At 39.8% G+C, this 144,179-nt stretch overlaps 4 protein-coding genes across 4 annotated transcripts; 2 read left to right on the forward strand and 2 right to left on the reverse strand.

The window, feature by feature from the left end:
* Window positions 1-5,300: 5,300 nt before the first annotated feature.
* LOC306773820 (N-chimaerin) lies at window positions 5,301-25,370 on the reverse strand. The gene is made up of 15 exons (XM_079263745.1): window positions 25,332-25,370; window positions 24,922-25,020; window positions 23,014-23,052; window positions 22,771-22,826; window positions 17,604-17,635; window positions 17,370-17,483; window positions 14,230-14,356; window positions 13,979-14,137; window positions 11,144-11,221; window positions 10,381-10,465; window positions 9,834-10,007; window positions 7,562-7,639; window positions 7,320-7,457; window positions 7,116-7,221; window positions 5,301-7,023 (listed from the first exon to the last, which is right to left on the reverse strand). Exons 2-15 carry the CDS (start codon window positions 24,938-24,940, stop codon window positions 6,852-6,854), a joined length of 1,377 nt encoding a protein of 458 aa, XP_079119871.1. The 5' UTR covers window positions 24,941-25,020; window positions 25,332-25,370; the 3' UTR covers window positions 5,301-6,851.
* A 3,043-nt stretch (window positions 25,371-28,413) lies between these two features.
* Window positions 28,414-93,187, forward strand: LOC306774220 (FERM, ARHGEF and pleckstrin domain-containing protein 1-like). The gene is made up of 28 exons (XM_079264210.1): window positions 28,414-28,529; window positions 37,219-37,438; window positions 63,508-63,612; window positions 66,157-66,199; window positions 66,346-66,424; window positions 71,048-71,145; window positions 73,429-73,543; window positions 74,737-74,884; window positions 75,890-75,985; window positions 76,070-76,236; window positions 77,450-77,518; window positions 77,675-77,750; window positions 77,990-78,188; window positions 84,826-85,034; window positions 85,203-85,292; window positions 86,821-86,954; window positions 87,846-87,927; window positions 88,026-88,087; window positions 88,178-88,353; window positions 88,433-88,563; window positions 88,666-88,734; window positions 88,821-88,910; window positions 88,992-89,074; window positions 89,410-89,522; window positions 91,211-91,371; window positions 91,852-91,959; window positions 92,046-92,197; window positions 92,490-93,187. Exons 2-28 carry the CDS (start codon window positions 37,265-37,267, stop codon window positions 92,563-92,565), a joined length of 3,105 nt encoding a protein of 1,034 aa, XP_079120336.1. The 5' UTR covers window positions 28,414-28,529; window positions 37,219-37,264; the 3' UTR covers window positions 92,566-93,187.
* Window positions 93,188-94,383: 1,196 nt separating this feature from the next.
* Window positions 94,384-96,842, reverse strand: LOC306773709 (gamma-glutamylaminecyclotransferase B-like). Its single transcript, XM_079263603.1, has 2 exons — window positions 96,770-96,842; window positions 94,384-95,481 (listed from the first exon to the last, which is right to left on the reverse strand). The coding sequence occupies exon 2, from the start codon at window positions 95,464-95,466 to the stop codon at window positions 94,996-94,998; it is 471 nt and encodes a 156-aa protein (XP_079119729.1). The 5' UTR covers window positions 95,467-95,481; window positions 96,770-96,842; the 3' UTR covers window positions 94,384-94,995.
* Window positions 96,843-98,802: 1,960 nt separating this feature from the next.
* Window positions 98,803-108,702, forward strand: arl13b (ADP-ribosylation factor-like 13b). Its single transcript, XM_079263619.1, has 10 exons — window positions 98,803-99,104; window positions 101,960-102,030; window positions 102,246-102,495; window positions 102,799-102,904; window positions 103,104-103,306; window positions 103,430-103,544; window positions 103,658-103,814; window positions 103,949-104,062; window positions 107,454-107,522; window positions 108,154-108,702. The coding sequence occupies exons 1-10, from the start codon at window positions 99,046-99,048 to the stop codon at window positions 108,228-108,230; spliced, it is 1,221 nt and encodes a 406-aa protein (XP_079119745.1). The 5' UTR covers window positions 98,803-99,045; the 3' UTR covers window positions 108,231-108,702.
* Window positions 108,703-144,179: the final 35,477 nt, after the last annotated feature.

A 144,179-nucleotide genomic window follows, 5' to 3' on the forward strand; every position in this document is an offset into this window, starting at 1 on the left:
GAGCCTGCCAGAGGTGCTGGTTTGCAGACAGCCCGTGCTGGCTTGAGAAGTTGCCCAAGCGATTTACCAACATTTTGCCTGCTTTTGTGACCTACAAAAAAGCCATCTGTAGGTCTGTCATGGATGAGCTGCGGCGGACCGGCAAGTCTCCAGCAGACATGGCCAATCAGATAAATGAGCTCATACATCTGAAGTATGAACGAGCTCACCTGGCCTATTTGCACGCCATAGAAAATGTACGAGACGCAGAGGCAGGCAGATATGGGCAGCAGAGGACCATCAGCCACTTCATCAGAAAGGACACCACTCCACGGGACTTTGGGCCTTTTGATGACCCCAATGGCTGGCGTGGCGTTTCTGTGTCCAGCTACTACTTAACAGACTGTCTGCTTGATGAGTTCAAGCGTCAGGAGTCAGCCATCTCAAAGCTCCTCCAGGGCACTTTTGGGCAAGTTTTGAGGTCTGACCACACAAGGAAAGTTGCGCGGAAAGTCACACTGGCTTCTGGGGTCATGTCTATCTATGCCGTCATGAATGAGAACTGGATGATAGTGTCCTGGGTGATGGTCCAGTCCGAGACAGACAAGTCCTTGCAGCCCATGTATCAGGGTTTGGCCAAGAGGTACGCAGATGCTGGCGTGGACAAGGCTGGTCACCAGTGGGTGGACAGGTGAGCGTCTGTAACTTTCTACTGACCGCAGTTAATAAGTGAAATTCTTTAAAAACCAAATGAGTACGTCAATAAAAAGGGTCTTTATCATTAAATGCATCCTGTTCCTCTGAAAGAGGACAAGAGAGAAAAGAAGTGAGGCGCGCTGACACGCGCGTCTGCTGATACTCACTATAAGTAAAGCAGTTATCAGAAAGGACACCACTCCACGGGACTTTGGGCCTTTTGATGACCCCAATGGCTGGCGTGGCGTTTCTGTGTCCAGCTACTACTTAACATTCATTCCACGGATGCGGACAGTTGCCTCCAATTTAAATAGGAGCGCACCTACATGCATTCAGGTCTCAGCTACTCCTGCCATACAGGTGCAGCGGCTTCATTCCACTTTGCCCGCACTGCTCACAATCACCCAGGGCTTGAGAGGAGGCTTGTTCAACCGCTGAGAAGGCAGAACTTGTGAGGACCGATGAACAGAGTTAATGAAAAAAAAATTTAAAAAAATAAAAAATAAAGTCACCAGATTTAGTAAAAAAAAAGTCACCAAGATTTTTCCTGCCAGCCAGCATCTGGTGGTGTCCCAGTTCAAAAAAAAAAAAAAGCTAGATTTCCAGAGGGACGTGCCTGGAAAACCTCACCAGGGAGGCGTCCAGGAGGCATCCTAACCAGATGCCCGAGCCACCTCAACTGGTTCCTCTCAATGCGAAGGAGCAGCGGCTCTACTCTGTGCCCCTCCCGGATGACCGAGCTCCTCACCCTATCTTCTAAGGGAAAGCCCAGCCACCCTGCGGCGGAAACTGATTTCGCCGCCTGTATACGAGATCTCGTTCTTTCGGTCACGACCCACAGCTCATGACCATAGGTCATCAACTAACAAAAGAGTCAAAACTGCTGTTCTTCGATCTTAGCAAGTCATGCTCTTGCTGGAAGTCAAAAGAAGTGCCCCGTGTGAGGCTCGAATTCACGACCTTCAGATTATGAGACTGACGCGCTGCCTTCTGTGTGGACAAAACATCCATATATAAACAGGTTTGGCAAACCGACCAAAACTCATGCCTGTCAGCAATGCTGATGTCAGTGAAATACACTCTTGTACTGCACCTTGTCTCTGCACTGCAGTTTCTCTTTCGTGGTACAGCAAAAAGTGCTCAAAATACAGCAAAAGGGGCTAGAAATGTAGAAACTTGTAATCATTTAGACACTTAGAAGGGGGTACGTACCGTCCACATCACCGCGTTACAATCAAGGGGGCACATAAACATTTTTCATGACCTATGTGCATTTGCATTGACGCCATAACTCCCCAATTATGCGGCATTAACAGGCAGAAAGATTAGAGAACAAAAGAAAAGACAGAATTGCATTGGCCGGGAATCGAACCCGGGCCCCCCGCGTGGCAGGCGAGAATTCTACCACTGAACCACCAATGCTTACATGTATCACGGGCGAGTTATTGCAACATCGATCACCCGTTTACAGTTGGGCGTTCAAATAGGCGTTCTTGTTAATCTGTGCACTAGACATCAGGGACACAATTGTGGTGCAAGATGAATGCATACTGCTACATGTATACACAGGAGTGACCTTTGATTTACTAAAATTTCACACAGCAATTTACCTTACCTTTACTTCTTTGCAGTCTAGTAAAATGCCCACCAGAGGGCAGTGAAGCTTCCTGCTCCCCTCATGAGACACAAATGCATTCCTTATTTCGCCCTCTCCAAAACTACATCATGTTGGTGCATTGCTCACAACCAAATTAATATTTCTGTAGTCATTAGTTCAAACTAATTCAGTCTTTTGATTTTTAAATCATTTTTGACACCATTTTCTATTTTATTTTTCATTATATACTTCGCTTCAGAATAGAATTCCCATAAAACTGACAGGCTTCACTTCATTGCCCTAATCATTACATGCAAAAGAATTTAACTAGTTAAAATCAAATCTCCTTCAGAGATTTGTAACGTAATCGTATCCAACATGATCACCATTCAGGAAGTGATTACTGTAGTTTTAAAATGGCTTTACATTTAGTGTGTAGTGCTGTCTTGAACATCTTCAAGTTGCATCTCCAAGATCTGACTGTTTTGTATTTTTAAAAAAAACACTTACAGATCAGCTGTCACAATGAAAACACACCTAAGCCATTTCAGTACCTTGTTAGTACTCAGTTGTCATGACTTTTAATTTAAACACAGTTTAAAACACAATTTAAAGTTATACAGGTTTGTAGTTTATCCACTATGTTCTTCAGTTTGTAGCTATTATCTAGTGAAAAACACATTAACTGTTGTGCAAATGTTAATTATGTTGTAAGAAATGCACCAAAGTGACTGAGTAAAACTGAAAAAAGTTTGTTTGGGACAAACTCCCCTCCTGGAAAACCAAACAATTATATCCTAAATGATCCCTATATTTTCCCAAAGTGAATGCGAAGTACACGGTGAAAACACCAAACTATGTGAGCACATCAGAAAATGTTTGTCACGTTTTACTTATCAATAATGATAATAATAAAATAAAAGTTCGGCTACTGAAAAAACAAGGAAAAAAAACAAAAATAAACTGGTAAAAGGTAATAAGCATGTAACATATTAGCAAGCTGGAGTTTAGCACGTGGAGCCTTGATTTTAGCATTCATCAGCTAACTCGTCTGTCTGCACATTCCGGACTAAATTCACTCAAACGAAATAGTTCATGAGATAATATGACAGTAACTCACCGAAGACTTGATAATTTGTGGGGTATTTTCCTCCTACCATCAGTACGACAGGCCGTCCGTCATCTGTCCAATCGACGCCAACACCCGGAAAACTTCCATTACGTGTCTCTTCTTCGTGGAAACTTCTTGAAAAACATTTTTCAAGTAAATTCCAAAACATTTATACATCAAAATGCAAAAAACACCAGCTTTCTTTGGCTGCGGCTTCACCAAGTTAAGTCGCCGACTAACGCTCGCTGAGCTCCTCCGAGACACGGAGGCGCCACCAATTACGGCCAATGGCGGACGCGCGAGCTTCGTCACGTGATGTTTTTAAGCGAAAATACAACTACTTTTCATACATGTTAACCAATAATATGCAGTTTAGTTTAGTTTATTTAGGATCCATATTAGCTCTAGCAAGCTACAGCTATTCTTCCGGGTCCGGCACAATTATAACATAAAAAAAACAAAAACTTGTAAAAAGTTACACAACACATTAGCACCTCAGTTCAATCCTGGAATACCAGCTATTTACATATTCAAATCCATCTCTTTACATCCATTTTTACATAGTAAATGCATGCATGTCATGTCCATTCGTGTTACATCGCATCATATAAACTATTCATTCACAAAAATATACTTACTCATAATTGGATATCAACTTATATATTCATTCATTCATTCATTTTCCGAACCGCTTATTCCAATTCAGGGTCGCGGGGAAGCTGGAGCCTATCCCAGCCGGCTTTGGGCGACAGGCAGGGTACACCCTGGACAGCTCGCCAGTCCATCGCAGAACTTATATATTTGATTATCTATAATACAATTTTTTTAGTACACCTATATCCACATTATCAATTTATTTACTCTATTACACATACATTTGTATTCATTATACTTTTATCACCAAACCTTAATAATTATGATTTATATAGATACCTGTACTTTTGAAAAAGTCTTTTAATATTATTTTAAAGTTTTTTTTTAGGTCAGTGGTAATGTTCTTTGGTAGTGAATTCCAATCATTTCATGCCTCTATACACAACAGTTCTTTTTATGGCATCTGATTTTGCTTTAGGCAAGCTAAAACTTCCATCTTTTGCATGTCTTGTGGCATATTTGTGATTTCCAGCACTAAAAGTAAGGTTATTAAATAAAATAACAGGTAGTTTTAATACAGATATATTTCTAATTACAAGTGTCAATTAATATAGGAGTTTGTCTTTGACCAACAGCCAGTTAAGCATTGTGATGATATTTATCCTGAAATCACACTTCAGTATTGTTCGGGCAGCTCCATCTTGTCTATGTTATGGTCTAACACATCCCTTGCGGCATTTGACCAGACAACTGGACAGTAATCTAGTAGAGATAAAATCAGTGATTGAATTATAGTTTAGAAGATGTTTTGCATCATAAAAGTTGCTTGTCTTATAATTGAGATACCCCTATCCATCTTTGCAATCACATTATTTATGTGTTTTATCCATGATAATTTGTTATGAACTGTCACTCCCAGAAGTTTGGTCTCATGCACATTGTTTATGGAAGAATTGTCTATATTAATGTTTAAGACAGGATTACTTCTTAACTTTTGCTTTGACCCCACGATCATGCTGTTTGTTTTTGATATATTTAATACCAGCTTCTTTGCTTTCACCCATTTAACCACTCCTACTTGTTCTTTATTCATAATACTTTGTAGTTCATTATTTGTTCGTGCTGATGTATATATAGTTAAGTCATCTGCATACATATCTTAGCTATTTCGAGTATGTAAGGTAGATCATTTGTAAAAATTAAACAAAAGTTAGACAAAAGCTGTATTTAATAATTTAATTCGACCATGCATAAATCATATAGAAAATACTTTACAGCAATGACAATTAAAAAATGACATTTCAAGATGCTTAAAAAGCAGGAATCACAGATCACTGTTGGCTCACAAGTTATCATCGGGTTAGTCTAATGAGTTAGTACAGTTAAATTTAGGTAAAGAACACAAAAAAAAACTTAGAAGTTTGTAAGAAAAATGCTGATGTTACTATCATGTTACATCCAACACAGTTTGAATGTGCTTTATTTCTACCTTTAGTTCTGCTTCTGCTTCGCAAGTGGGTATTTATCCCCAAGTAGACATCAGGAATTAAAGTTAGTTAGTGACCCCCGACAAAAATGGGGGTAGAAATATGGAACAAGAGATTTTTAGCTGACAAACAGAAGGCATCCATTCCACACATCCTTTTCCGCAAATGGCACTATATCTTTAATTTAAAAAAAAAAAAAACAAAGTGGGAAAAATATGGCAAATACACTCCTTCATATTAATGATTATCAACATCATAATACTGAATCATCACAGCAGTGCGTCATTAAAATGTTACAGCAATAAACAACCATCTCTGTCAGCTGAGCGGCTTTCTAATACATCTAAAAGTTCATGTCAACAAAAGTATAAACTTAAAACTGTCCTTCTTTGCTCACGTTTAATCATAATGTAGTTCCCAGTTTCACAGTTGGATTAAACACAACCAGCTGGCAAAAAACAAAAACCATTTTCTATCATGTTCGCAAAGCTTTCTGCACCTTTGCAAAATAAACAAACAAGTTGTTAGTGTTTCATTTAGCTAAACAATTTCAGCTCCGTGAGCTGTCAAATTCAGTTAGTTCTGACCACGTGATCAACTCGCTAACGCTGCTTAATTACAGTACTGCTTTATACAAAACTCAACCCGAAACAGAAGCAACATACTGCACTGATTCACACGTTTGTGTCCTAAGTCTCATGTGACGCATCCCTCTCTTCATCACCTGGTGTGAATACAAACCCATTTCTGGCTCCATTTTGCTGGGTAAATGTAAGCTGATTAAATTTTAAGTGTCATTTCTGAAATTTTCAAGCGAAGAATAAGCAGGTTGTTAAGAAGTGATGATCCACAGGAATGATTTAGAGACCAAGAGGAAAATACCTATTTTACAGCTGTACTGATTTGTGTAACTACACAGCAACAAAACTCAGAATAAAACTAAATCAAAGCTAAAAGATAAAAAAAAAACAAAAAACAAAAACAAACACACAAACATGATAAAAGGTTTTTAGATTTTTCACTTAAACAACTAAAATTGACGGTCATAGTTGCTGTGCAGTTACAGTTCAGCTGGTGGAGCAGCAGAGGGCATTGTGAAGAAAAAGAAAAACAAGGAATGAAAACAACAGGACTAAAAAAAAAAATCACTTCTCAGGAATGAGGAGCGAGTCACTTCTTTCATTCATTCATCTTGCTGTCTACTGCTATGAAACTGGCGCTGCTTCTTTTCTAAATAAGGGTTAAATATTAAAATCCCCAGCAAGACGTAAAGTCTCTGGTTTCTGGCATGTTTCTCTGTTTTGTTTTTTCCCCACATGAGAACAAAGCATTCACATAACTTCTGAGTCTTTTTTCTCATTGGAAAGACGGTTTCCAGCTGTTCTTCTCAGAACAACACGTCTTCGTTGGTGATGAGCATTTCCACCACTAGTCTCTGGTATCGGATATCGTTGAGCGCCGTCATTGCGTCCAGCCCAGGGGCCCTCATCAGCGTTGGGCCGAAGACGATGCCCAGGTTCTCGCTGGACATGAGGTTTTCTTTCTCGTACTGGGTGACTCTGGATGTGCAGCGTGCAAAGCAGATAGGGTAAAGATCTGTCACATTGTCATGATGAGAGTGAAAAAATTAAACACAAGTTTGTGTTCAGACCTTTTGAGGTGAGCCATGAGGTATCGCAGCGTCTCACAGTGAGCTGGAGGTAGCAGCTTCAATGCCTCATGGAGGGACTCCAGTCGCTTTTCTGGGTCTGTAATTTCTTCAAAACACAAAGAAATATTCTGCTGTGAAGACACAGCCGTAAGTCACAAAACACAATGTTGAACAACGAATCACAAAGTTGGATTTTACACCTACTTGCAGTTTCTATGAAGCGTGGGTAAGCGTCATATGTAATGAGGGGAATCGGCAGCTCTCTGAAGTAAAGCTTGAGGGCTCCAGTGATGATGTTGATGTCCTCATAAGCATTTGAGGAAATGTCTGCTTTTTCTCCATCTGCAAAGAAAATCAGCTCAAATTATTAAAAATAAATAAATAAATAAATAAATAAATGAATGAAATCCTAATTAGGGTTTCTCTAACAACAGAGTGGCACTCACCTCTGTCAAAGGCCAGCTTCACATCCTCTATGAGCTCACTGAAGCCTGATATTCTGTACAACCCCTCCGACTGAAGACCTGGAGAGAGAAGATCCTGCTTTAATAAAACTGTAGCTTTCAGGACTGACTTCCAGAGAACTGACTAAAAATCACCACACAATCCTTCAGTCTTTTATTCCCAATGGTGTAAGGGCGCACTAGTTGGAAATGATCAGTGTTTTCATGGCGCCACCATCGTCATGCCCATAAAGAGCGTTAAGTGCCTATTTGCAGAATTCCTCCGAGATTTGAGTTTGATTAGCATGAAAATGTTCCCACAGGGGGCTGTTGGCCCAACTTGTTAGTGATTATTGTCACTGCTATAAAATACTGACCCTTCAACTAGTTGTTTGCAGCTTTTTCCTGCAGGAAATTAAATAGAAGATTCATCAAATCCTCTTTAAAACCAACCTGATGCCTTGTTCTGAAACACACCGTTCTAACTTTAAAACATTCCCAAGACATCAGATACTTATGTTGAGGTGAAATAATGTTTTCTTTTCCCCGTAAGTGAATCGTGCTGTAGTGGAAATCGTTATAAAAGGCAAAGACAAGATGGGAGGCAGAGCCAGAATGAGGAAGAGATTGATGAGAGAGGACAGAGGAGCGAATGATTCCAGCTGCCTGTCTTTCTCCCGTCAACTTCTATCATGTCAAGGTGGGCATCTAATTGATGTCATGTATTAGTCTTAGAGTTTCATCTTGAAGCAGAATCAATAAAATCCTGTCTGTGGCTACTCAACTGATGCTACTCAGTACCTCTGTGGGAAAAACTGGCGTTGTCACTCAACACACATTCAGATGTAACTTGATAGTGTATAATAAACAGAAGCAGACACAAAGGGTACATTCACATCAGGATAGTCCGCTAGACTCGGTCTGATGAGGGACTCGGCTCAGTTGTAGAGGGGTGTATCCATTCAGACCGAGATCACGTTCACGCTGCACTTTGGTCAAACCAAGCTGCAACCTCCGGCGGTAAAAACTGAAGCCTATGCAGAAGTGCATAAAACTGCAGCCCCCCCCCCTCATCAGCTAGGGGCTGCAAAACAGAACAAATCCCCATAGACTGCCATGTTAAAAAGGCGAACTTCACGGCAGAAATAAACATGTTTACAGCCTGGTTCAAAAATCCATTTTAGGTTCAATAGGTCAGGTTTACCTTCATAACAACTGTGGGGGGAGTGAATTTTTTTTCTAACTCGCCCGTTTTAAAGTAATTTAATCTCAAAGTTCGGCAAATTTAGGGGCGTGTCCTTTTGATTGACAGGTACCAATCTCCGGCTTCAAGTCAGAAAAATGTAGAACAAACGCAGTTTTTAGCCGGTTAACAACGTGACTTAGCTTTAGCCCGCTTACCTCTGTTAGCTGGTTAGCTCCTGTTATCTCCGCTTTGGCTTGGTTAGCTCCAGAAAGCTCGGAGTTCGCTCAATGTCAATCATCCGCCATGACGCTCACGGCTGCCCTCCACCTCTTTGCCCATATTTGTATTTTCCGGGCGAGACGACACGCATGACACTTCAAACATGGTGACGGTAGGAATCGCCCACCGAGCTTCAATTCAGCTCTTCAGAAACCTACGGGTGACGTCACGGAGACTCCGTCCATCTCTTTATATACAGTCTATGGGTCAAACACGCCAATCCTTTACAATTATATATCCCCATTTCCACCAAAGGTGGCGCTGCACTAGCAAAAGAGAGGATAAGACCCCGATGAAGAAGAAAACTTGGAGATGAAACTATCCCTGTTTTGGGTTTTTTATGTTGTCTTAGGAAATACACTGCAACAATGGATGCAGTACGAACAACAGACAAGGCAGAGGACCCTTAACGTCATCGCTATGTAATTACCCACAACGCAATGCTACGACAAATGCAGGACGTGACCTTTGTTTTGTAGTCCGCTTCCTGTATTTGGTCCGCTTGAAACGGGCCGACACCTGTGTTTGTATGCAGACCAAGCCTGCTTCTTTGGTCCAAATTAGAATTCGTTTGGCGCATTCACATTCCCCCAAACGAAGCGGAGTCTCCCAGCAAACGGACTCCATTCGAAACAAAAAGGCTGAAAAAAGAACCAACGATCTGCATACACACATCAGCATTGTGTTGTTTTTTTTTTACCCTTTTTCTCTGCAGCAAACAATACTTAAAAGCTTGTTTTTTTAAAGGAAAAAAATGACATTACATAACCGCTGAGTCATATATGCATGTTCCTGCGTTATTCGTCTCACCTCTAGCCTCGATTTCCTGTATGCACATGTCGACGACCATTGGCCGTTTGGTGTTGTGGGCTTTTACCAGCGTGGTCAGGTCACAGCTGTACACCTTCTTTACATGCCGAAGGTCCGGCTGGCAGTCGTTCGGCACGACTTTGGAGCACTGCTTATGAACGTTCAACCCGCAGTCTGAGAAGAGTAAAACAGATCACTTTACATCAACTTGCAGCCTGACAGTTGCTTGTTTATGTCTCTTCTAGGGAACTTTAAAACAAGCATCTCACTTTTACATCGGTTTTCTGTCGCTGTGCTTAACTTGTAACAACAGTTGGACAGGATTTACACGCGGGTGTTGTCACCCACACAGATACACTGTGTTCTTTGGCACAGACTGACTAACATTTCAGATCTATAAAACCCTTCAGATGAGTCAACAGCAAAGTGACTAACTTTAGTCTGCTGTCCCAGTTTAACAGAGAGACGGAGGTGGAAGACATCATGTAGCCAAAGAGGACGATAAAAGCATTCATAGTTAATCAATTTTGATTATGTGTGTGAATACCTGCGCATTTCACCCCCTGAGCGATGAGACCCCACATGAAGTTGGCACAGTACTCACACCAGTGGGGGCCCCTGAATGTATGAACCTAGTTAGAGGCACACAAACACAGAAGAGGCTATTCCATGTTCAAATAGCTGCATTTACTACAAATATTCAACAAACAAAATAACAAAAGGGAACAAAAATATAATCACTTTGTGTGCCAATGTGCTGTGTTAGAGGAGTTGTAGGCCTGGAAAAGGAAAGAAAATCATTCCCACCATGCAGACTGGGTGGGGAAATACCTGAAGACTAGCAGTAATCGTTAACAAAGAGCCAGACACTGAAAGAATGATGGCGATGACATAAAAGTGCTGAAAAGGTACTTAGAAAAGAAAAACTGCAGGGAGAACAGACTTTAATCAGGTCATTTACTGCACCAATTGGTTCTGTAAAATAAAATGCTAATAACCTCCATCCTTTCACAGGCTTCCTTGTCTGTCTGTGTCTGTGTCTCTGTGTGTGTGTGTGTGTGTATCCAGACTTCTCCAGAGCGTAGGACACTGCGGTGCTGACCTTTACGCTCCTGACTAATGGCTCCTTGTACTGTGGAAATCACTGATGTAAAGCCCTGAACGAAAGCGTGTAGTCCTGATATGTGTGCTTCTGTGTGTGTTTCTTAACACTCAGTGTTTTCTCTGGTGAATCTGAATTAAACCCGGTGAGCTGAATCAGCGGTTCTAGCAGATCACATTTGCAATTAGAGAAGAGCAGAGCCGCTCACCTTGAAGTTGTGGACCTTCTCGTACTTGGGTGCTAAGTCGCTCTCCCTTAGGGTGGCCCGGCGCACCAACGATGTGAGCTGTGAAAGGGCAAAAGATCTGATTGGTTGCCAGAAGGTGGAAGCAGGGGAGGAGGGTTTGGAGGGGGCTGGTGCCATGTTAATACGGACTCCAGAGCTGAGTTGATATGTGCCGGCATCTGAGGCGCTGCTGGAGACTGGTAGGGAGGGAATTGAACCGGTGCTGGCATTTAAAGCGAGAGCAGCAGTGAACAAAGAGCCTTTCTGACTCGTTTCCTTCTTTCCTCGCCTGCGTGGCTGCTTTTTACCTTTTTTAACAACATGTGACTCTTGGCTTGGCATTGTGGGACCTGTGGCGTGGGTTTGTGTCAGAAAAGCCAAGTCAAGCTAGCCACCAAAGAGGAAAAAACAAAAAATTCTCCTGAAAACAATTCCAAGTGTGAGCAACAAGGATTAGATTCCCAAATCTCCATCTGACAAAAACATCCTAAAACAGTCCTCCTGCTTCAGTCCAACAAAGACCAGCCAATCACATCAGAGATGCATAATGATGGGGCTCCAATTCATAACAAAAACAAACCCAAAAGGAAACAAACAAAAAGATGTTAAAAAAAAAACAAACTCATGTAGAGTCAGTTTGCAATCTGTCCCAAGATACAAAACTTCAATGAAAATAGATGATTAGTTTGTTGAAGCTGCCTGGACCGATGCGACAGAGATCCCGTCTGTCCTGGAGGTGAGCGCCTCAGCCCACATGGCTCTGTGTGTTAATCTGCTTTCCCCATCCTCTACACATTCACCAGGCAGAGGCAGCGGAGGAGGGAGAGAGGCGGAGAGAAAAGGAGGAGGGGGGTGGGGGGGTGAGGCTGAGCGACGGTGCGGTAATGGATGAATTTAACAGGTCGCAATGAGAGGCAAATGAGCCAATCAGGAAGCAGCGGCTCTTGTTGTTCGCCACCAGCTCTGCCACCTCGACTGTCCCAAAAGGGATGGAGCAAGCTGAGAAACAAGCCCTTGTTTTGTTCATTCCTTCACATTTTTGTTGTCCTTCATCCCTTTGTTGTTCATCTCCAGCATCAGTTTTTCATCCGAGATCTGTCCACTAAGCACGGGAAGGTTCTCCAGTTTCCTTTTAGTACGTTGCTCTGTTACATAACAACATTTCAAGGCTGGATTTTTCAGGTAAAAAGTGCCTTTAGGAAGAGGCAGGAGAGTTAAGTGCTGCCTCTGGGTGGGGTGAATGCCTGATCTTTGATATTTGTCGTTCTTTTTTAAGCTGCTTTAACAGTCAGCAAACAAGAGGAGCATTAAATCCCATCACTGTGGATCAGATCAACAAGCTTTAGGCTTCGTGTTTAGATTTTTTTTTACATTTGTCACATAAACAATGTTAGACTAATAATGTTTCATGTTTGCTTTTAACTGATTTGACAAATTTCCAACGATCTCATTAAAAGAGGCGACGATATCTTCATTGTGATGAAGACTGTGAATATGGATGATTGATTGTGGATATTTAACGACTGTTTTCATTTTGCCAGACGGGGGGGGAGGTGGAGGGCTGCTTGCAGAAGATTTAAAAGAGAAAAATAAAAAAAATGAGGGAGGACAAACAGCTGGTTGCAGAAGCTCATAAACCAATGTGGATATTATAAGTGCTGCTAAATTTCTTAGTAATTTTATGACATTTTAACCCTTTTAGCCACTCTCGTCCAAACAGCTACCAGTAAACACTCCTATACAGCTTCATATTTCATTTAGAAACAGTCATCACCTGATTCTTGCACGTATGGCCCTCACAGGGGTTTTAAAACTGCATTTGACCCATCATCAAACAGGCCAGGTGCGTGAACATGACGAAATAATGTCTCAATTGGTGTTTCTCTTCTCCGCAGAGAGCTACCTCTGCTCTCAATGTCACAGCCGCACTGCTTTGTCTGCAAATCCCCCCAATTACAAAAGCACACACGTACACAAGACAACCCCCTGCTACACATGTGCACACACACGGACAGTGATGTATGAGGTGCAGCGGAGGTGGTCGTGCACTGCAGGTCATACAAGGCCTTAGGAGCCTCGGCGGTAGAGTAGAAGTCCGACAAACTGACTGAGCCGCGTCTGATTTAGATTTTGGAAAGTGGATTGTGTTGTGTTTCCATTTTCATCCTCGAGTCTGAGGGTCCTGCAGGCCCACCTGCACAAGTATGCAGCTGCTGGTGTTGCATGATACAGAAGTTCACAACAACTTCAGAGTGAAAACAAATGAGGCAACAACAAACTTGAACCATGAATACTTAGTAAATGGCTTTTTGGAGATAACGGCGTTCTGCAGGCAAACTGCTGTTACGTAATTTTACTGCAGAGCCCTTGGCTAGAGGCCATCTCTTCACTGCATCCTCCTCCTCCTCCTCCTCCTCTGCCTTCTTCCACCATGTTCCTCAACTCTGATCCCTCTGTCCTGCTGCTGCATTTATAGCAACCGTCCTTACCCCTCACCATTACATGATTTCTCTGCAGGGGCTCCATATCACAGCACAGTTTATAAAATCTTATTTCGAGACGCTAAGCATTCACAAAGTCTATCATTCACATCTTCCGGAAATACTTTAAAGGTAGTGTTACATAAGGCTCATTTACGCAGGTACAGTCCTGTGACTAAGAAATGGATCGATGTAAGTTATTTACTGCACTGCCTCCGGAAAAAAATCCACACTTAAAATGACTCATTCCTTCTGAGACAAAAAATCCTGCCTCTTATATAAGTCGCTTGTATTTGCATACATTAATACACACTGCAAATGTTTAACCTGTTCTCACCCTCTCTTCTGTATTGCAGTCTTTAATTGGAGCAGGTCCATCGGGGGCCTCTGGGCTGTGTGGCAGGTGCTTCTTCAGAGTGGGCTCCTGGTTGAGTGTGGTGTAGCCCACATGCTCATAAATCGGATTTATGGTCATCTTAGCGATGTACTCCGCCGCCTGATGGAAGAGAGTCACGGTGAGTGTGATGGCAGGCAGAACTTCTAATATTTTGGGATGGATGGACGCTATACACACACACATACACACACCTTAGTCTCAATGTAGAGCGTGATGAGGCCGTCAGTCACCAGGTCATGGATGGACTCAAACCTCTTCTCCCCGACAAAATGTTTCCCATCATGGTAGAGACGGAAGTTTCGGGTCTGGTTCCCAAACCTGGGATGTGATAAAGAGGCAAACAGTGGTAGGGTGCAAACATTTCGTTAGCAACCGTGCAAACGTCCAGCTCAAATCTTGTAAACTGTGCTTAGTAACATCTACTTAGATAGACCACTTCCTTTGTGCGAGACGTCCCTCATTCTCAGTGCCAATTTAAACTCTGTTCATCAAGTTTCACTCGTTTCAAGAGGTTATTTTTTTATATTAAACCTTAAATTAACATTATTCAATATTGTTTAAAAAACAGTATTTTCCTCTCCTTAATTTTTCAACACGCTCCCCTACCTCCCAAACAGAGAAAATGATTCATTCATAGATCTCTAAGCCAACTGTTAAAGTGAAAAACTTCAGAAAATCTTCCAAGTTGTCAACAAATCACAAAACAAAGAACTGAAATACACTTGAAACATATTTACATGACTCGACAGGGTCAGCTTGAGTTTGGCACTGAAATCCGACAGGTGCTTGTGGTTGCTTGGTCACCCAGTGCAGTACAACCTTTTTACAGTCATTATGTGTACAACTCAAAAGGAAAGAAAATACTTCTACATCTGATGCTATGCTGTGCAAAAATACATAAAAATAAAATATTATCACTTGCAAACGTGATGTTGGCAAACCCCCCCGAAGAAGTACCTCTTATCGCACAATGCTGCCCCGAGGCAACGAAAAGAAAAACTGGATTTTTGAACATCCAAAATAAAAGGTACTTCCGAAAGTATTTAAAAGTACACACACAAACATCTTTTTCGCAGTTAATGTAATTTTAAACATGATTAAAATGATATATTCTTACCTTCTTTATCAAATCAAGTCAAATTAAACTTTATTTGTATAGAACTTTTCATACAAAAGCATTTCAAAGTACTTAACATTAAAAAATTAAGAACAGCTTCAGATTTAAACACACACACACACACGTTACCCACGCACACAACCTAACCTTTCCCCTGACCATTAATGCCAAAATAAAAACTAATAACTTCAGGATTCTGTCATCTGTATCTGGCTGGACACTGCTGTGAGGAAACGACATCTGGGGAATCCGTCCATGTCAGGATCTGCCCCAGGAGTGACCAACAGAGACGCAGCCACAGGTAACGCCCAGCCCAGGGCAGGCCGGGGTCCACACCACAGCCGTATGGCTGCAGTGCAGAACCCCTACCAACACCCCCGGTAGGATGACCCCCGCCACAACGGCCAAGTTGGTCAATCAGGTGCAGCCACCGACACAGAGGATCCCCATGAGAAAGAAGAAAACACTGGAGCTAAAAGGTTAAAAACAATGAAATAAAGATGCACAAGATAAAATAATTAAATCAATAATTCTGTAAAACAATAATTAGAACAATAAAATGAAACCTAAGTAATATAAATAATAAAACAATAAAAAGTACATAAAATATGTCATAAAATTAGGTAAGACAATGATTTTTAAAAGAAATAAATAAACAGAGAAATAAATAAGAAAAGAAAAAGGTGGATCCTGAGCCTTTATAGTGAACCCCACATTTCAATTGACTTCAATTTGATCATTTCTGTGATTTGTTGGTATCATTTAATTTCACATATATGTGGCACTGGGACTAAAAAAAACAAAAAACAAACCCTATGTTATGCAAGGGGCAATTCTGTGCTATAGAGCAGGGAATCCCAAATCTGATCCTCAAGGCTTACAGACCTGCAAACTTTTCATGTTTCCCTGCTACAACACACTTGACTCAAACGACTGGATCCATAGCAGACAGGTGCAGAGCTTTTCCGTGATCCATTTATTTGAGTGTTGGAGCAGGGAAACCTCTAATAACTGCTAGGAAGAGGGCTTTGAGAAAATCACCCATATTTAGTTGTTCATTTGCACACCAGTCATGAGGTGAGGCTACATGAAAGGAGAACTGAAATCTATAAATGTGATTTTGCTTCTGCTCATTTTATCTTCTTGCAAAATAAAGTGAAAATAATGTTTAATTTCTAAACTATTTCATTGTACTGTAAGTGTTTAGGCTCTTGCCGTATTTCCAAAGAATGTGAACAAATGATACTCAAAATCAAACATACAACGCATTTAAAAAAAAGCCTTTATAAATAATTATTTATGTTTCATCTGGTTCCCATTTTATATAAAGGCTTTTTAAAAGGCAGGTAAGAAATGGCATTATTTGTGAGACTGAAGTGGGCCAAAACGTCATCCCCAGTGGATCACAGTGAAACTGATGCAAGATAAAACAGCATGTGTAAATCATTAACCCAAAACCCAACCTTTCCTTTTCCACCACCCAGACTGGGACGCTAGTTTATGAAGGGGTATTTATGGAAGGTAATTATAACCATAGGGACAAGAGAAGCAATGAAAGGCGGTGAAAGTTGTGCAGGTGGAAGAATGACATGACTATCAATAGACATACTGACCTGAAACCAAATTAAAATGAAGTCATGTGCCCATTTCAAAGTGTGACACTAAACTCGGAGAAGACAGTGGCTCACACAAGTAAAACCAGTTACTGACATAAATAAAAAAGGGTGTTATAGAGTAACTGAGGACACTGAAGGAAACTAATTCCCCTACAGCGAGTAAGTCAATCATCTCAGCTTCTGAAATGCAACTTTCACAGCTCATGAGGAGAGAAGAGGTGGTGAAGAAACATGGAAGATGAGCTCTTCTGAGCAGCTTAAAGTTGGACTTCACACCTCACAGCAGCTGTGTGAACAGCTAGACATACTTCACACCGCAGCATAAGCTCTCATATCGATGTGTGCCAAGTATAGATAGAGGTGTAAGAAGTCCAGCATCAGACCCCTGGAAGGTTTCAGTGAGGCAACAAGATGTGTAATACAATTACTTTTCAAGTGAGGGCTCCAAATGCTTGTTTGTCAAGAAATGACTCATTGTTTTTGACGTGGGGCTGACTGAGGTTTTAATGGTCACATCAGGTAGCCATCACATTTTGGGGCTGCATGGCTTTTAGCTTTCATCTTTAGACATTAAACACATGCAGAAAGTCTGGAATACCTTAGAGCCAGTGTGTACGTTCCTGGCTGTCTCTGACTCTCTCTGATGAGGTAGCTGCCTTCGGCCTGACTCAGTAACTGGTCAGTATCCTCTCTTGAAATCATCCCATGGTATCTACATGTAAAAGAAATATATCATTTAGCACAAATAAGAAAAATTCAATCAGATACAAGCAGTAATGGCTGAAAATGTTATTGATCATATTAATCTCTAATGTAAGGAAAGGCAACTTACTCTCTCCCATAGTATTTAGGTCGGTTTTCCACCTGAAGGGAAAGAAAATATCTGCATAATCAGACATGCTTAGAACAACAATATCACATTCAAGTACAGATTATAATACGAGAAAATAAAAGCAAAACCATTTTTTAAAGCACCATTTTCTGTGAGTCTTTCAGTAGCCATTTCCCAGACCAGCATGTACACCTTACTTAATGGGCGCATGGACTATTGCATGAGTCAGATGAAAGCTCAAGATTGCGCTGTTCCCTACAAAACTGCTGTCAAGCCAATAAATCAACACAAACCCTACAAACAGCAGTGAATATTAATGTAGTGCAAGAAAGCCACACGCACACACACACACACAAATGTGACATAATGCAAATGATCATTTAGAGGAGGTATGCATCTTCTCATGCATGTGCACCTCTGGACAACGACCAACTGCTCTGAGGCCTGTCTAGCAGCCAGACATGGAGCACACAGACTAAACCAGTTACTAAGGCTCAACAGAAATCCTTGACTGCACTATCCGGAGTGCTAAGCTATAAGGAAACATATTTTCTCTCCCTGCAGCAAGACCAGTGTCTTTCAGGGGAAATGATGAAATAAAGTGAGGAAGAGGGAAACTGGATTTTTTTCCCTCTCTTTCTTTCAAAGATCTGGCAGAGACTGAAATAAAAAAGGTGAATCATTTATTTAAAGAGACTCCTGGTAGTATGCACCAAGCGGCAACCTCCGATGGTTAAAAGTGAAGCCTATGTGGAAGTGCATGAAACTGCAGTTCCCCCTTCATCCACTAGGGGCTCCAAAACAGAGCAAATCCCCATAGACTCCCATGTTAAAAAGACCAACTTTACACCAGAAATAAACATGTTTACAGCTTGGTTCAAAAATCCATTTTTGGTTTAATAGGTCAGGTTTACCTTCATGACAACTGTGGGGGGCGTGATGTTTTTTTCAAACTTGCCCGTTTAAAAGTAACTTTATCTCGAAGTTCAGCACATTTAGGGGCGTGTCCTTTTGATTGACAGGTACCAGACCTCCCACTTCAAGTAAAAAGAACGTAAAAAAAAACGCAGTTTTCAGCCGGTTAACAACGTGACTTGGTTAGCTCCTGTTATCTCCGGGTTAGCGCCGTTAGCTCTTAGCTACAGAAAGCTTGGAGTTCGCTTGATGTCAATCATCCACCATGACGCTCACAGCCCCCCTCTCAGCTCCACCGCTTCGCCCATATTTGTATTTTCCGGGCGAGGTGACACGCGTGACCCTGCCAAGATGGCGACGGTAGGAACCGCCCACCGAGATTCAATTCAACCCTTCAGAAACCTATGGGTGACGTCACAGAGATTCCGTCCATCTTTTTATATACAGTGTATGTTTTGCACTTAAAGATTTTTGAACCTCTAGCCTGAGAAACTTCTGTCAGAGCCAATATTATTTTTGGGAAAGGTAAATATTCACAATGCTTACATGTTAAATGATTTGAGAAGACTATGACCACTTTAACTTAAGCAACACAAAAGGTGAAAAAAAAAACTTTTTGATTTGTTTCCCCACACCTAATGATTACTCTCTCTAATGAAAACAAGGCATCTAACAAAAAAAACCCCAAAACAACTGAGAAACCCATTCGACATGCTGACAAAAAGATGCTTTGTGTGTGTTTGTAGTTATTACAGCTTGGACAGTCATGGGTTTTCCTGAAGATTCAGTCAAAACATTATGAAAAAACATTGTAAATTTCCAGTGATTTTACCAAAAAGCATGAAAAACATTATGCTGAACAATACTCAGCCTGGACTTGTTTCCGCCCTGGGAAGGAGGTCAGGAGGAGCTTTTTCTCCTTATAATGAACCCCGACAACATTTTCAGATCTAACTCTGTCCAACAAGTATAGTATATACCGTGAGAACATTTAATCTTTTCTGTAGTGATTCTCTTAAACCCGCTGTTGTCCTTGTGTGTTTTTAATGTTAAGCTGATTGTTTTACTGTAACAGTGAGAGGATAGTCCACTCTCCTCAATGCCACCCCTGTATGCCTCATATTAAAACGTTCCAGCCGCAGATAAATGCTTATCGGTGCATCATTAAACCCCATATGGCAGAACTCCCGGCAGACAACTTGGAACTGCTGGTTGAAAATGAGGAGGAGGATGAGGGAGCGTGGGCGTTTGTTCTGTCTGCTGCCAGTCTGCTTGCTTTAACTGGGTCAGCATAAACCCCCCCACCAAGGCCGGGCATCAAAGCCAACAGCTGCTCATTTAGCATCTAAGTAAACGCATCCCACCACCACACCGTAAGAGGACTGTCTTTTCACAAAAACACCAGACGTGCAATCCCCACATCTTTAATCCCTCCCCTCTTGGATTCCCCCAAACTGCATTTCCCCCATCACACACACACATCTGGTGGTTGCCTCCCACATGAGCAGATGTGCTGATGTATGGTATTTAGAGGACATCAGCAACAAGCCATACCATCAGAACGCCCTTGGCTTGGACGAAGCATCGACTAACTCGACTTCTTGAATACAGATGTTCAAACAGCTCTTATAAAAATAATAAATCTTGAAAATATTCCATTTTAAATGAACAGGAATCCAATCGAGTAAGAAGATAAGCTAGTAAACAAATGAAAAGGTTTTCTGTGCTGTGATCTTTAGCACAACGTTGTCTCTCATGGTTCCTACACTGTCGGTCATGTTGCTTTGGCTCCTCCATCTTTGAGGAGGTAGAGACACTCTTTCAGTTCACTTCTGCCATGCTTGACTTTCTGCTGGTGGTTACTACTCTCACCTGTTACTGAAACCAGGAGTGTAAACTACATGAGAAGCTGAAGGAGACAAAATGTCAAATTTCAACCTGACGTTCTCTGGATGCTTCAAGTTTAAGTGCATCCATTCGGCGAGTCCAATTACACACTTCACCAATGCTTAAATGCCATTCCATATGTTACCCAAACATAGAAAAAGGGTATGTAGGTTTTAAAAATAAATTTATTTTGTATTTTTTGTTTTATTTCAAAATGTGTGATTTACTTTATTTGAATTTTTCATGCTGTTAATTTAATTACAACGGCGTCATTGTATGCAAATAGTATGACATTTCTGACGTCATCTATTTCAAAGAAAGATACAATGTGATAGGACCTTGTGATTAAACTGTCATTTAAAGGGTTAAAATCCTTGGTATAATTCAGAATTTCATATTTTTGATTACGACGGAAGTTGTAAAAAGATTTAAATGCAAAACGCAGGGAAAACTTTTGAATTTTTTACTATTTTTAAAGCAGCTTTTCAAAGTGGTCACTGTTGTCCATTGTGACTTAAAGAAGCATTAGGTAACTTTCTGACCTTAAAACTCACCGTCCCAGACTTGTCCAATGATACAGTGACATCTATCATGTGCATTCCTAGAACTGCTGCTGCCCAGCAGCATCCCGAGGCAGCAAAAACTTCACTGTAAAACTTTTACATACGGGACGTGATGTGACGTTGCAGCAGAGTTTTGCTTCACAGTATATTTACCAACTGGCTGTTTTAAACACGCAACATTGCTGATTCAGCAAAAAAAAAAAAACAAAAAGAAAAAAACAAGAAGATTAAAAGAGAGAAAGGGACAAAAAAAAAGTGATATGATACATTTTATATCACAAAAACTATTCATGCATAAAGGTAAATATTTTGGGAAAATCTTTGACCTGTCTAAAACAAACTTGTAAAAAAAAAAAATCCCAGTCAACCAAAATTTGTTTTATGAAAATAATTTCATCTATGGAGCAAGAAGGTCGCTGGTTTGATCCTCGGCTGGGGCGAGGCTTGGACAGTGGTCTTTATGTGTGGAATTTGCATGTTCTCCCCATGTATGCGTAGGTTCTCTCCGGGTTCTCCGGCTTCCTTCCATCGTCCAAACACATGCATGTTAGGTTAACTGGTTACTCTAAATCGCCCATAGGAGTGAGTGTGAGTGGTTGTTTTTTCTCTTTGTGGCCCAGCGATGGACAGGCGAGCTGTCCAGGGTGTACCCTGTCTTTCGCCCAACGACTGCTGGGTTAGGCTCCAGCTTCCCAGAGATCCTTTATTGGACTAAGCAGTTAGGCTAATGAATGAATGAATGAATGAATGAATGAATAAATGAATTTAATCTATGTGCTTTTTCTTTTTTCATAAAAACCAGTGACATCAAGTAATCCAGCTGGCATTTAAAGGGTTAAAAGCTCAAAATATTTTTTTAAAAATTACCTAGTTTAAAAGACTAATAAAAAAGAGAAAAAAAAGGAAGAAAATCTAAAGTTTTTGGAATTTTTTTTTTTTTTTACCTTACTGACTCAAGAAGATACTAAATGTAAAATCTGACACTGCAAAACCTAATAATGCATAGAAGTCACTATTTTGACTAATCATTGACCTTTACAAGACAAATAATTAAAAAAAAAAAAATTTGTGTGTGTTTTTGTATTTTTTGCATAAAATACAGCAACATCAAATAATCAATTCGGCATTTAAAGGGTTAAAATTCCCTAACGTTTGGGAGCTTTCAGAAGGGCTGAACTTGTTTTCAGAGAGTTATGCAGAAAAAATATTAATGTGTAATGAACTGACTATCCCTGTTTTTTTCAGCTCTGACTAACACAGAAGGTTCCTGTGGATCCTGTGGACTGCTGCAGGTCATGAAATTCATGTTATATTGACAGGTACAGCTGAAGCACCGCAGAGATGGAGGGAAGCGGCCTAAGTGTTGTTTTCCCTTCAAATTTTAAAGCTAAATCCAAATACTTCTTATGACCAATGCTCTACATCAAAGTAAATCTGTAAATGTAGCCTGTAAATCTGTGTGAGATTAAACACAGATTATCTCTCTTGTAAAATTTAAATGCAGTGAATGTATGTTGTTTTTGTTTTGATTTCTTGATGCAAGATTTAAGGTTTTGTTTGAGAAATCAGATCTTAAAATAAATTGACATCTACACTTCCAAACAAACATTATCAACCTGAACATGCACTGCAATTCATTAAAATCTATGTAATGCTAGATTTTAGTCTTATATGAAATATTTTGTGCGTGGTGAATAATAACTTGGCCCCATGATGCAGTCGATTTGATGATTCAACACAGGATCTCTAAGGAATAACACCAGAAATGAGCAAACTCTGGCTGACAGAAAGTGTGTTCTCACCTCACAGGTGCAGGTGACTCTGCGTGGGTGAGGCGCCTCCTGTTGGAGCTGGTACACTGCCAATGACAACAAACCTCAGATAATTAGGAAATATAATTTAATTAACACATGTATATAATGATATACTGTATGTAGGAGCAGAACTACCAAAACAACAATGTGTGTTTTGTTAGAAAGGGAAAACATTATGAAGTCACCCTTAGTGGAGGGAAATAACATTCATTATGTTGTAATAACACTTACAATAGGACTTCCACACTGGTGGCCGGTATTCATCATGATCTGAGGACAAAAGAAGTACAACGTATTTAACAGCTGCTCAAAGCCATTTCCTTTTGCCACAGTGCCACCTAGCGGACAATATAGGACAGTGAACTTTGTCTGAATTTTATATAATCTATCAACCAGATAAGGCCAAATCAGGACGCACTCCTTTGATTTTCTTTCTGCTGTTCGGCCTAGTTAGCAACAAACCATATCAAACCCAGAGTCAGCCTCATATACATGTCAGCTTAGCAGGTGAGATTTTGGGGACAAGAGGCAGGATTTCAGACAATAAATCACATAACTCTTATGGCTATTTTTACAGTTTTAATAAAGCTTCTGATGCATAAATTCACTACAAATCTTTTTTTTTTCTGTGCAAGCACCTTGGGCTATCAGACTGATGGATGATAAGCTATCACAATGACTAAGTGGCCAAATAAACACATCTAGTCTTTGCTGCATACTATGCTGTAAAAAAAAGCATGCATTCATCATTCATACAGTGGTGAAGAGAGGATATAAATGATCTATGTTTGTTTTTCCTCCATCGGCATCAGGTTTCACGATTGTTTCCTTGGGCTAACATGTCTGAAATTAATTGTATATGAACAAAAACACGACAGCTTATTGTTTGTTCAGATGTTGCAGAGAAAAGATAGTATCAATAATAATAAATGTGATTAAAATGAATGGACTACAGCCTCAGCTCTACCCCCCCATTTGGAGTCTGACTTACTTAAATTCTTTAAGTTTTTCTTTGTATTGTTAAAAATATTTTTTCCAAGTACAATAACTGCAAAAATTGTTTATTCATTATAAATAAAAATGTAAAAAAAAGTCTATCCTCTGTTCAGCGTCTTGCAAACTCTTCCCTACATGTGTGCAAGTAACACCCGCGCTTCCTGCCATGGTGTACCCAGTGTTCGCTCCACAACCCTTATCTATCCAACACTCGTCGTCTCAGTATCCTGTCTTCAAAATAACTCCCAATCCTCCTCGGCAAGTGTCTCACCCTCCCTCTCAAGACAACACAGTTAGAAAAACTAACAAGAGAGCAGACATAACATACGCTCTGCTGAACCTCAATGCATCCAACATCCTATGCTACTACTGTAATGCTGCAAACACTTTAAATGGTTCATTTTCATTAAAATGCATGATGAAGTATATTGAAAAGTAGAAGATGTGGCCTCTTGACAGACATCCAACATAAATAAAAGGAAATAAATAAAGTAAATCAACATAAAACTGAAGAAATAAGCAAAAATATACAATGTGTTTCTCTTCCTCTCCTCCCTCATGACAGTCTCTCAGGGTTGCTTTGCTGACCTTACTTTGGAGGAGGGTCTTGACTTTCAGGTTTGGCATCCCAAGAAAAGTTACATTTAAAGAGAGTATTTAAAATTAGCCTAAGCTTGGATACCTTTCCATATAGATGATCTGAATATGTGTAACATTCCCTACCTCAGTGTATTCACAACAGTTCTGCCTTCTTATAGTTTTATCTAAATACACTAGAGTGAAGTGATCAATGAGATGAATAGAAATTAGTCACATTTTAATTTTCCACTCCAGCCACAAGCTAATAGAAAGCATATTTAAAAAAAAAAAAAAAAAAAAAAAGATTAAAGCAGGTACACGCATATAACCTGTATAATTGTCTTTATGTCTTTATGATTAATTCTGCTTCCGACTCCAATTTTCTTTTCTTTTCTTTTCTTTTATACATGAAATGTACTACAATGGCTGTGTAGTAGTTGTTGTAACTCCGGAGTATATTTTCTGTTATTGTTTTTTGGATTTGCCAATATACTGTGGAAAAGAAAAGAGAATAAAAACTGTTGAAATGAAATAAAATGATATTTTAGGTGAAATGCTGCTTACCAAAGACATTTAAGGCCATGTTGATCCTCAAGATGTGATGCTGAACAATCAACCAGCGGATCCCAATTTCCACCAAAACGCACCCGCTTATCTTAAATCCTGACAGGGAAGAGACACGAAAAAAGCCAGGCGAGCATAAGGAGTCACCATGTTTGGTAGGAAAACCTGATAAATGTTCAAACAGCTCAGTATCGTTGAACAATAAGTGGTCAGACAAGGAGAAAGCTAACATTAGCTGGCTCTCGCAGCGTTACACTTAGTTGGCAGACTGAACCCACGACAAAACGGAACTGAATGTGTCCCATTCTGTAACGAAATAATGTACTTTTAAATAAAGTCGCAGTCCAGCTAAATGAAGTTACAGACCAGTCTGGCAATGTAATGGTAAGCTAATGATACGTAGTACTCACATCCACATCCCATTCAGCATTGTGGCCGCCATCTTGCTGGGTCACATGGACAGTCTCGCCTTCGTTCCAGGGTAACTATAGCAACCGTTCTGACGCTTCTTCTTTCCTCGTGCCCAGCAGTTTATTTAACTCTGTAACGAAAGATGTTGGCACGTGGTGTGGACAACGTTGCAGTTCATGCACCTCATGAATCTTTTAGTAACAGGTCGATATGCTAATCTAATGAATAAAGGAACGTCATTAAGGTATAATAGAGAAAAGAAATATAATCTAAAAGTCATTTCTTCAGTCAGTGGACGACTATTCAGAAGCCTTGTCATGGCCGGTTAGCTCAGTTGGTTAGAGCGTGGTGCTAATAACGCCAAGGTCGCGGGTTCGATCCCCGTACGGGCCAATAAAACTTTTTTTCTTCTCTATGTGTTTAAGGTAAATAATTTATATACATACAAATCAGTAGGTGTCCATAAATCTATTTTTTTTCTTTCATTTTTTCAAACCAAAACAACTTTTTCCACACAGAAAATGTGCTTTAAAATGTGTTTTCTTTGTGCCTGATAGCTCAGGATGTTACTTTTTCAGCTTTGTATACTGTATAATGAAAACTACGGTATATTTGTGAATTTTGAGGTTTTTATTTCATTTTAAACCTCAAAGAGGTGCCAGTGAATAATGCTCGTGCATTTTAAAATAAAAACTACCATGTAAAATTATACTAAAAGAATCAAACAAATTTGTGTGTGCTGTGTACCAATATGTGGGCAGAAAGCAAACTAAACATGGCATGTTTCTGGTTCGAACATATCAAATGTTTGATTATTAGGTTACACTGCAGTTACACTGATGAAACTTACTAATCAGGTTTGAATCATTCAAAACAGTCTTTCTGGAACTGCACTGTATGTCATACAGTGGATGATGTCATCATACACTGGATGATGTCATCATACACTGGATGATGACATCATCCACTGTATGATGAAGACTAAGTAAATTAAACATAAAAAAAGGAGTAAATGAAACATAAATGAGCAGTGAGGCAAATATATGCACACTTTTCCTATAGCTACTTTAAATACACTAAAAAAAAAAACAGTTTATGACAAAAACAAAGTTTATTGAATTCTTCCAAAAAAGTGTCCTCATATAACATCAGAGCTGAAGTTTGTTGATGCTGCAATAAAGATGCAGCTGGCAAACGTAAAATGGCAAACAAAAGTGATGTTTCATTGTTCAGTTTGGCTGTTTATGTTTCTGTTAATTGTGTCTGTTTTACAAAAAAAAATTCAGTTCAATTAAACCTGTTTTGCTCAAACATTTGCTTCTCAAAGTTGATCATTTGTTATAGTATGATCAGTTCAACAGATTCTACCAGATATACCTTCCCTGACTTCAAGAGGAACTTTACTGGAAGGCTATTATTTAAAAAAAAAAAAAAAGAAAAAGAAAAGAAAAACAGTAAAATAAGCAGTATTTATCAGTTTAAAGATGCTGGTTTGACATATTTAAGTTTGTTTGGTCACTTTTTATTCTAAAACTGTTTTTTAAAATGATATTAGAGGTGTACAGACTATTTCCTAATTTGTTAGAATTTTAAAGACTTAATCTTGACCAAACCTGTGTCAAGTTTGATAAATTTAAACAGTGCAGTGTTACTTCGCTAAATTAAGCTAATCTCTGTTTTCTGCAAAAATCGCGAACTGAAGATTAGCTGTTTTAATTTAATTTAATTTAATTTAATTTAATTTAATTTAATTTAATTTAATTTAATTATCTAGATGGGTTAGCCAAAATATAGTCTTGTGATTGACCATTTTCCAGCATTAAAAAGGAATTTTACTGAAAGGAACAACCAAAGTTGTATTTCATTTTGAAAGAGTTATTATTACACAGTTTATTATGTTCATTACATGGAAACCATACCTCGACATGGTGTGAAATTTGTCCCTTTAACTAAAACAAACAAAAAGGCCAGAAAAAATGTTTATATGTGTTTTTCTGTTTGTTTTGGACAAGAATAAACAGAATAAAAGTTTTTTTTAGTAAATGGCTGAGATGTTTAAAAAAAAAAGGAGTTAATAATAACATAACAACAGTGAAATCATATAAATTTTTAACCCTAGTATTATAACAACAACTTAGTTTGGTTTTACATACCCAACCTGCTCAGGCAGGTTTATTTCCATATTTTTAAGGAAAGGAACCAAAATCTGTTCAAATTTACCTCTACCAATTATAACCTTAAGGGTTATAATTGTATAATAGAGGAAAAAGAAAATGTGCATGGTTTGTGATGTCGTTAAGAAATAAGAAACGGACAATCAGGATCTGATAGATGGTGATCTAGTTACTCTTGGCTGAAGCCCATTCAGAAATGGTCTCCATGGAAGGATGGCTGTGAAGAAGGAAACAGGGTGGAAAGGTTGAGGTATACCAAAAAACACAACAGCTGGACTGAAAATCAGTGCCATCAGGTCATTTGGAAGGATGAATGGTCCCCGGAGGCCATCCATCCACATAATCAATGAAGGGTGGGATCATCATGACAGAAAATGGAACAAAAGCCAGCCAGCATCCAAAGAGGAGCTTTCAAATGACCTCTACAGAGTCTGGAGAACTATTCTTTTAACAAGAAATTACAAAAAAGCTTAACTAAGACCAGGGTTGCCCAGCTCGGGTCCTTGAGGGCCACAATCCTGCAGGTTTTCCATGCATCCCTGCTCCAACACATCTGACTCAAATGAATCAGTCACAGAACTTCATTGGCTGTTGGAGATATTTTATGGAAGCCAGATGTGCAGGATAGCGGCCCTTGAAGACCATCTTTGGACACCCCCTGACTACAACTAAGCCTGTTTAATTCATATGCTATTTCCCCAAGCCGCCACGAGGTGCCGCTGTTGCGCCGCCGAGGCTGCGCCTTCTCCCGGCCTGACGCGCCGGGGTGCTCCGCCAGAGCTGGAGGCGGTGTGTTGCTCTTTATTGTTCCAGTAGAAAGCTCTCTGGCCACATTTGTCTCAATGGCTGCCGTGCAGAAACCACGTCCCACCTGAGAGGGAGCGGTTCATCTGCGAGGAGAGGACCACCGAACCCAAACTACGGAGCTCAGTGGGATTTACCGTGTACGTGGAAAATTTAAAAAAAAAAGAAGCTCTTCCTAAGGTTGGGGGAGGCAGTCTGTGGATCCAGGAGGAAGACGGGGTAAGGAAACCACACTCTCCTGACTTTGAAGCGAGATTACACGTATCCTCTTAGTTAGGCTGATTTGTAGTTTTATTGCAACATTAGCAGCACTTTTTAGAGGAGGTGTTTTGGCTTTTCAAAGCAACAGGATGTATTATTGATGAGTCGGATAGTATGAATCTGATCGCTTCCAATGCAACCAGCCTGTCCATTTGACTAATCTGCTGAGCTTTAGGGGGTCCAGCTGAGCTTCTCTTACTGTAAGCTCCATAGAAGTAGCCTCTTCTATCAAATGCTGCCCATCTTTATATTCATTAAATCTATCAAAGCAGTTTTAGCTGCTTTGCTTTGTTTACGGTTGTTTTAGGGCGTTTCTCCCGAGTTCTGCTGTCTTTCATTAATAATGCCTTTCCTATTGTCAGGCTAAATGAAACTGAACATTAATCTAGAGCAGTGCACGCATACTGTATCCACACATGTAAATGCATACATAAATACCCAACAGACAGATCCTTGCATGTGAGCAGGTTGCTTTACTGTAACCTACTGACATCTTTGGCCTTAAAGGATTACTCTCCTAACCTACATTCTGAGGATTGCTCTTTGTCAACTGTACTGAATGAGTCTTTAGATGTCTCTAACAGAGAGGTCTATATGTTTTATTTCACCCAACAAAGCTGCTCCGGTGAGGTCTCCACCCTTCACCCTCCTAAGCAAATTTTTCCCCTCTCAATGATCTTTGAAGGACAGATGCCTCTATTTTCCAGCCCCCTTCTCCCTTCAGCGTGGGGTCAGAGGATGGGGTCAACGCCAAACATCAGCATTGTTTAATGCCTTGATATTACTTTTGGTTGTTCACATTTGCAGGCAGTGTCTCACAGTGGAGTTTAGTGTTACATTCCTTTATACAGCCTCACAATAGAGATTCTCCTGTGGGCAGTTCGGCAGCTAAATGGGCGAGTGGGGAGAGGAGTGTCACCTTGATATAAATGTGGTCTGAGGCACGGCCATTGATTTGTTGAGCACCACAGGTGCCTCAGTGGTGTGTTAGAGCCTTTATCCTGCTCTCGTCTGTGCCTGTCAGCATGTAGCTGATGGGTTTCATATTACAGTTGAGTCATGAAGAATACAGTCAGTTATAATGTATATGCAATACAAAGAAGGGAGGGAGTCCTCTTTTTACGGTGGTTTTGCCCCAGCTTTTGGCATTATTTGTAAGCCATTCGAACTAAAATGCCAGTGACATTTTCCCAAAATGCAACAAATGTTCAGAAAACAGGACATTTCAGAAAGCAAAGAAAAGAAACAGAATCCACAACGTTTCCACAGTATTTTTACCTTTCTGGGGAACAAAAGTGATGGCGTTTTAGAAACAACGTTACAGCACATGTGAGGTTTCAGAAAACGCGACGAGGAAGCTTAAGCAAGATCTTTGATAAATCTAAACAAAACTTTTGTTTTCTAAAATGCTGTTGTGCTTTTGTTTCATGAACAGGGAATGATCTGGGAATGACTGTAGAGGTGGAGTTTGCATTTATTCTTGTGTATTTTTCATGCCAGTTTCTCCAGTTAATCCACATTATGCTGCTCCTGTCTCCCTTTATTATCAATAAGGTTTTAGAAATTGAATGAATTTAAGGTTCGGTCCGAAGACATTTTGAAGTAATTCTTCCAAGTTTTAAAGACCTACTAGAAATATATTATAGGCTTCATATTGGTGGATAAAAGTCGCCTTTAATTGCAGCTATACAAAAAAGGCCTAAATCTCTACCTTAAAGTGGAACTATTATGTGCATTTAAGGCTAATTTATTTTTATTTGTGAGATCAGAAGGGCTGGGATTGATCGAGTTATTGTCACAAATGGCTTTATTTACTTCAGACCGACCCTCTCCGACCCTCTCCGTAGGCTGTCAGGTCAGCCTGTGAGCAAAACGAGTGGATTGAGACTCTTCTGCATTAAGCCCCGCCTCCCGCCACTGCACTACATCGGGAGCGCGCACCGCACCTGCTTTCGCCGTCATTGTAACATCTCATAAACAAAAGGATGAGACTAATATGAATTTAATTTAAAAAAAAAAAAAAAAAAAAAAAAAAAAATACAATGTCAACACATAGCATACAGCCCTACATGTTGGAACCTGAATCAGACCCTGAAAACGAAGTGGAAAACAGCAACCCACAGCAACGAATGCAGCAGGATGTCTCTCTTTGGTAAACTCACCAGCCATCGTTGGAAATAACTTTATCCCACGTTTTCCACCCGCCTGATGTATTTGTACATGCCCTTGTTAACCAGTAGAAGGTAACCAATCACCGAACCGTATCCCCCGGGACGTCACAAGGATTTCCAAGTAGAAAAAAACTACGCGTTTTTCGTCGCCATGGAAACCGAACGGAGAGCGTGCTGGAACTCAAACTCAAACATGCGTTTAGGTGATCAAAAACGGTGCCGTTCACATGTCTGATGAGGATTCAACACTGTAACACTGTAAAAAGCTCAGAAAACTTGAAATACCATAATAGCACCCCTTTAAAAACTCCCAATAGCACCATGCGTGTCCATAAAATCCATTTTCAGTTCATCACAGCATTGCTTCTATCACGCTATGTGTCATAAATACACTTTCTAATTCTTCATCGTGAAAGGAAGACATCTTTATTACTAATCTTGATGCCTGGATGACTTTAAGCTTTCAGTTTCACATGCACTCCTCACGCTCGCATCCCATTCCCAAGAGCCCAGCGTTCCTCTTGCAAACGCTTGGGAAACTTTCAGCTAACACCAGTTCAAAGGCTGCTCAAGAGGCCTTGGTGAGTTAAAGCTCCGCCACTGGACGCTCCCACAGTAGCTTCCTTTGTGCCTGCTGTGTGACCAGCTCACTCTGTATTCCGCTCTTGCACAACTAACCCCATGTATAAATCCTCACAGCCTCGACTGAGGAGAGGAAGAAACCTCTAAAAATTTCCACCCTGTAGATTTAATTGCTTGTGACACTGATCCCAAGGTCTTAAATCAGTCCAGACAACATTTATGGGTTCATTTGTGATGGAAAAACTCATGGAAAACACTCTTGGGGAAAACTGAGCCGTGTTTTGCTGCTCGGTAAGTTCCTTGCTGATGGGTTTTTGTTGAACGAATGAAGAAAAATTATCCCTGATTATGCTTGTGTTTGTCAGTACCTGCTAGTTAGTGAATGATTAAGTACACAGAGTGCTATAAAACTGCTTGTTTGCCTTTAAGGATGACACAGGGAGCAACAAGGAGGTGTAGGAGCAGAATATTAATATCCTCCATCAATACAATCCAAAGCAGGACTGTTGTCAGGGCAGATACTTTCCCAAAACTGGCCAATACTGGTCTACCTGCAGCTTTTATGTCATTGCTATAGGGAAGTAACGCACAACAACAAACTGGTATTCCCACGTGTAATAAGTAACTTGAATGTCAGGTCTCTTTATTGTCAGGTCACTTCCTTGGCAGGATTCCAGTTTTAGCTTTTATCACAGCCAGGAGAGGAAATAAGCTGTGCGTGCAGGTGCAGGGATTAGTTAGGATTGTGCTGTTTGTTGTGCGTCTTTGCACGTGGGTTAGCCAATTTGCTGAACATTAAAGTAACAGTGGAGGAGAAAAAGACGAAACGGAAATGACACCTTGATCATCTAGTGTTTCCCTTTTGTTGTTTTCTTTACTTTTTCTATCTTTGTTTTCTAGCTTCTTTGGATTTTTTTTTAGATGTTAAAGCAGCTGTTTTAAAGGTGAAATGTCTTAAAACAGCTGGACAGATCAAATAAATATAATGAACATCTGTAAACTGATTCAATCACATTTAATTGCATCTGTTTTTGCTTTATAAGTCCAACCTTGTCCATTTCTGAAATCTGTACCCTTAAATTTCTGTCAATCCTTCATCCACAACCCACTTCCTTCCCTCTTTTCCTCATCTATGTGCTTTTTATTGCCATTTTTACAAATTCCCACTTTAAGAGCATTGAAGAAGAAAGAGCTTCCAGGAACTTGAAAGATGCCATTTTCTGTTTAAACAACCATAAAAGTCTGAAACTGAAAATAATGAAATAAACAGAAAAACACTTTCTTGTCATTACAGTTTCATTGTGGTCATTAAACAGCCCCAAATAACATAAAAAGATTCAAACATGTTGTGTACGTGGCATTGTTTTTACACCTTAATGCCATGTCTGAATAGATAGTTGGGGTGTTATGGTAGCCAGATGGCGGCTGTGGAAAACAAAAAGGAGACCAGACTGAAATTAGGAATGGACATGATTACACTACTCACAAAAAGTTAGGGATATTTGGCTTTCAGGTGAAATTTATGGAAAATGCAATATGTTCATGCTACAGTGATATAATATCATAAAAGTAAGACATTTAAGTAGAAGGATGCACTACTGATTTCCTCATCTCAAAAAATTCATTCAACACAAAAGGTAACAACAATGGTAGTTACACCACAACAAAAAATTTGAACGTCTCAATATCTCGTCATGTGCCCTTGAGCATCAATTACAGCTTGACAACGACGTCTCATGCTGTTCACAAGGCAACTTATTGCCTGCTGAGGCATGGCATCCCACTCTTCTTGAAGGGCAGCCCTCGGGTCATTGAGGTTCTGGGGTGCAGGGTTTCGAGCCTCTACACGACGGCTCAGCTGATCCCACAGGTTTTCAATGGGATTCAGGTCTGGAGAGAGTGCAGGCCATTCCATTTGAGGTACACCAGTCTCCAACAACCGTTCCCTGATGATGCGGCCTCGATGAGCAGGAGCATTGTCGTCCATGAAGATGAAATTAGGCCTGTGCTGTTCATGTAGGGGCACAATCACTGGATTAATGATGTTATTCAGGTAGTATGGGCTTGTCACTGTACCATTCACAAAGTGTAGGGCAGTTCTGTACCAAGTGGACACCCCTGCCCACACTGTAACACCGCCACCACCAAAAGCTCGCCTGGTGACAACAGTGGCTGATGCATAGCGCTCTCCCTGACGTCTCCAACATCGTTGCCGGCCATCATTTCTGCTCAGTGTGAATCGACTTTCATCAGAGAACAGCACTGAGGCCCACTGGTTCCTCGTCCAGCATAAATGCTCCCTGGCCCATGCAAGACGATGATGCCTGTGCCTGGTGGTGTGGTCAGGTACCCGTGCAGGTCGTCTAGCACGCAGACCACGCTGATGGAAACGGTTTCGAATGGTCTGACGTGACACTTGGGTGCCTCTCACCTCTCTTAAACGTGCCTGGAGTTGAGTGGCATTCATCATCCGGTTTCTCAGGGCAGTGTTCACAATGTAGCGGTCATCAGCACGGGATGTGGCCAAAGGACGTCCACTTCTAGGCCTTTCTGTGACTCTTCCAGTCTCTCCATATCTCTGTTGCAACCTGCTGATGACACTCTGTGACACTCCAAGCTCAGTGGCCACTTCTGTCTGAGAATGTCCTGTTTGAAGCATCGCAATGGCAAGGGACTGTTGTTCCATTGTTAGGTGTCGTCTTGGTCTCATGATGTCAAAATGTGAACAGCATGATGAGGACAACTGTTTAAACACCAGCTCTAATTGAACCAGGACGTTTATTGGTCAATTCAAGGATCACACACCTGCCGTGATTTTTGCCGTTAAGCTCCTTGTTAGAGAACAGCAACTTGTGCAAAATTTATTGAAACATTTAACAGTTGGACATGTGCATTTAAAAGCTTAGAGAAGATCACATTAAGTTCACCTGTACAGGTTTGAATGCATTTTAGGCTTGTTGTGAAATTTCACCCAAAAGCTGAATATCCCTAACTTTTTGTGAATAGTGTAAAAATAATCCCCTTCAAATGCCGAGCCTCTGCCCACATGCACCCCCAATGACGGCATGGTTGTTAAACAATACTTCCACTAGAATGAGATGCATAGCTTAGAGTTCATTTCTGTGTTCAGACATTAGTTTCAGAAAGCAACATGGCGGCGGTGGCGAGATCAACATAAAGTACACTCAGAAACAGACATCAGAGGCAGCACAATGGATCAGTAGCAATAGTGGTGGTCAGTGTGGTCGTTAAACCCATGGTTGCTTCGTCTTTTTCTTCTTTGTTACTTTTAATGTCTTGCATGAAGTATACAGCGCAACACTGCCCCCGCAGTTTCTAGTAGTACTGCTCCGTAGGGGTGGGGAATCGAATTGAAAAAATTGTAAATTGGGATGTTTTGCTTTATAATTTTAAAATTGATGTTTTTGTTAAAAAAAATTTTGGAAATTAAAAATAATCTATTATAACATTTTTGTCACTTTTATTGTTTGTATTGATCTGTTTACTTGTCTTCTTGGGCATTATTGCAGCAGAGTGATGGTCTGGCTACTGTGTTGTTTTTTGTTCATTGAAATGAAGAAAAATGTTGAGCAAAAAAAGTTCTGTACATGTTGCAATTTAAATCGAACCGACCCGAATAATTTCTCAGTTCTTTCTACCTTATAGAAGAATGAAGTTAATTGGGAAATTAGCACCTTTTTCAACTTTTTCAACAAGTGCAACGATTATGAATAAAAAATCTGTTTGAATCAAATCGTCACCCCAAAACTAGGAATCGATTTGAATTATGAGTTGTCGTTAGATTCACATCCCTACTGCTCGGTTTGGTGTTTATCTGTGCGTGGCTCTCTGAAAACTGATTAAAATATGCATGTAAAGGACTCAAAAGACTCTGTATGCATAATGGTGAGCATAAATTAAGCTTTAGCTAGGTTGGTGCTTCATTCACAAATCCTGATCCACTTTGCTGAGTCGTGTTTTTTTCCTTCTGCAGGATTCACAGTAAGTATGGAGCCTAAAAAGCAGTCTGTCACTGTTTCTAATTGACCTAAATGAAACTGGAACAATGTCCCTTTATTATGGAAGTGTAGAGCTGCCATCCTAATAAAAAAAAAAAAAAAAAAAAGTTGGGGGCTTATCACGTTATAACGTGATATGTTTTATTGTAAAAATGTATAATCCCTTGAATGCAGCTAAGATGAGTTTGTATTCATAGCGATTCTCGTGCTGCTCAAGTGGATCAATCAGAAATTATTATCAAGAGGACTTGACTCATTCTTCCTTCTGGACAGATCCATAACTTTTAAAATGGCCCTTAAAGTACACATACTTATCACAATGTCATCCAAAGTAATTAAAAGCAGCAAAATTTCACCATGTCTTAACCTAGGTTTGAAGTCAAACTCTATCAAGTGCTGTAAATGAGCCATTTGTGATCTCCTATCCACACCGCCCCCCCCCCCCCCCCCCCCCCCCCACACACACACACACACACACACACACAATTTCCTTATCTAAAGTTGAAAATGCCCAAATTCACGTTCTAAAACATATCATGTTATAACGTGATACATTTCATGTCTTTACAATATAACTATCACGTTATAACGTGATAAGGAGCCAAGTTTTTTTTATTAAGAGGACAGCTCTACACTTCCATACTTTATTATGCATGTATGCAGGCTTATTTTATTTCCAGTCACTACGCTAGCTATATTGTGAGTTTGCATGTTATGTCTGCAGCACATTCCAGTTCGAGTGGGTTCAAGGTGGGAAAACTGCCTTTTCCAACCAACAGTTCATTTGCTTTTCAGCCAACATTTAACATGCAAAGTGGAGTCTTTGAACCCGATGCTGAGTTATTAATGAAGTAGGGTCCGTTTCTACAACCCTCCTAATCCGCAAGATCTCCACGTGCTTCCTGACCACTGATCGGTTTAGTGATTCATTGATAGGACTCCGTGTGAGTAAGACTAACCAAACCGAAGCCAAGTTGCACCTCCTGGATTTCTTGATCTCCACAAGTGTGTTTGGGCATCAGCAAAGCAGTGTGTAACTTTCCTGACTCTTCTAACACATTCCTCGGCTCTGATGTCAGCAGCTGTCTGAGTGGGGATATTTATTGTCTGAGTTTGAGGTTTATCAAGTGTGGGATGGAGGTGTGGGGGGTGGGCGCTGAAGGTTTGTGTGCAGAGAAGAGAGGGGGGTTGTGTGTTGTCAGTCTGTATGATCTGCCCTACTTGTGAAGCTTTGATTCATGCCTGGACGGGCCCTAACCTCAGCTCTGTTTGTAAATCCCACCTGCATGTGGTTGCAGCTGGAGGGACGAATGTCTGGGAAGGTGTGAGACACGTCTGTCTGCTGCTTTTGTCCAGAACCAAAGCCCAGCTGTCATGGCATGCGGCGCAGCCCCAGTCTGGTTTACACAACTTAACCGATTACAAAATCTCCACTGAAGTATCTTGTGGTTTTGACATTGTGCAAGGCCAATTTAACCCAGACTCAAGAAATGTGGGAAGACGTTTGACACATTTCTTGAACCAATTAGGTCTCGGAGTTTCCGTCAAAAACACAAAACAACATTCAAAACACTGATGGGGAAGTCGAAGTAGCTCTGCTAAAGCAGCTTTAATTCATATCAATTCTGCATGAGAAACATGCAAAATTCCTTACAAATAGAGTTTGGGAATGCCTTGGAAAGGAATTCTGCATGCAGATTTACAAAGAAACCAGGAAAATTTAAAGCAAGTGCTTGTAAGAAAGCCTGGATGCAAAAAGAAACACTCATTTTCCTGCTATGTATTTAAAAAAAAACCAAAATATCCCAAATCACAGCCTGAGGTTGTTGGTTTCAAGCGCAGAGACAAACTGTCGTTCTTTTCTCTCTCCACCAGACGTGAACAGAGGTCCCTGCAGCTCGATAACCCCCCCACTGGAAGCATGGTAGAACCAGCCGACAGGCCGTCCACAGCCGGGCAGAGGCTGGGCGCCCCTGAAAGCTTTGGAGTGTCCACCCTGGAGCCAGGCATGCGCCCCCCAACGCAGCCGCCGGGGCGACAAGTGTCTATAAGGGTTCAGATGCTCGATGACACGCAGGAAGTCTTCCAGATTTCGGTGAGTAATGTCTTTTATCCTGGTTGGTTTAATTTGGATGTAACAGGAAAACTTTTTGGTGCTATTTTTTATTTTTTTACATCTGTTGCACGGTCACCTTGAAGCCCTGTCTTGTCGACACGTTGCGGTTTGTAGTCGAAATTCCGATCCACCTTCCCTCTTTTTTTTCATGTCAATCAAAGACATTGCGTTGCATCAATGACAGACGCAAATCTGCAGGGGGAAAAAAAAAAACACAGGAAATTATTTATCACTGAAGATATTCAAATGTTTTTTTTCCTTCACGTGATCCACCGATGGGCTTCATTCACCTTAAGGCTTATCTCAGATTTCCACTTCCTGGAGATACACAGGAAGCAGGACAGAAGCCAGCTTCCTGTCTGAGCACACCACACCTACAGACCCCTGATCCTGCTTCGCAGACTGAATTCTTACCCTGCTTTTTAGTCTGTCCAAGCAGCATCTGCTTCTCTTGGCTCTGATTTGACACTGACAGCTTCCCCACCTAATGCATACATGCTCATATGGCTTATATACAATAGGTGGTCCTCCATCTGCCACCAGCTTTCCATTTCTACTCACCGCCTGCTTTAAACCTTATTTAACGAGTCACTCACGCAACTGTGTCTAGCTTGTATGCACCGTGCTGGCTCTGAAAGCACATGCATGTGTTTTAAACCTGTCAGCAGAGTTTGTTTGCACAAGCGTCTGTTTGTGTGTGTGTGCACTCTAATGCTGTTTGGAGAGGCTTCCTCTGAGATCGCCAGTCGCTTTAATGACATTGGTGCTGCCACGGCGCATCGGCTTGTCGTCTTGTCGTCTTGAGTTTCCGATTTGCTGACATGGAGTCTGCTTTCCTGCCATGCTCAGCAGTGTGCGTGCCTTTAAAAACCCCGTCTGCTGTATTATCAGATCGGGGGAGTTTCTGTGATGCTAATTTAGAAAGAATCCAGCGTTGTTGAGCATCCAGAGCCGTAATTGGCTCTTTTGAAAATGCCAAGAATGTACGTGGCTGCTGGTGCTTGAGGATGTGGCTTAGAGGACAGTTGAGCGGAGGGCTGGGATCTGGTGTTTAGAAGAAGAATGACCAGACCGAAGCTCTCTGTGGCTCTCTGCAGGACAGCAGCCGTTCCAATGAGAGCGATCTCTGCTGTTTCCGATGCCTCTACATCCAACAGTCACAAGCAGAGGGGGAGGATGTCTGGGGAACGTATTTAGATGGGATTGTTTGCTGTGGCATGAGCTAAACGTGAACCAGCAGTTGCAACCATGAGAGTACAGGAGAGAAAATGAAGAAGAGAGAGAGAGAGAGACCAAATCAATGCAATTAACGCAACCGTTGTTGGTGCGTTGGTGCAAACAAGCGAGCCATTGTGTGTTCAGCTGTCTCACCTAATCTGCCTTCTTTTTGCTACAATGCTTTCCACTGTATTAGCACAGTAGGTGCAGTCTAATGTGTGAATCAAGAGATAAGCCTGCAGCTCACACCCGCGTTGGCGTTCGATGGGATATTTTTGTTACTTCATGGAGACAAAGTGGGAAGCAGCTCATCAACCAGCTTGTTATCCTGAAACCTCAGGCAGGAGGCTACAGAGCAGCTGCTGTCACCATGACATGTTCAAATCATCATTATTTGTTTGTTTTCTTTTACATTTCAAGTAGAAAAGTTTGCATATTGTGGTGATATTGGAGAGTCGATTCAGGACACATGGGAACGGATTTTTACATTGGTGGAGGTTTGCATATGCGTTGTCTTCCATTTTTTAAATCTTTGTTTAGAATAAATTCAAGTCGTTCTTTTTCTTTTAGGGGTCGTGGCTCAAAAAGGAAGCACTACTCTCTGCTACTTAGCTACAAATCATTTTTAGTGACATATTTTTTATTAATTTATTTTACACATATATACTTACTCTGCTACTTCCTCTCCTTGCTAAGATATATTTTATTAATGCAAAGTGGCCTTGTGCGGAGAGATGCATAAAATGTCCAGTTCACTGTGATCTTGGCGACATGCAAATGGCACGGCCTTTACCCGTAAATGCATTTGCAAGGAATCTTTATTGTAATTATTCATTTTTTCAATTATGTCTGCATTAATGGCATTTTATTGCAGCAAACAGTAAGAACGAAAACTGCAATGGGCACCCAGCTGAGTGACATTAGCATGAAAATGGAAGTAGATGTGCGCGTCTTTCAGATTGTGTGGCTGTCGACATGGTTTGTTTACAGTCCGCCGCTCCCTTGGGGGAAACAGGTTTGTTTTTGTTCAATTATTGGACAATTGAGAGTAAATTTAAGACTTCAGTCATTTGCAGGAGTTGATTATATGAGCAACTTGGGTCTGTAAATTCTGTATCATCACATCAGGTGGGAATGTAAACATTGTTCGGTAAGATGACTTGACTCAGCTTCGATTCCCGCGCGGGGAACCCAACAAACTGGGCATTAATCTCTGAAAAGAAACATTTGATTAATGTTAGATGCTCTTTTTCTTTTTTTTTTTTTGTCCTCTAACCAAAGTGTTGTTTGAGTGCATTACATTAATAAAACATTGTGACATGACTTTGGCACTTACTGCCTGAGTGACTACTGCTGACACACACACACACACACACACACACACACACACACACACACACACACATACATCCTTGTGTTGTTGTTTGAAGGAGAAAACCTATTTTATTTTAACAAATTTTGTTCCCCATAAAGATTTTGGACCCCTTGAGAAAAGTGTTTCTTTCTTTTTAATCCCACAAATGTTGTGAATTAAACATGAACACACTTGCAGCCGTACATGGAGGCTGCGTTAGTTATGTGAAATTGGGGCTGCACGGTGGAGGCGTGTGTTTACTCCCACCTGCTAAATAATTGAACGTGGAGTGGATGCGCCCGTTGTGCATACGTGTGCATGTTTTCATGACCACTATGGGGCTTCACCGACCTTGTCATGACCAGCAGTCTTTACGGCGACTTGATGAATCACTTCAGGAGTCATGATTAGGAAAATGAATGCAGTCTCCTGGTAAGGATTGCTGGGAAAAATCTCACGTGTGTGTTTGCAGGAATAATAATTAAAGCAGCATGTTTGTTACTTGTTGTCCTTCTGTTTCTATGTGAATGAGACCGTTCACCAAGCCCTTTGTGGATCATTTCACTATAAATGCATTTGTTTCCAGTGTTTAATGGAGACGCACGCGCTGAATGGCCTTCTAGAGACAAATTCAGCCCTCCTTTTCATGTGTACACTTTTGACCCTGTCCTTTGATCGTTTCCTTAAATGTCGGAAAGTGAAATTTCTTGAATGGCAAGCGTCTAAAACCTCCTGTTACACATTGTGTCAGCTCTTTGTATCGCTAATCCGTGGCTGAAAATAATCCACAGCAAATACGCTGTTTAATCTTCCATTAAAGCGTATTTTCTGCAGTTGTCTTTAATAGGAACAAACAGATCTGAAGAAGCTTGAAGGTAATTCGATGGTGCAAGTCAGAACTAGCCAAATCGGATGAGAAAGACACTGTTTTGTTCGCATTGACTCGGCTTACCTGTCTTTTTTTCTTTTTTTATCTGAACGGTTTATAAATTTGCATATTGCTTCCAAGCATTTCACGCTCTTGATGTAGCTGAAGCCTTCTACATGCGGGCGTAATTTATGATGTCCCGCTTATTCCCTGGAGATCAGTTGAGCTTGTCCTCTATGGACCTCCCCTTACAAAGAAACCTCATTTGTTCGCGTCACGCTTTGGAGACATCAGATGGTTTAAAACCTGGACAAATGAATCTGTCGCTCTTTCTTCCCTTTTTTTCATCGTGTCAGAGAAGATCTGCTGTTGACTGTGCCGTAATTTCTCGCCGATCTGTCCGTCACTGGTGTGCGATTGGTTGTTCAGCGGACTTACTTGACCTTAATCCTTGTAAGACCAATATATACACACCAAGATTGACTTCTTCAGTGGATGACAGGGGGTTTAAAATGGCACCATCTGACAGTATCAGGAAGAGAAAGGGGGTGTGGTTTTGCGGGAGTTGTGCATGTTCTGGTGCAACCAGATCACTGACGATTTTAGCTGCATTATTGGATTGGGGCTTTATGATGTGGATCACTCTTGACCTAAGCTGTGTGTGTGTGTGTGTGTGTGTGTGTGTGTGCGCGCGCGCGTGTGTGTGTGTTTAAATAAAACAGAGCTGCAGAAAGATATAGCGCACCAGAAGGGGGAGGGGTATGAGGATTAAGGTGATAGATCTGCTTTATAGACAACATCATTTGATGAAGTAGCAGTCCTCAAGGCCTATGATAAATAAGCGACGAGTCCCCTGCCATGTTTTGCAGGAACACACACAAGCACACACACTCTTCTTAGCTTCGATATGGAGTTGACATTTTAAATGGATGGGCTTTTGTGCGTTCTGCTGCCTGGGGAATAAATGTGGCGAACAGATATGAAAAAGAGAGAGAGAGAGGCAGCTAGTTTACTATTTGAAAAGAGTTGTAATGAGGAGAGGAAGCATTTAAATGATGACTTTTATTTTCCTCTTTAAATATAGGGTTTCCTCTTAGATTGAATACATGTATATACCGTTTGAATCATATGTTGGCCAAAAAGTGAAATCTAGAGTTCTTTACTTTGCAAAAAGCCCATTTGTGGGCCAACTATATGTCATCCCCCTCCACAACTGAGGCACGAGTATCTCATTGTTGTGCTCCTACCACAGAGACTTTGGCTCTTAACACGAGTAGAGGAAATTGGTTTTGCAAGCTTATATTAGAGAAATACCATGCAGAGATCTGATGGTTATAATTTCACCCAGTCTTGGATGGTTTTAAACTTAGTTTTTTCCAATTCAGAGTCTTTGAGGATGCAGAGACAACATATCTGAACAATGATTGTTCACCACAGAGTTCATATCTAAACCTAAACGAGAATCTTTGCGACGTGCATGGAGAAAACTTAATGCAGTAGCATAACTGTCTAATAATCAGTCCAAGATCTTATGTTAAAATGACTGCAGCTCTGTTGGCATTGCATAAGGTCATCCAAACGATGCCACGGTGAATGCATGCTGTAATTAAAACTATGTGAGTTCCATAACGTTATTTCTGTTACACAACCTCAGATGTCTGACTTTTCAAGCTCAGACAAAAAAATGCACAATTTCCAGCTACAAAATTACAGTGCTAGATCTGCTCCACTTCTTGTGTTTGTTTCTTTGCTATATGGTGTGACAACAACAAAAGACAAAAGCCGATAACAACTAAACGACCAGATGCCTCTTCACCGTGTGTTCCTCTGCCATCATGCTTGCGTTGTTTGGTTCTGTTTTGGTTATCCAGACGCACATGGTTGTAATAAAGTAGCCAGCTGGACTTGAGTTGTCAGAGAAAGCACTATGTTTGCACAGTAATTTACCATGAAGCACTTTCAAACTCAGCTATTTTTTCCCCCAGACGTTTACATTGTAAACGGAAGAAAGACACAAGAGAAATTCTGTGTTTTGAAGCTTTGATTCAAACCAGTTGTGTGTCTTTATGTCTAATACCGTTGGCATGAGTCCTGGCTACTAGGTTTCAGCGGTTTGAGTGCGTGGGAAGAGCTAAGGTGATATTTAAAGAGAGTAAAGTGTAGTTATTTCAGGGTGAGGCTGAAACGCTGGGTCTGTCATTTCTGAGTTTATGACTTCTTTTCTCCCTCTTTCGAATAAAGCTTAGGCGGCTTAATTTATCATGTTATTCAGAGATCTGCTGTTTGTGTGCCAAAGCTTTGAGATTTTCTTCTTAATCTTTTGCTGTAACATGTTAGATTAACATTGATGCCGTTTATATGAGCTCACAGTGGGCGTTTTGAAGCACATCATACAGATTTGAGTGTTTACAGGCATGAACATAAACATGGAGCTGATGTTTGTTGGTCATAACGTTTATCAAAGTCCTGCTGTAATAGATATTTAATCAGATTTGTAGTCGCAATATCCTCCCCTTAATTACTGTCTCACAGATGAGAAAAAACTTGTGTTTTCCCTCTGTGAAGGTAACTTATAATGCTTACCAGTTGAATCAGTCTCTAGTGTAAAACGTCTTAAAGAAGTGCCACATACTGCATAAAAGTCAAACAATATTTCTTTTATATGAAGAATATACACTCACTGGCCACTTTTTGGGTAAGCCTTGCTCGTACTGGGTTGGACCCCTTTTTGCCTTCAGAACTGCTTCATATTTCTTGGCGTATCATCAAAGTGTTGGAAACATTGCTCTGAGAATTTGCTCCGTATTGACATAACAGCATCACACAGTTGCAGAAGGTTTGTTTGATTCACATCCATTTGCAGGCTCCTGTTCCACCAGATCCCAAAGAGGCTCTGTCGGATTCATATCTGCTGACTTTGGAGGTCATTATTGTCAGTTTCAAGAAACTAGTAGAGTTGACATAGTGCATTATCCTGCAGGTAGTAGAAATCAGAGGATTGTCAGCACCAAAACTCAGGTAGGCTGTGGTGTTTAAATGGCACTCAGTTGGCGATAGGCAAACATCCTCGACACCACCAACAGCCTGAACCGCTGCGACAAGATGGAGCAATGCTTTCATGTTGTTTCCACCAAATTTTGACCTGAGCATCTGAATGTTGTAGCTGCAATCAAGACTCATTAGATCAGTTTCCCATCTTATGTTGTCCAGTGAAGTGAGTCTATTTGAATTAGGGCCACAACTAACAATTATTTTAATAGTCGACTAATCTGTAAATAATTTTTTCGATTAGTCGATTAGTCACGATTATTTCTGTCACGCCCACCATCTGTGCTCTCAGTTGACGCAGCTCTTATTACAAGCTCTAGTATGTTTTAGCCCACTCTCTTCATTTGCATCATATGAATGTCACCCTGATTCCCAGTCAGTCACAACATAATGTCCTTTAGTAAGTTAAAAGAATGACTTCTGAACCACTTGAATATTAAATTTAAGCTCAACAGCTTATTACTAATTTATTTTCAAACATTCAAACTTAGCTATAGTGTCATATCCAAGCTGTACAGAATTTGCCCCAAAAAGAAAACAAAAAAAAGAAATATTTTAACATCTTAATTTTGCATTGAAATGATTATTTACATCTTGAAAAAGCCTGTTTTGTAAGGTAAACAAGGGCCAGAATCCTTTAAAAAATTCTTAAATCCAAACGGTGATCCTGATCACCACCATTTACAACTACTGACAATTTCATGAAAATCTATCCATAGCTTTTTGATTTATCTTGAACACAAACAAACAGATAAACACAGGTAAAAACATAACCTCTTTGGCAGAGGTAACAACAGCACATCACTGCTCGCTAATGCTAACTTTGCCATCCGGAATGCTGGAAACCATGACTCTGGGGTGCTTTCGTTTCAGATGCTCAAATGACTGTTGTGCTGCCATGGTATGCCAACTCTGCTTGGCAGACTACACATTTCACCTGTTTGGGATATTTCACGCTAAACAAAGTGTCAAACTTTGGAAATCGGTTGCGCCATCGTCAGTTTGTTCTTCGTTGTTTAAACAAAGACACTGCACAAAATGACAATACTGTCCCCAGCTCTTCCTGTGGTGCGTTGCCTCATTTGCTTGGTGTTTAGTTCTTATACTGTCTGAAAAGGCGTGGTTGGTAAACGGCGTTAAGTTGTCTGGCGCAGCATTTTATTAGAAAAGCCGTAATGGGTGTTATAATGCGATGAAAATGAAATTTCGCGTTGATGAATTTTCCTTGTCAACTTTGTCAACAAATTGTTGCAGCCTTAATGTGAACTGCGGTTTCCTGTTCTGAGCTCACAGGAGTGAAAACCATTTGAACAGGTATGCCTCATGGCAGGGGATGGTGTACTTCGTTATGTTGCAACAGATGAAACACAAAAAATACTTTAAAGTTATGTAGTCTAATAATAAGTTGCTTGACCACTGGCTAAACCAAGCGGCAACCTCCTGGGGTAAAAAGTGAAGACTATGCAGAGGTGCAAAACTTGCAGTTCCCCCCCTTATCCACTAGGGGCTCCAAAACAGAGCAAATCCCCCATAGACTCTCATGTTAAAAAGACCAACTTCACATCAGAAAAAACATGTTTACAGACTGGTTCAAAAATCCATTTTTGTTTTTAGTAGGTTAGGTTTACCTTCATGACAACTGTGGGGGGAGTGAATTTTTTTTCTAACTCGCCCGTTTAACAGTAGTTGTAATTTGAAATTCTGCATATTTAAGGGCGTGTCCTTATGATTGACAGGTACCCGATCTCCCGCTTCAAGTAAGAAGAACGTAGAACAGCTGCAGTTTTTAGCTGGTTAACAATGTGACTTAGCTTTAGCCCGCTTACCTCTGTTAGCTGGTTAGCTCCTGTTCGCTCTGAGTTACCTCGGTTAGCTCTTAGCTACAGAAAGCTCGGAGGTCGCTTGATGTCAATCATCATCCACCGCCACGCTCACAGTGCCCCTCGACACACATGACCCTGCAAAGATGGCGATGGTAGGAACTGCCCACCGAGCTTCAATTCAGCTCTTCAGAAACCTGTGGGTAACATCACGGAGGCTCCGTCCATCTATAGTCCATATATAGTCTATGGGTTAAACACAAGTATGTCTGATTCAGTTTTCCTCGTGGGTCACCAGCTGGTGATGCTGCTGCATTATCATGTTATCTTTTTAACAGAATATCAGATATGCCTTCAAATGATGTTGGAGTTAATCAGTGTCTTTACTTTTAAGGGAAAAAATAAAATATTATAACTGATCCTGATAACTAATATTTAGTATGGATTCTTCATTATTTAAACAATTAAAAAAAAAAATTCTCATCATTTATCTAGTACTTCTTATTTTGGTTTCTGTCTCTTAAGGGTCAAAGTATCATCCTGCTTTAATTTGTTATCAAGATAGTTTACTTTTTCCTATCATCTTCATCATTCACGAGGCATTTTACAACATGCATCACATTGATGTCATAAAGTAAAGGAAGTAATACCTCGACAACAAAATGAGGTGTTGTAGGTTTTAAAGAGAACAAATGCTTTAAGTGCAGAATTAAGCTCTTTAAAATTTGTAAAACTTTTTGTTTTTATTTTCTGGTAACTGAAAAACACCAGCTGTAACAGGGGATCTCGGATTGACTGCAAAGGAAAAATACCACATTAAAACACATTTTAAAACATAAAATTCACACATTAAAAATGCTGAATATCTGATAGAATAATGTAGAATAATTACACAGGTTGATAAATTGATAACTCTTAAAATTGGCGTTTTCATTACGCTTTAAAATACATGAACATGCTAATGTGAACTTGGTTTGCTAGCTAGTTAGCTGCAAATTGTCAGAACTGCTGACTAATTTATAGGTAGTTTTCCAGAAATAGGAAGATTTTGTTGACTCATTCATGAAGTGAAATACTTTATCTTTTTGTTTAATGAAAGTTTTTCTACAAATTGTTAAATCTGTCTTCTTCAGTTAAAAAAACAAACAAAAAACATGCACTATATAGCTTGCTAGCTTCAACATGATTAACTTACATAATAGCACTTAGCTAAAGGTTGTTCCCACCGTCATATTGGCCAAATGTAAAAAAGGGAAATCTATTTAGTTAATTTCTGATAGTTAGCTCAGCTGTTGAAAGTTTAAAGACTAGTTTGAGTCTCATACTGAAGAAATGTGCTGTGTTATGTAATGACTGGCGTTTGCTGTCTCATTCCTGTGGTCCAAGACCTCAAAGAGGGTCATCTGACAGTGAATGGGCTCACTTTTAAACCACTTCTTTGTGTCGCTTCTTTCCGTCTTTGACCTGCCAGAAGTGCAAATTCAGATCATTTTGCCATGGGGCTCAGTGAGGCAGCATCCTGTTAACTAGATGATGCAGTTGCACTTTTTCCTCAGTTTTCTCACCAGTTCTGAAAGATACTGTGGAAGCACAAATTTTTCTAACTTTGCTGTCGAGGTGAGTTTGTGCATGTTGAGCCACGTGGAACCATTTAAACGTGCTGAGTTCAAAGACGGGGCCATAGACAGAGCTGCCCTCAAGCGAGGAAGGAAGGAATGATACGAGACGGCAAGATTATTGCTCGTGAGTAGAACAGTGTTCCTTATGGAGAGACAATTACTGAGAGATTGTTTCTAAACGAGAACAGAAAGGGAGGGGGTTAGGAAAGAAATGAGGAGGGCCCCATTGAGGGACGAAAGGGAGATGCGGTGTTGCATTCACAATAGTGGAAAAAGAGACACGCATCCGTCTCCCACAGAAGCCAGTGAATGAGCAAACACTGGCCGCTCTGCTTGGCTGCAGATCACGTTTTGGTGTGTATGTGACTGCAGTGAAAGAGGTCCCCAGTGAGGAGGTTGAACAGTGGAAGAGCTGGGCCTCTTTCAGGGTAATGACTGTACCCCAGCTTCAGTGTGCTGCACAAAACCACCATACCAATTAAATAGTTATTGAGGATTACAAACGTTGGTTTAGAGCAACTTGCAGTAACTGTTGAAGTGGGCTTGTGGTGAAGATTTCACTGCTGTTTGCACAAGTTGATCTGGTTGTTTTAACCCTGAATATAAAGTGGTCATTAAAACTTGTGTTCGACAGGTGATGCGGTGTTTTTTTTTTCATGCTTAATAGCTTTTTAACAGCATATAAGAGAATAAGATGTAGCAAAGAGCCAGTGACAAACGCTTCGGTCTTACAATTAACATCAAACTAACTTTATAACTTTAGCTGCGGCTTAAGAACAACCAGCAACGGCAACGTGTCACATGGCTGAAGGAAAGTCAGACATTAGAACAGCGGCCGTGTGACAGGTGTGGGAGCAGGGTGGGAGGTGAAACATCATCTGTAACGGCAGTGCAGGATGCAGCTGAGGCAGACAGAGCTTGTGAACATGCAGCTGTCTGCACCAAGGCTAGAAAAAATAATGCTCACTTTAAATTACAGGTGTTCACGTCTGACTTTCTGCTGTGCAAAACCCATCAACCCAACAATCATTACAGGGTATCAAACGTACAGTCAGAGGAAACACCGCCCCACTACAGGGTTCAATCTGGCCTGTAGGATGAATTTGGTAAATGTCAAAAAGATATTAACCACAGTTTGTCCACAACAGGTTGCATTTTTAATGTTTAAATCTAAAACATTTTCAAGTCTTGGAAACTGTTTAGATCTTTTATATCTTTCAAATCAAATCAAATCAAACTTTATTTGTATAGCACTTTTCGTGCTTAAAAACAATACAAAGTGCTTTACATTATAAAACAATTTACATCAAAATATATAAAAATAGATAAAACACTAACACACATACACATCCCCTTTCACCCATCCTCAACCACCCTTACCCATGCTCTATTAGCCCTATAACAGTTAAAAGAAGTTGAATGGCCAGGTGCATTTGCACCAGATGTGCACCAGATAAGGAAACGATATTCTCAGGGAGCCTCTACACAAAGGGCTACCCCCAACCAAGACCACCCAGGCCATCACCATGGGGGCCACCTGGGTCCGGGCAGACAGGACCCACACCACAACTGTAAGGTTGCAGCGCTGGATCCCAACCCACCAGACAGGGACAGCCCCCACTGCAACACCCATGCAGTCAGAGCAGGGGCAGCCCTTGGTGAAGAGGACCCCAATGATGAGAGAGCTGGAGTGAAAACAAAAATAAAATCCATTTAAAAAAAAAAAAAAAATAAAATAAATAAATTATATATATATATATATATATATATATATATATATATATATATATATATATATATATATATATATATAATAAATTAAATAAATAAATAAAATAAAATCAATACTAATATGTAAATAAATATATAAAATCAAATTAACTAAAAAGATATAAATCAATATATAAAATATATAAATAAATAAAATTAACTAAAAAGAAGAATAAATATGGGTTAATATAAGAATGTTAAAACTTAGTTATAAGCTAAACTAAAAAGGTAGGTCTTGAGCGTTTTTTTAAAAACATCAACAGTCTCTGCAGCCCTGAGGCCCTCAGGCAGGCTGTTCCATAGGCGAGGCCCGTAATACTGAAATGTGGCCTCGCCATATGTTTTGGTACGAACTTTAGGAAGAACTAAAAGGCCGGTACCTGAGGACCTCAGGGTCCGCAAGGGTTCATACCTTAAAAACAGATCAGATAAATAGGAAAGCCCAAGACCATTAAGACATTTATAAACCACTAAAAGAACCTTAAAATCAATCCTGAAATGCACGGGGAGCCAATGCAGCGACTTTAAAACTGGTGTAATGTGTTCCCACCCCCTGGTCCTTGTCAGAACTCGTGCCGCCGAGTTCTGCAGTAGTTGTAAACTAGAAATACTCTTTTTGGGAAGACCAGAGAGCAGGGCATTACAGTAGTCTAGTCTACTAGAAATAAAAGCATGCATTAGTAGCTCCGTGCTGGCAAGAGAGAGAAATGGGCGGACTCTGGCGATGTTTTTAAGATGATAAAATCTTGTCTTTGTAACATTTCTGATATGTGGAATAAAATTCAGCTCAGAGTCAAAAATAACACCCAGATATCGTACACACTGGGAGGATTTAAAACTCTGCAGTTTGCATGAAATGATCTCTGTCTTGTCTTCAGGACCGATGATTAAAACTTCAGTCTTGTCCTGGTTGAGCTGTAAGAAGTTCTGTGCCATCCATGACTTTATATCTAAAATACAGTTTAAAAGGGTGTTAACTGGCTCCAGGTCATCAAGAGACACGGCGATGTAAAGCTGTGTATCATCAGCATAGCTATGAAAATCAATGCCGTGTCTCCTGATGACGTCCCCAAGTGGCAACATATACAGGTTAAAAAGTATTGGGCCTAAAATTGATCCTTGGGGAACCCCACATTTTATTTTATGGGTCTTTGAGGAGCATGTATCCATACTTATAAAAAACTGTCGATCTGTGAGATAGGAGTAAAACCATTTTGAAACAGTACCTGAGAGGCCCACCAGACCAGACTTTGTAACTTAATAGTTATAAATACAGTTTGTATTATGAGCTGAGTCAGCTCAGGACGTCAGGATTATTACACAGATGTGGAAATGTGTGGGTATGTAGACTGAAATCATTTCTAGCTGGATGTGTAAATGATAAACTGTCGCAAAATATGATTTATCTGAATAAATATTAGTTTGTTCATCGTGTTTTCTGAAAGCATAGGTAAGTAAGAATAAACATCTTTATATAAAACTTGTATTTCTTTGCACTAGAACAAGGAATGTGGAGGTTTTCTTATTTATGTGTGATGTTTTCATTTTACTGGCCCAGTCCACTTGAGATCTAATTGTGCTGAAAGTTCTTTCTAAAATCTGCATTTGCTTTAATAAGTCTTTTTTTTTATTATTATTATTTGTCATAACACCTACTGGATGAATGCTACTGATTAGTATTGTGTCTGTAATGGTCCTCCTCAGTATATTTATGGCAGCATCTGTAACAGAAATCATTGCAATTTAACATGATATGTCCAGAAGAAATCTTCTCCATGAAAGAGCTGCACTTCCTTCATTTTAACAAATCGGATCAGAAGTCTTGGAAAGCATGAGCATCATTCATAATGATACATGCTCATTTCAACGCTGTTGTGCTCGTATGATGAGTCAAAACAAAGGAATTTACTCAGATAGTTAAAAACAGGCTTGTAGACCTTTTAGGCTGCAGCTTGTGACTCCAGCTGCTTGTGCTGCCGTAAATCTTCAACTAATGCTCAAGGGGAATGTTTACTTTATGTCAGGGTATTCTCTTGGCATGAGTAATAAAGTTACCGGTGTTGTGGGTTGTTTCGTACTCGTACGGCTTAATTTCCCCGGAGAAACGCGCCGCATTCCACAGATAAGACCAACTAAAGCTAATCTGCGGTCAATATAGAGAACTGTTCCTTGATTGATGTTAAGAAAATTAACAAAAAATTTCAAAGGGGTCTGAAACCTCTCTGCTGGTGCTGTACATTAAGATGGATGGTGTAATGAAGTGATCCCTCATCGTAAGAATCAGGCATCTTAAGAGTTTGACCTGAAGTTTGGAGGCAAATTAACTCCTGAGCTTCAAAGCTTTATTGCAATTCAGGTGTTAGAAGTTATTTAGATGCTAATCTTAAGAATATGCTCTCGTAATTTACAACTGTGACGCTAAGAAAGTGTTATACTTGTCTTAAAATAATTAATTTGGTGAACATTTCAAAATCCACAGGTCATGGAGGAGCTAAGTCTAAACCAAGCTATTGAGATAGCCCGAGAATTAGCTTGACGTGCCGCTTCGCTGTGATTGACTTCCACTCAGATACTTAATTTCAGATTCATCCATCTTTATTCCTTTTGCAATAATCTTGTGGCATATAGCTACACGTCTACTCACGCCCTGCGGTCAAAAACCTTTTGCCCTTCCAGGCCAAACATCTACTCAACCAGTGACGCGTTCCCCCTATATGCGTCACCTGCCCAGATGAGAACGGCACCAATGAGAACGCAGTTAAACAAATTGGCTCCTATAGGTCATTTCAGTGTCACATAATGGACCTTCCAGTTTTTAGCATCTCCTAACTTCAAGTTCAAACCACGCTGCATTTGTTGCACTTTGAAAGTGTGATAAGAACTGTAAACTCATGGTGTAAAAAGGGGCTGTTGTTCTGTCTCCTTACGATCTGAGGAAATGGCATCAATATGTGACAAAACAAGTTAAGTGTGACTCCTTACACGACCTTTTCCAGGCTGCTTGGTGCTGTAGATCAGGAGCAGGTCCTATAACTTCAGTTTGAAGTGTGTGTGGTAGCATGCAACGCCGGGATCTTTCAGAAAGCGAAGTGTTTCTTAATCTCTCTGCTCGACTCTGCCTGGACGTTTTCCAGAAGCCTCTGAGGAATTCAATGGCGTCTTCCCTGCTGTGTTCCTGAGTTAATTCCCTGAGAAACTTGCAGAAGAGCCAGAAGCTGCCTGAAATGTGGTGTTTTGGAAGAAAAAGTAGATTTTATTTTAACGTTTCTCCTGACTTGAAGTTGTTTTTTGCCTCTCGTTCCGTTTCTTTCTGTCAGGCATTATGTCAATGTGCAACATCAAACACATGATTAGAAGACTTAGCATGGTCTCTTTGGATTAAATGTATTTGTCATTTGTCTTACTTTCATATGAATCAAGTGAATATTTGGTTGCTTGTTTTTTATTTGGGAGCTTTACATTTTTGAGGTTGTGTGACTGAACAGAAAAATATAAGTGTTCACCACATTTTTTTTTAATATAACTAAGCTTGTTAGCTGAAACATTAAAGTTAGGTTGTTTAAACTGTGGCTTCCATGCCCTTTTTATTCCTCTCAAAACAATTCTTTTTAGCAACACATGCATAAACATGCACACAAGCCAAAACATATGCCAGGCATAGCATCTGTGACTTGCCTTTAATGGCTGCTGCTTGGCTGCAAGGTTAGCTAAGGTAATGGATTTAATGCTCCTGCTCCTAAAATAACTTCGAAAAGGCAAAAAAAAAGAAGATATTTTAAGATAGTTTTCTTGATTTTTTAACCCGGTAAGTCTTGCAAAATTGGCTCCAACTTTTCCATTCCATCATCCTTTTCCTCGATGGCGCTCCAGAAGCTCGATGGAAACTAGCCGCCTCGCTGCCAGAGCTGCGGGGCTCGTGCACGAACTCTTCTACAACCGCTACACAAGGCACTAATTGCTTTTTTAATGGTTCCACATTGTGCATGTATTCCCCACTGATGTTCAGTTTAATTGTCTGCTACATGTGTGCTGTGCAACACCCACACCCCCACACACACTCATGTATGTTCTAAACAAAGAGATACAACGCTGTCTTTATAGCAGCCTGCTTCTATTTTCTTGATGACCCCTCAGCAGTCTTGTTATTGCAGTTTAATTTCCCAGCGCTAGCAGGAATATGACAGCACCGTTTATTCAGGCGTACGTGTCTTTTGTCTGTGTGGACGCTGAGGCCGTCCCCCAGTGGAAGTGCTGAGGAACCGGCTTTGACATCTCTCCAGCGGGTTAAGCTGTTTAACCTAATCTGAGCCACAGGATGTGATTGGTGGACAGTCGACGACGGAGGAAGTCTCTCCCAGCTGTCTTTCTGTGTTTTATACAGGAGAAATTGCAGCGTCCAGGCCAGTGCAGTTGAAGGGGGTCAGGAGTTTATGTAGCAGGAAAAAAAACCCCCAGAAAAAGTGAAGGATTAATGTCTGAAAGAGGAAAACATGACCACAAAAAGCTGCACAGTTGCACGGAGAACTGAATTACATCAAGTAACTACTGGTTTTGTTTCCTGGCTTTGATTCTTCAAGTTATAAACAGCAAATTGATCCCAGTTGGAGCTTACTTTTTGGACTTTTTGGGTCCTTTTTGTGAAACTTGATTGACCCACGACTCACACACTAGGCCAGAATTGGAAACATTCAGAGGCTGAATCAGAGACAGTGGCTCATCATTACAGTAAGGGGGTTGCACATCTCTCCAATAATGTTTACGTGGGAGGTTTGTGTCAAGCCATCGTCTATAAAAATCCAATTCAGAAAACCTACGCAGGTAGCTGACAATTCAAATGGACGTCCCAGAAATATCCAAAATAATTGGGTATGATTTGTGTGAAGGCTTTGGCCATCGTTAGGCAGTCCCAGCAAGCTGCAGGGAAAACACACTGACATTTTCTTTCCTCTGACACAAGCTGAGCAGTTGCTGGGTGAACGCTGCTCGGTGGGGCTGAGGAACAGCAGCGGGGGATCTTTGTGCTCCGTCTTCTCAGGCGACAGGCGATACAATTGCTTTAGGCAACAGCGTCAATTTTAAAGCTTGAGTAAACCAGCGATGCGCCAGCTAAATGCTGCTAAACTTGATTTTTATGCTGCACTGTCCTCGGTCCTTTCAGGAGAAAACAAAACAACTGCGAGTTGGAGATTAAACATGGCAGGACACATTATTCTGAGCTTCAGGGAGCAGTCGCCAGGTTGCTGCTTGTCTGATAGCCGGTCAAACTCTAGTCCTCCCTGGAGCTGTTGGAGATTTCAGTGCATGTTGCTGTAACTTGATCTGCGCCTCCTCTGTTGCGTTTTGGTCCGGTGGCGTGCAGTTTAGTAGCAGGACGCAGCATGCTGTCTGGTATGACAACTTTTCATGATAAGGCTGACCATGAAGGGAGCAAACACACGCAGTTGCAGCTCACATTGTTGCGCGGTCCAAACACCCAAATGCTCCTTTTCTTTTTTTAATGCGCAGTATATTTTCTCCTTCAGAAAGGGTCGGAAAAAAATCTTTTTCCGGCAAAGAACCCTGCTGGAATTCATGGCAGGACACTGAAGGAAGAAGCTCAACAGCTTTGAGGTGTTTTTTTAAACGTCCTCGTCTTTCTTCCTGCGGAGAGTTCTTATCATCAGTCTCACCCATCTGGTTTCCATCGCCGTTGACATCAGTCAGCGAGCAGCAATCCAGAGCATTTGAGCCGAAAGACCTTTTCATTTGCTTCGTTCGTGTTAAAGGGAGGAACGTACCATTAGTTAAACTCAAAGACCGATGCTGGTCGGACTGTTTAACCACCAACCTGCTTGGCTTTTTTTCATATGATTGATGCATTTTCATTAACAGATCATCTCCAACAGCAAGAAAGTCTCAGCCTCAGAGGAGTGGCAATAAAGGAGAAAGAAGGCCGAGGGGGAAAAAAAGCCACATCAAATATAGTGAAGTTTTCTCAGCTGTCAGCCTCTAGGGGCCGGAGAAGGCTGGACAGTTAGGAAAAAGAGTGAGCAATAACTTTGTTATACCGCATCCCATTTTAGCCAGTTTCTCACCCCGTAGCAGGAGAAGTGTTGGTTTAAAAGGAGCAAGGAAGCAGGAGAGGAAGTGTGTTTTCGCTGGCGGATGGCTCTGCTGGGTAACGGCGAGGGTTTCTTTTTGGTGAGAAGAGACAGGCTTGCTGACGGCTTCCTGGCAAGTGTCCCTGATGGGCAAACAGCCCAACTGGGGGCCCGCACGGTGACAGAGTAACTCCAAAGGGAACCCTGAAGACATAGACGGAAGCTCACATCTTCCCCACTCACTAAGCTCAGTTTCTTCAGCTCAGGCTGGAATTCACCACATTAAACCTCCTGACCATGACAGATTATTTAGTAGTTTGTTGTGACACGGCTACTCTATAATTTATGTTTAATTGAATGAAAAAGGGGATTTGGGTCATTTTCTGAAAGGTAAACAGAGGAAACAGCTGCAGCTGGGATTCTAGGCCTTCATATATGTATGAATTTTTCTTTCTCAGTTCTGCTTCATCTTTTGTTGTTTTAGTTATTCCATCACAAACAAGAATGTTGGATTTGGAGAGGACATTATGTTTGTTATGAACGTCTGGAGCTATTTTGAAGACTTGGTTGGATGCCGGTTGGCAGATTCCAGCATAGTTCACTGATGGACAGTAAAAGCTCGCTGCTAGACCTTCTAATTATCTTTGGAAAGACGAGCTCTTGCTGGTGTACAGCCCAAAGGCGCTGTTGTGTGAAACTTGATGCTTGCTTTTGCAGGCTGACCAGTAAAGTTGTGTTTTTGGGCTTTTAAATTGTACGTTTGATGCAAACAAACAAGTTACAAATACCTCACTGCAAACGCCTTTAGCAAAGAGTTTGATTTCTGCAAAACATCGTTACACATCTACAGTAGATAAAGGGGGAAATTGCACTCTGAGATGCAGTCTGATTAAAATGGGAATGTCTATAACTGTGTTGTTGTTCGACTAAAAAAAAAAAGCCTCATTGATGGAGGCTGCTGAAAGAAGCGATTGTGACTTGGAGTGAAAGAACCTCAGTCTGGTCTCTGCAGGGACTGATCTGCTTCCCTTCAGCTGGAAGAGCTCAACACGCTTACACACAAGATATTTTTACTCTTAAAAAAGTCAAACTAAGACCTTGTGAATATGTGCAGAAGCTTGTGTGGTGCTGTCGTTAACGTCCTCCAATCCTTGTCCATTCATGCATCATGTTTGCCCTCAACTCGGAGATCCTTTACTCTTCACAAAATGACGCCGAACTCAAGGACAGCCGTGCTAACAGGCTGCAAGTCTCCATTCAGCTGCCATTTTCTTAAACTTAATGAGCTCCTGTTATGCTTTCAGGGGTTTCTCTCTTTCGTTCAGAGTTTTATTCAGCTTTTTGTTCATGTGGAAAGTCTGCAAACTTACAAAGTCATCCAACAGAGTCATTTTCTCCCACAGAAAACACAGCCCCTGAACTGCCTGAAATGATTAGCTTGTAATTGGGTCTTTTCTGCTGTTACTTAATGAGATCTCTGTCATATAGTGGCATAATCCCTCCCTTGTGTTCAGTTGGACAGTTGGAGCAATGAATTGCTGCATCATGTTCTTCCTTTAGCTTGGCAGGAACTAAAATGGAGTTTGAAGCAGGTTTTCAGACTTGTGCAAACATATATGGGTAGACTAAGGCCGCATCATATTGGAAAATAACTGACATTGGGATTTTTTTCCAACCCCAGGATTCATATTGTGATATATATATTTAAAAATTTAGACAGATGAATTGAATAGTACTTTAAATCATGCTGCACATCTTGTTGACAATTAGCCTGCACCAGAGATGTAAAATTCAGGAGTCATAAAGTAAAAGTCCTGCCATGTTTTTGGGTCTACCTGTGCATTTAGAACAGGTGTTTTCACTAACAGGTTCATTTACCTTGCAGTGGAGCTGAGCTAATTAAATTCAACTGGTTTCGCGACTGGTTAGAACATCTGCCGGACAGATACTTTATGGTATCTGGTTTATACACCTTTGGCCTGCATGGATCTCACCTCTTTTTGTGAATGTTACAAGTATAGTTTTTGTCTGTATTTAAGAGTTATTGTTGTCTTTTCATTGCTTTCTTTTTCTCATGCTAGGTCTTGAGTGATGGTTTCATTCTGTCATGTTTTGTTTACGACTGCCTGAGTGTGAGAAGTCGTAAATGAAAATGGTTGTAGCTGGATAGATGAACAAATGAAAATTAATGAGTTAATTTGCCATTTACATTGCAGGACCTGTAATGTGACGCCAGGCAGTCCTCGGTTTACAAACGAGTTCCGTTCCTACCGCTGCAACATAGCCCGAAATTCTGCGCAAGTCGGATTTTTACCCTTAATTATCCCATATTGCCCTCTTGATCCCTAAATAACTATTTAAATACACGTATTATACATTATGTATGCGTCATGCATTGTAAGGGCTTATATGGACCCTTTTAACTTGCACTTTTTTTAAATTTACATTTATTTAATGAGTGTCGTAAAACTGCGTAACCTGCGGCCCGCCTGTATTGCACATAAATTGTGCAGCTCTGGTAGACCCTTAAAATTGAAATTAAACCTCTTAAATTAGCATAATAGAGGCTCTTCAAACCTCTCAAAGTTGGCTATTGTTGACCAGTTTAATCTTTAAACTGATTATTTTAGTTTAAAGCCCCATTACTAAACCTCAGCAGATTTTCTTACTCAGGCGATAACCGCCAATTCAGCACCATATCCTGTCTCTTCTCTGTGTGCTCTCCAGCCAGTAAAAGTCCATCCAAGCTGACTCTTCTATTATACCTTGTTCTGTCACTTTCTTTTCCTTGTTTCCTCTGATAACTTCCCTGCTCTTTCCTTTGATGAAACAGCCACAGCAAGCATTGAAAATGGCCGATCTGTAGATAGATGATTTTCCAGGATATTATATAATCTGTCAGTCGTGTGTTGCCAGGTCAGACGTGACTTGTAAAATAATTTTTTCTTCAATTCTTTCAAAGATGCAAAAACTTAAATATGCTTTCATTTCATCATTCCACATTAGAGGAAGTTTTTTTTTAAAAACCTTTTTTGAAAACCACATTCAATTAAATGAAACTTCAATGAAATAGACAAAAAAATATTCCTGAACCTTATTTCCTTGCTTTACCTTTTCTTACGGAAGGGTCTGTAAGTGTCCCATCCATTACAAAACTCTAAATCCTCTGCTGTAGGTTAAAGTGAGTGAGATCATCCTTTTTGTTTCTCATCATTTCATTTGTCTCTAATTCCTTTAGATGGAAACCAGATTTAACTCTGGCTTCCTTACCTTTTCAGCACTTCAGTTTTCACTTTTTCATTACAGCTGCTCTCTCACACAGAGTTTCAGTGCCAGTCTGTTTTTTTGTTTTTTTTCCTCATTGCGTGACTGGCAGCTCGCTGTTTGGACAGAAAACCAACTTCAAACAGGTTCTTAACAATGTCAGCGTTCAGATGGAGCTTTGCTGCAGAAGTCGCACTGCCAGTTGGAGGAAGTATCGGTGTTTCAAGGTGTTTAAGCATTGCCCAAAGCGGTGAAAAGATCTAGCCAGTTGAGTTAACTCTCATGTTGATATAACTTGGACTGATATTTAAAGATTTAACCAGTTTCCCAAAGACATTCCCTTCTGCATTCCAGTGTGGTTTACGTTAGTTGAAAGTGATATATGGTATCCCCTCTGCAGGCATACAGGCTTTTTTAGTTATTGGAGAAGGGTTTGTTGTTTATTGGAGGAAATTGCTTCTTCTCCAAATATATTTTGGAATTCATCTTTTTTCTCTCTACAAAAACCTGCTACACCCCTTTCCAAGATGTTACACATTTTATTACTGGTGTGCATTCGTGTATAGTTTCTTGCTTTGGTGCCTATTAATGGGAAGTTGTATCTCTGGCTACCAGTCTGCCTCTTGTTTTTCCTTCAGCATTTGTGTGTGTTGTAAAACCTCCAAACCCAACGTTGTTCTGCATGACAGAAAACTAAAACCCGTATGGTTGAATCTTGTTATAGGAGATTCCAAGCAAGGTTTTGTTAATGGATCGAAGACACTGCAGCCAAGAGGCACACAGCTGAAGGCTGTTTCGTGCAGACAAACAGGCCAGTCATTCACACTGAGAAGAACAATCAATAGAGTAAATGGAGCTAATGTATTTATGTGTATAGCTTGAGATCCTCCTGTGCTCCCTCTTCCTCCTCTCTTGTCCCTTCTTAACCTCTTTTAAACCAAGATTACCACCACCCAGACCTTGATTCAGTCCCCACTAAACTCATCTATAAGCCTTGTATGTAACAACAACATCTGTCAGCCAGTCTCTTATCGGCATCCTGATATAAACATAAACACAAGATGTCATTTGTTAGTTTGTTTCCTCGATATAAAACAGCCGCTTGCGTCCATCTGCAGAAAAAAACATGCGTGCATGTGTCCGGGTGCATGGCTGAACACTGTGTGGGTGTGTTCCGACCGGACAGATTGAACACGCATGCGGTAGCCAGATGGCGAGAGTCTTGGCTCCCACTTCGGCCTGCACTGGTCTGATTTCTCTCACCTCCACGCCTCCACTGACTGCATGTGTGTAGTTCACAGCAGCAGTGTAGGTAAACGTTTTAGCTTCATTTGTATGTTAATTTAATTTCCAAAAGATGCTGCATATTCAGTAGAAACGGCTTCATTCAGATATTTGATGGCTGAACCTTAAGATGAAGCATCTAGCATTTAAAGGTCATTGTCAATTCAGTAGGATGTGAGTTTATTTAAAAATATTTACTTCTGAGCACAATGAGGCAAGTGCTGTGACCAATCAGATGTGGTGAAAAAATTAGTGACATCTAGCGATCAAGCTGGAGAATGCAACCCTCTCCAGTTCCCTCCGTCTGCCATGTAAACCCACGATCATGTATGCTCACCAGCCACTTCATTAAATACACCTGTTCACTTTCTTGTTAACACAGACACATAATCAGCCAGTCGTATGACACGTCCGCATGCATTTATGTAGGTCAACATGGTCAAGGTGGCTTGCCGAAGCTCAAATAAAGCGTCAGAAAAAGGGGATTTAAGTGACCTTGAACGCAATATGGTTACTTTTGCCAGATAGACTTGTCTTAATTTTCCAGAAAGTATTGATCTACTGGGATTTTCCACAGTCAACTATCTCGATGGTTTACAGAGAATGGTCTGGAAAAGACAAAATGTCCAGACAGCGTCATGTTGCGTCATGAAACAAAATGTCTTGTTGATGTCAGATGAGAATAGACAGACTGGTTGGAGATGGTGGAAAGGCAACAGGAACTGAAAAAACGACTACCTCCAACCAAGTTATACAGAATACCATCTCTGAATGCACAAGTCCAACCTTGGAGCAGATGGTCTGCAGCAGAGGTGCCACTCCTGTTGGACGAGAACAGGAAACTCGGGCTACAGTTCACACAGATTCACCAAAACTGGAAAATAGATGGAAAAACATTGCCTGATCTGATTAGTCTTAATTTCAGCTCCACATTTAAAAAAAAACAAGAGTGTAGACAACTTGAATACTTAAATACCAGGACTTCAGACTGGTGATGGTGTGGAGGATACTGTCAGCACACTTTTACTCCTTAGCAGCAGATGATAACCACATCCTACCCGAGTGTTGCTGATCATGTCCATCCTTTTAATAACCACTGTAGCATCTTCTGATGGAAACTTCCAGCAGGATGATGCACCACGTCACAAAGCTCATAATCGGCATCTGGCTTGTTGAACATGACAATGAGTTTATTCAATTCAATTCAACTTTATTTATATAGCGTCAAATCACGGCAATGCCATCTCAAGACGCTTTACAGACAGAGGGGAAAACATAATGAAGGCCAATTCATAACAGCCTATATAAGGAAACCAACAGATTGAGTTGAGTCCAACTCAATCTCCCATCCTGAGCAAGCACACTGGCAACAGTGGGAAGGAAAAAACTCCCTTTTAACAGGAAGGAAACCTCCGGCAGAACCCGGCTCAGGACAGGCAGCCATCTGCCTCTGCTGTGTGGGGGGAAGAGGACAGAAAGACAACAGACAACAGGAACTGCTACTCCCGGCCAGGGAGACCTGCTGAGACAGGAGACATACATGTTAATGATGCAACACTGTTATGGGGGGGGGGGTAAAAGAAAGAGATAAAGAGAAAAAGAAAGAAGCTCAGTGTATCAGGAAATGTCCCTCAGCAGTCTAAACCTATAGCAGCATAACTAAGGGATGCTAACCATCCCTAGCTATAGGACTTATCAAAAAGATAAGTCTTCAGCCTAGTCTTAAAGGTGGGGAGGGTGTCTGCTTCCCTAACACTAACTGGGAACTTATTCCATAAGAGAGGGGCCTGATAACCAAAGGCTCTGCCTCCTGCTCGGCTCTTTGAGACTCTAGGAACCACAAGTAAGCCTGCAGTCTGCGAACGAAGTACTCTACTTGGTATATAAGGAACAATGAGGTCTTTGATATATAGTGGTGCCTGGTTGTGGAGGGCTTTATATGTAAGGAGAAGGATTTTAAATTCTATTCTAGATTCAACAGGCAGCCAATGAAGAGAGGCTAAAACTGGAGAAATATGATCTCTCATGCTGGTTCTGGTCAGGACTCTGGCTGCAGAATTCTGGATCAGCTGAAGGCTTTTCAGGGCATATTTAGGACAGCCCAGTAATAGAGAGTTACAGTAGAGAGTTACAGTAATCTAGTCTCTAGATCTGTTACAGTAATCTAGTTTACTGTGGTACACTGGTCTCCACAGTCACCAGATCTCGGTCCAGCAGAGCAGCTTTGGGATGTGGTGGAACAGGAGATTCTCATCATGGATGTGCAGTAACTGTGTGATGCTTCATGTCAGCATGGAGCAAAATCTCTGAACAGTGTTTTCAATACCTTGTTAGATCTATAGAAGGGGTGAAAAGCGTCCAAACTGGAAAAAGAAAGGTGGAAAAAAGAAGCTAAAGGCTGATCAAGGAGAAAAGAAGCTAGTTTGTTGTTGCTCCTAAAACAAGATTATGTGCTTCCCAACAGTTGTTGATGGTTTTCACCCCAACTTCTCTGCTTCTTGTCGTCTTCTTTTGCCTCACCGTTTCATCATGATTTGGGTAAAAACTATGACCCTCCTTTTCTCAAATGTAAATCCTTGAGACTCTCACAAAACAGGTCTTTCTTCTTTGTTGCCCTCTGAGCATTTCTCTTCTTCTAAATGCACTTTTATGCTGGTAATAATAGTAACATTGTGCTACTTTAACAAATGGTGCTACACCTCTTTCTTTCACTGCTTGTTCCCCAAAAAATCCTCCAAATTACAGAGTAACCTTTAGGGCTGTGACGATATGCATTTGTCCTGATTCGATTCCGATTTTTTGGGTGCTGATTTGATTTAAATTGAGATTCTTACATTTCTTCAATATTGCTGACTTTGTAGATTAAAAAAATAATTACAAAACTTTTTTTGCTTGTCATTTTTCTTGATTTCAATTAGGAAAAAAAACACAGTCGCCAGGTAATCATTATGCTGCTATAGTGCCCAAGAAGACAAGTAAAAAGATCAATAAAAATGATAAAAATTTTATAGTGAATTATTTTTATTTATTTGAAAAATAAATAAACAAAACAAACAAAAAAATATTATTTTAAAATTGTGAAGCAAAAATCCCGATATTCGATGTTCCCACCCCTAGTAACCTTTGTATAGATGATGCATTCCTGATCTTTAGTGTATGTGAAGTGTGTATGGTGTTTTTAGTGGATCATGAACGTGTGCGGCTTTTACTGCTGAGGAATGAGATATATATATCCATTTTTGACTCGTCTGGAGCCTTTTCTGTTTAATGGTATGCTGTAAGTTTTCTCCAGTCTTCCAAACTGCTGCTTTTTAGCTTCCAGCTCTGAAAAGTAAACGACTTGTTTAATTTTGGGTTTGGTTCTCGCCATGGTAAAAGGCGTCTACAAGCTTGAATAAAGTTGGGGAAGAAAAAAAGGATGCTTTCTTCCACATTGGCACCTCAGGTGAAGCTGTATCATTAATAAAGGAGGAGCAGCTGATGCTTGTGGACTGCACACACACACACACACACACACACACACACACACACACACACACACACCCCTCTGGGGGCCATTGTGGTTGTTTTTGGATCCTGCCAGCTGAGCTTCTGCCTCCAGCTTTTTGTTAAATAGAAACATGAAGATTAGGCCCCACATCCAGGTCAGATGTCAGCTGCTTAATCTTAATGTGGCACTAATTCCATTTAAATTGCGTCTCCACCTCTGTTCTTCTTCTGCAGCAACGCTCGCCTGGTAAGGTGCTTTTTGACCTGGTCTGCGCCCATCTCAACTTGACAGAGGGGGACTATTTTGGACTGGAGTACCAGGACCAGAGGAAAATGACGGTAGGAGAGGAGAAAGTGCCTTCAGCTTTACATGTTAAAGACACTGCAGCCAAAAAGGACAATTCGACATTTGCTTGGGTCAAAATCAAACAAAGAACTCGGAGGAAGATCTCTTTCTAACTTTAGCTATAATCACATGGGTGCGCTCAGGAGTTGTGTTGAGTCACATGTAATGGAAGCGCTTGATTTACCAGAAAGCCCCCCTTTACAACGTCCTTCCATCTGTGGTCATTTGGATTAAAAAGGCTCTCACCTGGATTTAAACCCACGTATGTGATGAAAGAGCAGCTACTTCGAATGATCTGCAGACTTTCTGTGTGTCTGCTGCTGCTGTGGATTCTTCTTTAGTGCAATAAAATCTAATAATACAAAGAATGGGGGAGGCCGTCGCTGTGCATTACAATGCTTCTGATACGAGTTCAACTGTTTGTGAAGCGGTTCAAGTGATGCAGAATAAACAGGTTTTCCATTTATCCCTGCTCCAACACACCTTACTCAAATGAATCCGTCACTGTCTAGCCCTTCTTTGCCTGTTGGATCCAAGTAATGTGAGCCAGATGTTTTGGAAAACCAAAAACCGAAAACCTCGAGGATGGACTTTTGGCACCCTGGGTGTAAATGATCCTCGCTGAAAATATACTCGATACATATCAGAAGCTATTACGAGAAACATTTCAGGCATTTGGGTTGATTGTGTTACACTTGTAGATTGCACGTTACATCTGTGATTTTACCTGTTTGGTTTAGCAAAGAATATAAAGATGACAGCTGCATTTTTTTTTTTCATTTTTCCTCATACATCTTCCATCTTACATAAGGCTGGGTGAAATGACCAAAATCCCAATACAGCTCATTTTGTATCCCCATAACGAAAGAAAATTTGTTTGTGTAATTTTGTGTCAGTCTTCAGTTATTTGTCAGATGTGCTTGGCAACAGCAGCAGTCATCTCCTTCCATCTGCGAGAACTATGGCTGTATGGCGCGTCACGGATAAAAGCTCGTTGCAACGTTTGCATCCAGAGTTTATAATGAGCGCTTTCGCCACCACTTGACGCTGCTTTTGCTCGTTGACTTCCTGTATTTTTCATCCTGATTCTTGCTCTGGTAATAAAATAAGTTAGTTGTCGGTACCCAAACCACATCCATGTGACAGAAATTTTCCCTCTTTTAAGAACAAGCTCATCAGTTGGCTGGTCATCTTTTAGTGAATTACCTGCGCTGAAACACGTCTGCTACCATCTTCCTCCATGTTTCTTTATGTATTGCAGTGTGCATGCCATAAAGCATATCTTGATCATAGACTGTATATAAAAGATGGACGGAGCCTCCGTGACGTCACCCGTAGGTTTCTGAAGAACTGAATTAAAGTTCGGTGGGTGGTTCCTACCATCGCCATCTTTGCAGCGTTGTGCGTGTCGTCTTTCCTGGAAATTACAAATATGGACAAAAAGGTGGAGCTGAGAGGGGGGGATGTGAGCGTCATGGTGGATGATTGACATCAAGCAAACTCAGAGCGGCCTGTAGCTAAGAGCTAACCGAGCTAACCCAGTGCTAACAGCAGCTAACCAGCTAACGGAAGTAAGCGGGCTAAAGCTAAGTCACGTTGTTAACCGGCTAAAAACCACAGTTGTTTTACGTTCTTCTTACTTGACACGGGAGATCGGGTACCTGTCAATCAAAAGGACACACCCATAATATGCCAAATTTTGAGATTAGATTACTTATAAATGGAGGAGTTATACAAAAATTCACTCCCCCCACAGTCGTCATGAAGGTAAACCTGACCTATTAAACCAAAATTGGATTTTTGAACCAGGCTGTAAACATGTTTATTTCTGCTGTGAAGTTAGTCTTTTTTAACATGGGAGTCTATGAGGATTCACTTTGTTTTGGACCCAGCCCCTAGTGGATGAGGAGGGAACTTCTGTTTGTGACACTTGCACATAGGCTTCACTGTTAACCACTGGAGGTTGCCGCTTGATTTGACGTAAAAAAACTGCAGTAAAGCACATAACTGTGGCGTAAACAATAGAGCTTCATATGAAATGACAGACATTTTCTATCGTCCAGATGATATATATCGTCATATCATCCAGCTCTAGTCTTACATATATATAAATTGGTTCTGATTTGTTTTAGATGGAGAAAAGTAGTTTTCTACTCTCAGCTTGCCAAACTTAAAGCGCTTTTGTGCGTCGTAAACATGCACAAAACCAATTTAGTGGTACCTTTTAAAGTCAACTGTAAATGTGATGCATACGATACATTTTTTTTTATCATTTATCAAACCAGGTGGTTTTACAAAAGAAAATAGTTGGCATTTTGATACTAGCTGGAGTATTTTACTCAGGTATTTTAAACAAAGATGCCTTACAGTGTTTAATCTTAAAGAAATTCACCATCTTTGTCTTTAGACTGAATAAATTATGAAAATATTTCACTACTGTTTGAATTCGAGAATATAATTAACGGAAGGGCCACATGAATCTGAGGAAATCATCACGTCTCCATCTTTAAGATACTACAATGCTCTGTTCTCCACAGGTGTGGGTGGATCTTCTGAAGCCGCTACTGAAGCAGATCAGACGTAAGTCCCTCCCTGTTGTGGTATCAACTCATGGTGATTCTGCTGCTCCTATGAAAGACACTGAGTGGTTGTAAAGGGATATTTCTCTCACTTATTCTTTCTGCTGTCTTCCTTCTTAACCGCATCCCATCATTTCTCTCCCTCAGGACCTAAAAACACCATCCTTCGCTTTGTGGTGAAGTTCTTCCCTCCTGACCACACGCAACTCATGGAGGAGCTGACTCGGTAGGTCGTCTCCGTGCAGAAACCACACCTATCTGAAGAAGTGGCCCTTAAATTAAAAGATGTGTTGGTTTCCCGTCTGGTTTTAGTTCCCTTTCTGGAAATATGCTGCCAACTCATCTGTCATGGCAGCTAAACGGAGGTCGTCATATATGAGTACTTTTAGTTCCAAGTTGAGAATAAACTTGCTTAAAATCTGCTGACAGTCCTTTCAGAGCCAACTGTAGTGTTTGTGTCTGAGCCGCGTCATCGGAACATAAACAGAGGGATCTGACCTTCCACATTTTCCCATGATGCTGTGGTTCCCAGCAGTCCAGCTGGATCCACTTGAGGTGAACAGAAAGCATCTCTGGGCCACAGTACTTTTACCACTCGTTGTATTCATACTCGGTTACTTCACATGCAACAGAGTAGCTTCTTGGGTATTTCAGTATGTTGTGCTTCTCGGGTTATTCCACTGATCTTGGCTGACATTACACAGGAAGTGGGCAGGCAGTCTTTTTTCCTTTGACAGGGTCTCTCTCTGTTACAGCTAACAGTGTTTTCCTTTGGATCCAATATAGACAGATGAGGAAAGATACCTTTGTAGACATGTCAAGTTGTCATACATCATTAATCTAAGATGACCTAAAGAGTGTTGCTTCAGCATGATTAAATCAGTTTGCTACCTTTGGGAGTTTTAGAGATAAATTAGAGATGATTGGCTAGATTGTTGCTCCTCTTATCACAACAGCCATCACCCAAACCATATTTTACTAACTTTTATGGAAAGCAATTCACTAATTGACATGTGGAGAAACAAACAACCTGGTAATAGAGAGATTTCCTGGATTAAACCCAATAGAAGTTTGAAATCTAGAATTGACTTCTGGCTAATGTCCCCTGAACTGTATAATGCTGTAACGTTTCTATATCAGGTGCTCCATTAACTCATCACTCTGTAATAATGAAACATTTTCACCAGATAATAACGTTATCTCCAGGAAAAACTACTGGAAATTTAATGCTGAGTTGCTCAAATCAGAAGAATATATAAAGGAAATTAAACTTATTGTTGAACAAGTTGGGAAAAAAACAAAGAACTCTGCACATACATTAAAAAATTGGAATATCTGAAGTTCAGTTTCATGGTAATTTCAAGAGAATTTGAATTAGTGAAAAATTTGAATAACGTTTGTAGTTCTACAGACTTATTTGAGGAAAACAGGACAAAACTTATGACCCATCATGCAGAATTGGATGACCTATTTACTCAAAGAGCTCATGGAGCTTATATCAGTTCAAGGGCAAAATGGGCAGAACAAGGAGAAAAAAATAAAATAAATTCCCTGATAATTGATAATGAAGTTTGTTCTGAGCCTAAATTAATTTCTAACTATATTTTTAACTTTTACTCTGCTCTATACTCATCTTTCTTCTCAGAAAAGAATGCATTATCTTGTTTTGAAACCATTAAACAATTTATTCTGCAGATTAACTTAGACTTCAAAGAAGCTTGTGATTAAGCTATCTGCTGCTGGGTGAAGTTAAGGGAATTTACCCCAAAGCTAGCTGCTGTTAGCCGCTGCTGGGTGACATGAATGGAGTTTACCCCAAAGCTAGCTGCTGTTAGCCGCTGCTGGGTGACATGAATGGAGTTTACCCCAAAGCTAGCTGCTGTTAGCCGCTGCTGGGTGACATGAATGGAGTTTACCCCAAAGCTAGCTGCTGTTAGCCGCTGCTGGGTGACATGAATGGAGTTTACCCCAAAGCTAGCTGCTGTTAGCCGCTGCTGGGTGACATGAATGGAGTTTACCCCAAAGCTAGCTGCTGTAAGCCGCTGCTGGATGACGTGTTTGGAGTTTACCACAAAGCTAGCTGCTGTTAGCCACTGCTGGGTGACATGAATGGAGTTTACCCCAAAGCTAGCTGCTGTTAGCCGCTGCTGGGTGACATGAATGGAGTTTACCCCAAAGCCAGCGGAAGCTAGTCGCTGCTGGGTGAAGTTAATGGACTTTACCCCGAAGCTAGCTTCAGATTCTCCTCCTCTCAGCCTCCCAAGCTGGTTTGGAATAGGAAAGTTTAACAGCTGTTTCTGTTGGAGGTTTCACAAATTGTGGAGGCAACAGAGCAGAGCAGCACACAGTTGCTAAAACAGTAAAGAAATGTTGACGGTGAGATTAAAGATGAGGAAACAAAAACTGTTTTGGTTAAGTTGAATGCTGTAGGTGTTCAATTGATCTGGTAAAGCAGCCAGGTGTAGGTTCGATTTCCACATCTCCCTGACCCACTTTCTCATCTACTGCTAAACAATAAGGAACTGTAGAGCCAACACAACGTTAAGAATATATCACACAATGTACAAATAATATGTTTTACAGTTTCCATATGAATAGAATTATAAATAAATATAATTACAAGGAAATGATATAGAATGTAGTCGGAAAAAACAGATTTTACTGTGCAGAGGTCATTTTGACCATTCAGTTAGTCAGAAAGATTTTGGCCCCACGTCTAGTGACTTTCCCCGGATATATTTTACAACTATATTGTAATTAGAAACTCACTTGGAGTTTAATTAATTTACATTCCACTCATCCAGGTTTCAAATTTGCAGCATCCACTGTTTATATTGCTTCAGACATATTTCCTCTTGTCTTTCTTTTGCAACAAGAGTCTCTTTTTGAGAGTTTAAAACCTGCATCTAGGCTGATTCTCCTCTATCTGAGATTCAAATATGTTTACATCTGGCTTTTGTTTGACTCCCCACCATATTGTTATGCAAAATGAAGAGAAAGTGATTACTCTCCCTCCTCACATATCAACTGCTGTATTGGTAAAAATAAAATAAAATAGTCAACATTAGATAGTTTCCATTTCTTTCAGGCATAATCAAACTCTGGATATAAGATAGGGGCGCTGGTTAAAAAAAAATTTGAGAAGGACTGCTCTACAGCCTCATCAACTTTATTTTGCAATGTGCGCTTATCAAGCAGTTAAATTGGATGTCACACTAAATGAATTCTGGTGAAAGTTTTCATGCCATTTTCCTTGACTGTGTGTCCCTGTAAGTTCAATTCAAAGGTCAGACTGTTTGATGCTCAGTGAAACTGGAAAAACACCCAAAAGCTACACCTCACACTCCACAGGCCTCAGTTAGCTTAATTAATGTTAAAGGGGTGCTATTATGGTATTTTGAGTTTTCTGAGCTTTCTACAGTGTTATAGTGTTGAATCCTCATCAGACATGTGAACAACACTGTTTTTTATCACCTAAACTCATGTTTGAGTTTGAGTTCCAGCACTCTCTCTGTTTGGTTTCCATGGCAACGAAAAACCGTCGAAAAACACGTAGTTTTTTTCTACTTGGAAATCCTTGTGACGTCCCGGGGGATATGGTTCAGTGATTGGTTACCTTCTACTGGTTAACAAGGGCATGTACAAATACATCAGGTGGGTGGAAAACGTGGGATAAAGTTATTTCCAACGATGGCTGGTGAGTTTACCAAAGAGAGACATCCTGCTGCATTCGTTGCTGTGGGTTGCTGTTTTCCACTTCGTTTTCAGGGTCTGATTCAGGTTCCAGCATGTAGGGCTGTATGCTATGTGTTGACATTGTATTTTGTTTTTTTATTGAGTTCATATGACCCTAATCCTTCTGTTTATGAGATGTTACAATGATGGCGAAAGCAGCTGCGGTGCGCGCTCACGCTGTAGTGCAGTAGCGGGAGGCGGGGCTTAATGCGGAAGAGTCTCAATCCACTCGTTTTGCCCACAGGCTGATCTGAGACCTTCTGGTCTCAGAAATAAAATAAATTAGCTTGAAATGCACATAATAATTCCACTTTAAAGTTTATGACAGTACAATTAGAGAAAAACTGAACAGGTATGGCTTGTTTATAAAAACTTGCAAGAGGAAACCTCTTAGGCTTGTAAAGTCGTGTTTGGACAAAGCACAAGACACGAGCAATCTTCTCTAAATAGATTAGGTCAGAATACACAGTGCAAACACATCCACTATGAAGCACGGTGGTGGAAGGATGATGGTCTGGGCTTGTTTTGCAGCCACAGGACATGGACACCTTGCAGTCATTAAGTTGATCTTACGTTCCTCTGACTACCAAAGTATTGGAGAGACAAATGTGTGTCCATCTGCCGAACTTGACTGAAATTGGATCGTGCAACAGGACAATGATCACGAGCACAGCAGCAAATCTGCAGAAGACTGACCCAGAGAAGAAGAGTCACATTTCTGTCAGATTTATGCTTCTGCAAACTATTAAATCATAGGATGCATTTCGTTTTACGCACACTGCTTCTCCATTTACTTTTATTAAATAAATAATGACAGTGTCATGTAGTGTTCACCTGAGCTTGCTTTTACCTTGCAAGAGCTGATGATGCCTCTAAATAAAGCCTTACAACTGAAAGAGAGTGTGCTTTGTGTTTCACATGCCTTGATTTGTAATTTAACAGAAAATAGTCATTTCTTATATGTGGATCAGTAGAAATTACGTTATTTCTTCGTAGTGAATCCAATACTTCCTACACTATCAGTTCCTGAGTTTATTAAGATTGCAACCTCATAACATTTCCTCTTTGTCTTCCATCTTTCATCATGCTCGTCGCTTTGCTTCAATGTTTCCAGGTACCTGTTTGCCCTGCAGATTAAGCGCGACCTGGCCTGTGGTCGACTCATCTGCAACGACACCAGCGCTGCTCTCATGGTCTCCCACATCATCCAGTGTAAGTACAAGTTTGGGAGCAAAATTCTAACATTATATAATTTATTTATTGTTCTTTTGCACCAACCTGGAGGCAGATCTCTCATTTATTGCCTTTTTTTGCAGATAGTATGCTGAAGTTTATTTATGTGAATTGCTTCCTGTGTATAAAACAAATGAGCAAACAGTATCGGTCTTGATATATTTGGATGCCTGTGAACTGTAGATGTAATAAAATTGGAAGCAAAGCCTATCTGATAAAGCAAAATTGCATTATAATCCTGTGTTATTGGATTCACTGTGTATTCCTTCAAACTCTAGTTTGATTGTCATCAAAACTGCACCAAGCTATTTTTTTTTTTTTTTTTTTTTGTACGTCTGAAAAAGCTCTAATGGCCCAGCCAGTGTGGGAACCAGTATCCTCAACAGATTTGTTCCTGTGGAGGACTGACTATAAATCACACATGACATAAATTCTCTCCGGGGACATTTTAGCAGCACATGCTGGTGCAAGTTGCATGTCCCCACAAAGCCCAATTCTGTATTTTAAAAGGTATTATCTTTCTATACCAGACACTTATATACCAGTTGTGTTGGGATTCTGAGTGTTCATTTCCTGTAAAATAGCAAAAATATTATTTTTAGCAGAGTAGAATAGAGTTAGAATAGTAGGTGGTGGAAATCTACTCTCTTTCCTGTGTTTTTCACAAAAGATGGTGGATTTCTTAACTTAGTTCAACAAGAAAATTTGACTATTCTGCTCATGAAATAATCATTTAAAGAATTTAGTTGAAAAATAAAAACTAATACATATGTTTTCTGTTATATATATATATATATATTAGTGCTGTGACGATATGCTTTTGTCCTGATTTAATTAGATTCCGATTTTTTGGGTGCCAATTCGATTTAAATTGCGATTCTCACAATTCTCTAATATTGCTGATTTTTGTAGATTAAAAACTAAAGAAATGTATAAAACTTTTTTGTTTTGCTCGTCATTTTTCTTGATTTCAATTAGGAGTAAACAACACAGTAACCAGATCAGCATTCTGCTGCTATAATGCCCAAGAAAACAAGTAAAAAGATCAATATCAATAACGAAAATTCTATGATGGATTATTTTTATTTATTTAAAAAAAAATCAATTTTTTAACAAAAAAATCAATTTTAAAATCGTTAAGCAAAAAAAACGCGATTTTCGATTTTTCTTTACGATTTTCCCACCCCATATATATATATATATATATATATATATATATATATATATATATATATATATATATATATATATATATATATATATATATATATGTGTGTATATGTATATATATATGTGTATATGTATATATATGTGTGTATATGTATATATATATGTGTATATGTATATATATATATATATATATATATATATATATGTGTGTATATATATATATATATATATATATATATAAGGGGTGGGAAAATCGTATCGAAAAATCGGAAATCGGGGTTTTTTTGCTTAACAATTTTAAATGCACAGGCCCCTGGGCCCAGAATGTTCAAGGGGCCCCCTTCCCCACTGCAAAATTGTGAAAAGTGGGAATGATACACTGTGAAACTACATTTCTAACACATCTCAGCCTGTGGTACCAGTAGCAAGACACTAGACACTGTGGTGCAACTATCTGGCTGTTATGTACATTTTGTTTTATTTCCAAAATGCTGGTATTTGTCCTACATGGGCCCCAAATAGGCCCCAAGTGAGCGTGGGCCCCTGGGCCTGTGCCCATAATAACCATTGGATAATCTTGGCGATGAGAATAAGGTGTGTTGTGCAACACTATGCCAGGATTCAGCTTCCTCCAGGCGAGCTGCAGACTTTACAGATGTACAGCAGATTTTCAAGCTTTATGATTAAAGGGATTTTCAGGACTCTGTGTGCAGCGTACAGAGTTGAAAGAATCCTGATAGTGACAGCAACACAGCATGCCGGGGAATATTACTTTGTTGCCATGGCAATCATCAGCCTGCGTATGCAGCTGCAGGTGGTTCAGTATGGTGGGTTGTTGCTGGTACTAAACAGATGGCGACACGCATCAGCAAACCTCATCTCATCTATAATAGAATAGACAGTGGAGGAGTAGAACAATTGGAGTCTTTCCCTTTTCTTTTTTTAAACTTCCTGTTCCTTTTTCCACCTCCTCACAAACGCTGAATTTGATATTTAATCTTGTCTCTCACCCACGCTCTTATCCCACTCCGTGTTTCTTTATTTCTACTCCAAATAAATATTTAATTCCCTCCCCTTCCTCCCTCCCACCAGCCGAGATTGGAGACTTCGACGAGACACAGAGCTGGCAGCATCTCCTCCACAATAAGTACCTGCCCGACCAGGACGCCATCAGGGACATGATCACCGACTGCCACCGCAAACATGTGTGAGTGAATGGCGATATTTTAACAGGTGGCGGGACGGGGCTGCAGACCAGCCAGTGAAGCACTCTGACTTACTATTCAAGCAGAATATGCTGAAGTTGATCATTTCTGGCGTCTCTGCAGATGTGCAAGTTACCCATTCAGTTTACATTCAATCAGCACTGATATCAGGAAGTTTTGTAACAGTTAAGCTAACACTAGCAGCGATGTTTGACCGGAAATATCCAGTAAAGATGATCCTTGCTTGTAAGACAAATTAAACTGAGCTTTAATCTGCCCTGACATGTCAGCACGTTGTTTGTCCTACAAACACATGCACATTACGTACAGGTTCTTGAATGCTAAATCTCTAAACTCAAGATATTTATCTGTTTATTCACATGTGCACTTTTACAAGCACACACCCATTACACAAATATATAACCAAGAAATCTCACACGCCCCCTCTGCGGAGACCACAACTGAAGGCGCATGCACATCACTTCTATCAGCAGTCATAATACTTGGCACTCCCTCTGAGCCCCTGAGACCACACACACACACACACACACACACACACACACACACACACACACACACACACACACACACACACACACACACACACACACACACACTCATCTTTCATGTCATTAAGGTGTTTTCTCTGGTGCTGTTAGAAAACACATGAAAAATCCATGTCTTTACTCTCTGGCGATGTAAAATTCCCTTCAACTCTCCCGTATCATCAGCTGACGACAGCTAGAAACCACACGAACCTGCTCTCTCTCCTCGCTGCAATCCCTCAGCCTCCCCTTTGCCGACACAGGAAGGAAGCGGATAATTCAGCAGCTTATACAGGAAACAGGAAGCTATTTTCAGATTTTGTAAGGAAACAAACTTCTTTTGTTGCGGATTTCTTTGCACCCGCTGTGGGCACCTCCTTCTGATCCTGTGGTGTTTTCAGAGTTTTACAGCAGGTCTGAAATAGCAACCTGGGACGTTTCAGTGGTTTGTTCACAATTAGAAACAATTACAAATGACTAGAAGGTTCAGGATGGTTATTTTTCTAAATGTTACTAATCGTGCACTGGAGAGGGGGGGAAGTCTTGCTGTTGCCATGGCAATATCTTCTGGTGTGAGAGCAAAACTCTTTGCAAGCAAACGAAAAAAGAAGAAAACGATTGTTTGTTTGTTTTTTGTTTTTTTCCCACAGAGGGCAGACTCCAGCGGAGTCGGACTACCAGCTGCTGGAAATCGCTCGGCGGCTGGAGATGTATGGCGTTCGCCTGCATCCCGCGAAGGACCGAGAAGGCACGAAACTCAGCCTGGCTGTGGCCCACACCGGAGTTCTGGTTTTCCAGGTGAAAAAATGAAAAGAAAAAAAAAAAACAGAATTAAAGGAGCCGCTTTCTCCACCATGTCTGCTAGAAAGTTCTTCATTCAAAACGAGAGCCAGACATTTTAAAGCAACTCAGTCAGTAAAAAAACTCCAGTATTGTGTGCATATTTCTCTTGTAGCAATAATATTGTAAAAGAAGCAATAGATTAATATATTTATACTGTAGGAACATTACTAGAAATAAGAGAAAATTGATATAATGGCTAATAGAACTTTTCTAAATTAGTCCAGAAAGCAAATTCTCCTCGAAAACTCAGAAAAACATCATTTTGATCAGTTAACACGAAGCACGCTTCAAAACCATGTAGTGTTTTTCCTTTTAACTTCTGATAGAGAAGATCCAGACTGAACTTGCCTGACTGTTTTTCAGCTATTTAGTGGAAATGTGAGTTGAACCCGAGCCACTTGCAAGGCTGAAATATACGTTTGAAAACTGATATGAGCCGCAAATTCTTTGGATGTTTTCCTTTGTAAACACAGGAGTGTAATATCGCTGCTTGCTTAACTGGTGGTGAAAGGTTTGTGTAGTGATAACTTAATCCAAGGCCAGTCACACTGGTGTTTTAGTGCATGTTGATGTTTAAAAATCACTGGTGCAGTGTCGCTTCAGGCAGCACTGATGGTGCTGAAAGCCATTTATGTGCCACTTTCTGGTTCTTTTTTTCCTTTTCTACAAAATTCATCCATTTACTTGTCAGAACAACCATTAAAATTCATTTCATGCAATTTCTTTAAGTGTATAGCACTTTTTAAAACTCCAAGGGGAAAATCAGAGCGAACCCTTAGCTGATATGACAACTTGATTAATTGGTTCCTGGGATTCATGCCCAGTTTAATGGTTTTTTGCATTGCTTTGTTCTGTAATGAGTCTGAAATCTTCAAACATAAGGTATCTTTTTGTTGCAGCTTGAGGAAATAAGTGTCTTTATTCTTGTGTAATGATGGCGATTGTATCTTCCATGTTTAGAGCAACACAAAAATTAACGCCTTTAACTGGTCCAAGATCCGCAAGCTGAGCTTCAAACGTAAAAGGTTCCTAATCAAGCTGAGAGCCGACCCTGGTGTAAGTTTATGACACCTTCTTTGTCTGTAGTTTCTTGAGTCCTTTCCTTCTATCCATGCTAATATTCACCTCTTTACCTTCCAGCAGAACGCCCACCACGACACGCTGGAGTTCGCCATGGCCAGCAGGGACTGCTGCAAGGTGTTCTGGAAGATCTGCGTGGAGTATCACGCCTTTTTTAGACTCTTTGAGGAGCCCAAGCCGAAACCCAAGCCCATCCTCTTCACCAGGGGTTCCTCATTTCGGTTCAGGTGAGGACAAGAAGGAAACATGTTTGTTTTCGTCTTTGGTTTGTGTCCCATCAACTACTTACGATAGTTTAAATTTACATTTAAACATTAAAGTCCAGGGAACGATTTATTTCTTCATTTATAGCTACTTTATATTAATGGGGTCCAATTTTAGGATTGTTGAATTAATTAAGATAATTCAACTTTATTAATTTGTATAGCGCCACTTCACAACAATATAATAATAATAATAATAATAATAATAATAATAATAATAATAATAATAATAATAATAATAATAATAATAATAACAACAACAATAATAATAATGATAAAAATAATGATAATAATGACAATGATAACAATGATAATGATAATAATAATACTTTTTAATGATAGTATCAGCAATACTTGCCCTGGATTTACCTAGTGGGGCTTGAAATTTAATAGTCATTTAATTATTTTTCTTTACTTATTGATTAAGATTATAACAATAACAAAACAATTACAAAGAATTTAATCAAAACATTTTTACGAGCAGTTTGAATGACGGACCTGAGAAATTTAACTTGAAGTTTTTTTTGTTTGTAAACATTCGAACAAAGTAACTATTTTTCTCTTTTATCACAAGTGTTTAAGAAAAATAAAGGCAGCAGTGCAAATGAGCTTAACAAAAGCAAAATCTAATATTGGTGGCTCTCATTTGCATTGTTTAGCTTTTTAACAGTAAAGCCCTCTGCAAGAAAAATATCAATATTATCTCTCTGGTATCGATTGATATCGATACTAGCCTTGGTATCAATAGTATTGATATTTGAATCGATCAGTCCTACCTGATAAACCCTGCTCTGTGAGGATGAATATTGTCATCTTGGAGGATATGGGAATGTTACTGGTTGCAGAGTCTGATCCTCATATCTCTCTGCAATGAAATTGCCTCCAATGATGGCAATGTTTATTTTTCCATTGATAAAAAAATGTCACCCCACACCATGGCACTACCTCCACCAAAAGCTGTTATCCTTTTGGTGCAGTGGTCAGTGTACCTACATAATAAAGCCCCTAAATCTGCCACACTCTCTGTTTGTGGCTGTGTTTGATAAATAATTTCCCCGTGGGTATAATATTTGGCATCTCTCCATCGTACAAGCAAATATTCAACTAGAACACAACAAAAACTTCAAAAAATGCCTTGAATCGCAATGAGCATCTTCTCTGTTACTTCCACCTGCAGCGGCTGGACCCAGAAGCAGATCATCGACTACGTGAAAGACTCTGAGCTCAAGAAAGTTCCGTTTGAGAGGTGAAGCGACAACATTCGTTCAGACCTTTGCCTGCTGCAGGAGCTATCGACCCTGCAGTGGCTGCAGCAAGGGCTCGACAGTAATCAGATTTGTCAGTCAGTTAGCTGATTAGTTGCACATGGTTTGACCTCATGTGTTCCCCTCTCCATCTGCAGGAAGCACAGTAAGGTTCTGTCCAACAGCCAAATGACCCCTCAGTCTTCTTCCTTCAGATCCCAAGTGCCAAAAGAGGTAATCTTCATCTGATCTTCATCCACTCTAGTTCTTTCTTTGTAACATGTCATGTTTTGCACATTTGCAGCATCTTTCAGTCTGTTTTTTTTTATTATTGCTTATATCTGAAGCTTATTAGCATGAAGCTGTTGTCCTGAACAACTCTGGGGGCCAAATTTTGTAAATAACAATTCATTCCAAAAACTCAGAAAGTTCTCGTCTTTTCCTTGCTTTATTCCTTCCTGTTTGTTTCCTAGAGTGCCATGTCGGTCCCGATAGCAGACGAGTCTGACTCCATCAGAATGAGCCATGAAGCTAGACCTCATGGCTCAGAGGAGCCGCTGGACTTCGCTCTCCCCACAAATGGTTTCCACGAACACACCCCAGGCTCAGGCCCGACACGACAGAACCACAATGGCACAGGATCAGCACCAGACCAGCATCTTCTCAACCCAGGTCCAACCTGCAGGGCAAACAGAGGCAGCAGCTCCTCTATTCCTTACATAGACTGCAGCGACATAGACAGTGAATGTGACGTGACAAAGAGCAGCAAGGCCCCCAGGGGCCACAGCAGTGCAAATGACAGCAATGAGGATGAGCCTTACAGACATGGGGGTAGTGTGGGTCGCAGTGGGGGGAAAGCAGGGAGTCTGTTTGGGGTTGTAAATGGGTTTTACCACACCAATCACCAGGGAGTGATGCAGCAGGGCGTAGTGGGGCAGCAGCAGGGTGTTATTGGTAATAGAAATGTTACTGATCAATCTCAGATTGCTAACAAGTTTAACATGACTCACGAGCTAACAAATGACGACATTCTGCCAAATGGCGGCTCCTTTCATGGCCATCTCCCACTCCACAGCACGCTGCTTGATGAAATCTTTCAGGGGCGAGACAAGCGTGGGGCAGCAATCGTTCGACCGTTGGGAACGGGGACTCGCAGCCAGTGTTCGAGCCCGGTGATCAGCAGCTTTCACCCGCGTACGAGCTCACTTAATCACGCTGAGATGACAAACGGTCACACACGCACAGCTTCACGGTGGGATGATGGGGGATATTATTTTAGCAAACGCCCTGGAGCGACTCCAGTGGAAAACCCAACTATACCTCCATCATCCCACCCACCAAACCAGTACGGCAGCTACTCCCCCATCACCTCAAACCGAACGCCACCACATTTGACCAAACCCTTTAACAACAACAACAACATGAGAAACCGCTCTGATACCGATCCGTTCATTCTCAGCCAGGTGACATCCACCCCAATCCACCAGCATGACCACCATCGCTTCGGGCTGAACACCCAAGCCCCATGTTCCGCTCCAACGGAGCGAAGAATGATCATAACAAACGGAAACCACGTGAACCTCATGGTTCCAGGTCAGGTGCGCTCCAACACCGTGCAGCGTTTGTTTGGGCGAAAGGGGAAGCCAGGCAACAACAACAACAATCTAAACCAGCCGGTTCAAATGATTGATGGGTCCACAAGTAGCGGTACCGACACCAGCGACACGGAGTCGGACACCGGTAGCAGCGTGTACAGCCAGCCGCTGATGTACGGTAATCCCGCTGCTGTCCGCTCAATCAATTCGGTCAACTCCAACGGCGTTAATTCGCCCCCGTTGCCATGTGGTAAACTCTCATTTGGGAACCTGCAGCTGGAAGACGGGGACAATGTCGAGGGCGGGGATCAGGGGTGTTACAGCTTCAACCAGGATGATGTAGAAGGTCAAGTTTTTAGCTGCTGAGCGGGAAAGAGGCGAATGATGCACATTAAAGCAATGTGCGTTAACCGTGGCATGATTAATATTTGAATATCAGAGTAGAGGAAGTACATTGTAGTGCATTTCAGTACTTTAGACCAATTTTACACATTTTATATAGAAAAACACATATTTTACTATGGTTCTTACATATTTTTGGAGTGTGGAAATGTCCACTTTTGACAGATGTTGGGTTTTCATTAGTAAATGTAAAGATCTGCTCTACTTTTAGATCAATTGTTTCAGACTTGTTTCTTACATTTACAACTCCAAGTTTTTCTAATATAATGTACACAAAACACTGACCTTACTCTAACTTACTCTACAGTCAGTGGGTCAGCTATTTCTTTGTAAATACCTTAACTGAGCTGTATTGATATAAGGTATCCTTGCTTTAAAGTGTGCCATAACTTGAGCTGTAAATTCAATTGAGACAGAAATCTAGAGGAAAACTTTCACATCGAGAACTTTTTGGGGAAGATCATTTTTTTTGTTTTTGTATTGATAAAAATTAATGTAGGTCTATCTCATCTGAGATAATCAGAATTTACTAGTTGTAGCCACAAACCTAGAGGATTTATGCTTGTTTTGGCTTATAAAGTGGAAGAGAAATTAGACATTTGGTGGTATATTGGTTGAAATGTGACCAGAGGCCACTACCTTTTTGTGGCATTATACACTATTTTGACTGTCTGTGCTTCCCTATTTGTAGTTTTTCTCCCCTGAGGTCAAACCTTAACAAATTGACTGTGTTGTGCAATAGAGGTTCACTAAGGGATTTTATCGTTTACTTTCATTGTTGAAGTTGTGCAAGTTTAAATGGGAGACTGTGGTACACAGTTTTAACTTTATAGGAATTACTGAATGGCGATACTGTTCCTTCTTATTGTGCAGTGTTTATGGATGTTTTTAGTAGTGAATGATTAAGTACTACATTAGTATAAAGCTTTGTTTAATCTGCTGGAAGAGGAATGCTGAAACTGAGGGCCGTTCTGCCTTTTCCATTCAGTTTCGGTCGAGTCGACGTCCTTCTCTGAGCACTTTTTTTGATGGTTTCAGTCGTTTTCAGTCTGTTTGTTGTGGGTGACCTGCACTGTGTTTGTGGTAGAAATGCTCTTTTGTATTTAACCTAATTGGAAGACCATGTTTTCTTTTTGTTCTTTCTTTAAAGTAGAATTGCATCAGTTACGCAGTTATCAAGAGTATATGTGTTTTTGTGTTCACATCTGACTTTTTCAGCTTTTTAAAGGTTCTTTTTCTTTCTTTGACGGGTATTATGCTCAATAAGCAGTGCATAAAAATACACGCTTTGTCCTCAATCCATCCACAGCTATCTGCTTTGCTCGGCTTTGGTCACTGGCATGCAATGTACACAAAACAAGGTATCTTCACTCTTATCTTTCACATTCTTTGGGTGCTGTTTTCTCACCTGTTACACTGCTGTTTATTGAAGGTTCCCATCCCATCTGTCATTTGTCAACTGGCTGGTTGCTCACTAGAATGCACATTTTCTTTGTACTGATTGGAAAAAGCAGATTTACTAATTAAGAGAAAACCTTTAATTACCGATCAACTTAAAATTGTGCATTTTTTCAAATTAGCAGCTTTTTCAGGATTTTTTTTGCCCTATTTTTGTCATGAATAAAATACTAAAATAAAATGTTACGCATTTAGGCTACAACATGACTTGGAAGTTTACATGTTTTATCACTTTCTGTAGTTAAACAAATTTTCTTTCTTCAGAGTTACTGCTTCCTCTTGAAACAAATGCTTCCTGCTTTGTAAATGCACTGTTTTCTTGCATGTATTATGGAAAAGAAAAAAAGGCACTGTGTTCTCATCGTTTCCTTTTCTTTACTGTGAATGCATGTTAACCAAGGGAAAGACTTTCCTGTCTTTCTGTCACTCTGCTCTGCTTTTGCTCACTTTGTTACTGTGTGTTTCTGCCGTGGGGCTCGACATGGTTGCGGGTGTTTGAGATGTATTAGGGTGCAGTATAACATAAGCCTTACGTGTAATCAAACATAAACTTCTCTCCACCTCTCTTTGGGTGTTGCTGGTTTCAGGTCTTGTTTGTCTCTGAGCCCTCATGATTAATTAACTGCACCGTGTCCATTTCAAACATTTAGAAACCGTTTGTGTTTAGCCTCTGGTATCCGTACTGTGCATGAAGACAGAACAAGGCCGACTCAACTCCAGTCATTTCATAACAGAGAATGAGGGCGCAAGTCGACAGAAACAAGTAAAGTGAAGTTTAATGCAGTATGTAAGTGCAAAAAATAAATAAAAGATTTCTTTGAGAGACATGGCATTTTCAATTTAGCAAGATGTGAAAGTTTGTGTTGTTAAAGTTTGGACACATGTCTTAAAATGACTGCTGGAGTTGAGTCCCTACTGTCTTCCTTTTACTATTTGTCACTTGCTTGGATTTGCAGCCAGTAAACTTTTAATAAATATTAACATGATGTACATTAAAATTGATTGCATATTAGACCCAGTGTTATAACCAATTCTACTGTCTCTATTGTCCCTTATACTGTAACAAACCCAGAATACTGTATTCATACTGTAATTTGTTTAATGTTGTTAATCCAAGCCGAATTTGCTAGATTAACTTCAAAATCAAAAGTAAAATAAGTTATGTTTCTTCTGTAATCGATGCACAGATATGTTGTAAAGATAGTATTGTGAGTATATGCTGATGTTGGGTTGCTTACGTAAATAATTTCACAAAATTGTTCACTAATATTAGCATACAGCCAGCAGTCACTTAGTTCAGCATAACTGTTACCCTAGCTTTCAATTTGATCATATCTAAGCTAGCTATTTAATGCCAAGTTGTGCTAACTGATTTCATACTAACTTTTTTTTTTCTTCTTCCCAATTTGAACTAATCTAAGCTTCAAATGGGCAAAGAAAAACCAGTAATAAAAATTAAACCTAGTGCTAAATGGTTTAATATTTTCATTTGTTTAATTTGAGCAAAGCTAAGCTGTTTGATGCTAAACTGTTCAACTGTTTAGCATCAAACATAAATATGAAACCTACTGGTGAATGGTTTAATATTTTCATACGTTTAATTTGAAGAAATCTAAGCTAGCTGTTTGATGCTAAACTATGCTAACTGTTCTAATATAAACTATTAAGACATAAGATAATGTACATTTCTTTAGCAAAAGAACAAACCAACACATATCCTAGTATTTTAAACTATTTTCTTATATTTAAGGGATTAATATGGTGAAAGGTAGCATGATTTTCTGATGCAACTGCTAAAAATAAAACACTTTCTGACTTTCCTTCAGCTTACACATAAAGATTGTTGGTTGCTTACACACTCAAAAATAGAGGTACCAGCTTGTACCTAAAAAGGTACAAATGCTTGTCGCTGGGGGTGTACTCTTTTGAGAGACATTTCTGTACCCTTCAGTTCTGGTCTATTTTTGTACCTTATCAAGTTCAACCTCACCTTTTCAAGTTATGTTTTTTATGTTTTCCACAGCATTAGGCCTGGTCCATGCCACTTAGCAATATTATCTTCTCTTTAATCTAGAAATAATCTTCAAAAACTCAAAATACTGACCAGACATACACTTAGTTTGCAGCATCTGACCTTCATTGTCTGGTGCAGTAAATGACTGCTAAGTAGTACTACTGTCATCACTCAACTCTGCTCTAGTTTGTAACATTACAGCCATTAACATTACATTTTTCAATGCTGCAGGTACCCTTATGGTCAAAATGGTACAAATTTGTACTTTATGTCACTTTGAACCCTTTTTCGTACTCTGAAGGTGTGCTTCTGGTCTCTTCAAGACCAGTATTGTACTTTTGAGAGAACATTTCTTTAAAATGTACCTATAGGTACAGAAATGTCCTTATCTTGTACCTCTATTTTTGAGAGTGTACCGTATGTTTGCATGTTCCTCTTTATTTTCTTTCTTTGCTTTATTGAAATTTCTTTTATGGTTCACATTAATGCTGCAGCATGCTATGAAATAATTATACATGCCATGCGGAATCCACACCGCTGACATTTTAATTGAAGAGCTAAAAAGAGTTAGTCGTAAAAGTAACAATTTCTTCCTTCACAAGTATTGACTGCATGTCCTCACAATGCACAGATTAATTTCTTTTCTGTCACTGTTTTGTCCTACTATTCCTGCACATTAATCCGCCAAATATGTTTCAGAGATATCATTTATGGTTTCACTGAGTTTTCTTTTTCCGTAATCTTTCATCTTTCTTTTTAATACTGTAACTGACTGTGGTGCACTAGTTTCAATAAAAAAACAACAACTTTGTATGACTGAAACAAAGGGACTCCAGAGTTATCTGTAGTGAAAATGGACCCCTGACCCCCACCATCCATTCACATGCCTGGTTTGTGCACCCTTCCTACCTCCTGTGTTGTGGTAGTTAGTCTGTTAGCATAGAAGCTGTTTTTAAGTGTTGTGCATGTTTGTGTTAGCTTGTCAATTTACCTCTTTGCTTTGTTAGTGGTTTTTCTATTTGGTGGTAAGTTATTTTATAGCAGCCCCCCCCTCACAGATCTGCACTCAGTGATTTCCATGATTTTACCCATGATCCAGTTTGGTGTATGTCAGTGGATTCTTTGGAAGCTTTGCAACTGGGCAAGTATGCAGTTACCACTTGATACCATGTAGTAAACATGTAGTGACTCTATCTGTAGTGGCAGTAGATTAACTTTTTCTGTCTGGACAATTATATTTTCCTAAAGAGTTGCCAGAAGTGACGTTCACCTAAAATCACCCCAGATTCCTAAAACTACTGATTTTAGGTGTCATTTTATATAATAATACAATTACATATAATATTCCCTCATTTTAAATTAGATACTAGCATAGCTGTATCTGATTAACACTTCATATCTACAACAATACTTGTATAGGACTACTTATTAACAAAATTTGTAATATCTTCTTTCCTTCTTTGTATGTATTTAACTATCTTGACCATAGAATTAGAGGTAGATCAGAATATTGTTGGGGAATAATTACTTTCTGCAACATGATAGCTGTCGGGAGTTCAGTTTAAGATAATGTTATTGTCTTAATATGAAGTTCATTGCCATTCAGGTTTATTTCAGGAAAAATATTCATATATTGATTTATTTTACACAGTATTAATGCAAAAAAATTGCATTAAATCTGAAAACTTTCCTCTGCTATCAGTGTGAAATTATACAAAAAAATCAACACATATTGGCAATGAATTTCATTATTGTATTATTTACTGCAACACCTCCCCTTATTGTCTCATTTTTTCTTCTCTATTTCCCCTCCTTTTCCCACTTTCCTGTCCACCATTAGAAAGTCCTGGTTCAGAGAACTCTCCATCAGGAAGTCCCCATGTGGTTGTCAATGGCAACGGCTCTGTAAATGGACCAGGGATTGACGGCACCGGCGACCAGGGTGTGAAGCAGAGTCCTGGGGGACTGCCGCTCTCACCGTTAACCAGCCCGCTGCTCACAGAGGCTGGATATATCCGCAATGATGACGAAGATGAAGCAAGGAGGAAGGTGAGCATGCAAATTCCAGTCTGTTTTTCTTAAACGGCCACAACATCGTACAAAACTAAAGATCTTAACAGTTTACAGATGATTAGACAGCTTAAAGAGAAGATGAGAGGGATTTATCAATATATGGCCAGAGAGGTGGATCGATCTCATCTTTCTGTTTTTGTCCAGAAGTTTCCTACAGACAAGGCCTACTTCATAGCCAAGGAACTGTTGACCACTGAGCGGACCTACCTCAAAGACCTGCAGGTTGTCACAGAGGTAAAGATTTCTGGGTCATTTTTGCAGCTTTTGTCATTTTTTACAGTTTTGAAAGCAGCAACAGCAACAACTGGGAAGTACATCAGCATTTACTGCCCACTTATTCCAGCATTAAATCTTTATAAAGCCATCTGTCTCTATAGAGCGAAGGCTCTATACTGGAACAGCGAGCCTAAACGGGTTGTTGTCAAAAATGAACTCAACTAATCATTCTAAAGGCTTTGGTGTTTGAACTGTGCATCAGAACCGGTTTATTAAGCCTGAACACTGGAATGTGGACGCTCGTTTTAGTCCAAAATTTCACAAAAAGTGGCCACAGTTTGGTCTTTTGGAAGTCAATCTGGTGTTTTTACAGTGAAGTAGAATCACAAGCCAACAGCAAACGTGACATTAATGTTACATTAGAGCTGTTTCAGCACACTGTTCCAGCATCCTGGGCTTCTCTTATTCCCGTTCTTAAAGTAGGCTTTTATATGCATTTAGCTCTGCTCAGAGCTGATGACTGAGATTCAGCTTCTGAGGGTTTATGAGTAATTTATCGTGCAGAACAGATGAGAGATGAAAATACAGCTTCCATGTGTGCTGTTAAATCCCATAGAGTGAAATGCATCTGTTTGAATTCTCCTCCTTTTTAAGGCGAGGAAACGTGTTGTATATTGTTTGGTCGTACAGACCATTAACTTCTGGCTCTTTGGTTTACAAGTAAAGCCTCTAGAATCAACACTCACAGGGTATTTCTAAATACATCTGGAACTCAAATCCCAGGATGAAAGTGCAGGGAATTTGGGTCAGACTCTGCTCTTGTACGATTCAGATTTAGTGTCTGCTAACAAATATGCAGGAGTGTAAAGAACACCAGTGGGGGAAACACAGGTTCAGTCACCTGCCTGAGAAGTTGACTGTGACCTTTGACGTCATTGTAGAGGGGAAAAAATGTCTTTTCAGGTTTATTTTTCCTCCGCATTTTAGTTTTTTTTCCACTTGTTGGCAGTTTCCATCCTCTTTGATGTGGGTTGAAGGCATGAGCTTGCGCTTTTTAAAAAAAAAAAAACCTCTTAAATGTTTTCTTTGGGTGGCACAGCTCAGGGCTGAGATCTTAAACCCCTCCCCTCCCTCTGGTTTCTCCCTGTCACCCATCTTTTCTCCTGTGAAACAGCTGGACAGCCTCTCGTCACATTCCTGTGTGATTTACGCTGAAGGAAGGATATAACACCTCAATGTCGGGGGTTGTAGTCTGCAGTATGGGGTTTGTGTTCATGTCTCTGATGGATCTCCACTGTCATGTTCTTTCAAGACCAATCTGTCAATCTGACCAATACCAACCTGGTATTCAGGTGTCTGTGGGATCTTATATGTGTGTTTGGAAGCATCCCTTCTGGACTCCCTGATTAAACTGATTGCTTCACCGCAGAGTCCTTCACTTTGCTTTATTACTGTTTTGAATGCTTATCTTAATTTTGCCTCTCAGGCATGTTTACAATTTGTGACCCCATTTGTTTATTTGCACATGTTTTTGTCAATCTTCCAGTCTTTCCAGAGCATTGCAGGAAAAGATGAGACATTTCCAGACTCTGTTAAGAGCCTGATCTCCACCCACTATGATCCGGTCTACAAGTTTCACCAGGGATTCTTAAAGGAGACAGAGCAGCGGCTGGCACAGTGGTGTGTATAATCACAGATCTGGATTTGAATGTACTTGCAAAGGTTTTGGCATGTGCTAGGGTTTTTTTTGTGTGTGTGTGTGTGTGTGTGTGTGTGTGTGTGTGTGTGTGTGTGTGTGTGTGTGTGTGTGTGTGTGTGTGTGTGTGTGTGTGTGTCATGCAGTTGTAATAAAAAAGATCAAACCTTGTCTCAACAATCGGCAGCCATGGGCTTTTGTAACTAGAAATGCCAGTGTCTTTTTAGAAGATACTGCAGTGCTGGTACATTGATCTATTGTTCTACATCACAGATTTGCAAAATGAATATCTAAAGAAGTTGCTGGTGTATTTTGTAAACAGGTCCCAGTGACCTATTAACAGACCTCTGAGACTATTAAGAATGGCAGTGAATTGATCATGCTTTGGACTTACATGACAGCCTGTCTGACAATGAATGATCATTGTTAGAGAGAAACATAAGTTCAGGAACATATATAAGTGTTTACATTATTTATTTGCATATAAATCAGGTGTAATATCAGGGCGGAAGCGGGAGCTTATGCCAACAATTAGCAGGACATACCCTGAACAGGTCACCAGTCCATCGCAGAACTCTTGTTTTCCTTAACTTGACATAGATGACCATTTTTAAAGGTTTGCTGCAATGAAAAAAACATATTAAAGTCACACTTTAAAGCAAAGCTAAATGCTGTATTATAAATATACTCTTTGTGCTTCCTGCCTTTTTGGGTGGGTGGGAGGGGGGTCAGTGCTAAAATAGAGGAAATAAAAATGGGAAGATCGAAGACCTCCCGTCCTGAGAGAAATTAAGCTCTCCACTGACATCTAGTGGTAAATAAAGGCTACTGCACTCCAGTGACCAATATTCTCTCCTGCTTATTTTCTTGTTCAGGGAGGGTCGCTCTAACGCCCACATTAAAGGAGATTATCAGCGAATTGGTGACATTTTACTGAAGAACATTCAGGGTCTGAGGGTAAGTGCCCCACATCTCCCTCTTATTGCTGGAACAAGATTTGTTGTACACATTTACACCCTGACTCTCCTCTTGGCGTCAACTCCTCTGTAATGCAGCAGTTGACGGTTCATCTCCAGAAACATTCAGAGTGTCTGGTGGAGCTGGAACGGGCTTGCAGGTAGGTGGCAGAATAAACTAAAACCTTCCCAGACATGTTTCTAAAATGTTAGCAGCATTTTGAAAAGGATTTCGTGCCGTCTGTCCTCAGGTCCAGTCGGAAGGTGGAAGCCGTGTGCCGAGACTTTGAGCAGCAGAGAGTTTGCTACCTGCCTCTTTACATCTTCCTCCTCAGGCCTCTCCATCGCCTGTTGCACTATAAACTCATCCTGGAGAGGCTCTGCAAGCACTACCCGCCCACCCATGATGACTTCAGGGACTGCCGAGGTACCCGCTTGCCTGCTGTGTTTGTCTGCATGTCTCTTCCACCCTGTCTCCTTTTTATAACCCAGCCTCCTCCCTCCAGCGGCCCTGGCTGACATCTCTGAGATGATACTTCAGCTTCAGGGCACCATGATGAAGATGGAGAACTTCCAGAAGCTTCTAGAGCTCAGGAAAGATCTGACCGGCATCGACAGTCTCGCCATCCCTGGCAGGGTTCGGATCTTTACATGTTTAATTTTAGTTTTGAATCCTGAAAATAGTGACTCATCTTGGACTTTTGACGATTTTGACTTCCTGTTTCTGTTGGACTTGCAGGAGTTCATCAGGCTCGGCTGCCTCAGCAAACTATCTGGGAAGGGCCTTCAACAGAGAATGTTCTTCTTGGTATGTTTTTCCACTTGATTATGGTATTAATAATGTTTAAAAAAAAAAAAAGATTCTTCACTGTCTTAACTTGCTTTCTCTACCAGTTTAGTGATTGCTTAGTGTACACCAGTCGAGGGATGACTCCGACCAATCAGTTTAAAGTTCATGGCCAGCTGCCTCTCTACAGCATGACGGTACAGTATAATAGTCCTCCTTCTTTAACTTGAGCAGCCAAAATGCTATCATTGCATCATTATGGTGTGTATATCTTGCAGATCAGAGAAAGTGAGGAGGAATGGGGCGTCCCTCATTCGTTTACACTGTTTGGACAGCGCCAGTCTGTGGTAGTCGCAGCTAGGTACTGAAACACACACACACAGAACAGACTTCATCTGAAAAAAAAGCAATAATGAAAAAAAAAAGACGTGGAGAAGCGTTCAACCTTAGAAAATGAAGCTATGAGCTTGTAAGAATACAACTTTCGTGTATAAATGGAGGTCAGCCTCAATAAAGCTGTTTTTTTTTCTGTCTCTGCGAGAATTGTCCCGCGTCTTGATTGTCCTCAAATTTAATTCAGCTGTGTGACCTACTTTCCACTCAACGGCTTGTTGGTGGATCAGCGTTTCATCTAGTTGTAAAGCAGACTGTTATTACACAGCTGTAGTGATGACAGTGTTTGTCTTTTGTCACCAGCTGTGCTTCAGAGATGGAGCTGTGGGTGGAGGACATCAGGATGGCCATTGACTTGGCAGAACAGAGCTGCAGTCCCAATGTTGACCTGCTTTCCACCAGTCCATCTGACAACAGTATGATTTCCACTGTTTAAACCTTTACGCTCATACTTGTAGACATCTTTCTACCCCTCTTTCCTCTATTTATCCAGACAGACACGAGAAATCTCCATGCTCTTTCATCATATGTTTTACATCACCAGATAGTCTGGCATCACATACGTTAGCTTAGATTAGCTTACTTAAAAAAGCCAACACTTTAATGTCTTCTTATTGTGTTTTTGGGGGGTTAGGGGTACAGTTTGGGCTAGGTTTTATTGGTATGCGGTCATGAACAAAGAAGCCTAAATAAACACATGGAGTCTGGTCTGATTATTAATGCCAAACTGACAGAACACCGACCTTTTTTCCATCAAACACTTGCCAGTGTATTTCACAAAGCCTCCACCTGCTGACCTTTAGTCAGACGTTAGAAGCCCCATTTGTCTTTTATCTGCGTGACTCACACAGTTTAAAAGTATTGCCTTACAAGCAACAATAAAAAGGCGCTCATCTTTCTTTTTCTGCAGAGGAATAATTGTTGAAACAGCTTTGATCACTATTTTGGCTCGGTTCTTTGTCCCGTATTCGAGGAGGTGCTCCCATGGTAACACCTCTTGAAACGTACATTATCAACCGTCGGGTCATGTTGCTGCAAACGGTTAACCCATAAACACCCAAACCATTGAAAAATGATCAGATAGGTCCATTTTTTTTTAAATATGTGGTCTTTATTGGGCCTTTTAACAAACTGTGAATGAAAAAAGTACCAAGTATTTTAGGGATATTCCCTATTTATTACTGTCATATGTCAAACTTCTTATAGTATATTCTACTGCTTTCTGGTGTCCATTAAGGGGCAAAAAAAACAACAACAACAAAAAAATTTGATTGTTTTTAACAGGATTTTAAGCAAAGTTTATACCATAAAGTGATGCCAAATGTCTCAGAAACCATATGTATCATACTGTATATGCCATGCTGGGTTCTTATGTGTTACATGCTGTAACACATAAGCGTAAGGTAGTTACATGGAGTTCAACGGGGGATGAGCTTGTTTCTCAGAGGTAATATGATTCCCCAACTCGGCCTGTTTTTCCAACAGTAGCAGTCACGCCTCTGGTCGTCCATCAGCTGCAGCTCTGCTCATGTGCACTTTTGCATTAGAGAGGTTCGAAGTTTCTATCTGGTAACAGAGCCTAATGCATTCCTACATGGGATGGTTTTTAGCGTGTACACAATCTTCTTACAAGATGACAAAACACTGCTATAAACTGCACACTTAGTGGCCACTTTCCTAAAAGCCAAAAGCGAATCTAACTTATCACCTGTAACATTTAAGGTAAGACACAGCTAGTAATTTTTTTTTTTTTTTTTTTTTTTTTTTTACATCTTCTAGTCAATTTTGTGACTTTTTTTCTTCCCCAACTTGTCTTTTTCTCTGACTACAGGAAAGAAAATGTAAAAAAAAAACAAAAACTTTTTTTTAACTAGTAGTAATGTGAAGTAATAAATGCAGATATCCACAGTCCGCTCTGCAGAAAAACACTTTAAATCTACTAATAATATGTCAATAACATAGAACTTTCTTTCATAGAAAATGTTCCCAGATTAGCACAACTTTGGCTGATTTGCATATTTAAATATACATCTAAATTTAGCCTTATTCACCTTTAGTGTCTCTCCCTAATAAACTGTGCATGGTGCGGTTCTTTGTCCTCCAGAGCTCTCTGAGGATGGTGGAGCAGAGCAGGAATCAGAGGAGGAGCTCTGCGGCTCACGTTCGTCTCTTGAGCGTCAGGGTCACCGCGGCAACACCACTGTGCATGTCTGCTGGCATCGCAACACAAGCGTGTCCATGGTGGACTTCAGCATTGCCGTGGAGGTACCCCATGTGTTTGTTTCTCAGTCACATCTGTGTTGAGCTCTGTTTCTTTACTACGGACAAACATGTCCCAGTGCTGCTTGTTTGTCCTCGTCTTCTCATTTTTTTTGACTATAGTACCATCTGTCTTCACCTTATCTGTATCTGCTGACTCCATCTTTCATCCTTACCTTCATTTGTTTATCTGCTCACACTCATATTAGTAGAGATTGCAATCTTCAGGTGCCGTAGTGTGTTTTTAGCTAGCTAGCTCTTTCCACCCGCTGGTGGAAAGAGGTACTGCAGCAGCTAAGTGCTCTTTAATCAGTACTGGGAGATTTTCCCGGCATTTCACTGGGAATAAATGCTTGAAGTTTCACTATCCAACCATATAATTTCAGCCTAGAAGTTAATATAAGAGCAGACTGAAGCTAATAGTTGTTTTTTTTGTCTGGTTTCATTAAGCTGCGTGTTCTTTCTTCTTCTTGCCTTGTGTGACAGAACCAGCTCTCAGGAAACCTGCTGAGGAAGTTCAAGAACAGCAACGGCTGGCAGAAACTCTGGGTGGTCTTCACCAACTTCAGCCTCTTCTTCTACAAGTCGCACCAGGTTAGACGTGGAAGCATGTGCCGTAATTTTACAATGCAGCCGTGTTACCTGTCCCTACTAAACGAGGAGATTATGTCTGCCTGCAGGATGAATACCCTCTGGCCAGCCTACCGCTGCTGGGCTACTCTGTCACCGTCCCCGCCGAGTCTGAGAATATCCACAAAGATTACGTCTTCAAACTCCAGTTTAAATCCCACGTGTACTACTTCAGATCAGAGAGCGAGTACACCTTTGAACGGTGGGTATTCGCTGCAGTTAAGTCTTCACTCTGTGATTAAGTGTAATGAATTATGGATTAATGCCTGACCTCCATTCCAAATTCCCTGGATTTAATTGTTCGAATTTCTCATTCAGCTTTCTTTAATTAAAGCCAACTTCCTCCCTAATTAAACCCATTTACTTGCCAAACTGAGCTGCTGAGAAACAGATGCCTAAAAAAATCACCCTAAGCACCGTAAAGGCTCACCAAGTAACCTGCCTGCTTGAGCTGCTTTTGGCTGAAAATATGTTGTTTTCTTTTTGTTTTCCAGGTGGATGGAGGTGATCCGCAGCGCCACCTGCTCCACCAGCCGCTCCCTGCCGAGCATGAAGAAAGATCTTTATTGACTAATCCACATTCCTCTTCGTTTTAACGCTCATCTGGGTGGAGATCTGGAATTGAGGCTGCACAAATAGCAGAGAGGAATCACATTAAAGGCTCAGAATCAGGTTGCAAGCTGCAGCGGTTCAACTAGCCAAACACTTTTCACACTCAAAGGTCCTCCCACTTCATGTCCTCTGTCTGTCCTATTACACTTTCTGCACAGCTAGTGTCTGATTTAGACGTTTTCTGTGCCAAACTGGAAGTTGCTGGCAGTTTTTTTATTTTACTTGATGCTACTTGTGATTTCACGTCTGCCTTATTTACAGCTGCTCACATGCACAGCAACTTGGTTTACAGGTGTAGGATGTTGAAATGTGAGTTTTCCATCACACTGCCCTTGAGATTTCTAGTATCCTATCCAAGACATTTATAAAATGGATTTATTCAACTATGTTGAAAGATGTGTGCATGTGAACACACAGCATCAGTATATAGAATATGTATAATTAGATGACTTCATTGTGATGACGGTTTGGATACAATTAGAAATCATTTTCCTTTTTTGGAAGGCGCTTTTTTGTACAGTATTTTGATACACTGTGAAACATTGGACTCATTGTTTTGTTTATTCTTTTTTTGAGAGGACAAGCCGATTTCAGAACACTTTGGACCTGCTCCCAAAGCCAACAGAGATTTTAATGGTTGATTGCCACTGACTCTGTCTTTTCAGTGTTTCTTCAGCTTTTTTTTTTCTTTTTTTTTGGATTTTACTGTTTTAAATAAGGATGGAAAGATTGTGTTGCTATAAAAAATAAATGAAACAAATCAGAAAATGGTCTTTTTATTTTTATTCAATCGTCGTGTTCCAGAAACCCTTCGTGGATTAGAAACAACGCTGGTGATGAAATCACTTTGAGGTGAAATTAATGGGAAAGGTTAAACAAGGTTAGCTGTATCTCTGTGTCTGTGACACATTCACACACACACACAGATAACAGATCAGAACGCGCCGTTGAATCCAGCAAATTCCAGAGAAATCCAACAGCAGCTTCACAGACATGAGGGACTTCCACTGTCTTTTGTTTTGCTTTTACAGAAATAACTTGGAATGGACGCACCAGCAATTGTCTCTGTGCGTTTGCCAAGAAATCACAATAAAAATAATTGCTGCTGTTAAGAAAAAACTGTTAGACGAGCTGGGAAACAAGCACACGATTCAGTGTTTTTTTTAAAAAAAAAAACTTTCTGCCTTTTGCATTTGCTAGACGTAGTTCGTAGTTCAGCGGGAGTTAACTTCCACAAATATTTTAGCGCTAATGCGAAACCAGATGAGACATTTGGAAGTCTGACTACTGGCCTTGTTAAATATTCACATTAGAACATAAAGAATGTAAAGTAAAGAATGAAATCGCACCATTTTGTGATTAAATCACCGCTCTCTTTTAATTCACGGCACGGATTTCCCTTCCAGTTTCTAAAGTTAATAGGAGTTTGCAAAGTCATAAAGCTGTGCTTCAAGTACTAATCTCTCTGAGCCTCAACAATCACTCACTAATCACTGAAATTTGTCCTGATCTCTGCTGTAGCTGATCGTTTAAACCATCCATTTGTCTTAAATAGGAGAAGAAGAACGTTTAAAGGTCAGTGTGTCAGCTTTCACTGGGAACTCAGTGATCTGGCAGAATTAGCATCGTTTTCACAACATCCATCCATTTTCTGAAGCCTATCCCAGAAATCCTTTCTGACAACATAAAACATGGAAATGTAGGAGTTTTGTAAAAGCAGATTTATATTTTCAGTGTGTTTCACAAAGCAACAAATACCAATTAAAATTTGGTCCATTAAAACTCCTAAACTATGGATAATAAAGTAAAAAAATGGAGGGGTTTCAGTGCCGAAGCTGTGTTCAGCAACATGATGTGACAAAGCTGCATAAACACTACAACGAACCTTAAATTTAATAGCAAATCAAAGACTATCAAGTGAAAATGATTCATATTATTTCACTGCATTGTGGAAAAATACGGCACATTGTGATTTTAGCTTTAAAGGTTAAGGAAAAAAAAAAAAACATACCTGAGAAGATCTTCAGGAGTGTTGCAAGATATGCTATAAACAAAAGTAAAATGTTTTGCTTTTCCAGTTTTTTTTCCCTAAATAAATTTCATACAACAGCATTTACACAAACATTAAAACTTCCTTGTTTCATTTGAATAGTTTTTAAATTATTTCAAATCATCAAAATAGATTCAAATATATGTTAAACTACATGCTGCCCTTTTTTTTCTGCCTCTAAACTCCTTAATTAGTCTCGTATTTCTTCATGTCTCTTGATTTGAAGACGGTAAAGGCATCGCTACGTGAAATTTGGGACTGTGTTGGTGTGTTCTCCACCCACTCTGCTGACACTACATGTAGGATCACATGTTTTTATGTCAGCGCAGGGAGATTCATCAGTCTCGTGCTTCTCTGGTCACATAAGTGAGGCCATGATCTCCGTTTGAGTCGTAGCTCTCGTAGCTGGGCAGCGTGGGCCACTCTGGCTGGTAGGTTGTGGTGCTGTACACAAACGCCTCTGTGACGCTTCTCGGCGTTGGCCTCTCCTCTCCATCCGTCTTTCCTGTCCACTCCTTCACCTCTAGTTCGACCACAGTCCGCTGGTACATGGTGGGGACGCCTTCAAAGTCGTCCAGGAATTTCAGCATCTGGTCGTCCACTTTGTAGATCTCCCCGTGGACTCTGTGACCCTGTCCGGGGAGGTTGAGGAGAAAAGGGATGTTGAACTGGCCAGCGATCACTAATGGGTACTTCTGGGTAGTGAAGGCAGAGGCGAGGTATTCAGCTTTGCCGTTGCTGCTGTCAAACATGCGAAAGTAGTTGGGCTGCCCCTTCTTTAGGGTGCCGTAAACAAAGACCCGGGCCATGAAGAAAGCAAACACCTGGGAAGTAGAAAGGGAGTTTTAATGTCTGTAGATTGGTTGCTATGCTTTCTTATAGTAGCAGCAAGTCTGAGGATCTCCAGCAGTGTTTTATGGGATTAGATGGAAAGCTAAAACTTTTCAAAACTACTGTTTTGTTTATTTTTTTTCTGCAATTTTTCTGTATTTTTGTGTTTATTCCCCCTTCTGCGTGATGCATACTGCCTCTGGTAGAGCAGAAAGTACCAGGGTAAAACTGTTGCAACACCAGAAAAGGTCTAAAACAACCAATTCCAGCTGAATTGGGAAAGCCGTACGGTGGATGCACACACAGCATGCAGGATGCTACCAAGTCGCGCTGCTGTCCTGCAGGTTTTTGATGTAACTCTGCTCCAATACACCAGCCTCACAGGAAACTGACCCAACTGCCTGTTTGGTTCTGCATCATGACTGATTAGTTTGAGTCAGATGTGTTGGAACAGGAAAACATGTGGCCTTTGAGGACAGGAGCTGGTCACCCCGACAGGCTCTCACTGAACTGCAGGAATGAGTAGTTCAGGAGACATACATTAGACTGTACAACAGTGACTTCCTAAATGTTCCTTATGACCTATATTGGAAACTATTATTATTATTTCTTAAATCTTTATTGATGTACTTATTTTATTCACTTTAATTACCTATCATCCTGTGTGAGCTGCCAGACAACACAAATTTCCCTAATCTGGTGTTCCATCTATCTAGAAGACCATCAGCAAATTTAACAGAAATAAACCTAAAAACAACATAAATTCATTTTTCTTTTCTATATGAGGTAGCACAAACATTTTACATATATGTAACTTTTATACCACTTGCTAAACATTACCTGAGTTGTTTATTATAATATAACTAGATTCCTGTTGAATCTTCTTAAAGTACTTCAGTGTTGTGTCACGTGACCTGCGGGCTCTTTGGTTTCGTTATTAATACAAAGTACACTGCAACAGTTCAATGATTAATTCTCTGTCTGTCAGTCACTGTTAGGCAATCAGGTATCATGTATTTAGACCGAAACAGCTATTAGATATTGTGTGCATATTTATCTTTTTTTGAATATACATGTACATATATATATATATATAAAGCCTACATCGATATTGTTGCGGGGTTGCTACTGTAATGGGAGGCTGATCGAACAATACTGACAAAACCATATTAAAACCGCACACAGTAGCTATATTAACCAATGAACATATGGCTGTGATAATGAGAAACAATTTCTAAAACACAACTGTTAAATTACAGTGAACAAATACAACAGTTTTACCTTGTATGAAGGAGAAAAGTAGTATTACCATCTGCAGTTCACAGGTCTAGCTGCCGGGTGGACATATGACGCATGCGCAGAAATAATTTTGATGACGGGTCAACGCTAGATGGCGCTAAAGAGTCAGAGGCGCAAAAGCAACATTAACTTTACATTAAAGACAGAAGAATGAAAACAAAACTACAATAATTGAGAAAATTAGAAAATTGAAGAGACAACAGAATACATACAATGATAATGTAACACCATAGCAAGCAGAATAGTAGTCTGATGATGTCTCGTGCTGAACACTTTGCATGAACAACATAAAACCAAATAGAAGTAATGAAATAATCAATATGTATGCGCAAATATGCTTCAAATATTTCCAGCGCTGATAATTAAAGGTTTGTTTTAAAAGCAGAGCTGTAAATAAAAACAGAGAAACAGAACAATTTTCTGTAATTAGCCATTTATTATTTACACAGTTGGCTCCTTTTAAATCCACTTTATGCAAAATAAATAATATATGACCATGTAACTTGAATATTTTCACAGCAGAGGAGAACGTTAAAAACAATAAACAACACTACCAGTAATTTATGAGTATCAGCACTTATTTAATACTTGCAGTCAGAAAGAGTTGCTGCTGTCTACTGAGTAACCACAAAAGAGCTAAGTAAACAAATAAAGATTATTACTGCAGCATTGGGTGCAGCAGACAGACCTCATGAAGATAAAGCTTAAGTTGGCTCAAGGGAGGATAATGTTGCTCTCACTGACTCTTTTAAAGACTCTTTTTTGATCTGACTCTACCCCTGTGACTCACCAGTGAAGGCTTGTTGTTGAGATGATTCTGGACTGTATCTTATAAAACTCAGGATAAGGAAGTCAGTGATCCAATAAAGCTCCACTTTTGCAGAATGAAGGAAGTCTAGTGATGCAATAAGGAATGATCTGCCCTTTCTTTCTCGCTGGCTATATCTTAGTTTGTCTTTTAGTGTCTTTTTCTATTATCTAGACATGGTTCATTTTAGCCCAAACGATAGAATCAAAATCCATTAAGAAATCTATTACTATATGAAAAGTATAATAAGAAAAGATGGGCATACTTATAGTTTTTTTTTTCAGTTCATGTCAGTTAAAGACAAAATGTCTCATAAACTTTTAAGGCTAGTTTGTAAGGCTCCAAACTAGCCTGTGTTCCTATTTTCTTTCCATTGTCTTTCTTTTCTTCCTTCCCTCAAAAGTACCTGTTCAGCAAAAACTAAGTGTCACAGAAATAAGACACAAGATCAATAATATGCTTTAAGTTCCTGCATCCATTTGCATTCTTTTGACATTTCTACCTGAAATACTCACGTTATCAATCTCTCTATTTATAACCCATTTATACGAATATCCTTAAAACATGAAGGGTCTATCAACACATATGAAAACTCAAGATTTAGGCAACATCTGACCTTTTTTAAAAAATTTTTTATTTTACGTACATTATATGCATCTGACCCATGAAACAGAAGCACTGAAGACTGTTGTGCAAAATCTTGCCTAACCTTGAGTCGAACACTTAATTCATTAGTTATCTTACATTATAAAATTATAAACACTTTATTTACTAAATACTAGAAGACGTAAATTGCCTTTATTATTAGCACGGGTATAAACACATCACCAATGTTTCTAATGTGTTCTCAATTAAATAAAAGCTCTGTTACCTGTGGGTTCGCTCGAGCTCCCATCGCTTCACTATAGCAACGACCAGTGGCAACGACGCAATGTTGACGCCGGCCCATGACGCAAGCACGTCCGCAGCCTAGCAGCAGAAAAGACGGCGTAAACAAAGCAGGCGGCTACAAGTCAGCTAATGCTAAGTGAATAATGTGTCGTGAGTAAAATAGTGAATGTGGGTTTACTGAGTTGTACACGGACACCTGTTGTTGACGAGTACAACTCTGATTCGTACGTGAATAGACTCGCTCGTGCGCCGTGACTGACACAAACGAGTTGACATGATACCGTTATTGCTAGCTACGTTAGCTTTAGCTAAACTTAAGTAACGGGATTTTGTTGTGATTTAAATATTTGTTTACCGAGTCAGCCGTAATCGATACGGTATAGTAACTATCTCTTAAAACATTGACGTTAATTTCGTCCAGCGTTGTAAAAGCTGCTAGCATAGACATTGTTATGAGTTAGCAGAATTTCATTGGGGATCGTTCAGCTGGCTAAACGAGGCTGGGTGCTGGAGACACTCCTGGGTAGATGACCACTTGTTTGCAGTCATCCAGAGTGCGATGTTCAGTCTGATGGCGAATTGCTGCAACTGGCTGAAACGCTGGCGAGAGCCTGCAAGGTGAGTCAAGTCATTTGACAGTTATAAAAACGTGGAAATAATAAATAATAAGTACTGTAGCTCAAATCCCTGTCAGTAGATTGAACTGAATGCAGAATTTGATAGGTCTGATCAGTTCATGAAAGTCCTTTCAGATGTCAAATACATCTAAAGACCTCTTCTACGGGATGCTGAACAGAAAATATATGCAGAAATATTCAAAACTCATACTTTATTTTTAGGTCTTTTGGTTGTCATTTGCAGATATTGCAAGAGCTGACATGCTGTTGATATGAATTGACAATCATTTCATTGTTATGGTGTTCTTTATGGTGTTTATTTGTTTACTTAAACACAGAGGAAAACATCCAACACTCAGATAATCATTTGTAACTATGTATTGATTTGATCAAACTCTGACATAAAGTGACTGGAGAAGAAGTAGGCAGTAGGGATGTGAATCTAACAACTTGCGATTCAATTTGACTCCGATTACTGGGGTGACGATTCAGTGCAGAATTAATTCTCAATCCTCGCTTCATAATCATACACTTGGGTAACAAAAAGGTGCTAACAACACAGCAGCCAGACCATCATTCTGCTGCTATAATTCCCAATAAGACTAGTAAAAAAAAAAAAAAAAAAAAATTATATATATATATATATATATATATATATATATATATATATATATATATATATATATATATAAGAATGAAAACAATAAAAAAAGAAAAGAAAATGTATAATGGATTATTTTTATTTATTTGAAAAAAAAATCTATTCTTTAACAAAATTATGGGATTTTAAAAATTGTGAGGCAAAAAAAAATCCAGAATTTTTTTTATTTTTATTTGATTCCCACCCCGAGTGGGCAGAGTATGAGCTAGTTTAAGATAACTAAGTGTTGCTGTGTATTTATTACCTCCACCGGGTAGGTTATGTTTTCGTTGGAGTTTGTTTGGTTGTCTGTTAGCAACATTACTCAAAAAGTTATGAATGGATTTTGATGAAATTTTCAGGATATGTTGAGGGTCTCACAATGAACAATCAAGTACATTTTGGTGGAGATCTGGAAGAGATCCTGGATTCTGGATCACTTTGAAGTTATGTTGGGTGTTAATCACGATATGCTTGACGGAGATATGCGCTCTCCGAGTGCTTTTCTTGTTTATTTATTTAATTTTATTTTCTCAAAAGAAAATGACTGAGATAGGCTCCAGCTCCCACGTGACCCTTAATCGGACGAAGCGATTCGGAAAATAAAGGAATGAATGAAAAGAAAATGGAGATGCTGCCTGTTGATACTCTTCTACTGTAAAGTGTTATTTTGAATTTCTAAGCCTACACATGTTAATACTTTTATTACCTATAGAAATGACTTCATGCTTACTTTTACTTTTGAACAAGTGGACAGACAAATTATAGTTTTGTGTGAACAAACCAGTGAACAAAAATAAAACATAGCAGGTTAGATAAACATACTTCTGACGTAATTTCTCAATTTTTTCCTTATATATTATCTTCAGGCATTTTGTGAGTTAATCATCAGATGGAAACAAAAGCAAAAACATTGAATATTATTGGGTTTTGGGCGGTGACTTGGTGCCAAACATATGAGACTTGAGTGTGCAAACCAGCAAGACCAGCACAAAATGATCAACAGAGCTTATCTCACGTGGTAACTGTGTGATCCTTTGGACTTAGTCAGAAATCCTCAACTAATCCTGCAGCCAGGTCTGTTCAGTAGGGCTCTTCTATTTGACCTGTTGGTGTTGGTGGTTTGCAGCTGCAACCACGGAGTGTTATGGGTTAGCGGGGAGAGTCTTGCCTTTTGGAAGTGTACAACGTGAGGCTGTCCCAATGAAGGCCAGCTGGCTCCAGGTGACAGTTGGATGGATTGTACGGTTGATGTCGTTTCGGCGCAAGTGTCAAAGTTAAGTATGCAGCTAGGAGACGAAGACTGGGTCTGGTTATGTGTCCTCTTTCTGTTTGTTAACTCACTAAGATGCCAGATTTTGCTATTTTTGATGGTTTGTTTCATAGACTACAGATCAACAGGGTTTCTGTTGTGATGAAAGAAAATAGCAGGCTTCAGATTGCAGTACATCCTGTTTTTCTTGGTGTTTTAAAAAGGTCTAAAACCTAATTGTAGGATGGAATAGTGATTTATATTTGAAATGATTAAATATTTTTGACAGGTGCATTTCGGTTGAATGTAGCCATGATATACATTAATAAATCCCCCCTTTTTTGGCAAGTTTAGCAAATTAGTGTGGCAAATTTAGCTTTGCATTCAGGAAAATGTTTCTTTACAACATTTTAAAATGTGCATAAGGCAACAATATAATAAGATTGACTGATTGACTTGCTGATGCATGTTGTCATCCTACCATTTTGCTGACTTGTGAGCATGACTGCATCTGTTTATTGCCTGTGGTCAGTATTAAAATGTTTTTAATGTTCATAGTAAGCAGCACCACAATGTGGAACTGTCTTATGACACTGAAAAGAGAATTTACAAACAAGAAAATGATTGCTTTATTGAGCTCATTTGAAATATATGTACATTGGCACATTTATCAGAAAGCAGGAGATAGTAAAGTGTGTGTGTGCCTCCTTTTTGTTTACTCAGCCATAAGTGAATAGAACAGGCATATAAAGTGGAACCAAAAGGCCTCGTCATTGTGTCACTGTTGCTGACGCATTCAGTTCATGCTGCATGTCTGATCAAGTTGGTCATTGAGATTATTAACTGGCTTATCTGTGCCCTAAAATGCGTCATGAGAGCTAATGCCACTTGGTTGGCTCTGTCAGATGGTAACAGCGATGTTTGTAGTACTCATCTATTCATATCTTACTGTTTTGTCTTATAGAAAAGTGACGCTGGTGATGGTGGGCCTTGATAATGCAGGGAAGACGGCAACAGTGCGAGGAATCCAGGGAGGTAAGGATCCTTTGTTATGAGTGTTAATAATGCATATTAGTATGTCGTCTCTACTCTTTTTATGGCCTGTCTTGCTCTTCTGTTGTCTTCTTTTAAATATTTTAAGTCCCATTTGTCTATGTTTAGTTATGCATTGCTGATGTAATATTTAATCATGATTAATATAGTTTGAAATGCGATCTGTGCTCCAAAGGTTTGGTCTTTCTTCCTCTTAGACAATCCACAGGATGTTGCTCCCACTGTGGGCTTTTCCAAAGTTGACTTAAAGCAGGGCAAGTTTGAGGTGACCATCTTCGACCTTGGTGGTGGGAAGAGAATCCGGGGCATCTGGAAAAACTATTACTCGGAGTCACACGGTGTTGTGTTTGTGGTGGACTCGAGCGACGTCCAGCGGATCCAGGAGACGCGAGAGACCATGGCGGAGGTTCTCCAGCACCCACGCATCGCCGGGAAACCTGTGCTAGTGTGAGTGTGCAGACTGGCAAAACAGAAACTACCGAAAGCTTCGGAGAAACTCAAAGTGCTGCTCTGCTGAAAAGTACTCCTAGAGACATCTGTTTAATCTGTAATCAGGACACAAAGCGCAAGCTGGGAAATTTAGCGTACATTTTTTTGGTATGCAAAGTGTTCCAATCAGCAATCAGCACAGGCACATTTCCATAAGATTTCCAGTCGCTGCAACCATACTCATCATCTTGGTGACTGTCTCTGGAACGACTTATTTTCTGCCTTTCCTGCATAAACAATCTTTTTCTTTTCTGCTCTCAGGCTTGCCAACAAACAAGACCAGGAGGGAGCGCTGGCCGAAGCAGACATCATCGAGAACCTGTCGTTAGAGAAGCTTGTTAATGAGAACAAGTGTCTCTGTCAGATTGTAAGTGTTTCTGCACCTGTTGTGAAGCCACAGTTGAACGTAAACAAGGACATGTTTTGGCTTTGTGTGCACAAAAAGTTGTACTTGGCTCAACGGAGAAAAGTTTCTTCCTGCTAATTTAGCCAACCTTGAGGTTAGCTTGAAGTTTGCATCAAATGACATGTAACAAACTTCTCTGAATACGTTCCTCCTCCTCCAGGAGCCGTGCTCTGCCGTTTTAGGCTATGGAAAAAAGGTCGACAAGTCCATCAAGAAGGGCCTGAACTGGCTACTCAACAACATTGCCAAAGACTACGAGGCTATCACTGAGCGTGTGCAGAAGGACACAGCCGAGCAGCGCGCTCTAGAGGAGCAGGACAAGAAGGAGAGGGCAGAGCGGGTACGGCGGATACGAGAGGAGAGGTGAGGGTATGAGTCTGTGGGGCAAAAAAAAAGACTCCATTGGATGTTAAAATGTTAGACTTAAAAACTTCCCAGATGTATATCGGAGGAAAAGAAGCATGTCAATGTTGTTCCCGTCAACAGAGAGCGGCAAGAGCGCGAGGAAGCAGAGCGAGAAGGCAGACCGATCCAAGAAGAGGAGTCCAACGATGAGAACATCCAGAGCCCCTTCCAGCCAATAGGAACTGTGATTTCCAAGGTGCATAAGCTTGTCTGGACAGCCTGAACTGCTTCATTACTGTTCAATACTTGGAGCTTTGAGTCAGCGCTGAAGCTCAAGTGGAACTGTGTTTTTATTAATTTTGTTTTCAGAATGAAGACAAAGAAAAGGAGAAGAAGAGGCAAGGCGAGCTCCAGGAGGGCAGGAGTAACAGCCTGAAGGGAGGGGTAGAGACAGAGGAAGAGGAATATGAAGACAATGGCGAAGAGCCAGATGACACGAGACAAACACCGGATGACGCCGCTTCAGGTGAGTCTTTATACAAATAGACTGAAAACATCAATAAGAGGAAGGAAAAAGTCGGTTTATTGCAGCTGTAACGTACGGATCCTTTATCAGCTCGCATGTCTGAGTTGTTTTTGTATTTTTTTTATCCGCAACAGGTGAGCAAAGTAAAACAAAGTCAAGGAAACTCCACTTGAAGAGGAAACACAGGGTGGACCCACTGAGGACAGATGATGGGCCGGCAGAGAGCCCCACCCCTCCACCTCCTCCAGGTCAGTGTGTTCATCCTGACCAGCTCCGTCTTAAGGCCCCGTTTCACACGGCTGTGTTCTTAGTTCATGTGACAAGCTGGACACACACACATAAGGATGTTTTTGTCCCGATTTTCCCTCTTGTAAGGTTATCCGATTAAATGATCCTGTGGTTCGAGGTGTGTTAAGTGTGAGTTTGTCCCGACAATCCGCTCTGAAACGTGTCGGTGCCGACAATCGCCCGTGTTAAACTTGATCGTTATTTACGACCAGAGATTTTCACGTGTGAATGGAAAGGCGACGACTCCCGGGTCGTGGCTCTGTGGAGTTTCACGTGGAACGGAATTTAGCCGATAAAGAAAGAAAGAAGGAAGCAGACGAAAAGTCAAGTCAATAGTCCGAAGACCACCCCCATCCACTGGTTTTGTATGTCCTCTTCCATACTGGGTGTTGAGTTTTCCAGTTGCTGCATTTCTTCTTCGTCATTTTTGTTAGATCACGTGAGATTTCTGGCTCGGAGGACTGGATCCTAGATCGCCTGTGGGGCCGAATCATGTTGTGTGTGGTGTGCCGACATTATTGTAGCACACCACATACAATACGATCAAGCCCTAACAAATAATCAGATTATCTCTAACAGATAAAACATCTCTTCAGGTTTAGAAAATCCGTGTGCGTACCAAGCTTTTCTATGATGCACCCATCTCCTGAAATCAATAACTAAGTGTGTTTGAGATGCAGCCCTATTTTCTAGTCTCTCAGTGTACTTTTATGTTTCTGTTCTGCTGTTCATTTAAAACTCAGCTTCATTCAACGTTTACTCGTCGCCCTAAGCCGTATGAAGTTTAGGTGCCGACATAAATGAAATTTCAAACCAGATTAATGCAAGGTTCTGAGTGGAGTTGAAGAAAGATTACATTTTCTTTCTTAAAGGAAGTTTATGGACAGACTTGGGTGTAAAACTTTGCTGTTAAAATGGTTTTAATGTGGTGCTTCAGAGCTCTGCCATTGGGTGGAAGACTGACTCTGCTGACAAACATGGCATGAGACAAATTGCAGCTGTATTCTGGATGGTTCACAGATGTCTGTGTTTCCATGTTGTTCCTAATGATGATAGTTGGTAAGATTAAGTCTTTTTCCCCTCCTAGGCTTTATCCATTTATTAGCAATTTTCCTGTATTTGACCATTTATCTCTGTTTATTAATTCAGTGGGTTTCTGTCGAAGGACAAGCAGTCATGTCCAAAATTCCTGGCAAACGTTTACATGGGAGTTTTAATTCCTGTTTAATTTGGAATAAAAGTTAATCCCGCTTTAAACTGATAAAAAATGACCATGTAGACACTTAATTCCTAATGCAAATTTCTGTTCTGATCTAAACTTAATTCCGATGTAAGTGGCTGCTTGATTTGCATTTTAATTCCAAACTATTTAATTCTGATGCGCGTTGTTTTGCCTCCCGTGTTCGGTGGTCTGTCTTCCTTCTCCTTCTCAGTTGCTGCAAAAAGTGAAGTAGTATGCTCGTATTGAGCTGGCACTTCAAATTTATAATAAAATAGCGCTGAAACCGGTACTTATTATTAGGGCTCTGACGATATGCTTTAGTCCCGATTCGATTCAAATCTGATTTTTTTTGGGTGCCGATTCAATTTAAATTGCGATTCTCACAATTCTTCGATATTGCTGATTTCTGTAGATTAAAAACAAAAAAAATGTATAAAACTTTTTTTTGCTCATCTGTTTTCTTGATTTCAATGATGAAAAAAATCGATTTTAAAATTGTGAAGCAAAAAATCCCGATTTTCGATTTTTTGATTAGATTTTTCCACCCCTACTTATTATGCTGTTATAATATTATAATGTTATACGGGACAAGTTATAACTGAAAAAACGAGAAGCAGGGGGCGAACTTTGTTTATTTTTGGTATATGTCATGTGCACCCTTTATCCAATCAGAATCATTGGAATTATTATTTTCACGTAAACTCGTAGGAGAATACGTTAATTCTGAATTATTTATTTAATTCACAATTAAAAATTAAAATTAAATGACATAAAATTAAATTAGAATTAAAAAGCATGTTACCATACTGAAAAGAGATGTGTTGTGAAGGAATTATGAGCAGTGAGTTGACCATTCTTCTTCCGTCTCCTGTTCTTACTCAATCCAGTTACACCATTATGTTTTATTTTAAATTGGCTTTTAATGAATGAACTTGGAGATTAGTTTTTAATCAAACAAAAATCTCTGCTGGGTTTGAGATTCTCAAATGAACCTAATTTATTTTCAGCCACTAAACCAGTTTAGCTGATTTATTCTGGAACCAGTTTAGCAGATGCATGTTTGTCTCCCAGTTACAGGATCCATCCCAGCTTTGCTGTCAATACAAGTAGCTCCAAGCAACAAAATATCCAATGGATGCGGTTTGCTTAGAGTTTTCTTCTAAAGTACTGCAGAGACAGGTGTATTTAATACCATTGAGAAATAAGACACTTGTACTAAACCAGCAAAGACTGAGAGGTGACATTGAACCATGTCTGCCATTACCAGTATGCTCATTTCCAAGATGGAAGGATGCCAGAATTAAATATGCTTTTGTTGCAGTTCTATAGCGCTTAAAAATCTAGTTTTTCTATCAACTTTGGCTACTTTTTTATTAAAGCTCATTTTCATTCCAGTCGTCGTACCTCTTTGTTTTCAGAGGAAATGCTTTTTTTAAAAATTTCATCTTCAGGATATTAAATGAAACCCGTAGGAAGTTTTATTATGAGCAACCAGCAACAAAAAGGTGTAATTTGCAATGGAAAGGTGTTTTACCACCAACAGAGTGAATCAGTAAGAGCTGTTGGCTGAAAACGTTGCGTTTGTCGCCACTGGTGTTCAACCTGTCCTTAAAAATTTGAGGAAACTGAAACTGGGAGACAAAAGAAGCAGAATATGGTTTTAAAACTATGGATCCGGCAAATATTTGAGGGTGATAGCGTTGAGAATCAGGGAGAAAAGATCTGAAGTCTCAACAGAAATGGTCTGCGTGAAAAGGGGGCTTTCAACAACCATCCTATGGAAAGGGAACTGGGAGAGTTGGACTAAATGGCACAAGAACTGGACTGATAATCACCAACAACGGGTCATATGAAGTCATAAATCCTCCTTAGAGCCCAGACATCGGCACTATTGAATCCTTATTGAAGGATAATCTTTCTAGCTGACTTCAGATTTAAGCACTGTGCTGTATCTTGTAAATAGCTGCTGTTTGGCCTTATATTGTGTGTATTGGGCATTTTTTGTTTTGTTAATTCCTTTGAGTAACTTCTAACAGAGTCAGATCATCATCTGGTGGTGTGATGACGCAGCTACTTCAACATTTATCCTCATCAGTTCTTTATTTTTTTTGTCTTTTTGTTGTTTTTAGTGGGATGGGCCACACCTAAAGTGTCTAGACTGCCTAAACTAGAGCCACTTGGAGACTCGAAGCATCCTGGTAAAGCTGCCTGCAGATTCCTGTCGTGCTCACCGTTAACTACATGTTTATGCATCACCAGTGTCTCACTAACTCAGTCTGAACTCATTCTGTAACTATTAATGCACGGTGTCTGTGTTTCCTCCATGCTTCAACACACTGGATTGAATTTTTTAGCATCTTTTCTTTAGTAGATTTGTCATGAAAAGTAGTTATATTTGTGTCTCCCGGCAGAGAGTTTGCTGTGTTTCAGAGCTTTACTGGTGTGTGGCGTTGCAGGGGAAACACTGAACTCTGTCTTGCTTAAGATGTGTGCTGACTGTTAATTAGCATCACAGACTCATCTTTTTCTTTTCCTCCTGCATCTCACCAGACATATGTGTGTGTCCCTCCTGGTTGCAGACATCTTAATCAACTCAAACGCCTGTTTGTGTATTCATGCTCATTTTTCCTCCAGTCAACAGATCTTAACAACATCTGTGCAGCATCGCCTGCAGCTTCTCTAATTTGCTTCTACCATCTTGAATCTAACATAAAGCATTAGTGGACAGTGGCTGCTTTTTTTTTTTTTTCTTTCCAGGACTCGTTGGATGTAGTTCATTAACTTAGCCGAACCTTTTCTCCTCCTCTCCCCTCCCTTTCCCCTCTACAGAGATTTACAAGAAGCCTCTACCGCCTCTTGCGAACAGGCCTCGGCCTAACGGCGACGCTCACGATGTCGTAGTTTAAACCCCCTTTTTCACCGATCCAGGTTAGCTCTTGACCAATCATAGCTCTTTCTCCTTTGCTTTCTGTCTCAAGCGGGCGCTGTGTAGACAACCAAACTAAATGGATGTTTTGCGGGAGCCAGCGCCAGAGCGGAAGTGCAGCGGACACGCAGCAAAGTAGCGGCTTGAAGTCCTGCTCGGAGGTCGTGATTTGATGTCACAAACTGACGTGATTAAATGTGAACTGCTTGAACTCTGACAGGTTCTGTCATCTCTCAACAAAAGCACTTTTAGTGCTGAATTGCTACTTTTGTATTCATAACATCAGTATTACAAAGCTCGGACTACACGTGTCCAACTGAAACACTTATTTGACAAAGAATGTAAATAATATATATGTGTCTGTTACTGAAAATGTTTTTTTTATTTGTGCACACATCGCCATAAAAAATTATCGCATTTCTGTCCTTTTTGTTTTGCACCTTGAGATTCGGAGTGTAACCATGTTATCATGGACGAATGTGGATAGATAATTAGTGGTCTTATAAGGCTCAGTGCTTTAGTTGGAGCCTTTTAGAGTAAGAAACATATATTATTTTTTAAATCTGTCTCCAGATTAAACTAATGAACACTACATTATTTTACGTAGTAAGTACATAATGGTTGTCAATCATCGGTTTTTGTGCTGAATGTCTCAATGTTTGATTGAAACCCTGTAAAAATTGTCTTAAGAAAAATGCTAATTTTTTTTTTTGTCCTTTTAGTCTCCAGTCAGAATCGTTTTATAGGATTTTGAGTCGCAAATTTGAAATTTTACTTGTCGACAGGGCTACAAATTTTTTACGCATTCTGCTGTTTACACTGAGCATCTGTTTTTAATGTGATGCTTCCCTGATGTTGTCATGTGTACGCATTTTATATTATATAGCTATAAATGCATCTCAGACAGCTGTTTCTGTGAATGCTGCAGTTGGAATAAAGGTAAATATTCCCACAGTGACTAGCTAGAAAAAAAAGAGGTTATGCTTTTTGTAGCAACTTGAAATATCACATTAAAACCACAAAACTGTACACATCTGTTACGGGAAATTCTACTCTTGCTAATGCATAGATGTTTGAAAATATTTTTTCTACTCTGTTTAAATTTTATAACAGCACAATTAAAGATGTTTTCAATATGTTATTAAGCCATTAGTATCATTTTGTGTGTGTGTGTGTGTGTGTGTGTGTGTGTGTGTGTGTGTGTGTGTGTGTGTGTGTGTGTGTGTGTGTGTGTGTGTGTGTGTGTGTGTGTGTGTGTGTGTGTGTGTGTGTGTGTGTGTGTGTGTTTGAAGTACTTCTGCATCACGACCAGCTGTAGCTAGGCTGTGATTATGGTGCTTGTTGCCGTGGAGTGTTTGTTGTGTTATTTTTGGCTCCACATGAGCATCATTTGGTTAACCATCCTGTTCCTGATTAACATACACACCTGTGTATGTTTGTCACAGTTCATATTTATTATGTACTTTTGGTAATATTGCCCTACACTGTTGAGTGGATTAAAAAAAAACAAAAAAGGTTTACTATAATGAGGCCACATTTACACCCTGACACTACTGCGCAAAGGTACCCAGAGTTGTCAAAAGCGCCTGCAGGGATTTGAAAAACTGGAGTATCAAACAAAGGCATGTTTTAAGAGCTACTTCATTATTATCATAAGTAGCAGATTGGAAAATAAATATTTAAAAAGTAAAACAAATGACAGTAAAGTACCAAACAGGCTGCGTCACTTAGCAACAGTAACTAAGCACAACCTGTTGGAACTGAAACATTGTGCCTAACCTTTCAATAATGGCTAGTTTTTCTTGTTAGCTTTATTATTCTTATTTTATGGCAGTTTTAAATCATTCACAGAACTTCGGTGGAGTAAACGGCGAAGGTAAGGCACAGTGTGTGATGCTATCTGGAAAAATGTACTTTTGTGATAAATTAGGCGAAAGACACGCATGTTGAAGCTAAAGATGTAGCTGTGAAAAAGTTAGCAGGCCCAAGCTACACAGTTTTATAGATTTTACCGCCATATGCCGACTTACACATGTGCTTTCCCCATAAAACTATTTAATTATATGGATCACTGTTTTACCCACAGTTTTAATAAGGGTCAAGGGTCATTGGACTTGTAGGCTGTATTCCAACTTACTATTGACCAGGAGGAGCATGAATGAGTTCTGTAATAGACTGGCAACCAGTCCAGGATGTGTCTGCTTTCCACCTGATTGCTAAGCTCCAGCTAACCCTGAATAAGCAATATAAATAATAAATGACTGATGATTAATATCAATACTTATCCAACAATAAACCAGTGTTGGTCTTTGAGTGAGATTAAACCAAAATTAATTTCTGATTTTGACAAAAGCGAATAATAGTTGAGTTATTTTGTTACATTGTTGATGTTTTACATGTTTAATATTGTTTTCACAAAAAGCTTGTCTTTATAAAATTGCTCAGTTCTGCCATTAAGATTGTTAAAGAGGCTCTGTTATGCTATTTTGAGATTTCTGAGCTTTTTACAGTGTAATAGTGTTGAATACTCATGCAAGCCGTTTTCAATCACATAAACGCAAGTTTGAGTTTTCCAGCATGTCTTTCCATTTGGTTTCCATGGTGCTGAAAACGACTGGTTTTACGCCTTGTCCACATGTAGCTGGGTTTTTGTAAAACCAAATATCTTCCCCCCTTCTGGACAGTGAAAATAATGAGTCCATACAGCCTTTTTTTAAAAACAAATCTATCCACAACGATCCACATAACCGCGTTGTTAAGCACATTCATAAGCATATCAAATCTTCAGGTGGCGGTAGCGCCCCTAATCCTATCCATTTAGAATAATCTTCCGTTCCCCGAAGTCTCTTCCACAAAACCCAAAACATGTCTCTTAGATTGCGTAAAATAATTATCCATAATGTCATCCTTCGCCCGTAGTCGTCTCTGATTGTATATGTTCACATGCCAACCTGCAAACAGTATTTATTCGCAAATCTTCACTTTGGTTGGAGGTTTTTTTTAAAGAATCGTTTTTGATTGCAGAAATCTGAGTTTTTGTGTGAATGACAGGCCAAATCGGAGAAATGTCTTCGTTTTGTGAGATTCCTGCTATGTGTAGACAAAGTCTCAGAGCGTTTCTTCCACTACTGACTTCCCGATGATTAGCTATCTTCTCCAGGTTGTGCACATTCACAAAAAGAAAGCCACACCCACTGTTACTGCTCAGTACAATGGGCACGAAACACGGGGAGCAATAAATGACATTGTCACACATCACGCTCTCGGATCACTTGTCTTCAAGAAATTTTATTGGTTATGATATTGGAGAGAATTTAGGTATTTTCACTGCAGTACGTGACAGATAAAGCATGAAGGGTCGGGAGGTTTTTGTATGAACTGACAAAAAATCTTGCTGTTAACTCGACTTAAAAAAACAAACAAAAAACAACCCTGGGTTCATCCTACTTTAAAAACAAGTTAACATCCTGGTGAATATGATAATTTGATATTAGATCTCAAGGCCAGTCCAGAAAAATTCATGTTTTAATTGAACAATGAGGGCTGCACGGTGGCGCAGTGGTTAGCACTGTGGCCTCACAGCAAGAAGGTCGCTGGTTTGATCCTTGGCTGGTTTGGTCAGTGGCCTTTCTGTGTTCTCCCTGTGTATGCGTGGGTTCTCTCTGGGTACTCCAGCTTCCTCCCACCATCCAAAGACATGCATGATAGGTTAATTGGTCACTCTAAATTGCCCCTAGGAGTGAGTGTGAGCGTGAGTGGTTGTTCGTCTCTGTGTGTGTGGCCCTGCGATGGACTGGCGAGCTGTCCAGGGTGTACCCTGCCTGTCGCCCAAAGCCGGCTGGGATAGGCTCCAGCTTCCCCGCGACCCTGAATTGGAATAAGCGGTTCGGAAAATGAATGAATGAATTGAACAATGAAACCTGGTTGTTAGGTCATGCGACAAAAGTTTCTTATGTCACGTTGCAAGCCACCATGTGCACGTCCACATGAACGAGGGAGAAATTTCACAGGAGAGCAGCGATTTTCACCTTATCATGCAAATTCCATAGGAAATGAACGGAGAATAAGGGAAGTTGCCCCTCGCGTATCAAGCCCATTAGAAGGAAGATTAGAGGTGGTCCTATCTTGTTTAGCACCTTGGGCGAATACCAAGTGGCAACCTCTGGTGGTTAAAAGTGAAGCCTATGTGGAAGTGCATAAAACTGCAGTTCCCCCTTCATCTGCTAGGTTCTCCAAAACAGAGCAAATCCCCATACACTCACATGTTAAAAAGGCCAACTTCACTGCAGAAATAAACATGTTTACAGCCTGGTTCAAAAATCCATTTTTGGTTTAATACGTCAGATTTACCTTCACTTTACCTTTAACTGTGGATGGGGGAATTTTTTTTCTAACTCGCCCGTTCAAAAGTAATTTAATCTCGAAATTTGGAATATTTAGGGGCGTGTCCTTTTGATTGACAGGTACCTGATCTCCCGCTTTATGTAAGAAGAATGCAGAACAACCGCGGTTTTTAGCCGGTTAACATGCATGCCTGTGACAAGATGGCGATGGTAGGAACCACCTACCGAGCTTCAATTCAGCTCTTCAGAAACCTATGGGTGACGTAACGGAGGCTACGTCCATCTTTTCATATACAGTCTATGGCAAATGTGCCCACTCAAAACACTCTTTACCCTTTTTGTAGTTTGCCGGAATGCATTTGCGTCCTCTCATAAAAATGTGAAATTAAAGGAAATGTAGATTTAAGGGAATAAATAAGAAAATGAAAAGGGCTTCATCACAAAGTTGTGAATGAGATGGCCCTTGCAGACCAATTTTAAAGAATGTGAGAATAACAAGGATATTTACGACTGAAAGGATACAAGTATGACTTCTTTACTTGCTCCATGAGCCAGCATTTCTCCATAAATGTAAGCCGGTGCATCACGATTTCTAACAACAGTAAGGACAATATTAAAACACTCTTGGAGAAGATATGGACTGGGGACACTAGAAGATTTAAAAGAAAACCAAAGCAATGCATAGCAAAGATATTTTGGAGTTAGTCTTTTATTTATTGTTATTTGCAGAGTTAAGGAAAAAACAGATTGTTTTATTCCTGCTGTTTTGAATGAAATTGCACTAGATGATGGAAATTTGTAAATGTTTGCTTGTGCTTTAAAAATAAATTAAATCATATAGCATTATCCATCATTTTAGAGAAGGTGACAGTTTTAGCTGTTTTGGGACTGAATTTAGGGTATTTTTCTAATTAGCCTCATTGAAACATATTTTTGCATTAGTGATCACATTAGTGCTCAGTAAAGGGAGGAAAACATCCAGGGTTTGTGTGGTTAATTGCAGTGAGCTCATTTAGTTTGCCGTACACTGAAATAGAAAGCTTCAAAACATGACTGTGGTGTTTTGATAAGAGCTCCTTTCGTCTGTGGACTCAAACACAGCATAGTCTGACTTGATCAGTCACTGTAGTCTCATTTTGTTCCCCAGGGAAAAGCAGAATAAAGAACAAGCTCATTAGGAATATTGTTTCACTGTCAGTGTATTATAAGTATTAGTATAACTCAGAGACTGTATGTAAAACGATTGTTGGAGGTTTGTGAATATGGCATTTATTAAATTCCAAAAGAGGTGCGCTCGAAAACTGATGAAAGAACACAAAAGAAAACAGAGCACTCACACAGTAAACAACTCTAGAAGCCTGTGAGTGAAAACACACAATGTGAGGAGGCATTTCTGCACTGTGAAGGAATTACAGTATTTAGAGGCAGAAAATCGCCCTCATGAGTGAAATCGATTGAGAAATACCAAGGCTTCAAGGGAGAACTGGAGAAAACTTAGAGGATGAAAACAACAGTAGTACCTGTAGTCATCAGAGCACTGGGGGCCATGCACCCCCATGCTGGTCAATTAGTCCCAACAGATACATGGAGAAACATCATACATCTCCATCCAGAAGAGCAAAGTCTTAGTAACAGCTAAGATACCAAAGAGGACCGTCAAGCTTCCAGGACTCCATTCTGCCATTCTGCGGCTCAGTTTATGCCTTTTTCTAGCTTTACCAAGTAAATTTACCAAGCATTTCACAGGTAAATGCTTATTGCAGCGTTTGCGTTTGGAGTTTATTATGAGCTTTCGCCGCCACTGGATGCTGCTTTTATGTTTTTTGCACGTTGACTCTGTATTCGTTATCTTGATTCTTGCACAGGTGATGAAATGAGTAAGTTGTGTCAGAGTCCGTTGTTGGCACTGTGAGCTAGTCTATTGTCGGTTCCACGTCGGCCTTTTTATGTCCAAACTACACCCATGCGACAGAAATTTCCCCTCTTTCGGGAACAAGCTCATTGGTTTGGGTTGGCTGGTCATCTTTTAGTGAATTACCCTGCTACCGTCTTCCTCCATGATCTTTTATATAATATACGATAGAGCCTCATATGAAACGATAGTCAGTTTCTATCGTCCAAAGGATATATATTGTCATATCGTCCAGCCCAAATAGGAAGAACTATGGTTTTCATTGTTGTCCCATGTTTGTTCCCGTGAAATGCTGGTATGTATGGAATAATCAGTTTAGAAAATAAATGCCTGAGGAGTTAATATTGTATGCGTTTCCTCTAAATCAGGAGTGTCTAAAGTAGGTCCTCATGGGCCCCTGTCTTGCAAGTTTTTTATGTATTTCTGTTTCAGCCCACCTGGCTTTCAGGATCCAACAACTGATTCTTCTGAGTCAGGTGTGTTGGAGCAGGGATGCATAGAAAACCTGCAGGATTGTTCTTGCCCTTGAGGACCTGAGCTGGACGACCCTGCTCTAAATGAAATTCATAGGGCTGTGACGATATGCTTTTGTCCTGATTCAATTTGATTTTTTGGGTGCCGATTGCGATTCTCAAAATTCTTCAATATTGATGATTTTTGTAGATTAAAAACAAATTGTTTTTTTATAAAAATTCTTTTTGCTAGTAATTTTTCTTGATTTCAGTTAGGAAAAAAACAGCACAGTAGCCAGATCATCATTCTGCTGCTATAATGCTCAAGAAGACAAGTAAAAAGATCAATAAAACCAACAAAAATGACAATTTTTTTTTTATAGTGAGTTAATTTTATTTATTTAAAAAAATTAAATTTTTTAACAAAAAATCCATTTTAATATTGTGAAGAAAAAAATCCCGATTTCCGATTTTTCGATTCGATTTTACCACCCCTAGAAGTTCAGCTCATCAAAAACACCTATTTGTCCTATTTAAAGGTCAAAATAGCTCAGTGATATTGACATTGTGATAATAAAAAGCTTTAATATATAAAGCATATATCTATAAATGTTATTTCTATATTACATTTAAGAACATGCTGTAAATCTAATCACCAACATCTACTGTACTTCAACCACAATGAGTCATTGAGGAAAACGAGTGAAATAAACTGCATAAGTAGGAAAAGCAAAGTCCTGCTTTAACAAAAAACTTAATATGACTAAAATATCTCATAAAAACAAGTACTTTAAACACACAGCACGTACCCTGTTCTAATTCAAATCTAATTACAGTTTTTATGGAGAAAAAAAAAACACACACACAAACATCATGTGACAGCTCTGGATCCTGGAAATGTAACTTATTTTTCCATCTGTTGCCGACAGCTCCACACTGGTGTACAAAAGATTTAATTTCATGTTATGTGAGAGGTTTATGATGTGGCTAGTTGGGATGTCAGGTGTTCTGAAGTGGTATTTTACAAGCGTCATATAACTTCAGTAAGCTTTTCATGCCTTGTACAGATCTACTCAATCAAAACGCATTCCTGGCGTTTTCCTTTGTTTACCTCAGATAAACACGCAGATGTGGCTGAACACATAAAACACATTGCCTCATGTGCCGTGTTGCAGAGCTTCTTTCCTGGAGTTGACCTGCAGCAAGCACTGAGCATTTAAAACAGCAAACATGAAAGCTTTTACAAGCAGGGAATAGGTTGAATCACTGTTGTGTTAAATCACTCGGCAGCGCAGAGCAGCAAAAAGAGCCATGAACTGAGATGAAATCTTTTTGTATAGTTGCCAGTAGGGCTGCCATCCATTTAAACATGTTGAAGGCAGTGAGTTGGATTTGGCCACATATGACCCCGTAGGGCTGCAGTCTTTTTCTCTCTCGCATGGTGGTGTTAATAACATTGGGTAAAAGGGCTGCTGGCAGTGAAGGAATTGTTCACAACAGTGCTTGTTGACTCTTGACTTCCTGAATATGTTGCTGAATTTACACACTTATGACTGAAGGGTACATTTACACTACCTGTATTTAGTATGAATACATGTACATCAGCCGAGTAGTTGCATTAATCCTGCGTTCGTTTTTGTCGTTCTCTATTACAGTGATTAAATCCTTTATTATACAGCAGTTGTTACCTTATCAGCAGCTAAGGTGCTTGTGTCGGCTGTCATAGAAATATTTCTGTAAGAAAAAAACTGATCAGATTAGGACTATTAGTTAGATGAGGTTAGGCATTCTGGTGGTGGCCTGTCTGGATGAATGGTATGAGTGCTTGTTGATGGGTGGTCCATTCTGGTAATAATGATAGTAATATTTGTTGCAGTTTTTATTAAACTATTTATTTTATTCATATTATTATCACGAGGTCAATGGAGAGTCCTTTACACAAAATTTTCTTTTGATCAGAACCAAAAATGTATTCATTGTGGTTCAAAGTTTGTACCGTTCTGTTTACCAATATTCTAATGTTTTTAACAATGAGTCACTGCTCAATTATTCTGTAAATACAGTGTTAATACAGTGTTACTACAGTGTTAATAATGTGTTAATACAGTGTTTATATAGTGTTAATATTGTTAATACAGTGTTACTACAGTGTTAATAAGATCTTAATGCAGTGTTACTACAGTGTTAATATGGTGTTAATGTTAAATCAGTGTTAATACAGTGTTAATACGGTGTTAATAGTGTTAATACAGTATTAATACAGTGTTAATACAGTATTAATACAGTGTTAATAAAGTGTTAATATAGTGTCAATAGTGTTAATACAGTGTTAATACAGAGTTATTATAGTGTTAATGGTAATACACATTCCATTCTAGCTTGCACCGTCTAATGGCAGCAAATTGTAGTAGCTTGGACTTTCTATCTTGATTTTTTTCAAAGTACAAACTCTTTTTATATAGATATTAATTCAAATTGGGTCTTTTTTTCTACGGATTTCATGCCGGTTTGGAGGGTGTGCTGCAAGGGAGATTTTTCTGCATATTTTTGGCTTTCCAAGACTTGTTATGATGAGTCTCCATGGCAACAAAAGACTTGTTTACAATTGGGATCAACTAATTAAACTCTCCCAAATCAGGATCATCAGCGAAACAACAGATCAAATCCTGATGGAGTTGAAAAGAAAGAGAAGAGGATACAGAGCGACAGTGAGGCAGTGGAGAGAGCGATGGAGATTTAAACCATTTCTTCCGGCTGTCGTGATGGGTAACATGAGATCGCTAGCTAACAAAATGGACGAGCTCGAGATGCTAACAAGGACTCAGAGAGTGTAGTATTATGTGCTCTGAGACATGGCTGCATGAACACATCCCTGACTGTAATGTGTCTGTACCGGGCTTTAAAAGAATCCGTGCAGACCGCAGTAGACAACACAGCAGAAAGCTAAAGGGTAGTGGAATTGCAGTGCTGGTTAAACAGCGTTGGTGTCATCCTGGACATGTTACTGTCAAGGAAAAGATATGCACAAGGGACATCGAACTGTTAGCTGTGAGCTTCCATCCATATTATTTTCCCAGAGAGTTTACCTGTGTTATTCTGGTAGCGGTTTATATAATACCTGGTACCGCACCAGACACAGCCTGTGACGTCATCAGCTCCGTCGTTGCTCGGCTACAAACACAGCATCAAAACTCATTCATGGCGCTCTCCGGAGACTTCAACAATGTCTCCCTCTCTGCAACTCAACATTCCAGCAGTTTGTCAGCCGCTCCACCAGAGAAAATAAGATGTTGGATTTGTTTTATGCAAATATGAATAAAGGATACAGTTGTTCTGCCCTGCCTTCTTTAGGAAGACCTGACCATAATCTGGTTCTTCTCACATCCACCTACAAGCCCATCGTTCAGCAGCAACCAGTCATCACAAAGACTAAAAAAATCTGGTCAGCTGAAGCTGAAGATGCTCTTAGAGGAGGCTTTGAGGCTCCAGACCGGAACGTCCTCTGTGAACCTCATGGAGACAATATCAACGCCATGACTGAGTGTGTGACAGATTACCTAAACTTCTGTGTGGACAGCATCGTCCCAACAAGAACAGTGAGGTGCTTCCCCAATAACAAACGCTGCATCACCAGTGACCTGAAAAAGCTGCTGAACATCAAAAAGAAAGCCTTCAGTGATACAGACAGGGAGTTTTTGAGGGCAACAAAAAAACAACTCAAAACACAAAACTAAGAAGTGCAAGGAGGACTACAGGAGGAAGTTAGAAAGTCAGCTCCAGCAGAATAACGTGAGGGATGTGTGGTCTGGAATGAAGAAGATCACTGGCTTCAAGTTAAAGGGGGACCAGCCTGATGGAGGTCTGGACAGAGCTAATGAGCTGAACATATTCTTCAACAGGTTCAGTTCACCCCCTACCTCCAGCCCAAAAGACCACACACTCTCCATAAGCCCACTGCTTTCCTGTCACACCTCCAATCTGTCACCTTGCAGCTCAGTCATGGACCAGAACACAGCTTCATCTCCCTCCACATCAGGACATCCTGAGACCTCCACCTTGTTTGTGTCCTGCAATCAGGTCATGAAGCAACTTGAGAAACTGAACCAGAACAAGGCTGCAGGTCCAGATGGTGTCAGTCCAAGAGTTCTCAAGACTTGCTCAAAACAACTATGTCTGATTCTTCAGCATCTTTTCAACACCAGTCTGAGACAAAATAGAGTCCCAGTGCTGTGGAAAACCTCCTGCCTTGTTCCAGTGCCTAAAAAACACACAACCAGGCAAACCAAGTGACTACAGACCAGTTGCCCTGACATCTCACATCATGAAAGTCCTGAAGAGACTCTTCCTGGCTCACCTCAACAAGCAAGTCAACACCTTTCAGGACCCATTACAGTTTGCATATCGTAATGGACTTGGGGTTGAAGACGCCATCATATACCTGCTCCAGAGAGGACACTCTCATCTGGACCATTCAGGCAGAATTACCTCAAACTGATGACATGAGATGGCATTGTGAAGTGTCGCTTTCCAAACAAAGCTAAATTGAACTGAATTGAATTAATACATTCTGAAATTTCAACTTTTTCACAGTTTAAAAAGATACTCTGTTTAACCCTGTTAATCCTGTTGATGAAGTGATTGATTATCCCACCTATGCTGCTATCATCAACTAGTCAGGGAATGTTCTTGCTTTTACAGAGGAGACACATAAGGTGAAAAAGGTAACTATAGCAGAAAGAAAATTGGAAAATCTGCTCAGCCTCACTGGAGTCTTTGCTAAATGGTATCACATTCTTGAGAGTGCGGTCTGTTTTCCCCTCTGTGTCCTCCTGTCTGCCAGCTAAAGCCACAGAGCAATTAGATCTGGAGGAGAGAGGGACCTCCCAAGGAAAATGCTTCAGAGCAAAGTTGTACCTGGATGGAAGTTGTTGTTTTCTTTGATAAATTGCTAATAACATCACTGTTTTCTCTGGACTGTTAGTTCCCAGAAGCACAGGCTTTCGCTGGCAAAAAAAGAACGAAGTGACCAGAATATAAACAAGAACATCTTCATTTCACCTGTAACTGGGTAATATGAAGTGTTTTATTGAAAGTCAGAGATTATGTATATAGATCATGATGCACCCCCTCTGTTCATCTGCAGTTTGACAAAGACAATGAATAACTTATTTAATAACTTCCTTACTGTTTCTAGTCTTCCAAGAAAACTAAAAGAAGATTTAACCTCCTCCAACGCCCTCGCGTACCACAACACCTATACCTTGGTAAGCACTTGCTTGTTGCTGCACCAAGTGTTCTTGTGCCCCCAGGTGCAACTTAGACCGCCCAAACACTCACTCTACAAGAGTACCTTTATTCAGGTTTTGAGCTTTCTCTATAAACTGAATAATGTTTAGCTTTTTCCACAAAGGATCATGTTGAATTCTTTACTTTGCTGCATCTATTTAAAAAACCATTTCTTGTCTTTTTCGATTAAAAACTCAATGAAATGCAAAAGGCAGGAAAAAACTGGGATTCCTTACAGTGCCCACCTGGACTAGGTGCTTGTTTGCATGTTATTCAGGTAATATTTACTGTTATTTCCATAAAATAATCGAAGGTTAAAGACTTAAGATAGAACAGATAGCTATGTAAAGTGCTTCTCTTCTCTTCTCTCCTTCAAGTAAAGGATTTAATGCCTTATTTAATTTATTTGAATTTGTTTTAGGCACGAAAATGAAAAATATTCACAGCATCCAAACCCACAGTGTTGGCACCCAAAGGCTACCTATCACACCTTGAAAAAATCCAACAAAAGCTCAAATCTATAAAGCAGCTTATAATAAATAAACAAAGAGACATTCAGTGTCTCTGTCAAGGACGTGTGGGCAGCTGGATGCGCTGATGGCATGCAGAGTTCAATCCTGTAGCCATCAGTCTGCAGGTGCTCTGATCTTTGTGATCCTGGGGATTGTGTTCAAGATTTTTGCTGAACTGCAGCCTGAAAATGTGCTGCCATGTGTTAATATGCAACAATACTGCATATATGTGCCAATAAGATACCTGCAAACATTGGTATGTGTGACTTTTTTTATCATTTAGTCCAATCTAGACCCAAATAAATCTCTGGCATATGTTCAAAACGGTTCCCAAAACTGCTTTTAAAAGTGTATTTTATTGTAGCCTTATCATTATCTTGCTGGTTGTTGATCACTGCAGGGAGCTTTTCCTCTCTCTGTGCCATTAAATGAGATATGGAAGAAGGCAAACAATGCCCATCTGAAACAGAGCGTTGTGTAAGGACACACTGTACATCTTGTGTGCCTTTGTATGTGATGCACCAGTGTCATTGGAACAACAAAAATTGGTAATGGATGAATAATCAGTGATTCTATGCATTTAGAGAAATGCCTGCAGTGTGCTGTATGTTGACCAAAACATTGTGGGTTAAGTAACAACACAATGATGAACAAGTTGTGATCTGGCTTACTGCTTGAGCATCAGTCTTTAAAATGAACTGAAATAATGGCTTGCATGCTGGAGGGGGGTTACACAGCAGCCACTGCTGCTCTCCGGTGTCTGTGCAAGCAGCTGTTATTGCCTGCAGAGGGCAATGCAGCACCAGTTATCTGCACCGCATTAGAGGCTCAGAGTTGGGGACCAGTGTCAGACTTGCCATTCATCTGGGCTGAATGGCATCTTTTAGTTTGTTTCGCGGGTCAGCCAAGCGTCTGACCTAAGCCTATTGACATTAAAGGAAAGAAAATGTAGCCGAGGAGAGGCTAAATCCTCAATGCTCAGCGAGGGAACGGAAGCTGCTTTTAACTCAAGAACACCAAGCTTTCATCTGATAATAGATCCAATGTGACAGCTCATTATGTAATTACACAGAAATGAAGGGGATGGGGTGTCATGTGATGAGCAGTTTCGTACCAGCAACGTCGCTGAGCAGCCGATAGCGGCAGAGCAACGTGTTGAATGTCTGTTAAGTCTTATTTTCTTACTAACTTGAGTCTCTCACTACATGTAAAGGTAAATGTTCATGCTTTTATGGGGTCATGTCAGTGGGATGCATGGATTTGAGTATATGGTGGAGGTTAAATACATTTGTTTCAGTAACATTTTTAAGGATGATTTATTTCCTGGGATTTTTATTGTAAAATGGATTTTCCTATGAATAACTAAAAAGTCCCCCTGTCTTTATCATAGTTATAAAAAATAATATAACTTAACTTGAATTGTTTTATTAACAAATTATTTTGTTGACTTGTTATCTTGCTTTCTTACCCCCCTTTTTACATTTATAATCATAAGAAGTCATGTGATTATGTTAGTAGGTCAGATAAATTAGCAATAGTTACTGGTGTTGTTGTTGTATTTGGATATTCCAGCATACATCTGTGTTGTTCTTTATTTGATTTGCCAACCATGCCGTTTAATTTAGACATAACAGACATTGAGAAACACCCCTTTCACCCACGTTGATGCTCAAACCAGCAACCTTCTTGCTGTAAGGCCACATTTCTAACCACTACGCCACCATGCAGCCTCTTGCTGAAGGGAACTGCTGTATTTGTTTCCATTTCCCTTCTGTCTGATTGGTTTAAATCAGGGCGACTCAAATTAAATAAATGCAACAGCCTTTGAAATTCTGCACAATGACTCATTCATTTGAATCAGATGTGTTGGAGCAGGGATGCATTGGTGGGATCAAATTGAGTAAACCTGGTCTAATCCCTCAAAGGTGGAATAAAACTGTAGGAAGGCTTTGTGTTAAATGATTTCTAAGAAACTCTTAATAGGGGGAGGTGTCACACCCTCCTGCTGGGCGTAATTATTGTCTTAATTGGGTGCACTTGTGAAAGTGGGAATAATAAGCCAGCCTGGCTGACCTTGCAAGGTTTTCCTCTTATTGCTGCAGCTTAGCATGCTAACTTTTGAATCTTGGTAAAGCCCTGTTTGTAGCTTTCTTTTCTAAATTCTGCTCAGTCCCCAGGGTTTGTTGTAGCCCACGAGCAAACAAACACTAGCGCTTGTGATTTAAAACAAAACCTTTTGTTTTAGGTCTTTGTTAAGCTATTAGTCCCTGTAGAAGCCCATGACATGTCTTGTTGTTTGGTGTGAAGTTCAAAGTGTCTCTGTAATCTACTGTGTTTCAAACTAAGATAGTTACAGCTTCTAAAAGGGGAAGATTTCCCCCATTTACTGAGTTTGAAATGCTTTACAATGTCACCTCTTGGCTTCCGTTAGAAACATATGACAGTTTATTCACTGAACAGCCATGAACTCACCTTTTGCAGAGGTCTTTGTAAAAGTGACATTCTCAAACAATTAATAGCTCAAAAACTCTGATATTCAGGTTTCTATTTAACACAAGGGAACAAGGAATTTGCAAAACGGGGCTGGTGTCACATTGTCAAAACTAGAAAGCTTAGAGCTGCTGGCTCACGAGATTCAGACTTTATTCTATGAAAGCAATTTGCACGTATTGGTGATTATGAATACAGTTAATGTAAATGAAGGAACTGCATTTGCAAAGCACTTGGGCCATATCTATTAATGCACTATGTTAATGGTGAACCCATTTTAGTGTCATATTATGATGCAATTTGTGATCCACTTGCCTCATTCACCACTGCAAGTACTGTTCTAAAACAAAGGACTTGCAAGCCAGATACACTCCGCTGTTAGTCAATTCATTTCCCTCACTATTATCTTTTGCTAGTGCAATAGCACACTGATACAGGCAAAATGCAAAAACTTGATTGAGGTCGGTGAGATATAAAAAGTCGAGGTTAACAAATGGCAGAAGGAGATGCAGAGAGGAAGCAAAAGAGAGAGATTAGAGTGGAAAAGGCTATGAGAGATAGGGGTGAGAAAAAGAAAAGCAGATAAGGGATTGAAGAAAAATATGTAGAGTTTTGAGATGCATGTATCCATCCATCCATCTCCTGCCCCTTTTCTGGGGTTGGGTCGCGGGGGCAGCAGCCTAAGCAGGGAAACCCAGACTTCCCTCTCCCCAGCCACATTTGCGGGGGATCCCAAGACGTTCCCAGCCGAGAGATATAATCCCTCCTGCGTGTCCTGGGTCTCCCCTGGGGTCTCCGCCTGCAAGGACACCTCACCAGGGAGGCGTCCAGGAGGCATCCTGACCAGATGCCCGAACCACCTCAACTGGTTCCTCTCGATACGGAAGAGCAGCGGCTCTACTCTGAGCCCCTCCCGGATGACCGAGCTCCTCACTCTATCTCTAAGGGGAGAGCCCGGCCATCCTGTGTAGGAAACTCATTTCAGCCGCCTGTATACAAGATCTTGTTCTTTCAGTCACGACCCACAGCTCATGACCATAGGAGAGGGTAGGAATGTAGATCGACTGGTAAATCGAGAGCTTTGCCTTTTGGATCAGCTCCTTTTTCACCACGAGAGACCGGCGCAGAGGCCGCATGTCCTCTCCACCCCAACCAGTCGAGGCAGATGGCTGTCCTCCCTGTGCCGGGTTCTGCCAGAGGTTTTCTTCCTGTTGAAGGGGAGTTTTTTCCTTCCCACTGTCGCCGCGTGCATGCTCAGGATGGGGGATTGGATCGAAGTCATGACTCGATGCAATCAGATGGTTTCTATTATAGGATATGTATGAATTGGCTCGAAAGGATGTGTATGATTCGTGTATGTAAAGTGCCCTGTGACAACCTTGTTGTGAAGTGGCGCTATACAAATAAAGTTGAATTGAATTGGATTCCTGCAGACGCCGCACCAATCCATCTGTCGATCTTACGCTCCATCATCCTTTCACTTCCCCGATTCATAATGTTTCATTATCTTCTCAATAATATGGGGAATGATGGTGCTTTGTGGTGGTTTCAGCAGTGGTAGAGAGTGAGTGGCGTCATTTGATCAATGAAACCCCAGCAGTCTATTGTTCACTTATTCATTAACTCAAGCCTTATGGTAAGTTTGTCTGGATTGTTCAGTCTACATACTGCCATGCTGTCTTGCCAACAAGCTTTATCCCTCCAAACCACGACATCTTTTAACCATTGTTTGTTGTCAACCTTGAAGAGTGTTAGTGGATTTTTGTACTCCTGGTGACTCCTTTATCCTCCTTTTTGTGTTGTGTTCTTCCACAAGACTTTGATTTTACACAGAAGTAGATTAATGTCCACAGCCTTTTATTTAATTGTTTTATCTTTTTTTTTTTTTTTTTTTTTTACACTTCTTGCATGTTATTCTTCTTTTGTTGTTCCTGGGGTTTCTTCTTTCTCCCTTCTTTCTGGGACATTTTTTTTGCATTTTATTTATATGTGTATGCAAAGAACAGCTTATTACAAGTAAATCCATTGAGATATTACCCAGACTCGACACACATTCATTCTATTTTTTATTTTAAAGGAACTAGATTTAAAAATACCATCATATTTGGTTCAAAGCTTGCAGTATGAGCTTTCTCTCTACATTGCCTCTCTACATTTAAAGTAGTGGCTCAACAGTTCGTCAGTGCTGCACAGGTTTAATTAAAGCATAGCTGTAGGTATTTCAATATGCATCTGACTCAGCCATAGCTGCAGTTTTCTTCCAGGTCAAGATTCAGAGATGATCCATAGAGATGAAAGGAAACAGTGGGTGTGTGTTTTCTAATTTGATTGTGAATTTGTGCAAAATGTGTTTAGAAGTCCAGGAGAAGTGTTGAGAAGTCTGTGTAACTGGAAGAAATGCTGAGTAAGGGAAAATCCAGGCTGGACTTGAAGGTCTTGTTTGTACACAAGTTTTTTTTTTTTTTAAATGTCTTTCACTCTCAAATAATGATCAGAAATAAGCTGCTTTATTCACCCAAAATATTTTGTTAATCTTCTTTTGGGGTGTGTGCGCATGTGTGTGCACGCTTGTGGTGAATATTTTCATCTCTGTCCAACATTCGCACAAACACACACACTATACTGAGATATTTCCAAGACTGATTTTGACACTTCTCAGACACAGAGGATACTGCTCCTGGGGAAAAGACTGATCCAACTGATCCTTGCAGTCGGCTGTAATTACTCGCTAGCAGACGGTGGAGGGTAGGAATGCCAAAAGAAATCATTAGGGAACTGTCAGCTGCTTACAAAGCCCCGATGCCAGTCCTATTTGGGCTCAGTGAGGCTACAACATTGTCTTTTTTGAGTATTGATTTGCAGCCTTGATGATGCAAGTATGAGAATAGAGTAGAACAGCTAGAGCAATGAGGAAGACGGTGTTTAGTTGGTATTGAAAGGCATGTCAACCATTATTTGGCTTTGAGGTTGTGAAAGTTATTTTTCTATTGTATAATTCCGTAACTTTTAAAACATTAAACATTTGAACAAAACACAGTATTTCTCTTTCTGCTCCCTAAATTATCCATGATACAGCTCAAAGCTAATGTTGCTACTTCCTGTAAAAAACAGCTTCAGATGGATTTTCACCTGTTAAATCATTTTGACAGACTCCTTTCAGCTGGGTTTGTCTGACAAAAGTGAAATCATCTGGTGAAATTTCTACTATTCTGTGGTCATGCTGACATCTTTTGGATGGGCTAAGCTTACTAATCAAACATTAACACAGTTTAGATAATTCAACAACAGTCTGAATACACAAATAACAATAAAAACATGTTTATTCAACTTTACCATACGATGAGTAATCAAATGGGATTGCCATAAAATTTCAGTCTATACAGTTATTTTTATGACACACAGGAGTATCATCCATGTATCATCTTTTCAGGACTAAATAACTATTTTCGGTTTTTGTTACATCTAAAAATATGAGTTAAATGAGCGATTCAGTTTTGGAGCAAACATCATTGTCACCTAACAGGTGACATTAAAGCAGTATGATAGTTTTTGACTTTAAAACTTCAATTTCAGACTCATTTTAATTGCAATGGTGACCTTTATCATGTGCGTTTTGTAGAGCCGTCACCTCCTCGGAGGGCCTAAGGCTGAGAAACCAAAAATTTTTTTTCCAGCTCCAGGCATCATGTGACAGTTTTGCTTCACAGCAACAGCTGCATATCAAGCAGAGGTGTATAATCCAGGTATAAAGCAAAGGTGCTGTCCACACAGCTGTTCCAACCAGTCACTAAACCAGCTGATTTTTATTGACTCAGCTCCACTGCAAAGTCATAGCTGTCAAGTATCCCTTTTTGCCAGAAAACTATGGCATTTTTCCCTGTTTCCCAACGTCGTCCAGTATTTTCATTTTCACACATTTTCATGTCAGGAGAAAATACACTGATACGAGGAGAGATGCCCCCCCCCCCCCCCCCCCCCCCCCAACGAAGAATGAACACGGACCAGCAACTATAACCTCCTTTCCCACACGGAAAGAACTGTGCGCACACCCCAACCCCTCCGCTGATGTTCGGGAACAACACCTCTCCCACTCCCACCATGGTTGCCAGAGAATTTCCTGTATTTTAAAATCCAGAACTTGACAGGTAAGCAAGGTAGATGAGCCTGTTAGTGAAAACACCTTTTCTAAATGTATCAGCAGACAGCTTTAATGCGCATCTTGGAAGATTCAGAAAAGAAATGCAAGGGGACATTATGGGAGGAAGGGAGGAAAAGGAAAGAGAGGAACTAACACTGGACTGGATTACCTGCTGAAGAGAGCTCAGATAAGAGACGGGACACAAGATGGGTTCTGAATGTGCTTTTATTAGGGGTGCCACAGTGCTAGAATCTTTCCCTATCCAACAGTGCTCGTTTAAGGGTCCATTTCTGCTTGATGCAGAGGACGGATACGCACAAAGGTACAGATTTGTTGCTTGAGTCAGCAAATGAAGCAATATCACAGAAAACTGCAGGGGCAGTGTTGAGCAGTATAGCTGACACGTGACCAGCAAAAGGAACAAACCAAACAGGAGGATGAACAGGACCAAGACAGTTGTAGAGATGGCAGAAGTGTTTTAAGAAACGCTGTGTGTGTATCGGGCGGTGTTGAGTGGTTAAAAACAACTTTGTAGCAGTGCATTTCCATCACCAACCAGCAGAAGTGAACTCTGAACTCAGCACTGCCTCCTAGTGGTTGAACGGACTCAACCGTGGAAGATACATGGAATTATGAGGGCGGTAGAAAATGACAAATGAAAATGCTTATTTCAAAAGTAAGGGAGCATGAATGGGCCTTGTGAAGGCATGGGTAGGGTACGGTGCAGTTCCAAGCAGTGCCTCAGAGACACAAACATGAAACTTTTTGTCTTCCCATTCTTTCCAAGCACATAAATCCAACACTTCTTTTCTGGCTAGGCTGAAGCAATGAAACTACTTGCATTGTTAATATTCTCCCATTAGCGAGTAATAATGGTTGCAGATTTACACGTAGCACACAGCTATTCCATATCTTCCAACCACAAAATCTCTTTCACTGCAGACATTTTGACTCTATATTTCAAAACAAGAACAGCTGGATTAAATAGGACTGTATGCCACTTAGAGGAATTTCTTTTGTGTGTGTGTGTGTGTGTGTGTGTGTGTGTCCTACAGGGAACCAGTCTGTACAGGTGCAGAAGTGGAATGCAGCCCCTGTGAATACACCCAGTCTTGTGCTACTATTTAAACTCAAAATCTGGCATGAAAAACTGTGTAATATAGGTTGTTTTGGAAGGAGGACAGCCCCCTGTTTTCTGAATAAGAGGGATTGAACAAAGATATTCAGTCTTTTGTCTAACAGTTGGATGTTGATTAAAGTGCAGTTTGAAGTGAGAGGGCCCAGCTGGGGAGAAACCAGTTAAGCACACACTTTCTTACATCTCCTGTAAACTTTCTAGTTACATTTTAGTTTGTCGCCTGCAATCATAACCTCAAGTTGCCTTTTTGTTCATCACAGGTGACATTAATTGCTTTTAAATATAAATAAACAAATGCATATTATAATAAGTTATGTGATTAGCTGAGCTCTCAATGAATTGCACACATACATTTTGTAGCAGGCTGACTTTCTGCTTCTGGTTTATTTTTAGGAGCATGGTGCATTTTATAGTTTTATTTCCAGAGGAATTGCACTTTTTTAGACATTACTTAGTATTTGACTCACTTGACAGCAAACACATCATTAGTGGAAAAAGTCAAAACTAAGATGGAGAGTGTTTATGAATAACTACTGCTACAACTTCTGTTTTTCATTGAAAATATTTCTCATCTGCTTGAACCCTGTGAATGTATGCATCCATTTACTACCTATAGTACATGATCATATTCCATAGTTGCATTAAAAAATCCACCTCCAAAATGCCAATATCTGTTGCAGCTCACCTGCATCTGCATGGAAAGGTTGACATTGTTATGGTGGGCCCTGTGTCTCACCTGTCACAGAATCATGAGCATGGGTGATCGGCACATGACATTTCCACTAACCACAGTGGCTGCACGTCTGTAACGGGGGGTCAGGTAATGTTGGAGCAAATGAAACGGTCAATCCCTGATATTACGCCTTCTGCCACATCCAATAACTCTCTCAAAGGCTCAAATAATTCCCAAGAGTTGTTATTAAAAAAAACAGAAGACACCAATCTATGTGCTACTATCACCAAATGTCAGTGGATATTGTGCTTGTGGAGTTATTTCTGCCTGTGGACAATGTTCAGCATTTAAGCTACTCTGGTAGATAGCAGTGTGTTTTACGGTGTGTGTGATAGCTTGACATTTTCAAACCTTGGCTCTTGCATAAAATGATAACTTTTAACAAGGTTCCATGGCTACTTTTGTATGAATTTTAAAGATATTCAAAATCCTCCCAGAAAAACACAGATAAAAACCAAATAATCCAAAAGCGTTTGGGAAAAAGTAGCATTTGAGGTGGATTTATTCATTTGGCTTGACGAATATGAACAAAAAACTGTTCAGTTGCAGTTCAATTTCTTTTTCAGAGGCAATGTCTCCATGAAAACACACCTATATCCTTATATTGGTGTTTCAAAGTCAATCGTTGGTTTAACACTTTTTTGTTAATGCAGAGAGAAGGGGGGTCTTTGTGAAAGTAGGCCATTGGGAAGACTGATGGGTACCATTATGCCAAACGAGCCATTATGTAAGAGCTGTGAATCATAAACAAATGACATAATGACCACAAGGTGGTGTAGGAGTGGAGGTGAAGATGGGTATCCTGATATACTAAATGCAGTAGTTAGCATGCTCAAAGGAGGCACTGAAGGGTAGCCGAACTGGTTCACTCCTCCTGCTCTTAACATCATTACCTTTTTTCGTCTCAACATCTTGCTCGTTTTTTTCATTTTCCTTCAAATCAGTACAAACACAACCCATCTTCTGTCTTTGTAATGGCTGTCAAAATGCAACAGAGCGGCTCGGTCATTCCCCTGTGATCTATGTTTATGACACTGACTTGCAAACACCTTCAGCTCCGCAAACTCAGTTTAGAGTGACCTTAGTCGTAACGTCATCTCACACCGCTGGCTTCAGTTGGTGTGACAGTTCATCATGAAGGATTCTCAAACTGGTCTCTGACAATGTCTTCCACATCACAAATTTGTAAACCAGGAGCTACATATATTCAGAAATATACAAATGACTGTAATTATCTGCAGGGAGGAAGGCACAATTAATCATAATAATGGGTCATGTCAAGGTGGTGGATCTGTTAAAGGAACCATCCCAGTTATCCAGAGGTCTAGGAATCTGTACAAGGTGTTTTCCAGCTTAATGGAGCAGTAAACGCACATGTTCAGAGATACTCTGTCAAAAATGAGCTGCAGATCCCTGTTGACACTTCAACATAATTGAAAAAATAAAAAGCAGCAGCAAAAAAAAAAAACAAAAAAAAAACCCAACCCAAAACAAGTCTGGCATCGCAAATAATATCTTACTTTGTCAAGTCAGAAGTAGGTTGAAGCTGATCCCATGATAATTTATATGTATATATATATATGTATGTATATATATATATATATATATATATATATATATATATATATATATATATATATATATATATAAAACTATATATATATATGTATAACTATATATATATATATATATATATATATATATCATGTATATATAAAACTATATATATATATGTATAACTATATATATATATATATATATCATGTATATATAATATATATATATAAATATAACTATATATATATATATATATATATATATATATATATATATATATATATAAAACTATATATATATGTATAACTATATATATATATATATATATATATATATATATATATATATATATGTATATACACATATATATACATATATATATATATATATATATATATATATATATATATATATATATATATATATATATATATATATATATATATATATATATATATATAGTTATATTTATATAGGTATTTAAACAATTTGTGATTTTGCAAGTTTTCTCTCACTTAGAAATCATGGAGGGCCCTAGAATTTTGATCTTAGGTGCATGTCCACTGTGTACAACGTAGTATTAGGGCCACAATGAGAAAAAAAATATGTTGGATGATTTTTTTTCCCCTTCTTCATAAAGTCAAAATGACGAGATTAAAGTCAAAATGTCGAGAATAAAGTCGAAATGAGAATAAAGTAAAAAAAAGAAAAAATAAAGAAAAAAGAAAACACAGGGCGACCGCATGCCAGGTTCAACGTGTGTGGAACTTCTTGATGTGAAAGTCAGGAATATGGTCACGTCTTCCAAGTTGCTGTGGTTTCTCCTGAAAAGATGCAGTTTCTGACACAGTCTCTTTAAAGTGCACACACTCTTTATAATGTACATATTATAATGCTGTGTTTGTGTGCTAAATAATCTCCTTGTTGCTTAAACACACTCTGAAGAAGCCAAACATGATTGTCAGTCTCCTTCGGACTGGGGCTCCATGCAAGGTCTCACCTCGTGGGGTGTCAGTGATCCTAAGAAAGGTGAGGAAATCAGCCCAGAATTACACGAGAAGAGCTGGTCAATGACCTGGAAAGAGGTGGGACCACTGTTTCCAAGGTTGCTGTTGGTAATTGACTAAGACATCATGGTTTAAAATCATGCATGGCACGGAAGGTTCCCCTCCTTAAACCAGCACATTTTAGTCTCATTTAGGTGACTTGTCATGGGTGTACTCTGCCCCTCACCTGCTTTGCTGGGATCGGCTCCAGCTTCCCCTGAACGGGACTTAGCGTAATGTATGGATGATTATATGGATAAGCTAATGATTGGTTCTTGCTGGCTAATTGATTAGCACACTCATAGTTTTTTTTTTTGCCTAATTTCAAGCATCTGAGTTCTTTGGCTTTCAAACATAAAGCGAGAAACTCAAGCTGCTTATTAGCTTTGTTTATTTTTCTTCAGTTTAATTAAACAATGTATTTTGCTGTAACAAATTATTTATCCTCTTCATATTTTCACCATGCATGGTTCTTTTTTGTTTTAAAGTGTCAACCATTCTCTGATGGCAAATTTTTTTTTTTCCTAATTTTCTCCACAGATGTGGATCTGGCAGCTGTTCCGATCAGTCACCAAACGAGCTGAATTTAATGACCAGTGAAGTCAGATTTAATGTAAGTGAAAACACCTGTTCTAAATGTACAGCTAGATCCCAAAACATGCCAGGACTTTTATTTTCTGTACCAGGAATTGCCACCTCTGCACAGGCCCATTACAGCATATTCATGAACACTTCACAGTGTTTTGTAACACATTGCACAAAGCCCCTGGCTGGTGTCCCGTTTTTCTTCCCCCCATCATCCTTGACCTCTGGCCTCATTGCTGGTTACATGAAATGCATCAGCGCTTGTGTGCCAACATGAGAATATCTACCCAGACATGAAAGTAAATCAGACCCTAAACCAGAAAGATTTTGCTGGCAGGCTTAGTTAGTACACGCTTCTTTGGAAAAAGTGTTAATAATGATTTTAAAAAAAAACATCACACCTTCTCACCATGTGTTCATTTTGGTTAGTTTAAACCTCACCTTGTCACAGTTATGATGTTATCCCGAGATAGCAGGGACCGTTTTTTCTGTGATAATGGGATTATTAATCCATGTGCTGGGTGTCGGAGATCCCTGTGGCAACAATAATGCCAACCGAGCAGGTACAGCAACCTGCGTAGTGGATTTCCAACACTGAGTTAAAAAGGTTTAAGTAAAAACAAAGATCGGATTAAATAAAAATCAAATTAGAACAACAAGTGCAAAAATATATATTGAGTTCATGAAAACAATGAAGTTAAGTAAAATAGAAGTTTACCTATGATGTCCTCTACTGTGTGATTTCTTGCTTGTGTTGTCTTCACTCTCGTTTGTGAGTCTATATAAAAGCTTCTGCTAAAGGACTATAGAATAGAATAGAAAAAGATAAGTAGTATTTAAATCAGTAGATATACTTTAAATGAAGTGAAAAATAAATAATGAAGGAAAAAATACCTAAACTAAAGCAAAACCTTTCATGGAGTTTTAAGAGAGCAACGTCCCAGAATGTTCCTCTCTGGTCTGATGTAGGACTCAACAGTCCTGGACCTTCATTGCAAGATTTTTAATTTCATGGAGCACCAAATGTTTTCTCCTGGTGAAGAGTGAGGACTGCAGGTAGGCCAGTTTGTCACCCAGACTCCTGTGAAATCATGCTGCTGCAGTGGATATGGTAGGTGGTTCAGCATTGTCGGACCAGATGGCTTTCTTTGTATTTCTCAACATTCATGGTGCCTGAAAATCACCAGCATACAGTTTTGACTTTGGGATTTGTCCTTCATGCAGAGATTCCTCCTGATTCTTCAAATCTTTAAGAGATTTTCACACACTTGCATCCAGTTTTTATTTACATTTAACATGGCTATGGATCTCATTTATAAATCGTTAATAAGGCAGAGATAGTACACAGTTTAGATGAGCTCATGTTATATACTCAATAAATAAGTAGTAAGTGCTTTGTAACTACATACAATAATGAATTCCTATGTTAATAACGGTTAATAAGACATTGGTTAGAAAATAAACTGTGAGTTTGTATAGAATATTAAGATATTTACTAACCACTAGCACACACATTAACCCTGTAACTACAAGAATATATAAAAATAAGTCACAACTGGTTGGTAAATGAAGCAATACGAGATTTTGAAATGCTCACTCCATATCATACGGTATGAAAATAAAATCATTAAATGCATTGTAGAGGAGATTATTAAAAGAGTACAACATTAATAAATGTGTTTAAGTATCTACCAATAATTATTAATGTCAGAAACTTGCTTTATAAATCATTAATTCAGGAATTTTGTACTCCTAACTAGTGTGCTTTTCAATGAGTAAAACATCAACAACTGTTTCTATAAACTATATACAAACGAGTTTTACAGTCAGAAATAGGCTTTGTAAATCATGAATTCAGTATTTAATGATTAAAAAATGCTTAATTGTGTGTAGTTATTATAAAGTGTTACCGAAAATGTACTAAATTAATTCAAATACAGCTCCGCAATTTTAAGTCAACAAATTTAGGCTCTTTAGATTCGACAGGTTGTTTTTTTTCTTTTATCCTCATCATAAGGTCAAAATCCGATTTGACAAACTTGACAAACATTTTTATATAAATAGAAAACAAATGAGAGCCTGATGATACGCAGTGATATTCAGCTTCGCTTTCATTTTATTATGATGTTGTAACCAGAATCATGCTGCTTTGCTGACAAGACTTGAGCTGGTTTCTACTCCTCAGCTGCCATCCCAGCAGTAGTCTGCAAGTCAATCAGACACCCGAGGAAAGTGGATGTGTCTGTTCCACACAACAGCATTTCCTTTCCACTGTGGAAACTAATGTAATATAATTTTAAAAAAAAACAAAACAAAACATACTGCATGTCATCATTAATACATTGTTCCTTTATTTAAAGTCCTGAATCAGCTTTCCAAATGAGTCACGGTTGAATTTCAGCGAGTTTTGAAGGCTCACACAGGCTTCAAAGGCTTAACCAAGCCTCACACTGAAACAGAAGCCGAGACTTTGAATTTATTCATTTCTCCTCCTTGTGTCTTCCTGCAGTCGCAGCCAATCTCAGCCTGTAAACCCAGTTCTGTTAGAGTAATGTACTCCATGTCAGAAATATACACTCAGCTGCAGGTCTATTTCATATTATCAAGACCCCCCACCAACCTCGACTTCACAACACGAGTTTCAGACTTTCTTTCTAATTTGGTCTTCTTGGCAGTGTATAGAAATCTACTCAACCCAAGATATTAAAATAGTGATTGAGTTTGAAACTTTTGAAGGCAGAGTGCCAGATAAGCAGCAGGAAAACTGTGGAAGTTATTACAGAGTTTAAAAGCAAAACTAATTCTCAGTAACATCATTAGACATCGGCATTACAAAAGAAGACAGCACTTTTCTTTATTTCCACAGAGAATCTGCAGAAACGTATCTCACTTAACCAACCCAGCTCCCTTTACGGACTGTTTTATTCAGCCGAGGTGAACAGGGATCAATAGCATGTTGTCACGTAGAAAAGCACAACCTGTACACGACTAAATGCAGCCCTAAAGGAAAGAGTGAAATGGTATTGCTGCTGCGATACACCAGCCAGCTAAAACATTAAACCCACCTGTTTCGTAGTGCGCATGCCGCCCTCAGGCCAGCAAAACATGTCAGACTCACTGGGGTGTGGACACAGGAACACTGGTGACATCTTGTAATGTTTATGTCAGCTTTTACTGGATGAAATTGAGACTGTTTCACTCCAGCTTGATATTATTTACTTAACCTCTCGGTGTTTTTATTGTGATGCACAAGTATCACCGTATGCATCTGAATTTCTGCTTGCAAATGACATAATAACTAAAACATGATCAGACATCAAAAGTAGAGTAACTTTTATGTAAGTAACTACCAACTTTCATTGGTAGATTAATTACAAGCATAACAATCCATCGATATATTTATTATATGGTCAGATAACCATTCATCAAACACGCTTTTATTTTGAAATTAGCCATAGTGATTTCCCCTGGTATATTATTTTTATTTTTTCTTAGTAGTCTGATTAAATTAAATAAAAAAAAAAACAATTGGCTTTAATAACAGTTTGAATACCTGATCAGGAATAAAAAATGTTTCATGATCTTCTATTTGCTTCATGTGATTTTAATATAAATGTAAAAGGCTGTGTTCAGTTACCTGCAATATGATTTCATCCAGTTGTGTAGTTGTCTCTCAAGAAATGGGTGTACTGTAATTTTTTGGCCCATTTTTAAAACAGAAGAAAGTAGCCAGAAAAACGTTCTTCCAGAAAAAGTGACATGTAAGACTCTAGTTTACCCCAAAAATCCATCAGTATATTTGCTTATTGTCACATGATCTCTGCTCTTCGGTTTCAGGGAGGGTGATTTATGAAATGACTTGACCAGTATTGGCACACAGACTAGTGACAGACAGGCTCGTACAAACATATATCTTTATTATGTCAATGCTCAGGCTAAAGCTAACACAGGTGATGGCTAACTGCACCAGTGTAGTAAAGGCAACCTTCCTGGATGATGTAGGTAAATGTGTAGGGGCGTTTGTAACTGTAAAAGCAGCATCACAGGGGGTTTAGAAGTGGATATACTCAATGCTGACTAAAAAAGATGTGGGTATACTCCGTATACCCAGGACTACACCACTGGTTTCATATCAAAAGGTGGGTCCTAAATTGAATAAAATCAAAATTGGATTGTGACTTAATTTGAGATATCGGCAAACATCCATTAAATTGATTTATTGTATCATAATTAAACTGGTAATTTACTCTCCGAATGCTGATGTCCTTGAGCCCACCATTAGCAGAACAATGACCAACAATGAGGTGCATGGCAGCACACATTTCCTAAGGAACACCAAAGTTTTCACCAACAGTTTCTATTATGGAAACTTTTGTTCATAAGTCCTAATTACACACCTTTTCCAGACATCGTAGCATTCCCAAATGTAATCTCGTCCAGGTTTTGATTGGTGACATGTTTGATCAAAATAAATCTTTACTTTGTCTCCTGTTCTGTAGTTGATTAAAATACAATCACAAAAACATGATAGTATTTTTTAATATTTTAAAATAACATTTTGCTCACTTAAAATAAGTACACAAATAGATAATCTATACTTTGTTAATTAGAAAGTGTGTCATTGCTTTGTTCATCAACTCTTTTTTTTAAATAAATCAAACACAGACTTTTTCTAAGCCCAGGCCTGCTCAAGAAATTGCATATTTAAAGTTGCTGGGTGGCGCTGAAGATCATACCATTTAAAGCAGCCTTTCTCAGTCTGAGGGTCCCAAGAAAATTTCAGGGAGTCTTCAGATGGGGTGAATGTAATTTTTGGGGTTGTACCTGCAAAAGTTTGGAAGTACTTTAATAGAAAGAGCACATCTTGCACGTATTTAAGGCTACCAAGACCTTTGGAATTATTTGGAGTCAGCCAGACGGTTAAAAGTCAAGCCTATGGGAAGTGCCAAAAAGTGCAGTTCCACTCTCATCCACTAGATGCTCCAAAACAGAGCAAATCCCCAAAGAGTCCCATGTTAAAAAGACCAACTTCACAGTAGAAATAAACATGTTTACAGCCTTGTACAGAAAAACATTTTAGGTTTAATAGGTCAAGTCTACTTTCATGACAACTGTGGGGGGAGTGAAATTTTTTTTTTATAACTCACCCATTTGGATGTAATTCCATCTTGAAACACGCCTAAATAATTAAGTGTGTGCCCTTTTGATTGCTAGGTACCCGATCTCCCACTTCAAGGAGCTATAAGCATGATTTTAAGCCCACCTACCTCTGTTAGCTGGTTAGCTCCTGTTAGCTCAGATAGCAGGTCGGAGTTTAATAGATGTCAATCATTCACCCCGACACTCACAACTTCCTTCTCAGCTTTACCTCTTTGCCATTTTTGTGTTTTCTGGGAGTGATGGCCTGTGTGACACTGCCAAGATGGCGGTAGTGGGAAACGCCAAATGAGCTTCTATTCAGCTCTTCAGAAACCTCTGGGAGACGTCACAGACGCTCCATCCATCTTATATATACAGTCTATGGTCTACATATGGACTCCTTTCATGGCCGTATTTTTGGTGTTTGCCTGCAAATCAGAGACACTTGGCACATCCTTTCAGTTTAAGTTATAGATAATTAGCAGATAGATAGTTATAGATAGCTATTTATTGATTTCAGAACAAAGATACAATCTGCAGATGAAAACCTTCATCAGTCTTATGAATTTAAAAAAAAAAACAAAAAAGCTTAAAATTTAAGATGTTGCTCTCAATATAAAGACCACTTAAAGACATTTTTGGTTAAACTCTGTGTCTTCTTAGATGAGACCAAAATAAAAATGTTTTTCTTTCATTCTCCCTGTACATTTTTCATCCGAGTGTTTTAGAATCAAGCTTGTACAGGAAAAAATAGTTTCCCCTGACAACTGAACCCCCCCATCTAGCCGGCGTACAGAAAGCCCTGTAGGTATTATTTCAGGACAAACTCTATAAAATGTAAAATGATTTCCTGCCAAACAAACTTAGAAAGCTGTGATATTCTACAGAAGAAAATGCAGCAACGATTCCTGTTTGAGAAGAAAAGCTAAAATATATACCAGGCTGTGGATAATTTCCAAATGACAACTTTTAGGAAAAGTGCATCTAAAATTGCATTTAAACAACAGCTCCAATCGGATCCACCCTACGCAAAAAAATCAGCATTCGCACTTTTAGTTCATGTTTCCGATAAACAAATTGTCAGTGTGTCGATCCTGTGGTTTGATTAAAATTGCTGTTGTAGCGGCTTGCCAATTACAACAAGTGTGTGATTACACTGATCGTTTTCAAAATGACCACCTCTGAATGTGCTGTCGCTCTCACACGTTTAATTAAACCAATCAGAGTAATGTCTGCCTCTTAACTTATCACAGCTTATCACATCCTTTTCAGCTGGCTCACACACACAAAACCTTGTCATGAATCAAAACATCCATTTAGTGGACTTTGTGAAACAGAATAAAACAAAAGAAAAGGAAACGGACAAAAGCTGATTAAAAAAACGAAACAGAGGTTTTCTTTTTCTGAGTTAACATTCATAAAGTTTCCTTCTGCAAGAAGGAAAACAGAAAATGAATAAAATGTTTAGGATTATATCAGCGCTCATGCAAATAACTCACATCCAGAATTAATGAAAAACTAAACCATATTGCATACTTAACAGTGAAGCTACTCTGAACATCAGGTAAAAAGCTGCGACTTTCTGTGACTGGAAATTGATTGACAGGTCGTCCATCAGATTTACTTCCAACAAACCAAGATGACAAAATTACAAAAACAGTAGCTCTTGATCCGTCATGACACTGGTCCTTAAAACAGACATTTAACATTATTTAGACACACAACTGAATTTTTGCCATTTTCCCCATCATGACGCCCCCTATCGACGGCTAATTCAGCATCCATCATGCGTCCTACCTGACCTGTTAACTCTCTCCAGCCAGCAAAAGACAATCTTATAATGACTATTGATTTTTCTCTTTTTGTCTTTCAGTCTTCTTGCATTTCTTTGCTGAATCAGCAATATTACATATTTAAAACAGGTAGTTCTGAAATATACCACGAAATGAAACATCACATTGCATCCTGGATGTAAAAGTTGTGTGGTGCGGTTTCTCAACCTCGGGACGTTCCTGGGTAGCACCAAATCTAGAAATGCACAAGATAAGGTGTGTTTCCATTACACCTAGAAGTGCGCAAATATTGCAATAACAACAACAACAACAACAACAACAACAAAACTCTAATGGAAACACCTACAATTTGAAAGAAGTCTCAAATTTTGCGAAAAGGTTTTTACCCTCTCATGAGGTGGTTTTTCAGCAGTTTTGATATATAAAAACACATAGCAAAAGTGTAATGGAAACACTTTTTTTTTGCATTTACGTGTCCCTAGATGTGACATGGTGGAATATGACTAGTTCCTTTCTGGTAAAGATGGCGTGGTGTGGAACACGCCACAACGAATTTCAGAGTTTTAGAAAAGAAAATGAGGGAGAAAAGCTTCAAAAAGCCACAGAAAATTCTCCGCAGCAAATAGAAAACCCCAAATTGTGGGGTACCTTGAATAAGCTGCAATTTTTGTAAAATCTCTGAAGAGGAACGAGATTTTACGAGACTAAAGGCTAATACGCTAAACACTGTTTAATGGAAATACCTGCATATCGCAATTGTTTGTCAAAACTTAGAAATATCACTTTTATTTTGAAAAACGCAGCTAGTGAGGTCACTGTTATCGAACAAGTCCGGGACTCTCAGTTTTAAGGTAATAAAGTAACAGAATTTGTCATTAAAGGGGAGACTTTAAAGAATGCTAATTAGCTTACACACCTGGCAGATTTCGCATATTTTTTATTTTACCATTTCTCAGTCTTCATTGGACTTTAGTTTATAGTTTGTCATTGATGAAGCCATTTATTATCAAACAATTGAGTTCGCTCTGTCTTAAAAAAAACTGAGAAAAAGTTTACATACTCTGAAGGTGTATGGATATGTTGATAGATAGGGTTTAAATAGCTACTAAAGGTAACCATCCTCACCTGTGATGTGTTTGCTTGTAATTAGTGAGCATATTTATAAAACATCAGTGAGCTCCACACAGACTGCTGCTCGTTTCATCCAGTTCTGCACTGACATTGCTGGATTCCAGGGGAATCCATGGGGAAAGCAGAGGAACTAAAAAGGATCAAGGGTAGTAAGCAGTTACACTTTATAAAACAGAAAAAGGATATAAAATGACATCAACAGAACTGAGAACGGAAATCAACAATGTTCAAAGAAGTGGAATATAAGGGATAGCAAGCCACAGTCGGGCAAAGCAACACATATTCACAACCTGCCAGGAAAAGGATTCAGGTTGCAAAGAAAACCCCACAAATCCCAGCGGCTGAAACGCAGGACTCTGAAAAACGGTGGTGTGGCTGTTTGAAGATGCACAATAAGAAGGCACTTGAATAAAAATGGGCTGCATGGTGGAATCGCCAGAAGAAAGATGTTCCTCCACCAATGCTGCAAAGCAGACCACTTAATACGGCAACACAGACGACTGAACTGACTAAATCAAAAATAAATACGGAAATATAAAAAATGGATCAATAAACAAACTGAAATCACAATTTATCAAAAAAGAAGTTTTTAATGAAAGAAACATCAAAGATGTGTCAAATAAATGTCATTTTCAGCTCTTATTTCCATTTCCATGTGATTTTCAGTTTATTTTGATGTGTTTTAAAATGTCTTTCCTCCTCCTTATTTTTATGCTTGTATTCAGTTCTTCATTTTGTCATGTGAGGAACCTCATGTAGGGGGAGTTATCATGAGGTTGAATAAATAATTATGAATATATAATAATTCATTCATTTATTGAGACTTTTTATGAAATCATATTTCCAATCTTAGATTTTCGTCCTCTAAAGTGACATTTTTTTGTTTCCTTTTTCCATTTCTTTCTACTTTTTCTTTGTCATTATTTAGAATTACCCCGCCTTGAATTCTGCATACCTTGGTTGTAGCCAATGGGTATTCGGGTTCCCATTGCCTTGCTATGATCTCAGAGCAATTTGTCCTTTTTGGCCGAGACAACTCAATGCTCCCTGGATATTGTCTCCTATTCAGAGTCAAGCCATTCTTTGTAAACCACAGTGATAGTTGTGCATGAAAATCCCAGTAGATCAGTAGTTTCCTGTCTTCCCCCTTCAGATGCTCAGTTTAAACCTCTACATGCCTAAATGCATTGAGCTGCAAGCATGTGATTGTCTGATTAGCTTACTGAACATGTAAAAGGAACTTGCTGTCAATGTACAAAAACATAACCTGTGATCGTCCAGGATTAGGGGTATTTTCTCTCTTAATCACACTTTGTAGGGATGTGTAAGACCCCTTGTTACTTATTCTGTTCTGGCAGGCTCATGTATTCTCCTGCATGTATGCCAGATGTTAAAGGCACTGTCTGCAGACTGAATGCTGAATAATGCCTTTGGTTAGAGGAGCTGTCATTGAGCACTGTGGGTCATTAGGTGTAGCATGGCGGGTACAGAAGATGCAGCCTTGGCTTGTTATTTGGAAATATAGAATGCATTAAAAGCCATATTCAATAGTGAATTTAACATAAATAAAATTAAAGGTGATGGAGTTTTGTTTGAAGGTGCACTTTGACACATCGAGGTCGGTTTAGATGACCGAACGACACCTCTGCTCTACAACACCTTCGTGATAAACCTTTGTCAGAACAAATAGCCAAACACCAAATACTGGATGTCTTTAATATTAATGGGTATCTATAAGGGAGGAAAGGGTCACAAAAATGTACAATCAGCTTCTATTGTGGGAAAATTAAGATTCAGCAACCTTGAAGCTTTGTCAGTATAATTTGACCAGAGTGAAAGTGTCATCCATATTTCACAACTACTGTGTTTTGCATGCTTGAATTTAAAGTTCATAATTCAGAATATCTTTCAAAATAAACAAATCAAATGTATTTTTCTAATTTTAAAACAAAAGCTTGACATTTCTAGGATGGTTTTATCAACACATTCGTCCCCATACTGGTAATGGAACTGCAGGTTACCTTGATAAATTACATAAATAGTAGTTCAACACCCCATGACATGGGTCATTTGACACCTTTACTACAGATGGAGCATGTAATATGCACTAAATGTTCTTTTACATTTAATTTGATTTCTCACTTCAGCAACCAGTACAGGATCTCCGTACTGGAAATGTCCTTTTGCACAGTAACAGCTGCTGGAGAAGAAAAGATGACACGACCCAAGTCCTGAACAAAAAGCAACACTTTCAGTCCTTTACTACACCAGTGTTTCTCAATTTTCACTATTTTTTATACTGACCAACCATTCATTTCGCCATGGCAACCCCTGTGAATAGAGTGAAGCTGCTTTTGGGATGGGATGATCTGTAGCAGCTGGTTGGAGGGGGGTTGGGGTGGAGGGGAGGGGGAGTCAGCTATGGGCGTGTCCTTGCCCTTAGGGTTCCCCTGGTGTGATTGTGGCGTCGGCCTGCGGTGGTTTTGCTCTGGGTGGGCGGGTCCCACGGGGTCTTTTTGGGGCTCTGCCGGGGAGGGGGGGCGGGGGGGGTTATGAGTGTACCTGGGGCCTGTGGGGTGCTGGCTTTCCGTCCAGTCCGCCCTTCGGCGCCCGGTGCCCGACGGGCCTGCTCGCCGTCTCCATAGAATAAATAAGTAAATAAATAAATCACCATCAAGCAGAGCTTGCCCTCGCAGTGATACACCTGTCTACGTAATGCAGCAAGCAAAACAATGTTATTTTGGAATTTATGTATAATAACTGGTTAAATTGTGAATAAATATTGCGATTATGAACTAAACAGGAGTCGCTAACATTAAGATTAAATCACATTGATGTTTTTTGTTGTGTAATTTTTTTGTTTTCTTTCGAAATGCGGTCTTTCTGCTCTCGGGAGTTTTAGAAGTGATGGTCAGGCTGTGGTAAGTCTCGTTTGATCGGTAATGATAGATTTCTTAATGAACGTTGTTCGTGTATCTTACGAAAAAAGAACTGCAATCCCATGTTGCTGAAAAAATACTTTCCTAAAGAAAAAAACTACAATCCTACTTGGCTGAAAAAACTACTCTCAAGTGGTACGGACCAACCACAATGGTGTACCAAACATCCAGCCAATGATATACTGCGACGTTATTGGCGAGTGCATGGCCACAAGCAGATCTGACCATCCGAGCAGACCTGGTACTTACACCAACATAGTAAGCGTCTCTTGCTGATCTCTGATTTCTAAATCACTGTCACTGTGTATTGTTCTAAACTCTGTGTTGTGCATTAAAACCATGTAATGCACGGGTCCAAGTTGTTTAACCCTTTCGTAATCAACACTACACTTGAATTAATTTATGTTTTGTTTTCTTACAATGTTACACTTCTCAACCATATAACTTTAGGTTAAACATCATTTAAACATTTTCAGTATGTAGCCCATAGATTAGTTAAGTAAATATTCACATTTATCTACCTAGTCGTTGTCTATCTGATTTCTTTGGGTCATGATTAAGGTTGATTCAAGCGAGAATTAAGAAATTGTGTAAGACTGATTTATTTAATGATTGAGTTATTTCCTCCATAGATTAGATTAAAGGTTCCCTCCTAGCTTACAGCTAAAGACAAATACAGCTAGGAAACAAAAGGTAATTATATAATACATTATATTAATATGGATGTGTGATGCC

This window comes from Telmatherina bonti (assembly GCF_933228915.1).
Source record: "Telmatherina bonti genome assembly, chromosome: 24".
Lineage (NCBI taxonomy): Eukaryota > Metazoa > Chordata > Actinopteri > Atheriniformes > Telmatherinidae > Telmatherina > Telmatherina bonti.

Excerpts from the sequence above, each read along its gene's own strand:
- LOC306773709 (XM_079263603.1), bottom strand. The coding sequence starts at position 95,466 with ATGGCCCGGGTCTTTGTTTACGGCACCCTAAAGAAGGGGCAGCCCAAC.
- LOC306774220 (XM_079264210.1), top strand. The coding sequence starts at position 37,265 with ATGGTAGAACCAGCCGACAGGCCGTCCACAGCCGGGCAGAGGCTGGGC. Across the intron at positions 86,955-87,845 it reads GAGCAGCGGCTGGCACAGTG|GGAGGGTCGCTCTAACGCCC; the intron begins GTGTGTATAATC and ends TTTCTTGTTCAG. Across the intron at positions 89,075-89,409 it reads TCTGTGGTAGTCGCAGCTAG|CTGTGCTTCAGAGATGGAGC; the intron begins GTACTGAAACAC and ends TTTTGTCACCAG.
- arl13b (XM_079263619.1), top strand. The coding sequence starts at position 99,046 with ATGTTCAGTCTGATGGCGAATTGCTGCAACTGGCTGAAACGCTGGCGA. Across the intron at positions 103,307-103,429 it reads CGGCGGATACGAGAGGAGAG|AGAGCGGCAAGAGCGCGAGG; the intron begins GTGAGGGTATGA and ends TCCCGTCAACAG. Across the intron at positions 103,545-103,657 it reads TAGGAACTGTGATTTCCAAG|AATGAAGACAAAGAAAAGGA; the intron begins GTGCATAAGCTT and ends TTTTGTTTTCAG.
- LOC306773820 (XM_079263745.1), bottom strand. Across the intron at positions 7,640-9,833 it reads ACAGGAAATCGAGGCTAGAG|GTCTTCAGTCGGAGGGGTTG; the intron begins GTGAGACGAATA and ends TTCTCTCTCCAG. Across the intron at positions 7,458-7,561 it reads GAAGCTGGCCTTTGACAGAG|ATGGAGAAAAAGCAGACATT; the intron begins GTGAGTGCCACT and ends TTTTCTTTGCAG.